At 45.6% G+C, this 144,179-nt stretch overlaps 1 protein-coding gene, 1 long non-coding RNA gene and 1 other non-coding gene across 7 annotated transcripts; 1 reads left to right on the top strand and 2 right to left on the bottom strand.

Annotated features, from left to right (window-relative positions):
• Positions 1 to 11,544: 11,544 nt before the first annotated feature.
• Positions 11,545 to 106,139, bottom strand: PXYLP1 (2-phosphoxylose phosphatase 1). 5 transcript variants are annotated; one of them, XM_039912762.1, is made up of 10 exons: positions 106,107 to 106,139; positions 105,130 to 105,199; positions 104,615 to 104,673; positions 104,297 to 104,390; positions 103,790 to 103,869; positions 63,732 to 63,863; positions 34,978 to 35,136; positions 33,828 to 33,954; positions 14,647 to 14,786; positions 11,545 to 13,813 (listed from the first exon to the last, which is right to left on the bottom strand). In XM_039912762.1, the coding sequence occupies exons 6-10, from the start codon at positions 63,808 to 63,810 to the stop codon at positions 12,882 to 12,884; spliced, it is 1,437 nt and encodes a 478-aa protein (XP_039768696.1). In that variant the 5' UTR covers positions 63,811 to 63,863; positions 103,790 to 103,869; positions 104,297 to 104,390; positions 104,615 to 104,673; positions 105,130 to 105,199; positions 106,107 to 106,139; the 3' UTR covers positions 11,545 to 12,881. The 5 variants fall into 5 exon arrangements, with proteins under 5 accessions (XP_039768696.1, XP_028917681.1, XP_028917679.1 ...); XM_029061848.1 differs by lacking the exon at positions 106,107 to 106,139 and having other exon boundaries at positions 104,297 to 104,387; positions 105,130 to 105,372; XM_029061846.1 differs by lacking the exon at positions 106,107 to 106,139 and having other exon boundaries at positions 105,130 to 105,372.
• On the top strand, positions 16,521 to 17,917 carry LOC120638526. Its single transcript, XR_005660222.1, has 2 exons — positions 16,521 to 16,620; positions 17,506 to 17,917. It is a non-coding gene; the product is annotated as an uncharacterized LOC120638526 (long non-coding RNA).
• On the bottom strand, positions 54,708 to 54,845 carry LOC114816185. The gene has a single exon (XR_003763955.1). It is a non-coding gene; the product is annotated as a small nucleolar RNA SNORA7 (small nucleolar RNA).
• Positions 106,140 to 144,179: the final 38,040 nt, after the last annotated feature.

Raw genomic sequence — 144,179 nt, forward strand, 5'->3', positions numbered from 1 at the left:
TCACCCCCCTCTATCCTGTCACCTCCTTCTCCCCCTCCATCCTCTCACCAGCCCACTCTTCCAACCCCTCACCCACCTCCCTGGCACCCCTACCTCACCTCCTAGAATTCCCTTCTTAGCTCATCTCTTTATGCCAGAGACCTACCACTGGGGGCCAAGGAGGAAGAGGACATAAAGCCAGAAAACCTTATATCGATGATGCCCATCTTGATCAAAATGTCGTAGTGAGGGTGGGTCTGTTTCGCGGTTCAGTCTCGTGTTGCTGTTGCCATGTTGCTTCCCATAAAAATGTGTTGTTTTAGGCTGGGGCCCACAGACAGTCATGACTGTCCTGAGTGTCTCCTGAGCCCAAGCATCTGTGTAGGCCAAATCTGTCTGTTCAGTGGGTTCGCCCAGAGCATGGTGTTGTGTAAGCTCATTGTGAGCAGGGAGTGTCACTGTTTATTGTTGTGTGGTAATAATAATAATGTTGGTATTTGTTAAGCGCTTACTTACTGTTCTAAGCGCTGGGGTAGACACAGGGGAATCAGGTTGTCTCACGTGAGGCTCACAGTTAATCCCCATTTTACAGATGAGGTAACTGAGGCACAGAGAAGTTAAGTGACTGGCCCACAGTCACCCAGCTGACAAGTGGCAGAGCCGGGATTCGAACTCATGACCTCTGTCTCCCAAGCCCGTGCTTTTTCCACTGAGCCACGCTGCTTCTCTAGGGAAAGTGTGGTACTTTCCCAAGCACTTGATACAATACTCTGTGCATAATAAGCTCTCAATTAATATGATCAAATGAATGACAACAAAGGTGATGAAAACGGCGGTGATGTCGCTAGCTTTTCATTCACGATTCGCTGCCTCCACAGTCCTGGCAAACACAAAATTCACAACCTCATGAAATGAGCTTCAGGAGGGGGCTTTTGGGTTTCCCTAAACAATGTGGTCCCACACTCCCTTTGAACTGGTGAGCTGGGAATCGATGATAGCGAATGCCATTCAGTGAAATGCCCACCAGATCAAACAATCATATTTATTGAGTGCTTACTGTGTACTGAGCACGGTGCTAAGCTCTTGGGAGAGTACAATCTAACAGAGTAGGTAGGCATATTCCCTGACCACAAGGAACTGACAGTCTCAAGGAGGATGGCTGGAAAAATCCATTTAATTGATCTCACAGTTATGACCTCAGTTCCCAGATGCATCAGCCGGGAGACCCGGCACAGACGCAACAGGGTAGATCCTCAAATTCAATGATTCCTAAATGGCACCATTAAATTTAGAAGATGAAACATTGATGCTTTGCTGGCCCACTCCCCTTACTGCTTTTCTATTTTACAGATGAGGTGACTGAGGCACAGAGAAGTTAAGTGATTGCCCAAGGTCACACAGCAGACAAGTTGGCAGAACCGCGATTAGAACCCATATCCTCTGACTCCCAAGCCTATGCTCTTTCCACTAAGCCACGCTGCTTCTCTAACAGACTGAAAATGTGGAGAGAGGAAGGAGTGGAATAGCAGGGGTGCAATCAGCCCCAGGTGACTTCAGTCAGTTCAGTTCTGGGCTAGTGTGCAGCGAGGAGAGAATTATCAAGCAATCAATAGCACTTACTGAGCACCTGGCTGAATGCACTGTACTAAACCCTTGGGAGAACCAACACTAAAGTGAATTACAGAGAGGAGGAAGTAATAAAGTACATGATATATGCAAAACTGCAGAAGTGTTGAAGGGACGGTGCTAGGCACTTAGTACAGTGCTCTGCACACACATTAAGTACTCAATAAATATAATTGCTTGACAGCTGTGGAGGAGGCTAATAAGGGGGAGAGATTAGAGATTAAGTACAAAAAGCGTCCTGAAGAAATTCAGTTTCAGAAAGGGAAGATTGTGGTCTGAGAGATATGAAAGGGAAGGGAGTTCCAGATTGGGAGAGAGATGAAAATGGTGATGGTATTTGTGAAGTGCTTACTATGTGCCAAACACTGTTCTAAGCGCTGGGGTAGATACAAACTAATCAGGCTGTCCCACATGGGCTCACAGTTTTAATCCCCATTTTAAAGATGAGGAAACAGGCACAGAGAAGTAAAGCGACTTGCCCGAAGTCACATAGCTGACAAACGGTGGGGCATTTGAGACACAGAAGTTACCTTGAGAGGAATGAAGAGTGCCAGCTGTTGGTAGAGTAATGGTAAAAGAAAGTAGTTAAGTGGTAGGGTGGAAGCTGATTGTGTGCTTTAAAAGCAATGGTCAGGAGTTGCTACCTGATGAGGAGAGGAGTGGACAACCATTAGCTATTTTAGAGGAGTCAGGAGATGAAGGTAGAATGCTGTTTTAGAAAATAAATCAGGCAGCAGAGTGAAGTGAGAACTGCAGAAATAGAAAGCAGGGGGGGCAGCGAGGAGGCTGGTGAAGTAGTCGAGGAGGGGTTGTGGAGGAAGGACCGGTGGAATTTGGTCACAGACCAAATATGGGGGAATTAAAAAGTGTGAGGCGTCGAGCATAATGTCAAGGCTACAGGCTGCTGGGCTGGAGAGGATGGTGGTGGTGTTGACTGAGATGGGAAAGGTAAGTGGAGGAGAGCAGCATTTTGAGGGTGGAGAGAAGCAGCCTGGCCTAGTGGAAAGAGCAAGGGCTTGGGAGTCAGAGGACCTGGTTCTAATCCATGCTGTTCCATTTGGTTGTGGTGTGTCCTTGGGCAAGTCATTTTAGTTCCCTGGTCTTCAGTTACCTCATCTGGAAAGTGGTGATTAAGACAGTGAGCAGTAGGTGAGACATAAACTGTGTCTGACCCGACTAGCTTGTTTCTACCCCAGCGCTTAGTACAGTGCCTGGCACAGAGTAAAACATTAATAAATGCCATTTTAAAATGTCCCTTTTTTAGGCATATGGAGTTTGATGTGATGACAGGACATCCAGGGGTGATGTCTGGAGGCCTGAGGAAATGTGAGATCATAGGGTAGGGAGGTCAGAGTGAGGGAGATGAGATAAGGGAGTTATCCGCATTAAGATGGTAGTAGAAGCCATGGGAGTCGAAGAACTGTAGGGGTGCGTGAGTAGTGCCTGTTTTAATCGTTTCCTTTCTTTTAGCAAGGAAAGCTTTATATCTTGCAATAATACAGTTTTTAACTTCCAAAAAGGGGAGAATGACCATGTTGTTAAAAAACCTATATGCAATTTTGAGAACATTTGAAGAAAGGGAATGTTATATTTGAGAGACGAAAGATCCTCAGAGGCCAATCCCCTTTACTCTCCGATACCTTGTAAGGATTTAGTGGATAGAGGACGGTCCTGGGAGGCAACCTGATTACCTTGTAGTTACCGCAGAGCTTAGAACAGTGCTTAGCACATAGTAAGCGCTTAAATACCATGAAAAAAGATGAGTTGGGGTTGCAGCAGGAGCCAGCTGCTAAGAGGGAGCACAGATAGATTCTGCTTCAACGCCAAAGGCCACACTAGCGGTCGTTAGAGTGGTTATGTCTCATTCAACAATGGTGTGTGAACCGGAAGAAGGGGGGTTGGCAGTGCTGCTGAGAAGAGGTTCCCTGAAACGTTGTTTCCTGGCTACCGGCTGCCCCTGTACTCTAGCCAACCTTCTCACAATGTGCACTCCTGTCTACTCGGGCACAGGGCGCAGGCCAGAACGGCTAATGAAAACCAATATAAGTATGGGTCTTGATGACAGTGGGAGTCTTACATCCACTTAAAGAATAATGATAATAATAATGGTATTTGCTAAGTGCTTAATATATGCACTGTACTGAGATCTGGGGTAGGTACAAGCGAATCAGGATGGACACAGTCCCTGTCCCACATGGGGCCTACAGTCTTACTCTCCATTTTACAGATGAGGGAACTGAGGCCCAGAGAAGGGAAGTGAGTTGCCCAAGGTTACACAGCAGACAAGTGGCAGTCCTGGGATTAGAACCCATGACCTTCTGACCCTGGCATATGGAGTGGAGCTCTATCCACTACACCATGCTGCTTCAGCTCCTTATGGGTGCAGATTTTGTCTACCGACTCTGTTTTGAACCCTCCCAAGCAATCAAACAAGCAAGCAAGCCATGGTATTGTACTTTTCAAGCGCTTAGTACAGTACTCTGCACAGTAAGTGCTCAATAAATATGATTGAATGAATAAATTTATTGAGTGCTTACTGTGGGCAGAACACTGTACTAAGCATGTGAAAGAGTACAATCATTAACTGGGAAGGTCTCCTGGGGGAGCGAAGAACAGAGAGGGGATTTACTTAGTAAAGTGTTCTGCATGAAGTAGGTACTCAATAAATGGTGTAGTGGAAAGATCACGAGTCTGGGAATCTGAAGATCATGGGTTCTAATCCCGGCTCTGCCACTTGTCTGCTGTATGACCTTGGGCAAGTCACTTTCCTTCTCTGGGCTTTAGTTCCCTTTTCCCGTAAAATGGAGATTAAGACTGTGAGCCCTTCGTGGGACAGGGACTGTGTCCAACCTGATTTGTTTGAATCCACCCCAGCGCTTAGTACAGTGCCTGGCACATAGTAAGTACTTAACAAATACTACAGTTATCATTATTATTGTTATTAATAAATCCCATCGAATGGTTCCTACACAAGTAGGCCGTTTAGGAAGTTGGTCACTGGGTCGCTGTAGAGGCAGACAGCAGCAACGCGGCTCTGCAGCTCCCGGGCGTCGGAGCAGTCCTTTTTAACACTGTACTGTTCACCCCGAATGGAGAACAGTAATAATTATAACTGTAGTATTTGTTAAGCACTTACTATGTTCCAGGTGCCCCTAAACATTGCCTGCCACCCCCAAACTAAAAGTGGCTCACAGGGGACCTCAAGCCATGATCTCTAGTCATAATGACTGTGGTATTTAAGTGCTCTCTGTGCCAGGCATTGTATTCATTCAATAGTAGTTATTGAGTGCTTACTATGTGCAGAGCACTGTACTAAGCGCTTGGAATGTACAAATCGGCAACAGATAGAGACAATCCCTGCCCACTGATGGGTTTACAGTCTAATCGGGGGAGACAGACAGACAAAAACAATAGCAACGTGTTAGATTGTAAACCACATATGGGGAAGGAACACTGTCTGACCTGGCTATTTTTTTTTTTTAAATCTAAGTAGGAGAGAGAACAGGTATTTCATCCCCATTTTACAGATGAGGAAACTGAGGCCAGGAGAAGTTACATAACTTGCCCAAGGTCAATTTCTGTCTCCCCCACTGGACTGGAAGTTTGTCGTGGGCAGGGAATGTGTCTGTTACATTGTTGTGTTATACTCTCCCAAGCACTTAGTGCAGTGTCCTGCACACAGTAAGTGCTCAATAGATACGATTGATTGACCAGGCAAGTGAATCTGCAATGCAAAAACAAGTAACGGCCAAGAGAGTTGTACTAATAATTCCGATGTAATGAAATACCGGGATCACTTGGTGAAGGTGGAAACAATCTGATTTACAAGATCAGATCTGAAAGCACAGGCATTAGGTACAGAGTAAATATCACAATACCAAGCAAGACTAATAATAATATAATTATGGTACTGATTTAGTGCTTACTATGTGCCAAGTGCTGTTCTAAGCACTGGGGTAGATACAAGTTAATCAGATTGGACACAGTCCCTGTCCCATTTTGGACTCATACTCTTAATCTCCATGTTTTACAGATGAGGCAACTGAGGCATAGAGAAGTTAAATGACTTGCCCAAGGTCACACAGCAGTCACGTGGCAGAGTCAGGATTAGAATCCAGGTCATTCTGTCTCCCAGGCCTGTGCTCTATCCATTAAGCCAGGCTGCTTCATTCAGTCAATCACATTTACTAAGCTTGTTGTAGGCAGAGAATGTCTGTTTATTGTTATATTGTACTCTCCCAAGCTCTTAGTACAGTGCTCTTTGCACACAGTAAGGACTGAATAAATAATGATAATAATAATGGTATTTAAGTGCTCACTATGTGCCAAGCACTGTTCTAAGTGCTGGGGTAGAGGCAACGTAATCAGGTTGTCCCACGTGGGGCTCACAGTCTTAATCCCCATTTTACAGATGAGGTTACTGAAGCACAGAGAAGTTAAGCGACTTGCCCAAAATCACACAGCTAATAAGTGGCAGAGTTGGGATTAGAACCCGTGACTTCTGACTCCCAAGCCTGTGCTCTTTTCACTAAGCCATGCTGCTTCCCCTAATTGATTAATTGTTTGAGTGAATAAGCTACTGGCTGGAGGCCTTTAATAATAATAATGTTGGTATTTGTTAAGCGCTTACTATGTGCAGAACACTGTTCTAAGTGCTGGGGTAGATACCGGGTGATCAGGTTGTCCCACATGAGGCTTACAGTTAATCTCCATTTTACAGATGAGGTAACTGAGGCACAGAGAAGTTAAGTGACTTGCCCACAGTCACACAGCTGACCAGTGGCAGAGTGGGGATTCGAACCCATGACCTCTGACTCCCAAGCCCGGGCTCTTTCCACTGAGCCACGCTGCTTCTCTAGTTTACATGATCATGGAGCCCTTCAGAGAAGTAAAAATTTGGGCACGTCTTCCAACCCCTCTCTCCTCAGTCCTCCCCCTCCATTATGCCTAGGGTCTTTCTTGACCTTCAGGCCCCCCCCAAATCATCCCTCTTTACTTCACCCTGTATTCTTTTTTCAAATAAAGCAATAAGTGTCACAGCCTCCACTCAGGCCATAGGCGGGACAATGTTAGAGGGTCATCCAGGACCCTGGCAGCCAGATGCCGGGATCCAGGCCCCACCCGTGGCCCCAGATAGCAGGAAATCGGGATGCTTTGACCTGTCTAAGCCCCCTCTATTGGCCCCAACCAATGCCCAAGTGCCACCTCCTTGCCCCCACCCTGACCCGGCGGCGGCTCTGAGGCCTACTAGGCCCGCTGCAGCTGTTCCCGAGCCCTGGGCCCCTCTGGCCTGCAGCCCCCGACAGTAGCCAGCTCTCGTGGGCTTCTCCCGGCTCCTTCTCTAGTCTCTGACCCACTCGGCCTCTTCCTGTTGCGGGCCCCAGAGCTGCATCTGCCCAGCAGGGCACGGCGTCCTCAGATACGTCGCTTCCAAGAGGGGGTGTTGGCCACCTGCGCCAAGCCAGAGTTCCCAGGGGTCTCCCTCGGGGGCGGTGCTTAGAGGCAGCCACCGTGGTCGATGTGTTTCGGGGAGCTGCTGCTGAGGGGTTGGAGTTGGAAGCAGGTGGCGGAGGGAGGTCGGTTGGAGCTGACAGTGGCAAGGGAGGAGGATGCAGCTGGGTAAAGCCCGGCCTGCCCCACCGGGTGGGCAAGGAGGCAAGGCGGGCCACCCGGCACAGGGCCACAAGGCAGGCCCAATCTTGTCACCCGGGGGGTACCGGCCAGGGCCCCGGGCCCATTTTCCTGCCTCCCTTCTGCTGGGATAGAGGGATGTGGAGCTCCAGCAGGACATGGGGCTCGAGGGTTAAAAGCAAATACCGAGAGGAGACAGGAGAGGGAGGGGCCGTGCTCCTCTCCCGGTCTGGACTGTTGAGCTAACTGCTCCCACCAGGCAGAGCCCCATCAGATTGATCGAGTGATTGAGAGATTAACAGCCATAATCAGGTGAAGCTTTGGAAGTGAGGTTTAAGGATCCTGAGGTACATCTGCAATCAGATTTCTGCACCCGGGGTACTTCACTGACCACCTGGTGCCTGCAGAGCACTAAACTAAGTGCTGGGAGACGAGATGTGGGCCTGGCTCTGTCCTCAAAGCTGCAGTCCAGGTAAGCCTTTTGACTCAATTTTCTCCACCCAATCCCCCTTGAAACTTTTGTCCCCTTGACTCGCCCCTGCCCAGAGCTCCCAACCCACCCCCCCCCCTTTAAAAACAACTCTCCGACATCCCTTCCCTTTTTCATGATTCCACCATGGATTTCCCCACCCCAAAAGGGACGGAGCCCTGGGGCAGGGCCGCTGGCCACAAAGGCCAGGGCTGTGAGCTCATTGTGGGCAGGGATTGTCACTCTATTTATTCCTGTACTGTACTTTTCCAAGTGCTTAGTAGTGCTCTGAACCCAATAAGCGCTTAATAAATACGATTGAATGAATGACCACAGCTGTCCTCTCCTCCCCTAAGCCCCACTCTGGTCCCCTCCTGCCCAACCCTGGGGCTCTCTGGGGTCTTGTACGGAGGGGGCTGTAAGGGTCCCGAGCGGAGAGGGACAGACAGGGAGGCTGTGGCCGGATGCCAGTAACGTGAAGTTTGCCGATGGGTTTGGACTAAGGGGCTTTTGGGGGAGCCGCAGAGATGGATGGAGGAGCAGCCAAGGAGGACAGGGAGTAGGAAGAGTGCACACCCTGTTACAACCAACCCCTTGACAGGACCGACGTAAGTGGTCACTGGCTTTATCTGGCTACCGTGTATCTGGTCAGGTGGCCCTGATGCTGTCCCCCGTACACAAACCTGGTGCTTGACGGTGGGCTTAGCCCAGCAGGGCCCCTGATGCTGGCTCATTCCCATTGCTGTATGTCAGAAAGGACCCTTGGCTACAGAGGTGTTTAAAGACCCTTTCTGGCGTGGCAGGTGATCCTTTCACCGGGAGCTTGTGGTCTGCTGGCACCAAATTGGAAGGCTCCCAGGGAAGAAGTGGTTTTGGCTGAGGGAAGGCGGGGGCTGCCATGAAGTCACTGCCTCCACTTACCCTGTGATGATTCTTGAAGGTGGGCGAAAAGGTGACAGGTGGACCCGACGTCCTCGCTACCACTTACTGCCAAGTTTCTCTGCTGCAGTTTCAGTTCCTGGTGGCACTGTAAGTCATTGTGTAATTATTAATAATAATATTGGCACTTAGGCACTGTTAGGCACTTACTATGTTAGGCACTTACTATGTGCAGAGCACTGTTCTAAGCGCTGGGGTAGATGCAGGGTAATCAGGTTGTCCCACGTGAGGCTCAGAGTCTTAATCCCCATTTTGCAGATGAGGTCACTGAGGCACAGAGAAGTTAAGTGACTTGCCCACAGTCACACAGCTGACAAGTGGCAGAGCCTGGATTCGAATAATGGTATTTAAGTGCTTACTATGCACCAGCACTGTTTTGTTGGCAGCTGGGGTAGATACAAGGTGGTCAGTTTGGACCCAGTCCCTGTCCCACAAAGGGCTCACAGCCTCAATCCCCATTTTACAAAGAAGGTAACTGAGGCACAGAGAAGTGAAGCGACTTGCCCAAAGTTACACAGAAGACAAGTGGCGGAGCCAGCATTAGTACCCATGCCCTGACTCCCAGGCCCAGGCTCTATCCCCTACACCATGTTGCTTTTCATTCTTTTTTTTATATGCCCCACCTCCTCCTCCTTCTTCTTCTCTTCGCCACCTTCCCACTCCTCTCCCCGTAACTTGCCATTAACCACAACAAAAAAAACCAACCATGACTGTCTATCCCCATTCTGGGGCTTCTGAAACCAGTCTCCTTTTCACCTCCCTCTTCTCTTCATCTCCAGAGCACTGACACAGGGAGTGACGGCAGGAGGGGTGCTGGGAAGGGAGAGGGGGATGAATGGATAATTTTTGTTTTGAAGACAGGGAACAGCCAAAGAATAAAGCAATTCAATTCATTTGCACCAAACTCACTTAGCATCAACAACCTCAATCCGTAAGACCGTTCTACCTGCTTACCCCAGCGCCTAGAATAGTGTTTGACATGTTGTAAGTGCTTAACAAATACCATAATGTATTTTTCTTTTCATTAATAAAAACAGAAGATCCATTTACCCCTGAAGGAAGTTCTTCTCAGCCGCAGGGCTGAGAAATGGCAGATTCCCTCAAGGGAAGCACCCTCATCGTAGTACGCTGTGGGGTCTGGGGGCCGAGCCAGGGACAGGCAGGGAACTGGTAGGAGTCCTCAGAGGTGGGGCCGCTGATAGTGGAGGGAAATGCTTAGCGCTCAAGACTGGGCTTTTGAGCTGGGGCGACTTTGGTCACCTCACTATCCCTGCCAACAGAGCTGGTTAGAGCCTGCAGTCTTTCAGCAGGGGTGGCCCTCAAGTCAGCTGAGGTCCATGAGAAAAGCATGGCATAGTGGATACGGTGCTCAAGAGTCAGGAGTCAGAAGGCCATGGGTTCTAATTCCCGCTCCGCCACTTGTCTGCTGCGTGACCTTGGGCAAGCCACTCACTTCTCTGGGCCTCAGTTACCTCATCTGTAAAATGGGGATTGAGACTGTGAGCCCCACATGGGACAGGGACAATGCCTCACCCTTTTCCTCAGTTTTCCCTCCCAATCACCCCAACTCGCTCTCTTTTCTCTACCTCCCTCTCCCTGCCCCAAAGCACTTGTGTATACATATATATATAGAGAATTATAGTTATGTATATATATGTACATAAGTATAATTATCTTTATATATATATATATATAAAGAGAATTATAGTTATGTGTGTATATATATATGTACATAAGTATAATTCTCTTTATATTATTTCCTGTTTACTTGTTTTGGTATGTATACATCTATAATTCTATTTATATTGATGCCTGTTTACTTGTTTGCTGTCTCTCTCCTCTCTTCTAGACTGTGAGCCTGGTATGGGCAGGGTTTGTCTGTCTTTATCGATGGATTGTACTTTCCAAGCTTATAGTATAGTGAGCCCCAAGTGGGACTGGGACTATATCCAATGCCATTTGCTTGAATCCACCCCAGAGCTTAGTTAGTACAGTGCCCAGCACATAGTAAGCACTTAAATATTATAATAATAATAATGATAATAATAAGAATAGTAACAGGATGGCAGGCTCTGATGCCTGTTCCGCTTGTCCTGGGGGTAATCACAATCCTGCATTTCCTTACCTCATCTGCCTTTCAATCCCTCTCCCTTTGGTTGTACCCCACCTCCAGCCTGCAAACTCAATCAATCAACTGTATTTATTGAGTGTGAATGATGAGGAGAGCACTGTACCAAACACGTGGGAGAGTACAACAGAATTAGCAGACCCATTCCCTACCTACAGCATAGAGGGAGAGAACTCCTCTGCACCCTTCCCCCTCCCCCAGAGCCTTTTTCCACATTCCTCTCTAAGAGGTTACGCTCTCCCCCTGCCCACCCTGGACGGCATGGTTTTCCCACGGAAACACTTTAAGGAACGCTCATCCCTGCCCTGTGTAGGGCAATGCGCTCTGGAGTTGGCATGCAGAAGCCAAGGCTGATTTCAGTGGGTAGGGATGCTTCAAGGATCCATTCAAGCCTGGACACAGTCTTATATTGGATTGTATTGACCCCAGTGCTTGGTGGATCGTAAGCACTTAAATCCCCCAATTGTTATCATTAGTTTATACAGCAGGTACATGATTCCCCTGACAACATGGCTAAATTGTCTCCGTTCCCATTTCCTGCCTCAGTGTGCCTGGAAGTGGATGCACCAGGGAGTAGGCTGCAGGTCCCCAGAAGGCACTCCTAGGTGAGGGCTGGCCCAAGCCCCATTCTCGGAAAAATCAGGCAGTTGGGGGGGGGGGGATCCCCCTCTGGGTGATCATTGCCCCATACCCCCGGAGCTCCCGACGGAGGGCGGGACTCACGGAATGAAACGGTTAAAAAGTACAGCAAGACGACACAGCGCTCAGCGAGTCGTAGAAACAAAATTAACGTTTATTAATGCAAACAAATGGATTCAGAGGCAGCTTTGGGCAAAGAGAGGAAAAGGGTGGAATGGCAGTGAGAGAAGGGATTCTCACTTACAGGTTACATTTCCTCTAGCACCTATGCTCACAAATCACAGACTAAATTAGAATAATTTCTAAACATAAAAAATCCATCATTACAAAATTATTTAATTCTCTAGTAAAGAAACTTTCTCCAAACGTTTGCATTAACAATAAAATCAGAACTTACTACTCTAACAGATGAAAGCAGTTCTAAGACCGATTCAGTTCTACCGTTTGGATAATTACCCAACGATGCTCTTTTTTGTTCAAGCTTATCGGTCAAGGGGAAGTGCCTAAAAACCAGCTTTTCATAGCCCTTTGTAAACCAAACAAGTAAGAAGTACCTACAGACAGCTCAGAAGACAGGTCTTAGAAAATACTTTCCTAAACTATAAAAGTACCAAGTGGACAATGAAAATTTTATCCAAACTCTCCTTCTGCTTCAAACAGCAATTCGACTAAACGCAGAGTTGAAAGACATTTAACTAGGTTGTACCACAGTCTGTTTTTTCATGGCCTTGAATATGCTAAAACTTAAACATCCTAAGAATTTTAGCATCGAACTTGGCTCTCATTTATGGCTCCCTCTCTCCCGCTACTGCTCTGCATCGCTCCTTACGAACTAAGAATTCTGTGTCCGGCCACGCAGAAGGGAGGAGCCGATGCTAAGATCTCGCGGACGTTCAGGTTGTTGTGAAAGTGCTGAAAGTGCAATCAAAGCATCAGGATCGCGGTGGACCCTTTCCCAAACATCCGCCTCTTTAAGAAATTGGCCTCCTGGCAGACGAGGAACGGAAATGATGTTCCCTTTGGGGACAGTTGTAACCGGCATCTCGTTTGGGGGAGATTTCAAATCAATTCGAATGAGGGGCCGGGGGCTGCCTGTCTGTGTTAATCACTTCAGGATCCTGGCAGACAACGAGCAGAATCTGACCTCTCAAACCAGAGTGCCTGAGGTAACCCAGAGGTCTTCTGGCAGAGAAGAAACCCCGCCTCCCTTTTCGAGCTAAGTCGATTAGCAACTGTGCACCACTGTTCCTCCGTGAGCCGGGGTTCGTGGCAAATTACTTACTTCTCCACAAAGACTACCCATCTGGACAAGAACTAAGACCCTAAAAGGTTTTTAAAAGCACTACCTTTGCGTACTCTTAGCGGTGGAAACAGAGATCTGGAAGAGGGGAGGAAGGGTGGATTCACCCCTCCTCTACACACACATACACACACACGCAGAGCTGTTGTGAAAGCTCAACTGACTCCCTGTTAAAATTCTCTCTTGTGGCACGCCTCATAGTAACTGCTGCTGTTGAACACCGTGAACATGTCCCTCTTGACAAAACGGACCAAGTTTTCCAGGGGGCACATGAGCTTGTTGGAATGCTTGTGGTGGTCCTGGCAGAAAGAGGTATGGTAAGTGACATCCACGCCATTGTAGAGGATGCGGACGAAGTGTTCACTGGGGTTTTTTCCGTCCTGCCAGAGCTCGAAGACCAGTCGGGCAGCGAATCGTGGAAACCTGGCTTCGGAAATGCCCAAGGCACTGAGGACTGGCGACAAGGTGACGTCGTGGGCGGAATAGAGGACGAAAACCTCTTCTCTGCTGCCTCCGGCAATGCGCTGCAGGCGGTTAACCGTTTGGTTGAGGATGGGGTGGGAAGCGAGGCGGGCGTACTTGAAATACAGTTTCTTGTCCCGTCTCTCTCTCTCATCCTCTAACTGATGCGTCTTGATCACCTTAAAGTGCTCCAGGTCGATGCAGCCATTTCTGGTACAGGGGAAGCTGACGTTGTGGCAAAAATGGCACAGCATGGAATCGATGGGGTTAGCGGCTCTCAGCTGCCGCGTGGGAATGCCGACTATCTTGGCCATCTCCACGTAGGTTTTCTCCAAAAGGCTGTTTTTCACACGCAAGCTGTACTGGCGACGTTGTTCCTCTTCCAGATAATGGTTTCTCATCGGGCAGTCGCAATTGCCGGAGCAAAAGATGGTGCTCCACTGGTGCCTAAAGTTAATCTTCTTCCAGTCGAAGTCAGGGAGGAGGCTGTAGAGCAAGGCCAGCCCACTCTGAAGAGTTCGGCTTTTTCCAGTCGTCTCCAGGTAAAGATGCTTGGCCGTCCAGTCGTCAGGTAGGAGTCTGTGCTTCTTTAAATAAATGTCCCGTAACAGCTGTCCATTTCGCAAATGCTGCACGACCCCTATCGTGGACGACAACGGAAAGCTTTGGTCAGTATTGGGACTAAGGGAAAAAAATAACAACAAAACGGCATCTGATGTAACTCGGTCAGTGCGGGACAACCCTGGGGATTTTCCTAATTTTTCAAGTTAAACGTCTCCCTCTGTATAGAGAAAACCATTTCTTCAACACACCCTACGGCCGGGCCCTGCCAACCTGACCGGTTCCGTTCTTGGCACAAGCTTCCTGGCCCCGGAGGGCGTGGTGGGAATGCGGGGGGAGCGGTAGGAGACAGAAAGGGGGCTGGGCCAACTTAGGGCCTTCTGGAGCCCTGGCCTTCGGGCACGGGGTTCAGGACTTCTCAACTCCCACCCCGCTGTGGCCGCCAACCAGCTGTCCAGAACCTATTTTTACAAACCGGGCTGATCGATGCCCCTGGTTTTCCAGGTTTGTCGTAAATTAGGAGCTTGAAAGTCCCAGGAATGATTTTCTGAAGGTGTACACCTAGGCCCTTGTCTTATATTTCGGCCATTAGCTCCTGACAAAAATAGAGCTTCCTGAAACCAGAGAGGACCCATTTGTTTGCTCCCTGGGGCCTTTTCTCTTGCAGGAGAATATAGTCTCGGGAAGCAACGGGCTGCAGAGAGGACATGGTCTCCTCCGGCCGGTGTGGAATCCGGTTGGGGGTGGGATCGATGACCGGCCAGGCTTGGAGCCTGGATGTCCAGCTGAGATTCTCTAGTCCGGGAGCTCAGCCCTTGGAGTGTACGCCCGTGAAACCGAAATGATGGAACCCCAGATCCCAAAGAGATGCTGATGGGCGAGTGACCTCGCCTCCGGTGCTGTGGCTCCTACCTGTCTGGGTGAGTTCTCCCATTTCACACAAGGGGTGACTGGGGTAGAGAGGCAGGCTGCTCAGGGCACCATCCAGCAGCCCTTCCGTTCCCCTTGCCATGTGACTGATGAATGCTTCCAGTTTAGGGTGATATGGTTTTCTAAAGCGATACACCAAAACAGGGGCGAGAGAGAAAAATCAAGTCATCAGCAGCCGGACGGGTAGGAAGAAAATGGCATGGTGAAAAAGAGGAGGTCTGGTTGGGTCAGCTTATGCCACGCTTGCTAGTAGTAGTGATAGTAATAGAATGTATTAAATGCTTACTGGGTGCAGAGCACTATACAGAGCGCTGTGGGAGAGAACACACAGGTGGGAATTAGATATGGTCTCTGTCTCTTGGTTGGGGGCAGGAGCGTGGCAGCTCACAGTCTAAGATTTACTGTCTGGACAGTGGCTCCTCGCTGAGCATTTGAGGGGGGAGAGCGGCACGGGAGGGTGGAGAGTGAATAAGGAAAAAGGGTTGGGGGAGGGGCAGGGTCAGCTGGAGGAGGAGACTGGATTAGAAAAGGTCCTGGAGCCCGCTCTGAACTCATTCACCAAGCACCGAGGCTTTCGCTGCCTGCACAAACGTGGGAGCAGGAAAGTGTTACTGCTGCTATTCTTATCGATCAATCGATCGTATTTATTGAGTGCCTACCGCATGCAGAGCACTGTACTAACAGCTTGGGAGAGTACACTACAACAGAGTGGGTAGATGCGTTCCCTGCCCACAGTGAGCATAGAGGGGGTGACAGCCAGTAATATATATATAGATATACACGTATATATATAGACATATCTATGTATATGTCTATATATATATATAAAAGATTAAGGATAAGTACATACAATGTGGATAGTGGAAAGTGGAAACACTTTCTAACCTTGGTTAGATAAGGAGTTCTGTTTTGGACATGTTAAGTTTGAGGTGATGGCAGGACACCCAAGTCCAGATGTCAGTAATAATAATAATGGTATTTGTTAAGCACTTACTATGTGCCAAGTACTGTTCTAAGCTCTGGGGTAGCAATAATAATAATAATGATGGCACTTAAGCGCTTACTGTGTGCAGAGCACTGTTCTAAGCACTGGGGAGGATACAAGGTGATCAGGTTGTCCCACGTGGGGCTCACAGTCTTAATCCCCATTTTACAGATGAGGCAACTGAGGCACAGAGAAGTTAAGTGACCTGCCTAAAGTCACACAGCTGACAAGTGGCAGAACTGGGATTTGAACCCCTGACCTCTGACTCCCAAGCCCAGGCTCTTTCCACTGAGCCACCACAGGAGGAAATGCAAGAGTGCAGAGGAGGAGAGAGTTCAGGGCTGGAGATGTAGAATTGGGACTCATCTGCCTAGAGGGGGTAGTTGAAGCTGTGTGAGCGAATGAGTTCTCCAAGGGAGTGGGTGTAGATGGAGAATAGAAGGGGATCTAGAACTGAAACCTGAGGGACACCAACAGTCAAGGGGCGGAAAGCACAGGAGGAGCCTGCAAAAGAGACTGAGAATGAGCGGCCAGAGAGAAAGGAGGAGAACCAGGAGTGGACAGAGTCAGTGAAGCCAAGGTTGGATAATGTTTCCAGGAGAAAGGGAGTGGTCCACAATGTTGAAGGCAGCTGAGAGGTCGTGGAGGATTAGGGTAGAGTAGAGGCTGTTGGATTTGGCAAGAAGGAGGTCACTGATGATCTTTGAGAGGGAGGATTCTGTGGAATGAGGGGGTTGGAAGCCAGAACGGAGGGGGTCAAGGAGAGAATTGGAGGAGAGGAACTTGAGACAGCAGATGTAGACAAGTTAAGGAATTTGAAGAAAAGTAGGAAGGAGATGGGGCAGTAACTGAAGGAAGCTCAGGGAAGTTTTTTTTCTTTTTTTTTAGGATAAGGGAGCCATGGTCATGTTTGAGAGCAGTGGGGAAGAAGTCAATGGAGAGCAAAAAGCTGAAGATGGCAATTAGGGAAGGTAGAAGGGAAGGGTACAGGTGTTTTGATAAAGTGTGAAGGGCTGGGGTCAGATGCACAGGTGGAGGGGGTGGATTTTGAGAGAAGGAAGCAGATCTCCTCTTGAGATAGTGCTGGGAAAGATGGGAGAGTTGAAGAAGGGGCAGGAGGAGGGAGGGGGACTGGAGAGGGCCAGGGGAGATTTTCATTCATTCATTCATTCAGTCGTATTTTTTGAGAGCTTACCGTGTGCAGAACACTGTACTAAGAGCTTGGGAAAGTAAAATACAGCAATAAAGAGAAACAATCCCTTCTCACAACGCACTCACAGTCTAGATGGGGGGAGACAGACATCAATACTAAACAGACATCAATACTAAAGTCATCAATATAAATAAAATTATAGTTTTATATATATATGTATGTGTATATATGTATATATAGCACATATAGCACATGTATATAGCACATATATATATATATATATATATATATATATATATACACACAAAGTGCTATGGGGCGGGGAGAGGGAGGAAGAGCAAAGGGAGCAAGTCAGGACAATGCAGAAGGGAGAGGATGCCTGATGGTTCCAATTTTCTCAACAGAGTAGGTGGCCAATTACTAGAGGCAAGGGAAAGGAGGATGGGGGGCGGGGTTTGAGGAGGGAATTGAAGGTGTGGAGCAACTGGTCAGGGCAATGGGCACCACACTCCTGCCCAGGGAGGGCACCCTTCCCTCCTCTCCCATAGAATACAGGTTCTTCAGGATGAGGGAGTGAGCCGGGTCCTCTGTGTATTATATAAAAGTGCTAAGTATCTAAACCTGAAGCGCTTAGTACAGTGCTCTGCGCCTAGTAAGCGCTCAATAAATATTGTTGAATGACTGGAATGTTTCCATTTTTCAGGTCAGGTGGAGAACCACTAGAGGGAGCGTCACCACCATTCGATTAGAAGGACAACTCCACACTTGTAATTTCCAGAGGCAGCCAGGTTACTGTGTTTACAGCGAACACACAATCAGACGACCGAAAAATCCCCCCCTTCCAAATGCGAAAGGAAGGGAGAATATTCGGCAAAATAATTCATGGAGTTCTTAAAAAAAAGGCTTTTACTCCAAATATCCGATAAAGGACCTTAACTGAAACTCTGGAGTGCAAAATTGGCGATGCAATTCGGCAAATGAGCTGAGAGTCACTGGTTCTTGAGAGTTGAAAACCCCTAGCACAGGAGGTCAGGGCAAGAATTTCAACAGCCGAAGAAAAGCGGGGCGTGTTAAGCAAAGGGAAATTTGCTAATAAAGTCCCTTTATAAAGGAAAGACTCCTGATGGCAGTTGATTCCTACCCTAGATGACTGAAGAATGAAAAATCTTACTCCGTAATTATCAAGTGCGAAAAGAAATGGCCACAAATGCCAGGAAAGTTAAACTTCGGCCGTTCATCCAATCCGTTTTCTAACTTTTATCTCAGAAGGCGATGTTCTGGGCGCTGTAAGGCAGGAGTGGAGAGGACAAAGTCCAACCCCCTCCAGCTCACCGTGGTGGGTGATGGAAGGGCCGGAAATGGGGGAGTGCTCCGCCGGGCCTACTGCTATCACTGTCGAAACAATTCAGACCAAAGAACCACCTGCGGCAGGTGGCCGGGCTCATCTGGAATCCTGAAAACATCTGGCTAACATGAGCAAGGTCCACTGGCCTAGCAATCGATGGTTTATACTGAACACGTAGCATATGCAGAGTACTGTCCTATGCACTAAGGACAGTACAACAGGGTTGGTACATATGTAACTTAGCCACACAGAGTTTACAGTCTACAGGGGAAAACCAACCTTGCAATAAATTATCGCATTGGACAGGAGGGCTGGAGGGTTGGGGTGGGGGGGCAGAGTGAATATCAAGGGCTTAGGGGGTACAGATCCCAGTAGAATAGGTGATGCATAAGGGAGAGGGAGTAGGGCAAATGAGGGCTTAGTCACGGAAGACCTCCTGGAGGAGCAGCATAGTTTAGTGGAAATAGCCCAGGCTTGGGAATCAGAGGAGGTGGGTTCTAATTCCAGCTCCCCCACTTGTCTGCTGGGTGGCCTTGGGCAAGCCACTTCACTTCTCTGGGCCTCAGTTACCTCATCTGTAAAATGGGGATTAAGGCTGCGAGCCCTACATGGGACAACCTGATTACCTTGTATCTATCCCAGTGCTTAGAACAGTGCTCAGCACCCAGTAAGTGCTTATTAAATAACATAATTCTTATAAGGCTTTGAAAGTGTTCTGTCATATTTAGGGGAGGGACTGTAAACTCCTTGTGGGCAGAGGACATGTTAACCAACTCTCCCAAGTGCTCTGTGCACAGTAAGCACTCAATAAATATGACTGACTGGCTGGGGGAGTTGAATTCAGAGGGAGGATGTGGGCAAGGGGTTGCAGCAAGACCGGCCTGTTGGTACAGGGTGATAGGATACAGCACTCGGTCTGGCTATAAATTGGTTTGTGTGTAAAGTTACTGCGGGCACTTCGTTAGTGACGTGCTGCCAACCCTACCCACCTACTCGCCTTTTGCACCCACTGCCCCAGTGGAAAGAGGACCAGCGGGGACAAGAAAGTGCACATGGCACTGCTCAAATCGTCAGTGTTATAATCCATTGCCTCGCGTAGGTTCTCGGTTTCAAAGTCCGTCCCTGCCATCAAGAGAGCACGGCCTCTGTCCTCCGAGAGTTTAAGAGCTAGGGCGGTCAAGTCTCCAATGACACACTCCTGGGGCAAAAAAGGGTCCAGATGATGAATAAAACCTCCAGTCAAGGTTTACACTGACAAAGGGATGTGCGCACACTGGGAGGCAGTGAGCCAGGAGGGAGTCGCAGCCGCCAATGGGATGGGTTGGAGGAAAGATAATATTTGTTAAGCACTTGCTATGTGCAGAGCACTGTTCTAAGCCCCGGGGGTAGATACAGGGTAATCAGGTTGTCCCACGTGAGGCTCACAGTCTTCATCCCCATTTTACAGATGAGGTAACTGAGGCACAGAGAAGTTAAGTGACTTGCCCACGGTCACACAGCTGACAAGTGGCAGAGCCGGGATTCAAACCCATGACCTCTGACTCCCAAGCCCGGGCTCTTTCCATTGAGCCGCGTTACCACTCCTAACTTTCATTAGCAGAGAAAAGCTGAATGGACACCTCTTTGATGGGGCCTCGGGGGCAGCTGAAAGAAGGAGAGATGAGGGGTTGGCAGACAGGCAAGGGATGGCTCTAACGTGCAGCCTTTTCCATTTTTTAAAATTTTTAGTTATTTGTTAAATGTTTACTATGTGTCAGGCACTGTACTTAGCATTGGTTTACTTCTCTGTGCCTCAGTTACCTCATCTATAAAATGTGGATTAAGGTTGTGAGTCTCTTGTGGGACAGGGACTGTGTCCAAATTGATTAGCTTGTATCTCTCCCAGCACTTGGAACGATACCTGGAACATCGTAAGCGCTTAACATATATCATTAAAAAAATACAAGGGGGTCAGGTTGGACACAGTCCCTATCCCATATGGGGCTCTCAGTTTTTATCTCCATTTTACAGATGAGGTAACTGATGCCAGGAAAGTGAAGAACTTGCCCAACGTCACACAGCAGACATCTGGCAGAACTGGGATCAGAACCCAGGTTCTCTGACTCTGAGGCCCTTGCTCTATTGTTATATTGTACTCTCCCAAGTGCTTAGTACAGAGGTTTGCATGCAGTAAACACTCAATAAATACAATTGAATGAATAAATATTAAGCCACACTGCTTGTGAAGATCAGATGTAGGGGCGTTTGGTAAATTGGCCTGGCTGGAAGAAAAGCAGCCTGGCTCTAAAGCAGAGGTCAAGGATTATAATCCTATTCCAAAGGCCCCAAGGAGGTGAGCAGTAAATCAAGTAGAAGACAAAGAAAACAGTTTGGACAAAGGCTCGGACTGAAAGGAAGAATTGCTGGAGGCACCAGTGTAGAAGACCAGTGCAGAAGACCTGTCTAGAAGAGTTTGAGGTTGTGCAGGGGAAGAGCAGTCAGGTGTGCAACTTTGGTCGCAGGGGTAAGGATTCAGAGGAGGGGGGGATGTGGGGAGCTGATGAAAAGCCACACCCAGAATTGTTGGCAATAGATGATGTGACAGTGACAATGAAGATTTGGGCTTGAAAGCAGTCACGCAGAGACAGTTTTACACCCTTGCCTGCCCAGGGTATTCAGAGTAACACGGCCTCCACCCAGCTGAGCAGAAATCTAGAGTAGGGGAAAACTGCAATCCACTGCAGGGCAAATGTAGAGTACGGGCCTGACTCGGCTGGGTGACCTTGGGTGAGTCACTTCGCTGGGCCTTCGTTTCCTCATCTGTAAAATGAGGATTAAATTCTACTCCCTCCTCCTCCTACTCAGATTGTGAGTCCCATGGGAGAGAGGGACAGTGTCCAACCTGATTATCTGGTATATACTCCCAGTACTTGACACCTAGTAAGCATTTAACAACTACTATACTAACAACAACAACAATCGTGATCATTATTATTATTATTCCTACTATGCATTCATGCCAGCTCTGCTTGAGAGGCACTGAGAGTGAGAACGATTTACCCATGGTCGCCTGAAAAGCCAAGGAAGCCAGAGTTAAAACTCAGGGCTCCTGATTCCTTTTTCCATTTTAAATTTAAGCTTGATACTCCTCCTCTTAGGAAACCTGGAGACACAACGCAGTTGACATTAGACATTCCCTTTGGAAACAGAACCCTAAAACAGCAGAGTAAATGTATGCTCTGGGTCTCACTCAACTGCTAATGAAGCTAAAAGGAACTTAAAGGAGGATGTTCGAATAGCCCCACTGAGGAAGCTGTCAGTACGTGATTCATGGGGAAAGCCCCATGTAAATGCATACTGAACATTAATCCCCTAGACTAGAAACTCAATATGGGCAGTTAACGTAACCGCTAATTATGTTGAATGTATCCTCCCAAATGCTTAGAACAGTGCTCTGCACATAGTAAGTGCTCAATAAATATGATTGATTGATTAGCTTTTTGGTGCCCAGAGAGGACATACTTTTATTGGGCATTTCTTGTTTTAGAATACCAATCTGGGAGTTCAATTTGCCAATTTGCAGATAGCTCAAGGAGATGGAGTTAAGTACCAAGGCAACCCTGAGAAGGCTTCTAGGACAACCCTGAATCGAAAACAAAGAGAATTTCTCAACTGTATAGTTAAGAAAGAAGAATACTTCTCCCTAACAGCAAAAAGGAAATTAAGAAGGACTGCAACCTGACTGCTTTTAGGTATTGTTATGTTATGGATGTTCACCTCTTAAGATGGCGGCTTTGACTTCTCTGATCATTGCTTTTTCATTACTTCAGAGTTCAATTATTAATTACTCACTTGCCCACACCAATAAAAGGGAGTTAGGAAAATACTGCCAGTTTTTAAAGCCTTTGTTGAATCACGCTTTCCAATCCAAAATAAACCTTCATCCAACCACTTATAATTTAAATCAAAACATTTTTGCATGCTTGTTCCGCTATGCATCATGGGCCAAACCAGTCTGTGCAAACGGTTCATTAAAAAAACAAACAAAAAAAAATGTCAGGGGAAAAAAAAAATCTAACGATTTCAGTTTTGCTGTACGTTAATATACAAAAATCCTCTTAAAATGAGAACACAATCTGGTATGCCAAGGAAGTGTGAATTTTGCATTTAGTTTTTTTATTCCAAATTAATGACATAATCTTGGAAAACATACATGCTTTCCAAAGATTCACTTTGATTATGAGCCCTTTATGGGCCAGGGACTGTGTCTGAACATTTATATTTGTATTCTCCCTGACAGTCAGCACATAAATATCAGCCTAATAAATATCATGATCAATCAAATAAATTGAAATGTTGAGATTTACAGTAAATTATTCTTTAAATGAACGACAGGCTGAGGCTAACCAATCAAGATCTAGCTCAGGGGCTAGAAGCAAAGGGTTCCTGCTTTAACTTTAGGTGGGGGCTCCTACCCCATTCCTTGTGACCAATGTTTTACCACCTGTAATTTTAGATCCACACTTTTCTACATTAATTTCTGTGATATTTGTTAAGTGTTTACTACACTCCAGGGACTATACTAAGCGCTGGGGCAGATATAAACAAATTGGGTTGGACACAATCCCTTTTCCACACGAGGCTCACAGTCTTAATTCCCATTTTCAGATGAGGAAAGTGAGGCATGCAGAAGTGAAGGGACTTGCCCCAGATCACAGAGCAGACAAGTGGTGGAACAGGGATTAGAACTCAGGTCCTTTCAACTCCTAGGCCCATGCTCTAGCCACTAGGCCGCAGCGCTTTGTACCACAAAATATGAAAATGTCTTTCTAAAAGGGTGATTTTTCCAAAAGTCAGTGTTTAATTCTAGCAGATGGAAGGGCCGATGGTACTTAAACCGGCCTGCAAATCCTTTCTCCTGAGGAGGATGCAGGCTCACGGCTTTCTGGGGAGGGCTGGTAGCACCACATTTTAGGCTTCTTCCCTGCTGGAGCTGACCTTTCTCTGACTAGCGGCTGCAGTGAGGAATGGGTTCTCACCTGGCTGAGATCAGAGCCTACTCCTCCTCACTCCCGGCCGCCCAAACCCATCCCGGTCAGGCCTCCATCCTTGTCCTAGAGCCAGCAGGGAGCAGACAAACTTCTCCAGGCCACAGTCAAGCCCAGAAGCCCCATTGGAGTGAGGTGACCTCCTTGTCTGGCCCTGAGTCCAGCACAAGCCACATAAAGCCCCAGAGATGGAGTTCTGGGAGAGAAACAACCCCAAAGAGGGCTGATGGGGTGGGTGGTCAGGGCTGGGCACAATTTTGCGTGGGCTATCAATTTTATTTCTGGCTTTCTGCGACTCATCTCTAGGTCTTTCTGACATCATCAGATGATTAATTTTATTTATTTGTATTGATGGCTGTCTCTCCCACTCTAGACTATGAGCTTGTTGTGGGAAGGGATTGTCACCCTTTATTGTTGCATATACTTTTCCAAGCGCTTACTACAGTGCTCTGCACACAATAAATGCTTAATAAATATGACAATGAATGAAGCACCACTAGACTGTTAATACCTTAAGGTCTGGGATCCTGACGACTAATTTTTCTGTACTTTCCCAAGTGCTTAAGTATGGGGCTCTGCTCACAGTATATGCTCAGTAAGTACTACTGATTGATTCAGTATGGTTTTTTTTTCAGGTGCACATATGTGTGTGGTGTGTGTGTGTGTGTGTGTGTGTGTGTATGTCTCTCTCTGTCTATACAGGCTTTTGTCTCCTGGTCCTGTACTTTCTAGAAAACCAACCTCATGTTCACACCTTTGATCTAATGAAAAGTCATAATCTTCCATGTTTACAAGGTAGTTTGGTTACCTATATATGTTGTCGTTGCTGAGATTTTAAGGATGATTTGTCCATTTCTTATTTTGCTGGAGAGAAGGCAATCTTTCCCTTACAGAGTGTTGAGATTCTTAATCGATTGGTCTGAGTAATGAAATTGCACCAACATTCAACATGGTCAAAAACACCATGGAGCACAATGTAAATAGCCCCAGCAAGAAGGTTCTGAAGGTTCCCAGCCAGTTGGAAGTGGAGGAGGCCACATTCCCTCTCCCAAAGCAAGGGGGGGATTCAGAAGCCTGCCTATCCAAATGGCAGGCAGGTGCTCCCTAAATAGCTGATGGGGGATTGCCTTTTGAAATTTTAATTGAGAAATAATTGGAATTTCAAATTTGGTTAATCGTGCCATATTCACTCACATAACTGCCTATACTGCCTGATTGCCAACCTTCTGCTGACTTTTGAGGAGGAAATAAAAATAATTATTTTTGTAAATAGTGAGAGCGGGTGAGAACATGGGTGGATTCAGGCTCAGGCTGGGAGAAGGACGTTTTGGGTACAGGAGTACAGACATACAAACTCTGGGGTGGGAAAAGGAGGGAAGGTTGCAAGGGGGCTACTATAATTCAGACTGTGAAAAAAAATTAGAAATGCGGTCTCAAAAGCCCTCTTACCTTTCTCTTTCCTCCCCGCTACTTCCTCCTTTAGCTCTTTGTTCCCCCTCTTGCTGGACTTAATTGCCTACATGAAATCCCTTGCCTGTTTTGGAGTTACAAATATTATGCAACAAAGTGAAGCAATTATGTGAGTAAACGTATTTTTTGGTCCTAATTTTGGAAAGTGGTGCTCTTCTACTGCTGCACCTTTTAAATTGATAATCAATGGATATTGATCCAGTCACTGACCTATACAAGAGTCCCAATTCAATTACTGAATTATCCCAGTCTTCGAAACATCACTTTATGATGTTTCTAAATTACACTCAAGACAACACCTGACTACACCTTGGACACTATGCTTTATCTTTACACTTTACACAGCTTTGACTTTTTCAGTTTTTAAAAAAATCAAATCTAAAGAAAAAATGAACTCTTCAAGAAAAACAGACATGATTTTGCTCTCTTTGAAATCTGCAACCTGCATGTTAAATGATAAAAATCATTAAAATGTTAATTCAAGGCTTACAACTGGCCTTCAAAACTTAGCTTCATTTTCTTATAATCATTTCTCCCCAACTATTGATGCTGCAATCCTTAATTCAAAAAGCTCAAGAAAGGACTACAAACTATTTTGCATATCTATTAAAAAGCCCACGGGGCTGTGGTCTAATCTATGTAATTAATGAGCACTGGCACCAGAGTGGTAAAAACAATCACAGAACACAGACTAAAGGGGAATACTTATCAGAAAATGAAGTCCAACCAACTTAACCATATAGACATGTAAATAAGGTGCTTCAACCTACTCTCCAAATTAAAGGACGACTCAACAGTAGAAAACCTTTCAACTGGGAAAAAGAAAGATTCTAATTATATTTTTAAATACATCAATAAAACATTAGTTATTAAAATGCCAATAAAGGACAAAGTGTGAATACTATTTTAAAACTGAAAAAATCCAAACCAAGTAAGCGGTAGAAATATCTCAACTACTACTCCCTTGATCCTCAAAGCTATCATCCTAAGCTTTGTAACTGCAAAAATACAATTGATTGATTTGTTTAAAAGAGAGGGACTTCAAGTATAAAACCTTATGAGTTATGAAAATTTACATTCAGTGTTGCCTTCCCTTTCTTCTTCATCCTTTGTTATTCTCAGTGGGCTATAAAGACATTTTTTTAATGGTATTTGTTAAGTCAGGATGGAAAGAACATCGATTCTTTTGAAATGTAGTGTTGGAGAAAACTTTTGTGAATACCATGGACTGCCCGAAAAACAGACAAATGGATATTACAGCAAATTAAACCCAAGTGGTCTTTGGGAGGCCAAATGATTCGACTTAGATTAGCATATTTTGGACACATAATCAGGAGGACTAATTCTCTGGAGAAGACAATAATGCTAGGAGAAGTCCAGGAAGACCATGGAAGAGGCAGATCAGCAGCTAGATGGACAGAGGAAGTCCAGGAAGACCATGGAAGAGGCAGATCAGCAGCTAGATGGACAGAGACCATAACAGTGATAATGAAAACATCATTAGAAAAGTTGTGGGTTATGGCAGAGGACAGGAGTTCTAGAGAAAGTATATCCAGGAAGTTGATAGGAATCGGAAATGACTCGATGGCACTTAAAAATAATAAAAATAATTTGTTAAGTGCCAGCCCCGAGGGGCCTGAAAGAGTTAATATTGTTTTCTAAAGAAGCCAATTTAAAAACAAGGAAGTTGTACTGCACTGAAGTAATTTAATGGCAGACTCCCTAGTGGTCTGAAACACACGCTTAATTTAGTATCACATCCTGTTGCAGTCATAGCTTGCCCTTTTTTTTTTAAAAAAAAAAAAAGGTTATTTGTTACGTGCTTACTAAGTGCCAAATACTGTACTAAATGTTGGGTAGATTCAAGCTAATCGGGCTAGACACGGTCCATTATTCCACATGGGGCTCACTGTCTTAATCTCCATTTTTCAGATGAGGGAACCGAGACACAGAGAAGTTGAAGTGCCTCGCCCAATGTCACAAAGCAGACAAGTGGCGGGCCTGGAATTAGAACCCGGGTCCTTCTGCCTCCCTGGCCATGCTTTAACCACTAGGCCATGTTGCTTGCTTAGATTTATAGGATCTAAAACTTCCAAAAGAACTATGTTCAAAATATTTCTCAAAAAGATCATGGTTTTATGCAGATGAGTCAGGTAACTGATCTTAAAAAAACAAAAAACCTCCCACTTTGTCAACAGAATATAGCGTCCCGCCTACAACAAGGAGGTAACATTCTGCATCGTCAAACTGTTCACCTCGGGGAAATGATTGTCCAAGACATGAAGTATCGCTTTAGACTGTGAGCCCGTTGTTGGGCAGGGATTGTCTCTATCTGTTGCCTAACTGTACATTCCAAGCACTTAGTACAGTGCTCTGCACAGAGTAAGAGCTCAAAAAATACGACTGACTGAATGAATAAATTCTTCTATCGCAGTTGCTCTGTGCTCTGAGAAACATTTACGTGGACTCATCTGACACTGGGAACAATGGTGCCGTGTTAAAGTCTGTGCCATGCTTACCAAATAATGAGCTGGCTCTATTTTTATTCTGGGCATGGTTCCCTTCCCACACAGGGCTCCCAGTCTCAGTAGGAGGGAGAAGAGGTATTGAATCCCCATTTACAGATGAGGAAACTGGGGCACAGAGCAGTTAGGGGTCCTGCTCAAGGTGTAAAACGCCAGTGTGTTGCTAGGACAGATCGGCAGAAGTCTGGCTGCAAGTGCTGTAGTCCTCCCACCATACGCAATAATAATAATAATACTTGTTAAACGCTTACTATGTGCCAAGGACTGTTCTAAGCGTTGGGGTAGACACAAATTAATCAGTTTGGACACAGTCTCTGTCCCATGTGAGACTCACACTCTTATCCCCACTTTACAGATGAGGTAGCTGAGGCCCAGAGAAGATAAGTGACTTGACCAAGGTCACCCAGCAGAGATGTGGCAGAATGGGGATTAGAACCCAGGTCCTTGGTCTATCCTCTATCCAAGCTTTTTTTCAGTGATAAGAGGCTTAAAAGACAAGGCAGTGAGGGAGAGGAAAAGAGGAAGGGCAAGTAGGAGATAAGAGAGCAGAATAATGGAACCCCTTCCCTGGGTAGGATGTGATAAGGCAGGGACAGCTCTTCTACCCATAACCCAAAGTGGGTGAGGCTGGGATTTCCCTCCCCTGGCAGGGTGATAATTTCAGGGCCCAGCTAGGCTAGGATGGGGGTAAGGTTTCTCCCCCCCTTCCGGGGGCAAGGGTACCCCAATCCTAAATGAATGAGGAGTGCTAAATACCTTGTGCCAAATTAGAATTATGGCACATTCTTATGAATTATGACAACAGTTGCATTGACACAGTGCTAGGCCTGAGTTATTTATCTACCCCACTGCTTTCTTTTTCACTGTTTCATAGGTTATAAACACCAAATCAGGAACTGTTTCGCCTGCTTCCAAAACCCTCTGAAAGTTCCAGGGCTGTGCTTTCAGGAAGGCACGGTCAAGCCAAACTTGTGGAACTGACCAATTGCTCAACAGCCGACTGGAGCAGCTGATGAATAGGAATGTCAGAGGCCTGCAGTTTCTTTGCTCTTCATGATTCCAAGAATCACACTGTTATGGTGGTTCCCTTTTCTATTTCCTAAATCAACTCCTAGAAGGTCTGAAATTCCCGATTCAAAATACAGATTCAGTATATAGTCCCAAGTTGTTTTTATTACTTTTTAAGAAGCCTTGGGGAGATCTTTATCAGTATGGGGAACTCAGCTCTCTTACTGAGATGGACACAAGAGAAAACACCTTCCACATTTCAGTTTCATGACCATTCCTCAGAGCTACAATCATTGCCATGTAAATTGTGATTTCAGCACCCATTCTAGGCACCTGATGTCTTTCTCACTAACAAGGTCAGCCTTACTAGTTCTCAATCATCTGCTAAATAAAGATTACTCCCGTTGGATTTCTTCTCCGATGTCCCATAAATCTGCCTGGAGAAAGAGATTGGCGGGCATGAAGGATTTAGTAACAAACTAAAGAGTGGTAGACTAAATTGAAAATCATCATGGTCTAACTCAAATTTTGAGTTTCTCAAAACTCTCCTCCCTGATCACTTCTCCTTCCCTATTAAAATGAAAAATATGAAAAGTTCCATTTGGAAAAAAAAATCTCACAGGCAACGAACCAAAACACCATCAGCCAGAGATCCCCAGGAAAAGCAAATACGGCACCAAAATACTTGCTCAAAACAAAACTCCTTATCTTCCCACCCAAACTCTTCTCCTCCCCTCAACTTTTCCATCACCATAGGCAGCACCACCACTTTCCCCATCTCATTGGCCTTTAAACTTGGCATTATCCTATATTCATCTCTCTCATTCGGTCACAAAATCCTGTTAGATTTACCTTCGAAACATCTCTACTATCCATCCTGGCCTCTCCGTCCCAACTGGTCCCCATGCTGGGCCCACCTCTACCACTACATTAACCTCCTTGCTGATCTCCCTACTTGTCCCTCCCCACTCTAGTCCATACTTCACTCTGATGCCTGGATCACTGTTCTAAAAATCCTCAGTCCTCATCTCCTCTCTCCCCAAAAGCCTCCGAAGGCTGTCCGTCTATCTTGGCATTGAACACAATTTCTTCAAGCACTAAGATTGTCCCCGGCCCTGCCTTTCCTAACCTCACTGATCTCCTACTCTAACCTAGCCCGTACACTTCGCTCCTCTTAATGCCAACTCACTGTACTTCGATCTCATCTGTCGCCCAAATCACTCTTTGGACCTGGAAACTCCCTCGCCCTTCATATCCGCCAGGCCATCAGTCACCCCCACCTTCAAAGCTCTACTAAAATCACACCTCCTCCCTTTCTTAACCTCTCATCACCCCACCCTCTTAGCCCTCCTTCATGTGTGTAGCCTGTGCTTTCCTTTGAGTCTGTACCCCTGAAGCACTTCAAAACTCCCCCCACCCCGTCACAACACTTAATCGTATATCCTTCTACTTCGTTGATTCCCCTATCTGCAATTTATTTTAATATCTGTCATCCACTCTAGATTGAAGCCTCTTTAAGGGCAGGGATTATGTCTACCCTATGGTATCTATGGTACTGTACTCTCAGTACAGTGCGCTGCACACAGTGGGTGCTCAATAAATCCACATTTTTGGTTTCCAACAGCACAAATTGCTTCGGCTTTCAGCTACCATCTCCTGCACTACTCTGTTTTAGGAAGTGAATAATCAGCTGGCTGACAGTCCCATACAGTGGTTAGGTGACCGCACAGTGGGAGACTGGTTTTTTTTATAAAGAGGAATTGTGGAGGGGAGTGGAGATGACACGGGGCCAGTAAATCAGCTTCACAGCAAATGTTCTGGGATCGATCAAATCAGTGGCATTTACTGAACGCTTATTATGTGCAGAGCACTGCACTAGGCGCTTGGGAGTGTACAATATAACAGAGGTAGCAGACCTATTTCCTGAAAACAATGAGTTCACAATCTAGAGGGGATGCTCCCCTCCCACTGTCCTTCAATTTGGGCAGAGGATTATCAAGATAAAGAAGAAAAAACCCCTTAGGCTTGCAGAATACACACACACTAGAAGCGGGCTTTTCTCAAAAAAATTTCTCCCAGGCTATCCCTGACACATCTTCATTGTTCCTCTGAAGCTAACTTACCAACTGCTTCTTGGGCTCATCTCTCATAATTCTGACCTCTTTTTTTTTTTTTAAATGGTATTGGTTAAGCACTTACTATGCGCCAGGCTGTTGACTATACTAAGTGCAGGGGTAGATACATGATAATTGAGTTGGATGCAGTCCATGTCCCCCATGGGGCTCACAGTCTTAATCCCCATTTTACAGATGAGGCAACTGAGGCCCGGAGAAGAGAAGTGACTTGCCCAGGGTCACACAGCAGACAAGTGGCAGAGCTGGGATCAGACCCAGGTCCTCTGACTCCCAGGCCTGTACTCTATCCACTAGGCCACGCTGTTTCTCTTGCTCCCACCCTTCCCCCCGCCTGGAAAAAACACTCCTTTTCAAATCTGCTAGATCTCAGTTCTCCCCATTTTCAAAACACTTCTGAAATCACATCTCCCCCAAGGATCCTTCCTCCATTAATTTCTCCTCTCCATCAGGGTATACTATCCCTAACTACTGTTTGAGGATTAGTGCACCTAAAACCCACTTTAATTAAAACCAAACTGCTACCATGTTGATCCAATCACTTACCCTCTCCTTCCATGATCACCGTATCAGCCTCTCCTTGCTGACCTCCCTGCCTCCTGTCTCTTCCCACTTCAGTCCATACTCCACTCTGCTGTCTGGATCATTTTTCTACAAAAACATTCAGGCCATGCTTCCTCTCTCCTCAAGAACGTCCAGTGGTTGCCCTCCACCTCCACATCAACAGAAATTCCTCATCATTGCCTTTAAATATCTCAATCACCTTGCCCCCTCCTAACTCACCTTGCTACTCTCCTGCTTAGAGAAGTAGCGTGGCTTAGTGGAAAGAGCATGGGCTTGGGGCAGAAAATATGGTTTCTAACCCTGCCTCTGCTCTGTGCCTGGGTAAGCCACTTAACTTCTCTTTGCCTCTGTTACCTCATATGTAAAATGGAGATTTAGCCTGTGAGCCCCACTTTGGACATTCTGTTTACCTTGTATCTAACCTTAGCACTTAGAAGAGTGCTTGGTACAGATGAAGCACTTAAGAAATACATCATTACTACAACCCAGCCCATACACTTTTCTCCTCGACTGCCAACCTACTCACTGAACCTCGATCTCCTCTGTCTCGCCACCGACCTCTCATCCACATCCTGCCTCTAGCCTGGAATGCCTTCCCTCCTCATATCCAATAGACAATTACTCTCCCCACTTCAAAGCCTTACTGAAGGCACATCTCCTCCAAGAGGCCTTCCCTGACTAAGCCTTCCTTTTCTCTTCTCCCAATCCCTTCCGCATTGCCCTGACTCACTCTCTTTATTCATCCCCCCTCCCAGCCCCACAGCACTTATGGACATGTCTGGAATTTATGTATTCATTTATATTAATGTCTGTCTCCCCCTCTAGACTGTAAACTCAATGTGGGCAGGGAATGTGTCTCATATTGTACTCTCTCAAGGGCTTAGTACAGTGTTCTGCACACAGTAAGTGCTCAATAAATACGATTGACGTACTGGCTGACAATTAGCCATAGCCCTTTTCTAAATATCAACTTTCATACTCCCCTATTTAAGCACTAGCTCATAGATAGCTCTCCACTTCTCCTTCCTCCTCTCTATAAAGTATTTCATTGGCCGGCTACTAATTCTACTGTTCACTCTCAAGAGCTTGGTACAATGCTTTGCCCAAGGTAGGTGTTCAGTAAGTACTAATCAGTCAATCAATGGTATTTGTGTGCAGAGCACTGTACTAAGCGCTCCGGAGAGTACATTTTGGCAGAGTTGGAAGACACATTCCCTGCCCACAGGGAGCTTACAGTCTAAGGGACTTGTAGCCTACACTCCAGGATCTCTCCCATCATTTATCAGTGGTATCCCTGTACCTAAGATGGCAGGCCAAGTAACAGGCTTCACAATACCGAATGGCAGTCCAGCCGAGAGACCTGGAGCCCACGTGGCTGAGTTGAGCTCTGGTTCGGACGCTGGGATATGGGGCTGGATAGAGAGAATGGGGGTTGCCTTGCAGGGGCAGTAGCTCTAAACATTTGGTTCGACCGGCTCTCACTTGCAAGTCCAGCTGGATTCTATGGCCTAGGCCAAAGCCAGATTAATCTGAGTCACACCCCAGGGGCTATGTCCTGCAGAGCTCAAGTCCTCATGAGGATGTATTTCCTTTTTTATATGCAGGTGTCTCCTTTTCCTTTACAACATAGGGTTCCCTCCCTTCACAACATATCTGGGGCCCTGTTCATTCTCTTTAACCTTGATAAATGAACATCACTTCTCCGGCAGGACCCTCTAAGAGGACTGTTGCACTCTTTCTAACGTACTTTCTGGTATTCTTCACTAAATGGCTAATTTCAAAATTTCACCATTTCCACCCTTCAATTAGTCAGTAGTACTCACTGAGTGCTTATTCTGTGCAGAGCACTGTACTAGGCAAATGGGAGAGTACAAAGGTGTTAGGGGACCCGACTTCTGCCTTTGAGGAGGCTAGCAGGGGAGACAGACACTTCCTTAGCAAAAGTCTTTCTTCTTCTGCTTTTGAAAAGTACCAGAAGATACTCTCCTGCATATGAATCCAATTTACTGAGCACTTACTGGGTGCCGAGCACCGTACTAAACTGGCAAAAGATGAAGGAGTTGAACAGAGAGGGTCAAGAGGAGTGGCACTGGGCCGGCACACAGAGAAGCAGCATTGGGCTCCAGATCCCAAGAATCCAGAGAGGTCTGGGGCCCTGGACCAGGCTAACTAAAGGCACAGAGGGTTAAGTATGGCACAATCAGTTGCCTCTTGGCACAGTTCCAAGTTTTGGAGGCCTCTCAGAGCTCAGAAGTGATTGTTCAGCACAGGTTCAAGTAGGGCCCTTAGTGAAAACAGACTGTACAGATTGTACAGGGGGACAGAGATGGGGGTGGCAGTCGGTTATAAGGAAAAGAAGAAGGGCACGAGTGGGGAAAGAGGCATTTGAGGAGACAGATAGAAAAAAGGAGGAAAAGGCAGAGGATACAGACAAAAAGAGGATTAGAAGTGGAAGTAATGAACCAAAATAGAGTGGGAGGGGCGGTGGGAGGAAGACTGACAAGAAGAAAAGATTAGAGGGACAAGGAGAGAGGAGAAGACCGAGGAGGAAATGGATTCAGAGGAGAAGGAGGAAGGGGGGAAAGAAGAGAGGATGAAGAGAAGAGTAAAGAAAAGAACGGGACAAGGATAAACAAAGACCAAAAGAGGGCATTCAAGGAAAGGTGCATGCTTGCAATGGACATGGAAATGAAACAAAATAGGGGAAACAGAGAAGGAGGAAATCCACAGAGCAACCATGAATGATTTCTGGGTACCAGCTCGTAGAAGTGATAATACTAAAAACAACATTAGCTGCCATTTTTTAAGAGCCACCAATCAAAAATGCCCTACCTCCATTCTTGAAAGTAAATTTTGAAAGAAAAAAATGAAGAGATGTCTGGATCCTAGTTACTTTTAATTTGGTAGAGACCAAAGAGTTATCGTCATACAGGATAAAAAAGCATGCAACTTACCTGCTGGCTACGAGGGTACAGTCAATATCGGGTCTCTTGGTTTTAGGAATGGCATAAAGAGGATACCTATCACCGTGGCGAATCAACACATGAACAGATACCAGCTTAAAATAATGAGGTGCATGACCTAGAGTAAAAAATAGGCAATTTAATCATTTTCAAAAAGAGCAGAGCTATTAGAATAGCTATATTCCTGCAACTATCTGCAGTTCAATTATTCAAGTGTTACGCAATTCTATTCTGAGTTCCAAACGATTAATTACTACAAGCAAAAGATGAATTTGAAATCCCCACAGGAGTTCACTTTTCGTCTCTTTCTTTTTTTTCTGAAAAATTCTCTAAACCAAGGCTGAGTTTGAAGTATTTTTCTCTATTTCAAAGCAGCAACGTTCTAAAATGTTAATACAATATTAATTCAATTTTAGGTTTGGAAAAAAAAAGAATGGAAATGAAAAAAAAATTACAGTTTTATTTGCAGTTACGTTTGCCAAAGCTTCATCTCGTACTTCTGCATTACTCTTTATTGTATGACCTGGACCTTAAGACTTTTCATGATGATTATTGAATTACACTGAGAAGCAGCGTGGACTAATAGAAATAGCACAGACCCGGGAGTCAGAAGACCTAGGTTCTAACCCAAGCTCTGCCACTTGCCTGCTAGGTGACCTTGGAGAAGTCATTTGATTTTCTGTGCCTCTGTTTCCTCAATTGACAGTGAGCCATGTGGGAGAGGGACTGTGCTTGATCTGACTATATCGTTTCTAACCCAGAGCTTAACACTTAGTAAGTGCTACAAAATACAACGCAACGATGATGTTGGTGATGATCTTTACAGTGAAAATTGACAGAGGGAGTCATCATTTCACATCTGTGAAAACTGTCATTTTACACTCTTTGCAGGTTTCAATTCCCTTTTATTATTTTGGTTCCAGTAGTTTAGAGTACATCCTCAAAAATTAAATCTCAAAATACGTGAATAAAGTACTTTTATTAAAATGGCAAAATAAAGAAGATAAGGAGCCAAACAATATCAACAGTTTTTAGAACATTCAGGCCAAGTTTTAATTTTTACCTCTGGTATGGAATTCTGTAACATTCAGAAAAATTCCTTAAGAACCCAAAACATGAGGCATTTTTATTTAAAACCTACCTTCAGCACTACGCTCCATTATGTTTGGGATATTACAGTAAATTCGAGCTTCATAAATAGGATCCGCTACAGGAGGTTCAGTAAATGGATCGGGCATTATTCTCTTTCGGCTTTTGGCGTTCATCCCATTTTTGACAGGGGTGACCGGGATCAGGTGAACTAAAAGAAGTTCAAACCTTGTGTTAAAAATATCATTTAATAGACGCATTGAGACAATTCACACTTTTCAAAGCAACCTGAAATTAATGATTTTAATGAAAATCTGATTTTATTGATCAACTGGATCAAATTTGGTTAACTTCTTTACATCCATTGTTTTTTGTCATCTGGACCTGAGGAGGAGTTATAGAATGCCAGAGGCCTTCCCAGAATAAGCCTTTCTTTTCCTCTGCTCCTCCTCCCCTTTCCAACACCCCGACTCGCTCCCTTTGCTCCACTCCCCTCTCCCCCAACAGAACTTGTGTATATATGTACATATTTACAATTCTATTTATTTATAATAATGATGTGTATATATTGATTCTTGATTCTATTTAGTTGCCATTGTTTTTACGAGATGTTCTTCCCCTTGACTCTATTTATTGCCATTGTTCTCATCTGTCCGTCTCCCCCGATTAGACTGTGCGCCCGTCAAACGACACGGACTGTCTCTATCTGTTGCTGACTTGTTCATTCCAAGCACTTAGTACAGTGCTCTGCACATAGTAAGCGCTCAATAAATACTATTGAATGAATGAATGAGTATATATCTGTAATTCTATTTATATTGATGCTATTGATGCCTGTCTCCCCCCTTCTAGACCGTAAGCCTGTTGAGGGCAGGGATTGTCTCTATTTGTTGCTCAACTGAACTTTCCAAGCTCTTAGTATAGTGCTCTGCACACAGTAAGCACTGAATAAACACGACTGAGTGAATGAATGAATGAATGAAATGGTCCCCACAGTCAAGGAACTAAAGGAAGGGCCTACAGTGTATCACACCCTACCAAATTCTCCAGTAGCGCCACTAAGCTGGAGAGTTTAGTCTAAGAGAAAAATGTTTTGGTGATTAATGCACCACACCAGTTTCCTTAGAGGGAACAAACTACAGGATGACGATGGGATAAAATTCAATTTATGCAGACTTGGAATCAAGCAGCTTGGATATACGTTTTGTGGCCTTTTCACAGATTGTCAACTCAGGATAGCTTCTGGAAAGAGGCAGGAATATATCTGACAGAAAAATCCTGCCAATCATTTGGCCCCAGTCAGAGGCCTGGGATTGTAGTCAGAGCCCTGGATTCCAGATCTAGACCCAGATCTCGGGGTGCGGTCAACCAAGTGGATGTGGCAGCAGCTTTGGATTCACCAGGATGCCCCGGGCCAGACAACGGTAGTTGCGTGGGTGGGAGCTGGTTAGCTGCCCCTCTCTTTTTCCTTCTTCCCTCTTCTTGGCTCATTCTTTTCTCCCTCTGGCCCCACCCACTTTCAGCTCCATTCCAGTCTTCTTTAGTTCGGCGAGAATTCCCATCATTTGAATTTGTAACCACATACAAAGCATTCGGTAGATCGGTCGAGTCCTTTCTGTGTGCTAAGCCATCCCTGCCCACAAGGAGCTTAGAGTCTAAAGCGGGAGACACACATTAAAATAAATTACAGAGAAGCAACGTGGCTCAGTGGAAAGAGCCCGGGCTTGGGAGTCAGAGGTCATGGGTTTGAATCCCGTCTCTGCCACTTGTCAGCTGGGTGACTGTGGGCAAGTCACTTAACTTCTCTGTGCCTCAGTTCCCTCATCTGTAAAATGGGGATTAAGACTGTGAGCCTCATGTGGGACAACCTGATTACCCTGCATCTACCCCAGCACTCAGAACAGTGCTCTGCACATAGTAAGAGCTTAACAAATACCAACATTATTATTATTATTGTTGGCATTAGAGGAGCAGAGTGTGCAGGTTGGGTTGTAGTAGGACAGCCGCAAAGTAATATAAAGGAGAGAACTGACAGCGCTTAGTACAGTGCTCTGCACACAATAAGCACTCAATGGGGTGAGCCCCACGTGAGACAACCTGATCACCTTGTGTCCTTCCCAGAGCTTAGAAGAGTGCTTCGCACATAGTAAGTGCATAACAAATGCCATCATTATTATTAATAAGTATGACAATGAATGAAAGTTTCTTAAAAATCACAATTCCCAAATAATATAAATTCACAAATTCAAGGATGCCATCTATCCAGATATTTTATCTCTTGGCAAACAATGCCAGATGCACTTAACTAGAATTTCAAAATTACAACCCTAAAATTGGAATAGCTTTTTTTTAAATTGGATTAATTTAGAAAAACCAAACCGATATCCAAAAGCATAATCCAGTTTCTTCCATTCAGAACAGAAGACAATAAAAGGCCTTCTCCCCTGCTGACTCTGGACAAAAGCAAATATTCCATTTCTTATGGTAAAACACTGGGATAACAAGTTCCTTTAATGTGTTTTTGAAGTCAGAACAGATTTCAAGGACTGGTCTTTCCGATTTTCTTGAATTATGCTTTAATCTGCACATTCTGACAAGAAAAATGGATATTTACCTCCACACACTTTTGGGAGAAAACGTTTAAATTCTGGATCTATGACCGCCACTGAGGGTGATAGTTGTTTGATAAATGGCAGAAACTGTGTTGTCAGAAATAATAAACTGCACAGCAATGGGGTGACAACATATATAATTCTGATTTTAATTGGCCTGTCTGAGTGATTAATGAGCAGAAAAGGTAAAGAAACTGATGCTATAAATGTGGAAAAAATTCTCTGAGTCCAGCCTAGTCTGAGATGATAAACAAGACATTGTATTTGGACACTGGCTTGCTGCAAATTGGTATGCTATCCCTAGGCAACAACCTGGGAAAGCTCTTCAGAGGATGGAATATTGTATAAGAGAGGTGGCCTTGTTCATTTTTTCCACAACCTATGTCTTTTTCAATTTTTTCCTCTCACCACCTTCTGGTGTCTCCTTAACTGGGGTGGTGGTGGGGGGGGGGGGGGGGCGTTGGGAAAGCCCCACATTGAACCATGTAGTTTCAAGTAAGTAAAATGATGTATTATTTCCAATAATCAAGCATGTCTCTATGCTCCTCACTTCGTGATAGTACCTGGCAGATGTACAAGAGAATTTCCTAGGGTCTGTTTGGTTAAATAGATCGTAAGTCTTTCTGGTAGACTAAAAGCTCAGTGGTGGGGGGGGGGGAGGGGGAATCCTAACTAATGTGCCCTACAAGGCGGAGGCGCAGTTCTGCTGGGAGATGGTGAGCGAGCACCCTGCTCCATCTCCCTTTCTGGTCCTTCCATCTACCCCTCACCCCACTTTCACCCTTGGAAACAGATTTCCTCCCCCAACCTAGAGTTGGAGTTTCTACAGAGGAAAGATCTAAATCATTCAAGAAACAGGGGGCAACTCACACCCTAGCTTCTCTAGCTTCGGAAAGAGACCGAGAAATCCCAGCTTTCTGGGCGCCGTGTTTGGCAGAAATGAGTTTCAGAACTCGACTTTGAATTTGACACTCAGGTCCCACTTCTTTATGGCTGAGTACAAACTAAAAACCATTTAGATCAATTTCAGGCCAGGCCCTTCGGGAGCGATGAAATGAATCCGGATACTCTACTTGGAAATAGCCTTCTATTTCTGTGTTTTTGGCACCCCAATTAAGACAGACGGGCTTTACAAAAGAATTCCTCCATCAAAGGAAGAAAACTAAGATATGAAAAGTCCTTTAAAGACAAGTGAAGAACATTTATGAGATACTGTCTTAAATGCTGCCATCTGCAAATGTGTCAAGTTTATGATGTCTTAGAGAATGTACAATGCAGCAGTCTGGCATCCTCATATAAAATCAATCAGTCAATGGCATTCACTGACCACTTACTGTGTGCAGAACACTGTACTAAGTGCTTGGGGGAGTACAACAGAGTTGGAAGGCATGTTCCCCACCCACATGGAGCTTTCAGTCTAGAAGGGGGGGATCGACATTAATATAAATAAAGTACAGATTTGTGCATAACTGCTTTGGGGCTAAGGGTGTGGTGAATATCAAATGCTTTAAGAGTACAGTTCCAACTGCATAGGCAACACTGAATGGAGAAGGAGCAGGCAAAAAGAGGGTTTAGTAGGGGAAGGTCTCAAATTAAAATAAACTAATCTTAGTTTATTAAAGATCTTGGAAAAAAGGATTTTTGCCCTATAGGACATTTTATCTGCCTTCTCCTGTTTTTTCACGTGGATTTAAGGGTCTCCACTACAAAAGAAACCAAAACTCAGAATGGGAAGATGATAGAATTAGAATGGAAACCAATTAGATGGTCCAGACAGTCTTTAATTTAATTCTTTAATTCTTGTTTTCCAGAATTCTAAGTAGGCAAATATTTTTGGAGTGCTGAAAATGCAACTTGTCAGAAATTAATCAATCCTTTTGATTCGCAGATAGGGCCTTCTGAAGGATCAAGAAGGGCAGGAATTGCTCATTTAAATGTAGGTCTTAACATAACCTACAAAGATTTCAGGAAATCAAGATACCTCTCTGCCTACAACTTTAGGTAGAAAAAAAAAGGAAAAAGCACAAAGGAACTCTCAAAATCCAAGATTCCAGGAAGAAACTTGGGCCTGTAATGATAAAAAATAGGGAGAAACTTGCAGGAAGTGTCAGATCCTCAGTTCACTGCTTATTTGACATTTCCCAATTCTTTCAGCATTAGCTCAACAGAAAAGTAGCAACTTTACTGCTTGCAGTAAAAAATAAATGTAGATAACAGATTTTGGGTAAAAGGCTGACCCTGAAAAGAATTTGATGTTCATAAACCTTCAAATCCTAAATTGAATTTTGAGGCAAATTAGCTTTCATATTTTTATAGGAAGACCATTTGTCCAGTCCCAGTAGTAACTCTTGGAGTATTAACATTCTGGAGTACAAGTAAGTAAATTCTGGAGTTCCCCTCATTCATCAAGAACCTTCAGTGGTTGCCCATCCACCTCCACGTCAAATAGCAAATCCTTAGTATTGGTTTGTGATCAGGGAATGTGTCTACCAGCTCTACGTTGTACCACTCTTCGAGAGTACTCGACAGTGCTTTGCACACAGTAAGCACTCACTAAATATGACACTGTAGCAGAGAGTCAGGGAAGTCAAATGTTTTCTGGGTAAAAATGAATGGATCTTTAAATCTTCTCTCATTCTCCATCAAAATTAGGAGTATTCATTCATTCATTCAATAGTATTTATTGAGCGCTTACTATGTGCAGAGCACTGTACTAAGCGCTTGGGATGAACAAGTCGGCAACAGATAGAGACGGTCCCTGCCGTTTGACGGGCTTACGGTCTAATCGGGGGAGATGGACAGACAAGAACAATGGCAATAAATAGAGTCAAGCGGAAGAACATCTCGTAAAAACAATGGCAACTAAATAGAATCGAGGCGATGTACAATTCATTAACAAAATAAATAGGGTAACGAAAATATATACAGTTGAGCGGACGAGTACAGTGCTGTGGGGATGGGAAGGGAGAGGTGGAGGAGCAGAGGGAAAAGGGGAAAAAGAGGGTTAAGCTGCGGAGAGGTAAAGGGGGGATGGCAGAGGGAGTAGAGGGAGAAGAGGAGCTCAGTCTGGGAACGCCTCTTGGAGGAGGTGATTTTTAAGTAGGGTTTTGAAGAGGGAAAGAGAATCGGTTTGGCGGAGGTGAGGAGGGAGGGCGTTCCGGAAGCGCGGGAGGACGTGACCCGGGGGTCGACGGCGGGATAGGCGAGACCGAGGGACGGCGAGGAGGTGGGCGGCGGAGGAGCGGAGCGTGCGGGGTGGGTGGTAGAAAGAGAGAAGGGAGGAGAGGTAGGAAGGGGCAAGGTGATGGAGAGCCATGAAGCCTAGAGTGAGGAGTTTTTGTTTGGAGCGGAGGTTGACAGGCAACCACTGGAGTTGTTTAAGAAGGGGAGTGACATGCCCAGAGCGTTTCTGCAGGAAGATGAGCCGGGCAGCGGAGTGAAGAATAGACTGGAGCGGGGCGAGAGAGAAGGAAGGGAGGTCAGAGAGAAGGCTGACACAGTAGTCTAGCCGGGATATAACGAGAGCCCGCAATAGTAAGGTAGCCGTTTGGGTGGAGAGGAAAAGGCGGATCTTGGCGATATCGTAGAGGTGAAACCGGCAGGTCTCAGTAATGGATAGGATGTGTGGGGTGAACGAGAGAGACGAGTCAAGGATGACACCGAGATCGCGGGTCCGAGAGACGGGAAGGACGGTCGTGCCATCCACGGTGATAGAGAAGTCTGGGAGAGGACCGGGTTTGGGAGGGAAGATGAGGAGCTCAGTCTTGCTCATGTTGAGTTTTAGGTGGCGGGCCGACACCCAGGTGGAGACGTCCCGGAGGCGGGAGGAGATGCGAGCCTGCAGGGAGGGGGAGAGGACAGGGGCGGAGATGTAGATCTGCATGTCATCTGCGTAGAGATGGTAGTCAAAGCCGTGAGAGCGAATGAGTTCACCGAGGGAGTGAGTGTAAATGGAGAACAGAAGAGGGCCAAGAACTGACCCTTGAGGAACTCCAACAGTTAAAGGATGGGAGGGGGAGGAGGCTCCAGCGAAGGAGACCGAGAATGACCGGCCAGAGAGGTGAGAGGAGAACCGGGAGAGGACAGAGTCCGTGAAGCCAAGGTGAGATAAGGTATGGAGGAGGAGGGGATGGTCGACGGTGTCAAAGGCAGCAGAGAGGTCAAGGAGGATTAGAATGGAGTAGGAGCCATTGGATTTGACAAGAAGGAGGTCACGGGTGACCTTAGAGAGAGCAGTCTCGGTAGAGTGGAGGGGACGGAAGCCAGATCGGAGGGGGTCCGGGAGAGAATGGGAGTTAAGGAATTCTAAGCATCGATTGTAGACGACTCGTTCTAGGATTTTGGAAAGGAAGGGTAGTAGGGAGATAGGGCGATAACTGGAGGGGGAAGTGGGGTCAAGAGCGGGTTTTTTTAGGATGGGGGAGACGTGGGCATGTTTGAAGGCAGAGGGGAAGGAGCCCTTGGAGATTGAGTGGTTAAAAATAGAAGTTAAGGAAGGTAGGAGGGCAGGGGCGATGGTTTTAATAAGGTGAGAGGGAATGGGGTCCGAGGCGCAGGTGGAGGGGGTGGCACTTGCGAGGAGGGAGGAGATCTCTGAGGATACTGCAGGGAAGGATGGGAAAGTAGGGGAGGGGGTCGGTGGGGGGGAGGGAAGAGGCGGAGGGGTGACTTTGGGGAGCTCAGACCTGATCGTGTTGATTTTCGTGAGGAAATAGGCGGCCAGATCATTGGGGGTGAGAGATGGGGGAGGGGGAGGAACAGGGGGCCTAAGGAGAGAGTTAAAGGTCCGGAACAATCGGCGGGGGTGACGGGCATGGGTGTCGATGAGGGAGGAGAAGAGGCTTTGCCTGGCGGAGGAGAGGGCAGAGTTAAGGCAGGAAAGGATAAATTTGAAGTGTGTGAGGTCGGCTCGGTGCTTGGACTTTCGCCAGCAGCGCTCGGCAGCTCGAGCATAGGAGCGTAGGAGGCGGACGGAGGAGGTGATCCAGGGCTGTGGGTTAGTGGAGCGAGAGCGGCGGAGGGAAAGGGGGGCGAGAGAGTCGAGATGAGTAGAGAGGGTGGAGTCGAGAGCGGAGACCCGATCGTCGAGAGTGGGAAGAGAGGACAGGGCGGCAAGGTGAGGAGAGATGCTATCGGAAAGACGGATGGGATCGAGAGAGCGGAGGTCTCTGTGGGGCAGTAGCGAAGATTTGCAGGGGGAGGGAGTGTGAGAGATGAGGCAGGTGAGAAGGTTATGGTCAGAGAGAGGGATTTCAGAGTTGGTGAGGGAGGAGATAGTGCAGCGGTAGGAGATGACGAGATCGAGGGTGTGACCGAGTCGGTGAGTGGGCGCGGTACGGTGGAGGAGGAGGTCGGCAGAGTCGAGGAGGGATAGCGGGCGGGCGGCAGAGGAGTCGTCGGGTACATCCGTATGGATGTTGAAGTCTCCGAGGATCAGAGTGGACAGAGAGAAGGAGAGAAGGAAGGTGAGAAAGGGGTCAAGGTGGTTGAAGAAGTCGGAGGTGGGACCGGGAGGGCGGTAGATGACGGCGACAAGTAACTGGAGGGGGTGGTAGAGGCGAATGATATGGGCTTCGAAGGAGGGGAAGGAGAGGGAGGGGGGAGGAGGGATAGTGCGGAAGCGGCAACGGGGCTTACTGTGTGCAGGGCACTATACTAAGCTCGTGGGAGAGTACAATGCAACAAAATAACAGAAACATTCCCTGCCCACAACAAGCTTACAGTCTAGAGGGGGAGACAGATAATATAAATACGTAAAATCACAGAAATGTACATAAGTGCTGTGGGGCTGGGAGGGGGGATGAATAAAGGGACCAAGACAAGGTGATGTAGAAGGGAGTGATAATGGTGACGACAGTGGTATTTGTGAAGTGCATACTGTATGTCTAACACTGTTCTAAGCACTGGGGTGGATAGAGGCTAATCAGGTTGGACACAGTCCCTGTCCCAGGTGGGGCTCACAGATTTAACCCCCATTTTATAGAAGAGGTAACTGAGACACAGAGAAGTTAAGTAACAGAGCAGCCAAGTAGTGGAAGAGCTGGGATTAGAACCCAGGTCCTTCTGACTCCCAGGCCCGTGCTCTATCCCAGCTCCGCCACTACTTGTCTGCTCTGAAACTTCTCTGTGTTACCTCATCTATAAAATGGGGAGGAGGGCTTAGTCAGGGAAGGCCTCTTGCAGGAGATGTGCCTTCAATAAGTCTTTGAAGGTGGGGAGAGCAATTATCAGTCAGATATATAGAGGGAGGGCATTCCTAGCCAGAGGCAGGAGGTGGGCAAGAGGATAGATGAGATTGAGGTGCAGTGGAAAGGTTGGCATTAGAAGAGTGAATTGTGCTGGCTGGGCTGTGGTAGGGGAGTAGTGGGGTGAGGTAGGAGGGGGCCAGAATGAAGAAGGAATTTCCTGCCTTGCAGAGGCTGACTGCTTTTGGCTCAAGCAGAGGATGACTGCCTGTTTTCCAGTTTATTTCCAGGCTATTCATATGCAACTGAGTTTCCACCCAACTGTTTGGCATTTAGAGAGAAGTAGCATGGCATAATGGATAGAGTCAGGCCTGGGAGTCAGGAGGTCATGAATTCTAATCCCAGCTCCACCATTTCTCTGTTGTGTGGCCTCAGGCAAGTCAGTTCACTTCTCTGTGACTCAGTTACCTCATCTGTAACATGGAGATTGAGAGTGTGAGTCCCACATGAGACAGGGACTGTGTCCAACCTGATTTGCTTCTATCCACCCCAGCACTTAGGACAGTGCCGGGCACAGAGTAAGAGCTTAACAAATACAACAACTATTACTATTATATTACAGACCCCCATCTGCAAGGCATATATACTTGGAGTTTTTCTCGGACTGTTGATCACCATCTGTAGACTAAATCAGAAGCATACAATGAGTCCCAAATCTTACTCCCACAGTGAAATCAAAACTCACCACATTGTGTTTTGTTCCAAAACAGGAACAAAATCTCAGATATTTAGTTCCAAATTTGAGTCTATCTGAACAGGTGTAGACAAATAAGGGCCTGTGAGTGGCCTATGGTCAGAATAAGTTGCAAGTCGCTTTCTTCTCACGGGCCCCTTTTCACCTGCTTACAAACCTGTGGCTCAAGCAAATGTTAGCTCTGGGGGATGAAAGCTCAGCCCTATCTGGAGCTAGGAAATTGAAGATTGGAGGAAGGGACTCTTAAATGAATCGGTGAGCTGTGCCTGCTAGCCAAGTAGGTTCAATATTTGTGATGTACTTATGTCTATCTCTAGGCTTGAGCTTCAGGAACCAGGACACATTAAACCAGAATTTTGTGGGGAGGGGGCAGAGGAACCATGCCAAGACAGATGACAGAAGGAGCATGATCTAGGGGATAGAGCACGGGCCTGGGAGTCAGAAGGACCTGAGTCCTAGTCCTGGCTCCGCCACTTGTCTGCTGTGGGACCTCGGGCAAGTCACTTCACTTCTCTGGGCCTGTTATCTCATCTGTAAAATGGTGGATTAACATTGTGAGCCCCATGTGGGACATGGACTGTGTCCAACCTGATTACCTTGTAATCAGGGGATTACAGCTGCCACTTGTCAACTGTGTGACTGTGGGCAAGTCACTTAACTTCTCTGTGCCTCAGTTACCTCATCTGTAAAAGGGGGATTAACTGTGAGCCTCACATGGGACAAACTGATTATCCTGTATCGACCCCAGCGCTTAGAACAGTGCTCTGCACATAGTAAGCGCTTAACAAATACCAACATTATTATTATTATTATTATTATTATTATTAATCAGGCTTAGAACAGTGCCTGGCAATACTAAGTGGTTTGCAAATGCCATTATTAATGAATAAGTAAATAAATAAACTGAGGCTAGACATCCCATAGACTAGGGAGTGTGGCTGGGCAAATTGAAACTAAAATTAAAGACCATCATAAAGATTGATAGGTCACCAATATGATCTGCCTAGAAAATGAAGGAAATGGTTTTACAATTCTAATACAGACAAAAGGGGAAATGGGTTGTTGAAAGAAAACACTATTCCCCGGGGGAGGAAGTCAAAGGCCTAATTAGTATTCCTTATCACTGAGGAGCATCTGAGGGGAAACCTCAGAATCAGACTTCACTGTGGCTCACAGACCAGCAAGGCACAATCTAGGCTGCAATCAACAAAAGGGGTGGTCCCTTCTGGACGGACGCCTCAAGAAGGTCAAGAGGCAAAGAGAAGCAGGCTGAGAAGCTGCATGGCCCAGTGGCAAGACATCAGGACAGGGAGTGAGTGCACTCATTCGAAGCATTCAATATTTATTGAGTGCTTACTGTGGGCACAGCACAGTACTAAGTGCCTGGAAAGAACATAGTGCAATAAAGAGATACAACCAGAACACCTGGGTTCTAATTCTGGCTCCCCCACTTAATCGCTGCGTGACCTTGGGCAAGCTACTTCGCTTCTCTACACCTCATTTTCCTCAGCTGTAAAATGGGGATTAAACTACCTGTTTCTCCCTTCTCCTCGGACTGTGAGTCTGTGAGGGATAGGGACTGTGTCTGATCTGATTCTCTTCAATCTACTCCAGCCTTTAGCACAGTGTGTGACACAGAGTAACCATTTAACAAGTGCCCCCCAAAGAAGAAAGAGCCAAACAGGCCGGGAGAGCCACAAACTCGACAGCACAACAAAGGATGATCTCTGTGTGGGGATGGGACGGTTGGAACTGTGGGTCACGGGATGGCACCAGTAATAGAAGCCCACCGTCGGTGGCACCGCCCAGGCCCCTGATGAACTAGTTTCTGATTTTTTTACACCCCAAGTGACCACGTCTACTCTCCAATCACCGACCGGGGAGCTACCTGGAGCTTTTTATACCTTGGAGGGGAGAGGGAGAGAAAAGAAGTAAGCGGACAACTCGGACTACCCCTTCGATATGTCCGTTTGTCAAATAGTCAGGGAAGATGTCTCTTTATTGTTGTACTGTACTCTCCCAAGCGCTTAGTACAGTTCTCTGCACACAGTAGGTGCTCGATAAATACAACTGAATAACAGACAAAGCCTCTCAAGTCTCCTATGAAAGAATGGCTTACTGTCTCAGACTACATAAACTCAGTCCCCATTAACCTACATTTCCCACAAGGTGAAAGTGAGATCAAAATTAAGGAAATAGAGGAGCCCGATTCGGAAAGAACGGTAAAGGAAGAGAAGGCCATAGGTTGGCTACTTGCCGGAATAAGCAGCAGCTGTAGCAGAGAAGAACAATGTTTCAGGACCCCCACACCCTCTCTGTCATCTTTGCTTTCGCGCCCCTCTTAAAAAGATCGTCCTCGGTTTGAAGTGATAAACCTGACGTTTATGAGTATCGGTTTGAGGTGATAAATCTGACGTCTAGAGGTAAAGATGTTCAAACCTTCCCACGTTTTAGCTGTAATTCCAATATTGGATTTTTAGAAAATCAGGCATTTCAGAAGACTTAAACATCATAACATGAACGATTAGAAAATTCAACTGCTGTAGATTTTGTTTACCAGAGCTGGAAATAATGCGGAACTAAATATACTACAGGGGACTCATGTCCCCCCAAAATGTGGAGGACCTTCTGGGACTCACCAGCATTGGCATAGATCTATAGGACCTTAAAAAAAAATAAGGGAGGACCTCGTCTCCTAAAATCTATAACACAAAACAACTCATAGAGTCAATCAATTGGGCACTGAAAAATCCCTCAATCAGATCATTAACACTGATGCTGCTAACACTGTTAGTAATTACCATTAAAAAAGTTAAATTTTAAATTACAATAAACATCTTAAACCTATTTTAAACGTGGCCATCTTTTTTTCCTTTAAAATGCATCAATCCAAGGAAAGTTTTTGTAAAAACAGAGTAAGCATCAACTGCAATCTTTTCAACACATATTTAAAAATATATCCTATTTTCTCTACCTTTGAAGCACTGTAAAATACCCTTCATTCTACGAAGATAGAAAATATGTTCAGCATTCATGCATTAATCAAAGAAAAACAAGCCATATACTACAGTAAAAAGAAAACTTATAACTACCTCACATCCAAACCTTCAAGATCCTTAGAAAATATTACGTACGGCACAAGAATTACAACAACACAATTTCCAGATACAAATCATTTAAAAAACAAGAGTTCCCATAAAAGTTTACCTAAAAGCAGAAGCCACGTGAGAAAAGTCATAATTTCTGGTCCCGTTGGACTCCCAAGTACCAGGGGTACTGTTCAGACACTGGATGATTTAGTCTGCAAAATTTTCCTACCAAAGTATGCCTTAAAACTGATATTCGTAAGACAGAAGGCACTTTCAGTGGAGTATAAGCAAAGCACACAAGCCAATTGAATGACGTGGAAGCCAACTCATGCAACAGAAATTCAGTGGAGTGAGAACCCTTATTCTAGCCTGTTGCCTCCAGTACTGTCAACTTTACAGAATGAAAATTAGGGTAGGTGGTAATATCTCACCTCCTTCCAAACCAAAGCCTGGAAAATTTTGAAAAGGAAATGGTTTTAGACAATCAAACCGCTGTAAGAAGTTGAACGTACCAAGTTAGAGCATTTATTTCCCCTCCCTTTTATTTTTCTTTGCTTATTACAATTACCCTGATGCATGTTTTTCCACTAGTTTTATTAACAACAACAACAGTTTTATGGGCACCCATAATGTGCATGTTCTAAATTAGGCACTGGAACAAAGATAGAGCATGTTCCTTGCCTTCATGGAACTTTCACTCTAAGCTGAACACCTATTAATATCTGCCTCCACCTCTCATCTGTAAACTCGTCTGGGCAGGGAATGTGTCTGCCAATTTTATTGATATTGTACTCTCCCAAGTGCTTAGTACAGTGTTCTGCACATAGTAAGTGCTCAGTAAATACCACTGATGATTAACCAGGAGAGAGTAGAGATGATGAGCCACAAGAAAAAAAGTATCAAAACAGATTCATAGGCAGTGGTACTCATTAAATGCAAAAGATATCTAACACTTTTTTCTTTGAAGAGTCATATATTTTTACTCTTTTGAGTTTATTTTCTCCTTCACAGTGGGTTTGTGTGGCAAACTCGAGTAAAGTGAGAAGCAATTATGATGGAGAAGAAAAGACGAGAGGACAGCAAGGATGTGTTTTTCTATATCTCTGCCACCCCCAGCTCTTTCCACCTTGTCAGAGGCTTCTTGTATGAGGTCTCTGGTTAGGAGTAGGATAGAGTAGTGAAAATTTAGGTAAAAGACAAATAGTGGCCTTTACACAAGAATTCTTTTTTTTATATAATGTGACACTACCAAGTACATCTTTGGCTTCAAACAAATAATTTCATTTTAGCATTAAGATGGGAGCAGCGTGGCCTAGAGGAAAGAGCAGGGGCCTGAAAGTCAGAGGACCTGGGTTCCAAGCCCAGCCCCGCCACTTGCCTGCTTTGGGACTTTGGGTAAAAATGTTGGTATTTGTTAAGCGCTTACTATGTGCCGAGCACTGTTCTAAGCACTGGGATAGATACAGGGTAATCAGGTTGTCCCACGGGAGGCTCACAGTTAATCCCCATTTTCCAGATGAGGGAACTGAGGCACAGAGAAGTTAAGTGACCTGCCCACAGTCACACAGCTGACAAGTGGCAGAGTCGGGATTCGAACTCATGATCTCTGACTCCCAAGCCCGGGCTCTTTCCACTGAGCCACGCTGCTTCTCACTTAACTTCTCTGTGCCTCAGTTTACTCATCTGTAGACCGTGTCCAATCTGATTATCTTGTATAATCAAGTAGTGCATGTTCAGTACAGCGCTTAGTAGAGAATAGGCATTTTTAACAAACGCCACAGAGCAGTGAATGAGATAGGTAAAACCAAAACTGTCAATCTAGCCGTTCTGATACATTTCGCCACACCTCTTACAGAAGAGTAGCACTGTGGCCTAGTGGATAAAGCACAGTGGTTCCAGCAGCCGGAAAGCCAATCTCCTCAGATTGGGGTTAAATCCGACTGTCCATTCAGACCCTGGGTTGGGGGGGGAGGGGTGGGCAGTGAGTTTCTACATTGGCATCTGCCCACAAGATAACTGGGCAAGTGTGGCCATTCTTCCCGGATGTGTCTTATGGGCCCCCAGCTTGCTGTGGCCCGTTTCACGGCAGGCAACACCCCGGCCACAAGCATTAAATAAGTCTAAGGCGCCTGGACCTAATATGCCACTCTGCTCTGCGCTTCCAATATATTAAAATGAGAAAGGTCTCAGGTTTTTGGCCACCCCAGTGTTCACTATCAGCAGTCTAGGATATTCCTAATCCGTTTTCTAGGAGCTGCCGTTCAGGTGTCAGAGGCTTAAAAAACTAGAAAATGTCCAACCCAAACACACCAATCTGCTATGTACTCCCGTGGGAAGAAATGAAACACCTTCTTCATCATTATATATTGGTAGCAGTGAGAGGTGATTATTTTCCTATGAATGGATGGCTGATGGCTTACCGACTGAAGCACTCATCAGTTACACTGCCTGAACCAAAGTGCGCATTTTCAAATGCTAATTTTAAATTACAGAAGTAGCCACTCTAATCAGTTGCCACCATGCCTCGTAGCAATCAGAAGTCCACACTTAAAGCTAAGTATTCTCATCACAGCAAAGCGCATTGGCTCACAGCCTGTTGTATTATTGTAGCAGGATTCTTTTCTTGTCTAAAATGCTTTCCAATTTCAAAAATACTGAGCAAGCTTTACAGTCACTCAAGGTAGTCTTTTGAGGAAAAAGAGTCCTTACCCATTTCACCATCCAGAGATGGTCTCGACTCAAATGACATCTCTAGGTAAAGATCAAAATTTTACCAAGAGGTCCTGAAATAAGGGGGATTTCCCACAGCTTCCACAGGAAATAAAAAAAATACATCTAGATTTGGATGGAGATAGATAAGAAAGAAAAGATCAAAAGGGGGGTATTTAAAGATATGGAGCACCCCTTTGAAAGAATCTCAGTGAAGAAATTATTTGACCCACAGCAGGTAGAACAAACCAAGGCTCAATTCGAACTTTATTGCTGTGTTGCCCTCTAGTGCCATATTGTCCTTCCCTTTGGAGGGCACGACCCAAGGTGAGATCCTAACCCAGGCATGCTATTGGGCCTGCAAAGCCTTGAAAGCACCACAAGATTCAAGTTCACCAGGTATGGTCCTTGATGAGCCAGTGTGAATAATAATAAAAATAATAACAATGGTATTTTAAGCGTTTACTATGTGCCAAGCACTGTACTAAATCCTGGCGTAGATACAAGGTAATCAGGTTGTCTCATGTGGGGCTCACAGTCTTAATTCCCATTTTACAGATAAGGTAACGGAGGCCCAGCGAAGTTAAGTGGCTTGCCCGAAATCACACGGCTGATAAGTGGTGGAGCCGGGAGTAGAACCCACAACCTCTGGCTTCCAAGCCCGGGCTCTTGCCACTAAGCCATGCCGCTTCTCTACAGGCAGGCGATGCAGTCACTTCCCCATTCAGGGTGAGTAGTGTGTTCTTAAATAGGGCTGCCTAGACATCAGTGAACACTATTCCTGCCTCACCTGGAGGATTAAGCGCTTAGTACAGTGCTCTGCACACAGTAAGTGCTCAATAAATTCGACTGAATGAATGAATTGAACAACCAATACCCTGGATTAGTCATATACCCCTCTAACGTGGGACAACCTGATTACCTCATATCTATCCAAGCACTTAGAACAGTGCTTGGCAAAAAGAAAGCACTTACCAACTATCATCATTAATCATTAGTTAATAATAATTGTGGTATTTTAAGCGCTTACATGTGCCTGGCACTGTACTGAGCACCAGGGTGGATACAAGTAAATTGGGTTGGACATAGTGCCTGTCCCACACGGGGCTCACAGTCTTAATCCCCATTTCACAGATGAGGTAACCGAGGCACAGATAAATTAAGTGACTCACCCAAGCTCACATAGCAGACAGGTGGCTGAACTGGGATTAGAACCCACATCCTTCTGACTCCCAGGCCCGTGCTCTACCCACTAGGCCATACTGCTTCCTCAGCCAATCGCTCAGTCCTGAAGTAGAACATTCTAGAAGGCTCTCGAAGCCCAAAAGCCCTGAGCTGCAGAGCTCCACACCTCCAGAGGGTGACGGAAAACACCCAGGCTTGGTGGGCCCTCCCGGGTATCACCTTTAGAGAGCAAACAGTCAGGTGAGCCTAAATGGCACCTCGGTTTCCCAAAAAGTGTCCGACTCACGGGCCTTTAGGATGGGGGGAGAACCTCGGTCTGTCAGATTAGGAAAGGGAGAGGAGGTCCCAGGTGGGTGAAAAAGCGTGAGCGTGGGGATGGAAGCGGGGCAATTAAAGGGGAGTATAGCTAGAAGATAAGTTTGGGAAGAAAGAGAAGAAGGTGAGCTGGGGTGGAGCTGACAAAGACAGCCCATATGAAAGTGGGGAGAGTTGTCGGCGAACCTTGAATCCCACCACAAGCTTGAGTAGAGAAGCAGCCGCCACATTCCAGGAAGCCAGTCAGTCAATCGTATTTATTGAACACCTGTGTGCAGAGTACTGTACTAACTGCTTGGGAGAGCACAACATAACCATAAACAGAAACATTCCCTGCCCATAACGAGCTTACAGTCTAGAGGGGGAGATGGACATAATATAAATAAATGACAGATATGTACATAAGTGCTGTGCAGCTGGAAGGGGGATGAATTAAAAGGAGCAAGTCAGAGTGACGCAGAAGGGAGTGAGAGAAGATGAAAGGGAGGCTTAGTCGGGGAAGGTCTCTCTGAAATGTGCCTTCACATAAGGATTTGAAGGAGGGTGGGGAAGTATAATTGTCTTTTTGACAACCATGGAGCCTCTAGACTGTAAGTTTACTGAGGGGGGGAACATGTCTGCCAACTCTGTTGGAGTGAACTCTCCCAAGCGCTTAAGTACAGTGCTCTGCATTCAGCAAGCGCTCAATAAATACCATCGATGACGATGATGAATCCACCCAAAGTGAGGATACCTAGGTGAAACTGGATCCTCAACTGAAAATCCTGTCAGTCCCCAATTCAATGCCTCAGAAACCAAAGAGGCTTCCAAGAACACAACCACAGTACTTTCGAGATGGCTTCACTGTATTTACTTTGAAGTTACAGAGAATACTAAAAATAGTCCACAAGGATCTGAAAAGCAATACACTTCCTCCACTTGAGATAAACTGTTAAATGAATGGAGGAAATAGTTATGGATGAGACCATAATTCAAGAGAGAACAGGCAACCTCTTTCCCTCTCCTGCTGAACAGGAAATTGCTCAGGATGCAGGAACATAAATAACTGAAAACAAACTGACAGATATTTTACCAAGAAACAGCTCTACTGGGAATTGAAAAGGATAGCCATGCATTCAATATAAAGTCAAATCTTTTGGTAAAATGAGAAGTTCTAACATAATCAAAAAGCTGTTTTTTAATAATCATAATAATTATGGTATTGGTTAAGTGCTTACTATGTGCCAGGCACTGTACTAAACACTGGGATGGATACAAGCAAATGAGATTGGACACAGTTCCTGTCCCGTATGGGGGCTCATAGCCTTAATTCCCATTTTACAGGTGAGGTAACTGAGGCACAGGGAAGTGAAGTGGCTTGCCCAAGGCCACAGAGCAGACAACTGGCAGAACCAGGATTAGAACCCAAGACCTGATTCGTAAGCCCATGCTCCATCCACTATGCCACACTGCTCCTCTAATTTAAAAAGTGAATATTTATTTAGAACTGGACTAACAGACTAGATGGTTAAATAGACCATACCCTTCACTTGATAGTCAACCCACCCTCCGTCCCACAGCATTTATGTACGTATCCACCTCCCCTTTTAGACTGTCAGCTCACTGTGGGCAGTGAACGTGTCTACCAGCTCTGCTTTACTGTACTCTCCCAAGTGATTTGTACAGTGCTCTGTAACCAGTAAGCACTTAATATCATTGATTGACCGATTCATTCCAGAAAGATGAAGACTGAGAAGAGATACGATCGAAGCTAATTAAATAAGGAGTCAGAAGTGGAAACCTGGATTTGTTGTTCACCAAATCCCACAAGACTAGGATAAAGCAGAGCACTAAAACTTTAAAGTTATAGATTCAAAACAAATAATAATATAAAAAAAAACTTCCTTACAAAGCAAATTGTAAGTACGTACGATTGGTTACCATAGAAAGCCATGAAGGACAAATGTAACAGCAAGTGGGTTTGGGATATATTTTCAGACATTCTGTCTACAATGGGTTATCAGCATAAAAGTTAACTGATGAACCAATGGTATTTACTGAGGACTTACTATGTGCACAGCACTACACTAAACACTTGGGAGAGTACAATACAACAGAGTTGGCCAACACCTTCCCTGCCCACAACGAGCTTACCGTCTAGAGAGGGAGACAGAGATATAAATAAATGATAACACATAATTTAAAGACATAGAATAATAACAGTAATGATGGTATTTATTAAGCACTTACTATGTGCCAAGCACTGGTACCTAAGTGCATCAGGGTTTGTGTGGGGTGAATATCAAATACCCAGAGATCACACAGAGCCTGTAAGCTCCCTGAGGGCAGGATTAGTGTTCACCTACTCTACTGTACTCTCTCCTAAGTGCTCAGTACAGTACCCTGAACACATTAAGTGCTCCATAAATACCACTGATTGAATGACTGGCCGTGGAAAAGTTAGTGGTGTTTAATTTGAAGGATCAAAAACAGTTCAAATAGAGACATGAGCATTAGCCAGCCCTAAAACATTAAGATTGATGTCAAGGAGCTTCCCCAAACAACCTTTTGTCTATGGGTCGGATAGACAATTAACCTGATCCAGAGGTGGCATTAAGTTACTCGTTTAGAATTTGTTCTTGCTAATTAATGCCAGATCCTCTAGCTGCCAGTCTCCAAATGTTGAATAGTCTGTGTTCCAAAATGGTTTCTCAAACGTGCAGTCTTGTCTTGTTTTATGCCCTCGAGTCATTTCCAACCCATAGCGACACCAAGGACACATCCCTCCCAGAAAGCTCCGCTCTCCGTCTGCAACCGTTCCAGTGGTGGATCCAGAGAGTTTTCTTGGTAAAAATACAGAAGCAATTTACCATTGCCGCCTTCTGTGCAGTAAACTCGAGTGTCTGCTCTCAACTCTCTCTCGTGCCGGTGCTGCCCGGCACGGGTGAATTTTGGCTTGTAGCAGATTGCCTTCCATTCGCTAGCCACTGCCCAAGCTAGGAATGGAAAGGCTAAGCCTCTGCTTGACTCTCCCTCCTGTAGCTAAGACTGGGAAAGTACTGGAAACCCTCCAGGTGTGACCCTGAGATGGGCAAAGATATGGTACTTTGATGAAATAATAATTCTGGGACAAAACCATTTTAATAAGATATGAAATGTGCTGATCTGCACTGTCACCCATAAATCTCCAAGACACAATACACAATGAACAATCACTCCTTGATGATAATGAGAAAAAGCAAAAAAAGAGAGTTTTAATAATTCCATTATGAATTGGAATTACACTAGTAAGCCTGTGCAACTCCTAGAATTGTAACTGTTTTAGATTTCATCGTCTTTTTCATTTGCATTATTAGAATTACTGTATTATTTATTTAACTTACTTTTCTATGTCTAACACATAAGCTTGAGACCAAAGTCCTACGCTACAATCCTTGATCCTGTCAGCTTCCCATGAGAAAAGCTTCTTCAGAGCAATGAATAAAATCATCACAGCACCTGGCAAGCCCATTATCCTGAGGAATTTCAATGCACAATTTGGCAGCAATGCTGACACATGGCTAAAAACAATCAGGCCTCGAGGAATCGGAAAAATGAACAGTGGTTTCCCTCTCGCTCGGCGAGTACTCCAAGTACTCCATCAAACTTGAGAAAACCATCACAGAGGCACCCACCTCTAAAACAGGTTACTTTATTCGTTAAATCACTGCTCATCAGCATCAACCAGTCTCAAAAGATTTAATCAACTCTATTTGTGGGTGGCGTTATACTGGGCACTTCCATACTCAACCCCATCTCGTTGCCAATACGCACCATGCGATGACGAGGGTGGTTAGCAACTGGAAGAGATGGCGTTATCACTCACAGGCTGACTGGGCTGTGAAGTCGTTAGCCCGGCACTGGCTGAGGTTGGGTTGCCTGCAAAAAGACGGGTGCTGGAAGCACCTCATTTTGAAGAGCGCTTTCCCCACTTGTAATAGTAGCAGGAGCAGTGCCCACTTTGGGTAGTGCACTGAACTAGATGCTTAAGAACTACAGAATAGCCAAATGCAACAGTCGCTGCCCACAAGGAGCTTACGCTCTAACAGGAGAGACAGATATAGAGAGATTTACAACAGTGGCTGTCTGGGATCGGCCTGGAAGATGGACACTTGTGGTCTCAGACCTGGAAATCTCCCCCAAGATAGGAGTGAGGGATGCTGTCTTGCTCCTTCAAAGCCTTGCTGAAGGCACGTCTCCTCCAAGAGGCCTTCCCTGACTAAGCCCTCCTTTCCTCTTCTCCCACTCCTTTCTGCACCACCTTGACTTGTTCTCTTTATTCATCCCACATCCCATATGTTCCACGGAATTTATGTACATATCTGTAATTCATGTCCATCTCCCCCTCTAGATTGCAAGCTCATTTTAGGCAGGGACTGTATCTGTTAGATTGATATACTGTGCTCTCCCAGGCACTTAGTACAGTGCTCTGTACGCAGTAAACACCAAATAAATATGATTAACTGACTGCTCCTCTGCAAAACAACTGACCTTGCTTGCAAATCTCCTGTTCTAATGTGTTTAGCACTTTCTGGCTTTTGCCTATTTAGTAGTGCTCTGGGAGACGGGGTGTTTTTTTTTTTTGCATTGCTGCTCTTGTTGTTCATTTCTTGTTTTTCTTCCTTAACTTTCACAAGTATACCTTTCCACCCATAACAATGATAACAATAACAAAAATAACAATAATTGTGATATTTGTTAAGTGCTTACTATGTGCCAAGCATTATACTGAGGTTGATGCAAGATAATCAGGTCCCACATGGGGCTCACAGTCAAAGTAGAACAGGTACTGAATTTCCATTTTGCAGATGAGGGAACTGAGGCACAGAGAACTGAAGTCACTTGCCCAAGGTCACACACAGAAGACACGTGGCTGAGCCAAGATTAGAACCCAGGTCCTCTGACTCTCAGGCCCGGGCTCTTTCCACTAGGCGACACTGCTTCTATTCAGTCACTCAGCGTCTTATTCAAGGATGGTTTATGAAATGAGGGCGGGCACAGTTGAAGCTGCTTAGGTTGAGGTCTCAAAGAATGCAGCCAATCCCCTGCGCGATGGCTGGATGGGGAAACCATCACCACTAAAGTGTAGGCTCTGCGGGTGCTTGGGACATCCTTTCTCCTCTTGGCCTTTGGTGCCTCACCCTAAAGGCCAGGGGCTAGCCACGGGGCACAATGATCTCTTCATAGAAAGGGCACATGAAGCAGCAAGAAGGAAAACCAGCATGGTCTAGTGGTTAGAGCACAAGTCTGGGAGTCAGGAGGACCTGGGTTCTAATCTCCGCTCCCCACTTGTCTGCTGTGTGACCTGAAGTAAGTCACTTAACTTGTCTATGCCTCAGATCCCTCATGTATAAAATGGGGATTAAGACTGTGAGCCCCATGAGGGACAAGGACTGTGTTCAACATGATTACCTTCTATCCACCCCCGTGCTTAGCACAGTGCCTGGTACAAAGTGCTTAATAAATACTATTAAAAAAACTCTCGCAATGACACACGCTAATGAATGCAATCTTACTGTCAGTGATGGTAACTTCCAAACAAAGGTCAGCTTTTTCTATAAGGTATGTTATCCTGTGAGCCATGCACTGTACTAAGCACTGGGGCAGATACATGCTAATCAAGTTGGATACAGTCCATGTCCCTCATGGGGCTTGCAGTTTTACTCCCCATTTTACAGATGAGGAAACTGCAGCCCAGAGAAGTGAAGAGTCTTGCCCAAGGGCCCATGGCATAAAAGTGGCAGAGCTGGGGTTAGAACCCAGTTCCTCTGACTCCCAAATCTGTGCTCTATCCACTAGGCCATGCTACTTCTCTTCTCTTCTATTCACTTCTATACAAGATGAAGTCAACTCATATATTCCCAACATTTTCAGAGTTTAAAATGTCAGGCAGCAGTTACGTTGCCAAACATTAAACACTGAACAATATCAAAATCAAGCTAGTTATAAATGCAAGAATTGAATAATTATTTACATTATGTGCAAATCAAATGCTCCTTAAATGGGACTGGTAAACAAAGAACGAATCATACCACTTGTATATTTAGACAGGGTGGAATCAATGGAAAATAGCCAGCCCCCTTCTAGGTAGTTAGGTTGGACTTAATGGAGTTAAATGAAAAGCAATGATTTCAAGAGGGAGAAGAGGGAAAGAAAAAGGGAAATCCAAGCAGAGAGCCTGGCCTGAAAGATGGCTTAGATGAAGGCGAGGGAAAATCGGGTGAGATATGTGGGACAGAGACTGTGTCCAACCTAACTTGTATCTACCCTAGCGCTTAGAGCAGTGCTTGACACATAGTAGGTGCTTAACAATTATAATAATGATAATAAAATAGTAACAGCAATGACAAGCTTTAAAGAAAGGTGTCTGAGAGAAACAAAGGAGGAGGGCTGGAAATTGGAGAAGACTAGGGCAATGAGGAAGTCCAGAAAGTCTTTTGAGGCAATGGGTGAGGATCTTAATTCCCATTTCAGAGCAATGGGAAGCCACTGAAAGTTTCCTATTCTGTGAGGGAGCAGAATGATCAAAGTGACAGGGTATGTCCATTTCGGAAATGCTCGATAAATGCTATTCATTGACTGCCTGAGTGGATGGGGTGGTAGTACTGGTGACGAGGACTCTAGAAGGGAGGAAGTTGCTGGAATGGGAGATGAGAGAGCCTACACCAAGATAATGATTTTGGGATGGAGGGGCACAGGCAGATTTCAGAGATGTCATTTTAAAAAGGTCAGGATTTTAGTAACAGGTTAGCTGTGTAAGGCAAGGGACAGTGACACCCATCCCTCAAATGAGGTTCGTTGATCTTTTATTTTTATTTTTTGGGTTATTTTTCCAGCCATCTCAGTGAATGATTAAGAGGACAGGGAAAGACAGCTTCGTAGGACATTCTCAAGCACGCCATAAAAGAGACATTACCTGGAGAAAAATTACACTGTTGTCAGAGCTCAACAAGAGGCAAAAAAATGGGCTCCGCCTGAGTGAACGAAGCAGGGCTAATCTTTCTGCAGAAAAGGATTTAGTCACAACACTTCAGTCTTCTAAAACCATATTGATGACCCCAAGGTAAAGCATCATCCTTAATCCTTAATCGAGCACAGGCTTGGGAGTCAGAGATTGTGGGTTCTAATCCCAACTCTGCTACTTGTCAGCTGTGTGACTTTGGGCAAGTCACTTAACTTCTCTGTGCCTCAGTTACCTCATCTGTAAAATGGGGATTAAGACTCTGAGCCCTACATGGAACAACCTGATTAGCTTGTATCTACCCCAGTGCTGAGAACAGTGCTTGGCACATAGTAAGTGCTCAACAAATACCAGCATCACCATCATCAACAATCTCATGAGGGAAATTATGAATGTGGCCTGACCACTGCTTAATGAGATGAAAATGTGCATCAGTAATGCATCCTGAATATGCTGATATTTCATATACATTCTCCAGACTGCAAGCTCCTCGTGGGCAGGGAATGTGTCTATCAACTCTGTTGTATTGCACTCTCCCAAGCGCTTAGTACAGTGCTCTGCACTCAGTAAGCACTCGATAAATACCACTGATGATGATGATGAAGAAATACTATTTATCGATTGATCCATTAAATACAACAGGGGGCTCAACAAGCAGGTCCTGGCAAAAAATCACAGCCCGGCAGCCGCTGTTGATGCAAACAGCATCTGGGAGTCCTTTCCGTGAAGCTCCTTTCTATATGAAGCACAAAGGCTTCATAGACCACACCACTTGAAGGAATAGCATGAGCCACACAAATCATGGAGTTACGTAAAATCAATATTGACACACTCCTTGCTGAGACAAAGGGCCACAGATGCACACGCTATAAAACAAGAATGCCTGAAAACAAATAATGCTAACAAACAAGAGTGGCAGTGACAGGGATGCCAAAGCCAAAAAGATATATTACTGAACCAAAAGCTTCTTTCCAATTCTTTTAATTCCTATTCTCAAAAGCAGTCAATGCTAATTTGATCTAATTTAGCAGCACACACAAAAGGAGTGAACACATCGAAATATTCATGTTAGGCCCTCATCATCTTATTTTATAAAGGCCAGGCACGTCATATGGGAAGTTTTAAATACACATTTAGTTAGGATGCCAGGTTTGGGCATTTATAATGGGATATTTATAATCAGTCATGAAGAAATATAACATTTTCTAAGTCGATCCTTTTATAACAAAGCTGCTTCTGGCTTTCCTAGCATAGCTTGTAGCTTTTAATTACTTTTCCCACCACGTGGATGACTCCCAAATCCGCCTCACTAACTGGGCCGGGCCGCCCCTCTTTCTCCATAACCTTGCGATTCCTCCTGCCTCCGGGACATCTCTCTATGGATGTCCCACTGACACTTCAAGTTCAACATGTCCAAAACTGATCTCCTCAGTCTCCTTCCCAAATCCTTTCCTCCACATAACTATCCCATCACAATTGGCATGGCCACCATCCTCCCCGTCTCTCAACCCTTGGCATTATCTTTGACCCCTCCCTCTATTTCCATACCGATATTCAGCCTGTCCGTTCTTCCTCTAGAACATTTTGGAGAATCCTCCCCTTCTCTCTAACCCAATTGCCACCACGCTAGGCTGGAACCTGGCATATCCTGACTCAACCGCTTCTCCACCCGCTTAGCAGTCTTCTCGGCCTCAAAGCTCTCCATTTTTCTAAAATGTCATTCTGTACACTTCTCCCCACTTCCAAAAACTGTCAGTGGGTTACCTCTTCCTCTCTGCATCAAACAGAAACTCTGGACCACTGTTGTTGAAGCACCCAATTGGCTCGACACCCTTCAATCATTCTTTCATTCATTCAATCGCATTTATTAAGCACTTACTGTCTGCAGGGGACTGTACTAAGCGCTTGGGAAAGTACAATACAGCAATAAAGATTGACAATCCCTGTCCACAACGTTCTCCCACTACTTAAGCTCGACTTCTCCATTTCTCTGAAGCCAGACTACTCACTGTGCCTCTTTCTTGTCTCTCCTGAAGCCAACCTCTTCCTTACATCCTCTCCCCTGTTTGGAAATCCCTCCCCCTTCACATCCAATAAGCCAGGGCTCTCCATATCTTCAGAGCCCTTCTGAACTAATAGCTCCTGCTGAAGAAGCAGCAGCATGGCCTAGTGGATAGAAAACGGGCCTGGGACTCAGAAGGACCTGGGTTCTAATCCCGGCTCTACCATTTGTCTGCTCCGTGACCTTGGGCAAGTTACTTCATTTCTCTGGGCCTCAGCTCCCTCATCTGGAAAATGGAGAATACGACTGTGAGCCCCAGACTGTGAGCCTCAGGTGAGACATGGACTGTGTCCAACCTAATTAGCTTTTATAAACCCCTGCGCTTAGTACAGTGCCCGGTAAAAAAGTAAGCGCTTAAAAAATACCATAAAAAAGCCTTCCTGATTGGCATATTCTCTCCTCCAAAGCCATTTGGCCCTTCCCTGTCACGTAAAAACTTGGGCACAAACTCCAACCTCTGGAGCCCTTACGTGCCTTTATATGCTAGCATTTCCTCAGAGCTGGAACTTATTTTAGTGCTGGTTTCCCCCGTCAGATCTGAAGCTCCTTGAGTGCAGGTATGACATCTATTTATTATTTTGTACTCTCTCAAAGGCTTAATAACACAGTAGGTGCACAATAAATCCACTTAACTGACTCATCAAAATTAGATGGGCTTCATTTGAAAATGAGATACCCAAAAGAAAGTATTCAAATCTACTAATGAAAGGAAAATTCAGCAATTTAACTTTTGAAGAAAAAGTTTTGAGGGTTATTTTGAGAATTCATGAAATCTGAATTTCCACATGCCCTGCTAGGCAATCAATCAATCAGTGGTATTTACTGAGCACTTACTGTGCACAGAGGACTGTTCTAAGTGCTTGGGAGAATACATTATAGGCAGTGAAAAGTGTTTCTCCTAGAAAGTCAGGCTGAGGAAGTCTGATAGAATGATAGGTGCCATAATGTTGGGGATGGCAGGTTCCCTTGGGCCCCTCTTCCTCCCCCAACCAAATCCAGATGCCCCGTCCCTTTCCAGCTGCAGTACCAACCGGGATCCCTGTGTTGGTGTACCAGGGTTTAGGGGTTGCCAACTCTCCCAAAAAGTTTAAGAATCTTTATGTACAAATGTACTCGTATTTCGATTATATATTACTACATATCCAATTTATACTGATGTCTTTCTCCCCCTCTAGACTGCTGTACCCTCATTCATTGTACCCTCTCAAGCACTTAGTACAGTGACCTGCACACAGTAAGCGCTCAATACATTCCACTGATTGATTGAACAACTTTTTTAATGTAATATAATGAAAATAAAGTCATGGTTTCCATATCAAAAAGATATCAACTTTTGTAGTGAAATCTCTAGAAACTTTTGCAAGGGCCCATAGTAAAAGAAATTGTATTCCTGAAGCACTGGGAAAAAATACTCATTAGACATGGTCCTTGTCCCTTGGGATTAGAAGTCAGGTCCTCTGACTTCTAGACTTGTGTTCTTTCCATTAGGCCATACTGCTTCTCTCTCTCTCCATCTCTCACACAAAGTTCAGTGCTCAGCACACAGGAAGCGCTCAGTAAATACCACTGATTGATTATGGAATTTCAAAGGATGAGGACAAAAAGCTACCTAGATGAGTGTTCCCCAACTGCTCATCAGAAAACTGGTGCCTATCATTATCAATCGGTGACATTAGTGAAGAGCTTACTTTGTGCAGAACACTGTACTAAGACCTTGGAGAATACAATACAACAGAGTTGGCAGACACATTCCCTGCTCACCACTAGATCCTTAGCTCATCTGAGCCACCGCTGGTGGTAGTCCTCTCGGTTAGCATTCCATTTGGGAACTTACTGGAGCAACGGCAGAGTCCATCCCCATCCTTACGTTTCAGCCCCTAAGCTCTGCTCTTCCTTCCACTGGATTCCCGCAATAGACTCTAAACTCATCCCCGTAGACTGTAAATTCCTTGAGGGTGGGGATCATGTTTACCAACCTGATTGTACTGGAATAATTAATTATGGCAATTATGGCGCTTAAGTGCTTATATGTGGCCAGCACTGAACTAAGCACTGGGGCAAATATAAAATAAGCAGGTTGGACACAGTCCCTGCCCAACCTGGGGTTCCAGCCTAAGTAAAAGGCAGTGGGATCTAATCTCCATTTTACAGATGAGGAAAATGAAGCACAGATAAGTAACTTACCCAAGGTCACATAGCCAGCAATTACCAGAGCTGGGATTAGAACTCAGGTCCTCTGACTTCTAGACTTGTGCTCTTTCCCTTAGGCCACAGTGCTTCTCTCTCTCTCTCTCTCTCTCTCTCTCTATATATATATATATATATATATATATGTATATGTCTCTCTCTCGCACATAGTTCAGTGCTCTGCACACAGGAAGCGCTCAATAAATACCACTGATTGATAATGAAATTTCAAAAGTCTTACCCATCCAAATTTTTAGTAAGCAATGGAAATAATTCATTCAGAAGGACTGCACTTAAGCCATTCCCAGAAAGACAAGACTGTCTTGTTTGGAAAGCTTCCAAGAGGCATTCCCAATGATAAACATGTTATACTTATAAAATTTTAATGTAAGCAAAAGTAGTGAAATATTTTCTTAACAGCATGGTACCAAAAGGGATAAGAAATAGTGCCCTATTAGGAGTTATTTATGTAATCAGTTACAGATCTTGTAATACTCTTTTTCTTAATTTGGCTATATGAGTCCATTTATCTTCTAGAAAATTCACCCAAACTATTATTGTCACAATACCCCATGAGGTATATTTTTATTCAATTACATATGCAGTGAAAATTAAAGGGCAAAGATTGATCATACCTAATTGTTTACTTGAACTGTTAAGAGACAACATTTTTTTCCTCCTACATTACACCGTTTGTCCCGTCTTGGCAAATGCAGGTGGTATACTCACAGAATTGTAGACTGATGCTCAAAAAGGCCAGTAAGGCAGCCAAGGCCAGCAACAACAAGAAGCGATTTCGGAAAAGCATTATTATCTATTCTACTTTCTCTTCATGGTTTCATCTCAAATTGCGAATGTGCCCTGTGGAGAAATAGAAGCAATACACGTAAACTGAAACGACAGAAAACCTAATACATCCATTGCTGGGCTAAAAATGAGTTCAAACACAATTGTCTTTTGACCTTTTGCCATAAATTACTAGAATAATCTTCCATTCCTGATGCAGTTTTCTAACCTGAATCATTCTTCTTCAAACATACCTAAAGACAATTACAACCCCTAATAAATAATTTGAAGAGCCCTATTATTAGTGTATACTCTCTCTAAAACAAGCTTGAATATGAATGTTATTTTTAATGGATATTAGAAATGCAGTGTACAAGGAACTATTATATTCTATGTGACAAGAAAATGGAAATGTCTTCATTCTGGCATGGTTCCTTGAATAGTTACCCACAGCTCTAAAAGCTTCAGATTTCAGCACAGTTAGCTAAAGTATTTCTACAGGCAATCCTAAAGTATCAACGTAAGGATGCTGGAAGAAGCGGGTCTCACTTCTGAAATTCAACGTCCTCCAGAGCCAAACACCAGCATTTCAGAACCACGCCAAAGTCTATCACTCTCTCATTCATTCATTTAATTATATTTAATGTGCATTTACTGTGTGCAAAGCACTGTACTAAGTACTTGGGAAAGTACAAAATAACAATACAAGATACATTCCCTGCCCACAACTAGCTTACAGTCTAGAGGGGGAGATAGAAATTAATACAATGTCTCATTATTTTCACTCCCTGCTTCCTCGGCACACAATTCAACTTGGGCTATATAAATGCACACCAGTGCTTAGAACAGTGCTTGGCACATAGTAAGCGCTTAACAAATACTATTATCATTATTATTATTCCTATTACTATTATTAACAAATGGAACACTAAATATAGGACCACAAACTACTTCATCATAAACAAATCCTTGACTACCGGCAAGGCAAGTCAGAGTTTCTAAATCAGGACCAAAGACATTTTTGTTAAAATTCAGCCAAGGGAAACGGTATCTATGAATATTCTACAAATGCTATCATACTCTTCCATGAGTTTAGTGTAATGCTTTGCACAGAGAAGATGCTCAATAAATATTATTAATATTCTAAACCTAGAAATTAGAGTTTTGGTCTTACAAAAATGCTTAAAGTAACATGGTTTAAATTGTTTAAGCTTTTTAGCAATCTGGTCTCGATAGGCCTCAGCAATAAGGAAATCTTTCAGAAAATTGTAAATATCTGTACTCTAAGAAAGTGTACCATAAACTCATTACACAAAGGCTGGAATACCCCTAAATATTTGTTCCAAATATTTGTTTCATATATTTGTTTCATATATTTGAAAATTCTTGGAGCTAACTCCTTAATGCACTTATAACTAACTTATGAAATTCTTATTCTTCTAGACTGGAACATGTCTACCAACTCTGTTATATTGCACTCTCCCAAGTGCTTAGTACAGTGCTCTGCACATAGTAAATGCTCAATAAATACCATTAACTGATTGGCTCTTATAGAAATATGAAATCACACACACCTTCTACCAACTCTGTTACTGCACACTCCCAAGTACATAGTTCAGTGCTCTGCACACAGTAAGAACTCAATAAATACAAACAACACACACATACCCCACAGACAAAAGAATACAGAAGTACACATTCCCAAATATGGCATTCCCTCATATGTTTCTTATCACCTCTGTTGCTGAATTCAGGGAGCTCTCACAGTGGGAAAGGAATATGTCTACCTACAGTGTTATACTGTACTCTCCCAAGTGCTCAGTACAGTGCTTTGCTCAACAAATACCACTGATTTGATAGAGTGATGCCATGGCGGCATTACCATTTGCTCTGATCCCATCTGGGAGGCACTGGGAATCTCCAGCACCTACCTAAGGTTTGGGTCAGTAGAATCCCAGCCCTCACATGAAGCTTCAGTCTCTTCATGGGATAGAGGTAGGAGAAAGCTGAATATTCCATACTGCTGACCAACAGCAGAGGCACAGGTAAGAAAAATAACAGTGGTATCTGTGAAGAGCTTACTATGTGCCAAGCATTGTATTAAGAGCTTGGGAGAGTACAATATAATAGAGTATGTAGACATGGTCACTCCCCACTGAGAGCATTATGATTGATATAAGATAATCAGGTTGGACACTGTCCCTCTCCCACATGGCACTCACAGTCTAAGGGGAAGGTTTTGAATCCTCATTTTCAGATGAGGAAACTGAGGCACAGAGGAGTGGCAAGACAAGAGGCACAACCCAGGTCCTAGGACTCCCAGGCCTGTGTCCCTTTCCCTAGGCCACACTGCTTCAGCAATAAGGTCTTGAGCTTCCTGAGTGAGATGAGGGAGAACTCCCAGGCTTCTACTGGTCAAAGAGCCCCTGGGCTCCTAACTGTTCATCGCCAAATCTCCACGAGTAGCAGCCGGGCGGAGACGAGTCCCTGGACTCCTAATGGTCGGGAAGCTCCCGGACCCCTCTTCAGACCATCAGCCAAAACCGCAGACCAAACTTGAACTAGGACAGGAGAAGGGAGAGAGGGCCTGCTGTGGCAGGAGGGGAACTAGAAGGGCAGTGTGCAAAACTGAGGCTCTGGAAAAAGTAAAGAAAGCAAGCTTGATATTATAATTATTACAGGCACATCTCTTTGTTTTGCTCAACCCACAAAAAGGTAAAATTAAGAAAACACGGAAAAGCAAGAGTGAGGATGAGCGAGGGTCAGAGAAAGGCCACCAATGCACATTCATTCACTGAAGAGTTAAGACATTTCTGTATTGTCAGCAGCATTTTTCAAAGGACCAGTTTTAGTTTAAAATCAGTTCAGTTTTAAAAAGAGCACTAACGAGGTTCAGTTCAATGAAAAACATTTTGTTTTGCATTTTTCATTTAATGTAATAATGCTACATTAAAAGAGGAATAAGAGAAGATAAAATATGAACGCCTCAGAGATCCATTAGCGTCTCTTTTATGTACAAATAATTTATATCAAAATGATTTATATGCATAAAATATGGGACTGGATGGGCCTTGATAACCTGGAGAAGATGTGAAGACTCGAGAAACTGGAGAAGCAGCGTGGCCTAGTGGATAGAGCACAATCTTGGGAGTCAGAAGGATCTGTGTTCTAATCCCACTCCACCACGTACGTGTCTGCTCTGCGACCTTGGGAATGTCTATGCACTTCTCTATGCCTCAGTTACTTCATCTATATAGTGGCGATTAAGACTGAGAGCCCCATGTGGGAGACAAATTGCATCCAACCTGATTAGCTTGTATCAACCACAGTGCTTGGTTTAGTACCTGGTACACAGTAAATGCTTAACAAATGTTGTTAAAAATAAAATGGGGGGGGGTTGAGGGAGAGAAAGACAGCGGGAAGTGGGGGAGAGGGTAGGATGTGGGAAGGAAGAGGCAGAAGAAAAGGGAGGGAGGAATGAAAAGGAAGGGGGAAGAGAGGAGAGGGTAGAGAAGGAAAAAGTAGCAATTTGACTTTTTAATTACTGATTTCAACCTTGGCTTAATTTGGAAACTTGATTCTTGCTGCAATCTATCTCTATACCCAAAAAAAAAAGAAAAAAAAAGGAATATGAAAATTGAGTTCCGAATTTCCCCCATGTTCCTTGCTTGGAATGAGGACTAATCAGAAATCTTGAAAGAAATGAAGTATTTATAATTCATAATTCTTTTCAATATTCATCATCTTCGTGAATTTTCATTAGGGATCAGCCAGAAGTACTTCTTTATGGTGTTCTGAAGGTGTTGCACAAAAAAGGGGCAACAATACGATCACAAAATACCAAGTTATATATATATTATATATATAATGTAGAAACTTAAATACAAAATGAAACAACACAGTCAAGAGACCAGCTTTTGATAATAAAATCTAGCTGATTCTACTTTCATCCTTCAGATGAAAAGACAAATTGAAGAGAATATTTTCCCAGTATATATGGAAATGACAGAAAGCCCCCAAAAGATTCATCCTTAGGGCAGGATGAACCTGGGCACAACTGTGGGCTTCGCAGACTAATCAGGCTGTGTGGGCCTGGCAGTAGGCTCCTGCACATTTCTGATGCTTCATCATCATCATCATCATCATCATCAATCATCATCATCATCATCATCAAATACCAATGTTATCATCATCATTTTGGTATTTGTTAAGCGCTTACTATGTGCTGAGCACTGTTCTAAGTGCTGGGGAAGGTTCAGGGTAATCAGGTTGTCCCACATGAGGCTCACAGTCTTAATCTCCATTTTACAGATGAGGTAACTGAGGCACTGAGAAGTTAAGTGACTTGCCCAAGGTCACAGCTGACAAGTGGCAGAGCCAGGATTCATCATCATCATCAATGGTATTTATGGAGTACTTAGTATGGTCAGAGCACTGGCCTAAAGTTTTGGGATAGTACAATGCAACAGAGAAGGCAGACACCTTCCCTGACCATAGCAAGCTTACAGTCAAGAGGGGGAGACAGGCACTAATAAATAAATTATAATCCATAATTTACAGACATATTTGATCCATCACTAAATCTTTTTGGTCCCACCTCTGAAACATCACTAAAATCCGCCCTTTTCTCTCCATCCAAACCGCTACTACATTAGTGCAATCACTCATCCTATCTGCCTGGCTTACCACATCAGACTCCTTGCTGACCTCCCAGCCTCCTGCCTCTCCCCACTCCAGTCTGTACTTCACTCTGCTGACCAGATCATTTTCCTACAGAAACATTCAGGCTCCTCAAAAAACTCCAGTAGTTGCCCATCCACCATTGCATCAAACAAAAACTCCTCTCCACTGGCTTTAAAGCAGTCCACCACCTTGCCCGCTCCTGCCTCACCTCACTACTCTCTTTCTACAACCCACCCCGCACCCTTTGCTTCTCTATTGCCAACCTTCTCACTGTGATTCAATCTCGCCGCTGCCCCCTCACCCACATGCTACTTCTGGCCTGGAACACCCTCCCTCCTCAAATCCAACAGAGAGTTACTCTCCGCAATTTAAAAACCTTATTGAAGGCATATCTCCTCCAGGAAGCCTTCTGCGACTAAGCCTCCTCTTTCCTCTTTTCCCACTCCCTTCTGCATCGCCCTACCTTGCTCCCTCAGTTCTTACCCCTCTCTCAACCCCACAGCTCTTATGTACATATCTGTAAATTTTTTTTATATTAACATCTGTCTACCCCCTCCTGGACTGTAAGCTCATTGTGGGCGGGGAACCTGTCTGTTTATTGTTGCATTGTACTCTCCCAAGTATTTAGTACAGTGCTCTGCACACAGTTTGTGCTCAATAAATACGACTGAATGAAAGTGCTGGGGGGTGGGTGGAGGATGGGCTGAATATAATAATAATAATGTTATTTGTTAAGCGCTTACTATGTGCAGAGCACTGTTCTAAGCGCTGGGGTAGATACCAATTGAATGAATTTGATATTCACCCCTCCCTCCACCCCCCAGCACTTTCATTCATTCAATTGCATTTATTGAGTGCTTACTGTATGCAAACCACTGTACTAAATGCCCAAAGATCACAGATCAAGTGCATTTTCCACTGAAAATGAAGAAATGCTCAGGCGATAATATCTTGGCTTTGGATGTCCCAGGCTGAGCACATCAGCTCCTCTTTGGCTGCTGTCTTAAACAGGAGGGCATAGATTTTATCTGCTGCCCCACAGCCTAACAGTCTTTGAGGCACTCCTTGTTGGCCTAGTGGAAAGGGCATGAGATTGGCAATCAACAGAACTGGGTTGCGGGCAATCAATCCATCAGTGGCATTACCTGAGTGGTTACTTGTGAAGAGCACTGTATAAATCGCTTAGGAGAATACAGTAAAGTAGACATGATCCCTGCCCTCAAGGGATGTACAGTCTGACCTGTTGTGTCATTAGGGGCAAGTCACTTACTTAACTGCTCCCTGCCTTGATTTCTGCATTTGTAGAAAGGGGATAACTGCTACCCTTCCCTCAGACTGTGAGCTGTGCATGGGACAGGGACTGTGTCTGATCTGATTATTTTGCCTCTTTCCCAAAGTACACTACAGCATTTGGGCTCATAGTGTGAATGCTTAAAAAGTAATAATAATGGAGGATAATCCAAATTTGGATATAATTTAACCTATGTTGTTATTTTTCTCCCTCTCTATAGCCTAAATCAATCATATTTTTTGAATGCTTACTGTGTGCAGAGCACTGTACTACGCCCTTGGGAGAGTACAATTTAATAGAGTTGGTAGACACATTCCTTGCCCACAATGAGCTTACAGTCTAGATGGGAAGATAGTAATATAAACAAATTACAGATATGTACATAAATGCTGTGAGGCTGACGGAGGGATGAATATAGGGAGCAAATCCAAATGTGATGGTGATTCACAAAAGAGTGGGAGAAGAGGAAAGGAGGGTCTGGTCAAGAAAGCCCTCTTGGAGGAGATGTGCTTTCAATAAGGCTTTGAAGGCTTTGAAGTGATCGTCTGTCAGATATGAAGAAGGAAGGGGTTCTAGGCCAGAGGCAGGACATGAGTGAGAGGTCAGTGGCGAGATAGATGAGATTGAGGTAGAGTGAGTGGGTTGGCAATACAGGAGTGAAGTGAAGGAGTGAGGCTGGGTTGTAGTAGGAAAACAGTTAGGTATAGTAGGAGGGTGTAAGGGGACTGAGTTCTTTAAAGTCAGTGGTAATGAGTTTCTGTTTGACGCAGAGGGGGGACGGGCAACCAATGGAGGTTCTTGAGGAGTGAGAAAACATGGACTAAACATTATTTGTATAGAAAACTGATCTGGGCAGCAAAGAGAAGTAGGGACTGGAGTGGGGAGAAACGGGGTAGGGAGGTCAGTGAGGAGGCTGATAGAAAAAATTACAGTGGGAGAGGATAAATCCTTGGATTACCTAGGTAGCAATTTGAATGGAGAGAAAGGACAGATTTTAGTGATGTTGCGAAGGTTGAACCGATAGGATTAGTGACAGATTGAATATGTGGGTTGAATGAGAGATTCATTCATTCATTCAATAGTATTTACTGAGTACTTACTGTGCGCAAAGGACTGTACTAAGCACTTGGGAGAGTACAATGCAACAATAAACAGACACATTCCCTGCCCACAGTGAGCTTAGAGTCTGGGGGGCAGAGACGGATATTAATTTCAAAAAAAATTACAGATATGTAGATAAGTGCTGTGGGGCTGCGGAGGGGAGGGAAGAACTAAGGGAGCAAGTCAGGGTGACGCAGAAGGGAGTGGGAGAAGAGGAAAGGGGGTGCTTAGTCAGGGAAAGCCTCCTGGAGGAGGTGTCTTCAATAAGGCCTTGAAGTGGGGAGGGTAACTGTCTGTTGGATGAGTCATGGCTAATGCTAAGGTTACAGGCTTGCGAAACAAGGAGGATGGTAGTGCCGTCTATAGTGAGAAGGAAAACAGAGGTTGGTGGGAAAGTGAGGAGTTCTCTGTTTTTTTAATGGTATTTGTTATGCACTCACTATGAGTCACACACTGTTCTTAGCCTGGGGTAGGTACAAGTTAATTAGGTTGGAAACGGTCCCTGTCCCACATGGGGCTCACAGTCTAAGTAGGAGAACAGGTATTTAATCCCGATTTTACAATTGAGGACACTGAGGCACAGAGAAGTGAAGTCACTTGCCCAAGGTCACACATTTGGCAGAGCCGTGATTGAAAACCAGGTCCTTCAACTCCTAGACTTGTGCTCTTTCAATGCTGCTTGTGAGACAGGATGGATGGTGGTGCTGCTACAGTGACAGGAAAGTCAAGGGGAGGCAATCAGATACTTGACCAGAGCCCTAACATATAAAAAATGACAGGTTGGAATTTAATAGTCTTTCTTGTCCTCTACACTGACCCATGAATCAATCCATCAACAATATTAAGTGAACACCTATGTGCAAAGTATTGTGTATTCTGGGACAGTACAACAGAATTTACAGAAAGTAAATCTTACTGGAACATTCACCAGAGAATATGCAGGAAAATAAATGCAGGTAAAGCTCTAACTAGTCAATTTATAATTGTTAATATATGATAAATGAGTTAGAGGGGAGTTACAACTACTGAGTTAAAATGAAGTTTGGGGATTATGTGGAGATTTCAGTTAACCAGGCTAACACTGTCATCAAATCCGTGGATAAACGTTACCGGTACTGCTTCAGCAAGAGAGACAATCGTTCAAAACTACCATGGGCTTCTAGGTTACTTATTTATATGTAACACGTCTGTAGGTGTATTAAAGAAAAAGAATGGCTAGTAAAAATTAAAAGAAATTTGGATCAGTTCTGTGTTAAATGAGCCCAGGTGAAGAAATGATTACTGGCATCCAGTGAGCACTTACTATGTGCGGAGCACTGCATTAAGAGTGGGGGAGAACACAGTACAACAGAGTTGGGAGACACGTTCCCTGCCCGCATCGAGCTTACAATCTAGACGGGGGGGGAAGAAATATTCAGGCCCTGTTGCGGATAGAACTATAATCATAAGGGACTGTAGGAGTGGTAGGAAGTTTATACCTGTGGTGCTGTCTCCCTGGGAAGTACGTTTCCCCAAATCCTGAACGTCATTTCCCTGACTCTCCTGGGAGATTGGAACCTTCAGGGAAGGGGTGAGACTAGTCAGTAAGAGTCTAGGAAGAGCTAGGCCAATCGGTGAGTAAAGTAAAACATTGAAATTCAGGACAGAGCCTCTTTCTTTCCTCCAAGAATTAGGATGATAAAATAAAAGAACATGCTGGTGATGAAGATTATGGTAACTAATCCTGAAGATAGAAAAACACCTGTTCTAGAATGGTTATGACACTCACCAGAGTCTGGAAGATGGGAGGAGGGAGGCTGGTTCAAATGACTAAGTACTTTGTGGGACACGAAATGAGACAATTAGATTTTTAAACAATTTACCTCAGCACTTAGAACAGGGACATTCATACAGAAACCGGCTAATAATAATAATAACACACATATTCAGTTCTGGGTTCCATAACTAAAACATACAGATCTTGAAGAGATTCCAAAGAAAAGCTACAAGATCTATTAAAGTTGAAAAATAAGTCCTTTACAGCCCATCATCACCTTCATTTGATATTCACCCCACTCTCAATGCCACAGCACTGATGAACATATCTTTAAATCACATATTATAAATTATTCATTCATATCTGTCTCCCCCTCTGGACTGTAACCTCATTTTGGGCAGGGAATATGTCTATTGTTATACTGTACTCTACCAAGTGCTTAGTACAGTGCTCTACAGTGCAGTAAGTGCAATATTGATTAAGCATCGAGAGTATGTAATGAGTGCCCGGGTGCAGTGCACTGCTCTGACTATTCGGAAGAGTACGATAACATCAGATGATATGATCTGCGGCCTCAGAGATGGAAGGAAGCAGGAAAGAACAAACCTACAACTAGTAGAAGCAGACTGTGGGAAGTTGAAGTGCAAAAATTAAACTGTGTACCTAGATCGATATATAAATTGATAAGTACATAAATCCTAGGAATTGCTTTATAAACCTAAGGGCTAAAGCTGTTGATTCACCGTGACCAGAAGAGATGGAAATTAACGGGGGAATGCCTCCTGGAGGAGGTGAGATTTCAGGAGGGCTTTGAAGATGGGGAGAGCAATGGGAGGCAGCGTGCTACTGCTTTCTATAGGGATCCCTACAGGGCAGGGATCGTTTCGGCTTAGTCTTTAGTACTGTACTCGCTCAAGTGTTTAGTATAATGCTCTGCACATTGTAGGAGCTCAATAAATGCCCTTGATTGAGCCCTCTCCAACCTCACCACAGGTGGCATTTTTTAAATTTTTGATACTTCCCAGTTGCCTGGGTCATCTGGAAGATTGGCTGTTGTATTCGCCACCCCGCTAATAATAATAATAATAATGTTGGTATTTGTTAAGTGCTTACTATGTGCAGAGCACTGTTCTAAGCGCTGGGCTAGATACAGGGTAATCCTGTTGTCCCACATGAGGCTCACAGGTAATCCCCATTTTACAGATGAGGGAAGTGAGGCACAGAGAAGTGAAGTTTTATTTTGTTAATGAATTGTACATCACCTTGATTCTATTTAGTTGCCACTGTTTTTACGAGATGATCTTCCCCTTGACTCTATTTATTGCCATTGTTCTTGTCTGTCCATCTCCCCCGATTAGACTGTAAGCCCGTCAAACGGCAGGGACTGTCTCTATATGTTGCCGACTTGTTCATCCCAAGTGCTTAGTACAGTGCTCTGCACATAGCAAGCGCTCAATAAATACTATTGAATGAATGAATGAATGAAGTGACTTACCCACAGTCACACAGCTGACAAGTGGCAGAGCCGGGAGTCGAACTCATGACCTCTGACTCCGAAGCCCAGGCTCTTTCCACTGAGCCACGCTGCTTTCTCAAGAAGAAGCCACCTTTTGTTGAAAATAATTCAAGTGATCTTTTGTACAGTAAAAAGATTTCTGATGAGGCAAGATGAGTTTACACCAATCTGAAGAGAGTTCCAAAGGGCTTTGGGAAGCACCATGGCTCAGTGGAAAGAGCGCGGGTTTGGGAGTCAGAGGTCACGGGTTCTAATCCCAGCTCTGCCGCTAGTCAGCTGTGTGACCTTGGGCAAGTCACTTAACTTCTCTGTGCCTCAGTTACCTCATCTATCAATGGGGATTAAAACTGTGAGCCCCACGTGGGACAACCTGATCACCTTGTATCCCCCAGAGCTTAGAACAGTGCTTTGCACATAGTAAGCGCTTAACAAATACCACAATTTGCTTTTTATTTCTGTAAGTATGAGAAGCAGCTTGGCCTAGTGGAAAGAGCATGGGCCTGAGAGTCAGAGAACCCGGATAATAATCCCAGCTCTGCCACCTGTCTGCTGTGTGACCTGGTGCGAGTCACTTCACTTCTCTGTGCCTCAGTTACTTCATCTGTAAAATGGAGATTAAGAAATAAGAGACCTATGTAGATAAGGAACTGTGTCCAACCTAATTATCTTGCATCTACCCCAGTGTTTAGTACAATGCTTGGCAGAGAGCAAGTGTTTAAGGAATACCATTAACAAAAAGTAAAGAAAGGGAATGCCCAAAAAACCGTAAGCCCAGAGAGTGAGGTTCGGCTCTCTCCAGATATAGTCATCCTCTTACCCAAATATGGATGTTCAGATTGTTATTACCCACATGACCTCTCAAAATAAAAAAGCTAGACTAACAATGTTTTTCAGGCTGTTTTATTTGGACTTGGCCCCTTTGTACCGCTCACTGTACCTTAGATTACTTTCTCATTTCCTAGAATTCTCAGCTGATGATTTTTAAGCCAAGAAACTCAGCCACAAAGTTGAAGTTGTAGCAAAACAGCTTTTCCTTCGGCCTTCAGAAATGCCCAAAGCACTTAACTGAAACACGAGCAATTTGAAACACAACATTACGCGAATCAAATCTCCTATATCCAAATCCCTTTGAAAACAACCCAGAACTATATATCTTAGTACTATTTCATTTTCTGTGACATTTCCAAAGTGGTTTTTTTTTCAGTCCAGTTGCTTTCTTTCCCAAGAACTCAGTGCATCCAGGTTTAATTTAACCAGCCCCTTTGCTGTGCCGTTGCTTTTGCTGCTGTTGTTTTGTCTTTTAACGGTATTTGTTAAGCCAGGCTTTGTACTGACCACCCAAGCAGTGGACTCAATCCCAAAGCAGCTGGGCACACACGGTCACAAGGAACTCACTTTCTTCTTGTACTACTGAATGCATATCCAGAGTATTCTGTCCGACTGCCCTAGTTGTAAACATTTTTTACTGTCCGTCTTCCCAGTTAGAACACTAGCTCCTTGTGGAGAGAGAACGTGACTGGGGTTTCTGTTGTCCTTTCCCAAAACACTTAGTACAGGACATTGTACCCAGCAGGCATTTACTAGATACCTCTATACCTACTACATGTCCTCTCTAAAAATAATGAACTTAAGAATTCATTCATTCGTTCAATCGTACTGATTGAGCGCTTCCTGTGTGCAGAGCAGTGTACTAAGCGCTTGGAAAAGTACGATACAACAATAAGCAGACATACTGAGTAGTGTCCTATATGGATTGGCCCAGGCACCGGGTCTACTCTGTATCTCTAGTGATGATGATCAGGAGGAAGGAATCAAAAGTGTAGCCATCGAATTTGCACCTGATACAGAAGTGGAGGATGAGTCGAGGACTTTGGGCGATTGGAAGAGAATCCAAGGAGACCTAAACTGGAAAAAATGATTCTTCCGAACAGGAGGGAAGTCAATATGGCAAATGCAAGGTAGTGCAACTTGTTATAGGAAAAAAAAAACAAGAACTCCTCACATGCAGGGTATTGAAAGAGTGGTCATATACAAGAACAGCAGAGAGACCCGGGGTATCACAGCTGGCGTGAAGCAGAAAATGCATCAGCCATGGAGGGTCTTATTTTTTCAAAGCTTGGCAGATACAGGGAAGAATCCACTAGAGTATGCGATACAAAAATTGGAAAATAATCCTTTGATTGTATTCTGTATTGTCAAACCTCTGTTGCTAGGAAGCAGCGGGAAAAAAATAATTTCAGTAGCCCTCAAGAGGAGCTTCTGCACTCACTATTTTCTTTCCTTTTTTTTTTAAATTGTGCTTCCATCAAATAACCATTCTGAAATTCAACTGGTAATGACCTCTAGCTTCTGAGGCCCTCTAGTACTCTGCATAGAGACCTATTATCTAAGTTAAAGAGACTAAACATATTATTACACTGAATCACCATGACAGCTTAACGGGTTGTTTAAAATAGCATGGCTCCACCAGTAATCAATAATATTCTTAAAGTCTGCTTCCATAAAATGACTGTCCTTATTTGGTAGGGTGGTCCAGGCTTGCCATGTCCAATACCGAAACCACTTAGATAAAAGTCCAAATAGGTATTTAGAAAAGGGAAATAATTTTAAAAAATACATACGCATTAAATGTACCAGGCATAGCCATTAATTTCAGATACATTATAAATGTAATAAGGGAACATTACCCTATGCCAGTAGGCCGAGCAGCAGCAATATGCCAAAAATCTCCTTATTTTACTTATTCTGTGAGCCCAACTAATGCTTTAAAAGAACCTGGTGAGAAACAATCCTTTGACTGTGATGCGCTGATTAGAGGCTGAGTTCTTGAAATGAGATATGAAATTTCTTTACAGGAATAGGCCAAATACATAATGCATTTTGTCACGCTGTGTTCTGGCTTGCCTGAATGCCAAAAGGTCTATCTAACAGTCATTGGTACCCAGAGGAGTTCAAGAAATGCAGCGGTAGCCACCGTTCTGGATGAAGATGCTGGGCAACAGATGAGTCTCGATCCAACAAACACTTCGAGAGCAAGCAGCTAAGCGGAGGAATTGATTATAGTAATAGTGGCTTGTTCGGTGCCACTCATATTCGCATCCCTGCCGGTCGTGTTCCCACTGGGGCCCTGAGTGCAGTCAGTCAATCGTATTTATTGAGCGCTCACTGTGTGCAGAGCACTGTACTAAGCCCCCGGGAGAGAACAATATAACCGACACACTCCCTGCCCACAACTCTCTTACAGTCTAGCAAGTAGGAAGGCTGGGATGCAAGAAAAGTCCACTTGCGGTCTTCATCCCCGTTAGCTACAAGCAGAATCAGGGTGAGAACCCACAACTCCTGAGTCCTGGATCAGGGCTTTTTCCACTGGATTAAACAGCAGAGCTCATCTTAGATACATACAGTGATGGAGTCAATCAGGAGTAAGTGCTGACATTGCATTGGTCCTTTGGACCGGTTCTTTTGGGTCATTATTTCCAGCATTTAGTGCAGTGACTGGCTCGTAGTAAGCACTTACCAAATATTATTATGAAAATAAAAAGAAATAGGCTCTTGGAGACGTCAAATATAAGTTCTAGATATTTGGTTATGAGAAGGTTCTGCTAGGTTTGTTTCCCAAAAATAGCAGGTGACTCAGGAGCGTGAGAAATAGTACTTTTCCCTGGCTCCCATTCCTCAAACTTCCCTTAGATTGCTCTGTGCCAAAACAGGAGAGATGGCTCCAAGAGGAATCCCTGCTTTTGAAAGTGGACGTTTATAGTCTGTCAGGGGCCAGTCAAAATGTCGTGTAACCAAGACAAGCCTACTGAAGGCCTCTGTCCCTCTGTCACCTGCATCGGCTGTGGGACCACTGCAAGGCTGAGTGATTGATTGATTGATTGACAGTACTTGTCAGTGCTTCCCATGTGCCAAGCACTGATCTAATTGTAGGGGTAGAAACAAGTTAATCAGGTTGGACCCAGTCTCTGTCCCACCTAGGGATCAATCTTATTCCCCAATTTACAGATGAGATAACTAAGGCCCAGGGAAGTGAAGTGCCTTGCCCCAAGGTCACATGATAGACACATGGCAGAGCTGGGATTAGAACCCCGGTCCTCTAACTCCCAAGGCCATGCTCTCTCCACTAGGTACCACGAGGCTGACATCTTTCACCTGCTGTGCCTCTGGAGACCTGGATTTTCATCCATCCCTCTTATCCCAATAAATGAGTTCATGCCTTGTCATCCCTACGATTAAGAGGGGTTTTTTTTTTGTTTTTTGGTGTTCTTTTGGCAGGAGGGAAATAAAGAGGGGATGTCAGCTGCTAGGCACCAGTCCAACTCAATTTGGAGCTCTCAAATTACCCCAATAGGCATGGGCGCACACAGAGTCTTTATCTCATCATTCTCATCTATCGCCTCATTTTCCCAGAAGGGATGGAGCAGGACAGTCAGTTGATCACTAAGTTACTGTACTTAAAAGCGATAACAGACATTATGAAGTCTCGGAAGCATCATTACATTGCCTAAAGCCTTTTCCAAATCGTCAGTGAAAAGAAAAATACTGCTGAGGGGAAAGACCCGGTTTGAAAACTAGCTTCCCACATATTAACAACCTCACATTTATATTTAGTTGACAGTGAAATTACTCGTACCAGGTTCCCGCTGCCAACTGTTTTGGCTTCGAGGAGAGAAGACGCTATGCTCTGCACTTTGTGATGGGCCCGATGCTGGAGGAGAAACCTTCCGAGGCCTGCGGTCCCCATATTCCCCTCGCTTCCCACTGTCCCCCAGCATCGCTGAGGGCCCAGGATTTCCCTGCACCAGAGTTACTCAGCCACAGCAGGCGAGCCCCTCCTTTCACGCCCCCACTCCTCAACCCCAACCAAAATCTGCGTTCCCGCCACCACTCGCAACCGGAGACTGTGCCCCTGCAGTCGGAACGAGCAATCACTGTTGGCATTTTCTGAGCACTTGCTTACTGTGTGGGGCGCTGTACTAAGCGCTGGGTAGAGTATAATACAATCGAGCAACTAGATGGAAGGCCTGCCCTCAAGAGGCTTACCGTCTGGAGGAGATGGCAGGCTAGAAGGGGAGGAGCACCAAACTGTGGGAATGTTGGCAAATGTAAACCGCGTGAGACCCAAGGCAGCCAGTTTACCTGTGAAAGGCAGTTTCAATTGTTTAAAGAATTTCAAAGTTCTCTGACTCAGTTTACTGATTTTGACTTAGTAGTTTTGGAAAATCAGTCTAACAATGGTATTGACTGAGCACTTATTGTGTGGAGAGCACTGTACTAAGCACGTGGGAGAGTACAATATAACAGGGTGGGTAGACATGGTCGGTGCCCAAAACGAACTTAAAGTCTAGAAGGGGAGGCAGAAGATTAAACTTCTATGTGTGCTCTTTCCACTTTACTTCAGGAGCTCCTTGAGGACAAGGGCTATGTCTGCTAATTTTCAATTCATTTTTCTCCAGCACAAAGCCTTGCGCTCAGTCCATTACTGAATGCTTAATCATTTTCGATGATGCTTTTGCTCACTAAATGGTTCTATGTGATTCCCCGGCTCTCTCTTACTGGAGCAAACGGCCTTTTGGGACCCAAATTTCATGGAGATTGGAGTTCTTCCAAATCCCAAGCGCTATTTTGCTCACTCACACCTCTCCCATGTACTCATTAGATTCTTACTCTTTTCTTTGTAGGCCCCAGGCCAGGCTAAACTTGATATTTCAGAGGGAAGAAGGGGTGAATTTGAGGAATTTTCTGCTTCCAGGACTTCCTCGTATTCTTCAGCCACGTTGTTTGACCCCTCTCTGCCCTTCAGGAGACCCCATCTACAGGCATTGTTTTGGTTCTATTTCTATTGTTGTCATTTAAACTTTTTTTTAATTTTAATTGTTCGATTTCCTGTTCCTTCTCCTGGCTGCTCGACATTATAAAAGTTGAACTTCAGTTCAAAACACTTAACATCATGATGCCTGATTAAAACTACATGCAGACACAAACCCGGAATGAAAGAACACTGAATGCACCGAGGAAGCTCAGGGTATTTTCTTATTTAAAACTGTAAATATATTAAGAGTTGCCCGCCCTCAAGCCGACGCACCTTCCAGGATGCAAATCCAGGTGTACAATGTTCTGAACACAGTAACCGCTTAATTGGTCGTGTACCTTGGGTTATGACTAACCCCAATAAGTGCCACCAGGTAATGATGCCCTAGGCCATTTCCTGATTTATCTCAGCATACATATGCCTGCCCCCCCGCTCTTATATCCAATCACTGCCATCCCCGCTCTCATTCTCGGCCCACCCTTGCTCCCCGTGGCTTTTCTGCAGCACCCACTCCCTCAACCCCCATATCCTGACCTGCCTGGACCCAACAACCTCTCTCCCCTGCCCTCCTCCAACCTGCCACCTTGGCTGGTCCCTTCCCAAGATGCCACTGCTGCTTCGAGAAGCAGCGTGTCCTAGTCCAAAGAGCATGGGCCTGGAAGTCATGCATTCATTCAATTGTGCTTATTGAGCACTTACTGTGTGCAGAGCACTGTCCTGACCGCTTGGAAAATACAATTTGGCAACAAATAGAGACAATTCCTATCCAACAATGGGCTCGTAGGCTAGAAGGGGGGAGACAGAGAACAAAACAAAACAAGGAGACAGACATCAATAGCATCAGTATGTATAGAATTATAGATATACACACATCATGAATAAAATTAATAGAATAATAAATATTTACGCATATACACAAGTGCTGTGGGGAGGGTAGATGATGTGGGTTTTAATCCCGGCTCTGCCACATGTCTGTTGTGTGACCCTGGGTAAGTCACTTCACTTCTCTGTGCCTCAGTTCCCTCATCGCCATGTGGGACAAGGACTATGTCCGACCTGATTACCTTCTATCTACCTTAGGGCTTAGGACAGTGCTGAGCACATAGTAAGCGCTTAACAAATACCACCATCATTATTATTATTATTCAGCCCATCCCTGTGGCAGGGAGGCAGGGCTACAGATGGGAAAGAGGGGACATTCCTCACAGCAGCTGTTAATATGGAGAGTTTAGAGAAGAAATCCACTGGCTCCCTTGGGGAGATGTGGGGGATTGAAAGGGTCGAATGTAGGGTGCAGGGATGGGGAGCAGAAAGAAACAATGAGAAAGGAGGAGGGTGGAGAGGTGGAGAGCGGTAATGTTTGGTCAATGCATTGGACTGACTCTGGAATGGATGCTAACAGCAAGTAAGTCTAAAGGGAAACATACTCCATGACAAAATGACATCTTTAAGGGACATAACCCTATTGAATCACTGAACATTCCTGTACTAGACTGCCTTTCTCTTGGGCAGTAACCAAATGCTATTTTTGAGCCTTCCCTTTCGGAAATAGTGTTCCTCCCTGAAGGCATTAAATGCCATTCTCCAAGTGCTATGGACAGGGAACGTGCCTGTTAGTTCTGTTGCATCGTACTCTCCCAAATGCTTAATATAGTGCTCTGTACATAGTAAGCACTCAGTAAATACTACTGATTGGCTGACTATTCAAGTCCGCTGCTTCTTCCTCTGTTTTTTTTATTTTTCTTTTTAAGTGGTATTTGTTAAGCGCTTCCTATGTGCCAGGCACTTTTCTAAGTGCTGGGGTTTTATTTTATTGCTATAAAGTGACATGGAGTCACTTCCAATTCAAAGCCACTCCATGGACAGACTTTCTCCAGAACGTCCTGTCCTCTGCCGTAAACCGCAACCTTTCCAATGGTTCTTTCGTTATCGTTGTTACGGTCTCTATCCATCTAGCTGCCGGTCTGCCTCTTCCACGTTTTCCCTGGACTTCTCCTAGCATTAGTGTCTTCTCCAGAGAATTAGTCCTCCTGATTATGTGTCCAAAATATGCTAAACTAAATTGAGTCATTTGGCCTTCCAAAGACCACTTTAAGTTAAGGAACAGAGTAAAAGTGCTGGGGTAGATACACGTTAATCAGGTTGGACACAGTCCATGTCCCATATGGAGCTCACTGTTGTAATCTCCATTTCACAGATGAGGTAACTGGGGCCCAGAGAAGTGAAGTAACTTGCCCGTGGTCACACAGCAGACAAGCGGCAGAGCAGGGATTAGCACCCAGGTTCTTCTGACTCCACTAGGCCACACTGTTTTTCTCGAATGGCTTCGCCCCATTCTCACACTGCTGGTGAGTTTCACTAAGAGGGGCCGAGGGTAAGAAATGTTAAATGGCAGGTTCTTAGCATTCTGCCTTCCCAGTAATAACTGTGGTGTTTGTTAAGTGCTTACGATGTGTCAAGCACTGTTCTAAGCGCTGGGGTAGAAACAAGATCATCGTGTCCCACATGGGGCTCACGGTCTAAGATGGAGGGAGAATGGGTGTCGAATTCCCATTTTGAAGCTGGGGAAACTGAAGCACAGAGAAGCAAAATGACCTGCCCAAGATGACACAGCATTCATTCATTCAATAGTATTTATTGAGCGCTTACTATGTGCAGAGCACTGTACTAAGCGCTTGGAATGTACAATTCGGCATCAATTGGAGACGATCCCTGCCCAGTGACAGGCTCACAGTCTATGGAGCCAGGACTGGAACCTCTTCCCATATCGGCTCATCGCCACTGTGACAATCTTGTCTAATGCTCAAAAACAGGCCTCTCTCGCACCAGTGGCACAGTACCATCATCAGCAAGCATTGAAAGAAGGAGGACGAGAGGTAATCAATTAATCAATCAAACAATCAGTGGTATTTGTTGAGCATCTAACAAGCGGCATGGCCTAGTGGATAGAGCACAGGACTGGGAGTCAGAAGGACCTGAGTCCTAATCCCCGCTCCGCCGCTTGTCTGCTGTGTGATCTTGGGCAAGCAGTGTGGCTCAGTGGAAACAGCCCGGGCTTGGGAGTAAGAGGTCATGGGTTCTAATCCCAGATCCGCCAACTGTCAGCTGTGTGACTTTGGGGAAGTCACTCAACTTTTCTGTGCCTCAGTTCCCTCATCCATAAAATGGGGATTAAGATGGTGAGCCCCGCTTGGGATAACCTGATCACCTTGTATCCGCCCCCCCGCACTTAGAACAGTGCTTTGTACATAGTAAGCACTTACAAATACCATCATTGTTATTATTGCTTCATTTCTCTGAGACACAGTTACCTCACCTGCAAAATGGACATTTAATGCCCATTCTTCCTCCTAGAATGTGAGCCTCATGTAGGACCTGATTACCTTGTATCTACCCCAGCGCTTAGTAACACATAGTAGACATTTAAATAGCACAACTATTATTATCGCTATCGTTATTATTTTAGAACTGCAAAAGGGCCACCTCAAGAAAGAACAAATTCCCAGTCTCCGGCCTTCGGGCCTCTGGAACAGCAGCTTGGTGGCTCCATTGGTCATTCCGCCCCTGCTCTCACAAGTTCTTCTCTAACTCCCTGCGGCGGCCCCAGAACCTTTCAGCTAAGACGGACGCCCGAGTAGGTGAAGGGAATTCCCTTCGGCTGCTGATTACCGACAGAAACGATCGCCGCAAATTACGCAGATGATAGGTAAGGGATTTTGATGGTGACTTACGTTCATTCATTCGATTGCATTTATTGAGCGATTAAGGTGTGCAGAACACTGCACTAAGTGCTTGGAAAGTATAATTCAGCAATAGAGACAACTCCTGCCCACACCGTGCTTACAGACTAGAAGCTTGATGTGCAAGTCCTCGCTTTTTTTCACCCAAGCAGACCCATTTACTGTTTTGGATTTTTTTTTCCTAATGCTTGCTATCAGCAGAAGCCCCAAGCTGTCGTGGTTTAGACCGGGGATGGCTGTTATGGAGCATGCTGCATTCAAGAGCTAATGGACAGCCCGGTGAGATGACTGGTAGAGGACGAATGCATTTTTAATCTCGGGCAGTGCAGGTCTAACATTTTTAAGCTTAATGGGCCTTGCCTCATGCTTAGTGGGTCATGAGGATCATCGGTTGTTGGAACATTTTCTGAGCCATTTGATTTGTATCCACAGATGATTGCTCAGGACCAGAAGGAGAAAAAAAAAAATCTCTCACACAGACTGAAGTAAATGTGCCAACATGACTGGTACCTGCCCCAACAGGAGCAGTGAGGCCTAAAGGACTGGGAGTCATAGCACCTGGGTTCTAATCCCAGCTCTGCCACCTGGCTGCTGTGAGACTTAGGGCACTTCAATTCTCTGGGCCTCAGTTTCCTCATCTGTAAAACGGGCATTCGATACCTGTTCTCCCTCTCACTGTGAGCCTCAGGGGCTGTGTCCATCCTGTTTAGAACAGGACACCGAGAAGTGTTTAACGAATAATGAAAAATAATCAATCATCACAAAAAACATCAGGCTGGTAGGTTTTTTTGGGTGTGATCTACTCAGGGAGGGGGTCAGTCCATTTCTGAGGCCATTCCAGGTGGTGTGCTGGGTGAGCTCTGGAGCCACAGCACCAGAGCCTGGGTGGCCGGCATCGTTCCCTCCAGGTCTTTCTGAAGAAGACACAGTGCTCTCCACAAAAAAGCAAACGAAAATCAGCCACTAAAATATTACTACTTGGCCAAGCTAACCACAATTACTTACAGTAAGTACAATCATTAGACTCCATCAATTAATGCAGCCGTTTCAGGATAATCAATGAATATTAAGAGCAAGACATACAAGAGAAGAAAATGAATAATCATACGTCAGTAACTCTAAGCGACACGGGAATTTATGGGAACTGGAGAGAAGATAGCTTATCCAGGTCTCCCATCTGCTGAGTGAGTTGTATCCTAAAATACACTTTCTTATCAAATACAGGAATTTTCATCTTCTACAAGGCGCATCCAAGAAATCAACGAGGCAGGGGTACCAAATGTTCTGCCTATTCTGATTCACGTTAATTAGGTTTTCTGATCCCTTTCTTTAAAGGGGAAGCTCAGGGAAGACAAAGGATCAGACCAGGTCGCTGCAAGAGCGGCATAATGCCCGACACCTTGTTTCGCTATAGTATTCTTATTTTTTCCCCAGGGCTTTCCCATAATTATCTTTTCACAACATCCCTATGGGGGAGGAAGAAGTAGGAATTAACTTGGATTTCAAAGACGCTGCCCACTCCTGGTTCTCCTCTAGATTATAAATTTGTCTTGGGCAGGAAGCTTGTCTACCGACTCTGTTGTATTGAACCCTCTAGTCTTCTAGACTGTAAGCCCGGTCTGGGCAGGGATTGTCTCTCTTTATTGCTGAATTGTACTTTCCAAGCACTTAGTACAGTGCTCTGCACACAGTAAGCGCCCAGTAAATACGACCGAATGAATGAACCCTCCCAAGTGCTTAGTACGGTGCTGGGCACACAATAAACCCTCAATATATTCAAATCTCTGATGGCTCCTTCTCAGTCTATTGCACCGGCAATTTCTCTACCACCCAGCCATGAACTCTGGGAGTTCCTCATGGCTCAGTTCTGGGTCCCCTTCTATTCTCCACCTACCCCCACTCCCTTGGAGAACTCATTCACTCCCAAGGCTTCAACTACCAACTACCATCTCTACACGGATGACTCTCAAATCCAACTCTCCAGCCCCGACCTCTCTCCTTCTCTGCAGGCTCACATTTCCTCCAGCTCTCTGGACATCTCTACTTGGCTGTCCCACAGAACCCTCAAACTTCACATGTCCCAAACGGAACTCTTCACCTTCCCACCCAAACCCTGTCTTTCCTGTGATTTTCCCATCACTGTAGGCAGCACCACCATCCTCCCTGCCTCATAATCCTCCAACCTGGGCATTATCCTCAATTCATCTTTCATTCACCCCCATATTCATTTAGTCATGTAATCCTGTAGGTCCTACTGTCAGGACATCTCTAGAATCTGTCCCTTCCTCTCCATCCAAACTGCTACCATGCTAGACCAATCGCTTATCGTATTCCGTCTCAACTACTGGATCTGCTTCTTTGCTGACTCCCCTGTCTCCGGCCTCTCCCCTCTCCAGTCTAGACCATTTTTCTAAAGAAACTGTTCTGCGCACGTCTCCTCTCTCCTCAAAAACCCCAAAGGCTGCTCATCCATCTCCACCGCAGAGACTCTTTACCGATGGCTTTAATGTACCCAGTCAGCTCTCCTCCTAACAAACCTCGCTCCTCTCCCACTACAACCCACCCTGAATACCTCACCCTCTAAAACCAACCAGCTTACTGTGCCTCGCTCTAGCCTCACCCACCATCTGCTCTTGGCTCATGCCCTCCCTCCTACTACACATTCACTGGACCACCACTCCCCATCTTCATCTCCTCTCTACACTAAGCTTGTACTAAGCAGGGAACATGTCTGTTAATTCCGTTGCATTGTTCTCTCCCAAGTGCTTAGTACAGCGTTCTGCCCAGAGTAAGCACTCGATAAATGTCACTGATTCAAAGCCCTAATAAAATCATCTCTCCTCCAGGAAACCTTACCTAACATCTTCTTTTCTCCCCACCCTATTCTTCCTCTCGTCTGCATCACCTATTCCCTTGCGTCTGTAACCCCGAAGCACCTTGATACCCAACCCCATAGCATTTACGCACATGTACTCTGTTGCTTCCCCTATTTGAAATTTTAAATCTGTCTCCCCGACACGGGAAGCACTTCATACTATTACTAGCACTCAATCAATCGGTATTTATTGAGCGCTTACTGTATGCAAAGCACTGAACTACTGTACTATTGGGAGAGGACAATAACAGAGTTGGTAGGTTCCCTACCCACAATGAGTTTACGGTCTAGAGGGGGCTTAGAGTCTCTGTCCACTCTACTTGTGGGCACACAATATGTCCCACCTCTGTTACCTTCTACTCTCTCAAGCACTTGGTGCAGTGAGTAGTGATTGATTGATGCTCGCTTTACAGACAAGGATTGAGGCCCAAAGAGATAATGGCTTGCCTGAGGTCAGCCAGCAGTCCAGGGACAGAAAAAGGACTCGAACCCAATCCCCCTCTGACTTCCACAGCCATAGGCTCTTCGATTTCATTTGAAGTTCAGGATGAAAAAAAAGAGCAGCAGCTTGGGAACAACAGGGTGGAACTACCCTTTTCTAACTTGACTGCAAGAGGCACAACAGATAAGATAGAGTTCCCGGCCCACCTCTTGGCTCTACCCAGACTTTTGTCCCTCGTTGCCACTTTCCATTCCCCTTCCCCCACATATCCTCAGACTTCAAACCTCCCCAGCTTCAAAATTCTCCTATAATCCCACCTCCTCCCTCAAGCTTCCCTGACTAATTATCAAATATCCCAATTATTATCAAGCCTTCAGCCAACTCTCACTCTATTTATGCCCATCCTCATCCTTGCTGTATATGCATCTTCTAGACTCATGTCTCCCCATTAGTATGTACGCTCCTTGTGGACAGAGAGCATGTTTTGAGTTTCTTTGGTATCTCCAAACCTTTAATTAAGTGCACTGCATTCAGTAGGCACTCAGTAAGTACCATTACCATAAATGCCCACTCCACTAGGGTGAGGGAGACAATGCCTCCCCCCACGCCCTCCCCCAAACCGACAATTCTGACAGGACTTTCAAGTGTGTTCATTTGCAGTCTCTAACAGGATCTGAGTTTCCAATGAGGGTTGAAGTGATCCAGAATCAATCAATAAGTCACTGGCATTATTGAGCACTTACTACACGCAAAGCACAGTGCTAAGCGCTTGGGAGAATACATGTTCCCTGGCCACAAAAAGCTTATAGTTTAGGGAATTTTGGCTTTCTGGTCTATTAGCTCTGAGAAGCCTGCCTTTCCTGCCCTCTACCTTTCCAAAAATCTATCCCCTTTTTGCCCCCATATTCAAAATGAAAAGACAGCATCTCTGACTATTTCCACCTCTCCTAGTACTACAATTATTACTATTACCATCCCCATTACTAGGTATGGTGGGGCATTAGATTTTCTTCCATGCTCTCCTAGATGGATTTAGGGTGCTAAAGGATGGGGAGGAAAATAAATGAAAACAGTCCACTCCTCAAACAACACCCCTCTCCTCCTTCAAAGTCCTCTTAAAAATGCACCTCTTACAAAATCCCTTTCTTGACTGGCACCATCCACGTCAGCTTCCCCAGTGCTTTTGTAGAACGGGCAAACTCATTTAAAATTTTGTGTCTGTTTAAACTACATGTTTCTTGAGGGAAGTGTCAAAGACTTGTGTCTCATTTCGGGAAGAGATTTGGCCTAGGAAAAGAGCACAGAACCGGGAGCCAGAAGACCTGGGTTCTAATCCCAGTGCCACCACTTGCCCGCTGAACAACTGACGGCCTGGAAGGCGTGAGCCTGTTCCGCTGTCCAACCATTCCCGTGAACTACTCGAGGTTAGCAGACGGTGACCTCGACCCTGGATGTTCCCCGGCCTCCCACCGACGTCCTTCTTAATCCAGGGGTCAGCACACGGCATTCGGGAATCAGAAGTTCATAAGTGAGGCAGCTGTCCTCAGCAGCATGTGGTACAACCACACTTCACCACATTTTGAACCCTCTCCGACCCCCTGAATGTCCACCTTGGCCCCGCTTGGTCCTCATCTTCTCCCAGAGGCCTTTTGGCCGTCTTCCTCATTCCTCCTCTTCCACCCTTTCTCCAGACATCCCTCTTAAATAAACACAACCTTTCCACAGAAGCTGAGTGCTTGGAGCTAAAAGTTGTTTCTTTTTATTACCCATCTAAATTTATTGATACCTATGGAATTGAAATTGTTTACCAAGGAATATTGCAGGAATCGGCATGGCCCAGTGGATAAAGCACGGGCCTGGAAGCCAGAGGACTTGGATTTTAATCCCAGCTCTGCTACTTCCCTGCGGTATTACCTTGGGCAAGTCCCTTACCTTCTCCGTGCCTCAGTTTCCTCAACTGCAAAATGGGGTTTCAATCCCAGTTCTCCCTCCTTCCTAGACTGTGAACTCCATGTGGGACAAGGACTGTGTCTGAACTGATCACCTTGCATCTACCCCGGTGCTTAGAACAGTGCTTAACAAATAGTAAATGCTTAAATACCAGTCGATATCTGGGTCCAGTCAGTGTCGCCTCTTTTTGCTCTAGCTTGCATATCCATCTCCTATTATGCACGGGTTAGCTCTATATTATCTTTATCAATATCTTTCAACACTGTGGACCTCCCTCTACTCCTGGAAACATTTTCCAATGTTGGCTTCTCCGGCACAGTCCTCTCCTGGTTCTCCTCCGATCTCTCTGTCCACTCATTTTCAGTCTTTTTTCACAGACTCCTCCTCTGATCCCCACTCCCTAACTGTGGGACTCTCTTGGGGCTCGGTCTGGTTCTTTTCTGTTCTCCATCTACACCCTCTCCCTCGGAGAACTCGCTCACTCCCTTGGCTCCAACTACCCCTTTTACCATCTTTTTCCAAATCTACCTCTGTGGCCCTGAACTCTCTCCTTCTCTGCAGTCTTGCGTTTCCTCCTGTCCTCAGGACATCTCTACAAGGATGTCCCGCCGACACCCCTAGCTCAACATGTCCGAAACAGAACTCATCTTCCCGCCCAAACCTCATCCTCTCACAGCTTCCATCACTGTAAACACCACCAACAGCCCCCCCATCTCTCAGGGTCATAACTTCAGCTTTAGCCTTGACTCATTTCTCTCATTCAACCTGCCGTATATTGTCTGCTGCCAGATCCTGTCAGTTCTTCTTTCACATCTCCAGAATCCACTCCTTCCTCTCCTTCCAGATGGTTACCACACTGATCCAAGAACTTATTATATCTGTCTTGATTACTGGATCAGTCTCCTTCCTGACCTCCTTGCCTCCACCCTCTCCTCTCACCAGTTTCCACTTCACCGAACTTGCCCAGATCATGTTTCTTAAAAAAGTTCAATCCGCGTCTCCCTATGGTACAAAAACCTCCAGTGGTTGCCCATCCATTTCCATTTCTAACGGAAACTCCTTCTCACGGACTCTTAGGTACATGATCGGCTCTCCCCCTCTTACCTTACCACTAAATCTGCGGACTTCACTCTCCTCTAATGCCAACATACTCCCTGTATTCCAATCTTGTTGGTCTCACCGCTGACCCCTTGCCCACCTCCTCTCTCTGGCCCGCTTTCTTTATATCCGACAGACCACCACTCTACCCGCCTTCAAAACCTTGCTAAAATCACACTTGCTCCAAAAGGCCTTTCTCAGGGGGAAGTAGAATGGCCTACTGGAAAGGGCAAGGGTCTGGGAGTCAGAGGACCTGAGTTCTAATACTGGCTCTATCACTGGCCTCCTGCATCATCTGTCTTTCAGTTTTTTCATCTGTAAAGGGGCGCGTCAATGCAGGTTCTCCCTCCTACTTAAACCTTAAGCCCTATGTGGGGCAAGGACTGTGTCTGACCTGATTAACTTGTATCGACCCCAGTACTTAGAACAGTGCTTAATATAATAAACGGTGAACAAATATCACAATTGTTATTATTAGTATCCCTGATTAAACCCTCAGGGATTAGTGCTAGGGAAGCAGCAAGCCCTAGTGGAAAGAGCACGGGCCTGGGAGTCAGAGGACCTGGGTTCTAATCCTCGCTCTGCCTCTCGTCTGCTGTGTGACCTAAGGCAGGTAACTACTTCTCTGTGACTCAGTTACCTTATCTGTAAAATGAGGATTAAAACTGTGAGCCCCTGGGGGACATGGACTATGTCCCACTTGATTATCTCATACCTACCCCAGAGTTTAGTACAGTGCCCGGCACATAGTACGGGTACTTAACGAATACCATAAAAACAGAACAAAAATTCCTCAACTTCCCCACTCTTGTTAATTAGCCCTCCTTTCTGCATCACCGGAGTCAGTACCCCTTAAGCACTTTGATGTTGACCCCATTCCCAACCCCACAGGACATATGTGCAAATCCACTTTTCCTATCTGCAACATATTCAAATGTCTGTCCCAGCTTCTACACAGCAAGCTCCTTGTGGGCTGGGTTCGTGTCGTCTATTGACTCTCTTCCACTGTACTCTCTCCCAAGCACCTAGTGCGGTGCTGGGCATACGGTAAGCATTCAATAAACACGATCAATGAACTGATTGCTTTTCTTTACTCTGTCCTACACTCTTGCGGTTTTCTTCTAGCCTGTCATCCTGCTTTGCCCATATCTGGTTGCCTAGCCCACAGCTGATATTATTCTCTTTTAATTTCCCTCAGTGTGATACTATTCAAGGAACCCTCTAAATACATGTTATTATCACTATGACAACTACCATCTCTTCCACCTCTCCCTCCTGCCAGCCATTTGGAGATTGGAAGAACTAAGGGGAGATATCACTCTCAGACCCGTCCACACTCCAGACACCCACATCTGAGAGTCCAACAGATACCTCAGAATTTTAAACATTAGCTGAACTTCATAGTCTGCATTCTCCCCCTTCAGTTATACCAGGGGGGAAAAAAGACATAATCACTCTCAGAAACCCACCAACATAGTTTCCTAAATTTACCACAATTAGTGTGCTCTTTATCCTTCACCAGGTAATCCCATATCAACTTTTTTAAAAATTTTCAGGTGTGATCCGAAACTGCCACTGAAGACTGGTGAGGAGAATGGGAAAAGCATAGAGCACGGGGTGGGTGAAGTAAGTGGGGAGGGGCTCAGACATGGGTCGGAAGGGGAGAAAAAAACCACAGCCGTTTTCCTCAATTTGTCTCTCTCACCCACCCATTTATTTTTCCCCCTTCACCCATTCTTCCCCCTGCCCAATTATAGGCTCCTAGTGGAATAGGAAAAATCTTTTTTTTCTTTTAATTCCTCAGAACCTAAAACAATGCTATGCACAAAGTACCCTTAAGTGACTCACCCAAGTTCATATGGCAGACCAGGGGCCGAGCCAGAATTAGAACTCAGGTCTTTCTGACTCCCACCAGGGCCATGCTCTCTCCACTAGGCCCTGCTGCTTCTCAGAATTCTTTCAGGCTGAATATTTTAATATCAATTGAGCTATGTGCTCATTTTCCTCCTTTTGAGAAAACTTATTAATAGTCCATGCAACATAACTTATAAATCAAGTTAATACACTTTAATCAATGAATTTGCTTCTACAAGAATAAATGACATCGATATATTTGCTAAACTTCCATGAAGACAAACTGCAGTTAGGGTAATATTTTATTTTCCTTAAAATTCCTCAATCGTTATCCTCTAGACCTCTAAAAAGATATGCTTTCCATGAATCCAGCAGATTCCCCCAAATATGCATAATTCTCTTGCTCAGAATTATAACCACCATAGATAATGCATAAGGGATGCTATCCATAAACTAAAGATCACATCTACAATTTTATATACGATCTGTACTTCAGAAGGGGTGCTTCCAAAATACCTGTGTCTTCCTCAGATTAATTATGGACAACTGTCATCTGAGGCCCTCAAATCACATACTTGTACCACTTATGTGCATATTTGTAATTTTTTAAATTTATATTAATATCTGTCTCTCCCTCTAGACTGCAAGCCTGTCTCGGGCAGGGAATGTGTCTGTTACATTGTTATATTGTACTCTCCCAAACACTCTGTACAGTACTCTGCACGCAGTAAATGTTTATGTATTGATGAGAAGCAGTGTGGCTTAGTGGAAAGAGCACAGGCTTGGGAGTCAGAGGTCATGGGTTCTAATCCCAGCTCCACCACTCATCAGCTGTGTGACTTTGGGCAAGTTACTTAACTTCTCTGTGCCTCAGTTACCTCATCTGTAAAATGGGGATGAAGACTGTGAGCCCCATGGGACAACCTGATTATCTTGTATCCTCCCAGTGCTTAGAACAGTGCTTTGCGCATAGTAAGCGCTTAACAAATACCATAATTATTATTATTCTTTGAGAAATGTCACTGAATGAATGAATGAGTCAATCACCATTTTACAGATGAGGTAACAGGCCCAGAGAAGTTAAGTGACTTGTTCAAGGTCCTCCTGACTCCCAGAATTACCAACTTGCCTACCAACTATATTGTACTGTACTCCATCAAACACTCAGTGCAGTGCTCTGCATAGTAAGCGCTTAGTAAGTATCACTGAGTGAGACTCAGAATGGGTGGGCAAAGAGATAAAAGGAGATCTGGAAGTGTCGGTGAAGTCAAGGCTGGTTGAGGCTTCCAGAAGGGGGGTGCTCTACAGGAGGATTAGGAAGCAGCGTAGCCCAGTGAAGAGCATGGCCCTGGGAGTCCAAGGACCCGAGTTCTAATTCCGAATCTTCCAACTGCTTGCCAAGTGACTTTAGGCAAGTCACTTAACTTCTCTGGGCCTCACTTTCCTCAACACCTCTTCTCCCTTCTACTCAGTGAGCCCTATTTGCAACAGGGACTATGTCTGATCTGAATAACTTGAGTCTATCCTAGCTCTTAGAAAAGTACTCGATACATAGAAAGCTCTTAAATATGCTAACATCAGAATAGAGGCCGTTGGATTTGGCAAGAAGGTCATTAGTGACCTCAGAGAGGACATTCTCCATGGAGTGAAGTGGGTGGAAGTCAGATTAGAGGCAGTGGAGGAGAGAATTGGAGGGGAGGAAGCAGAGGCAGCACAGGCAAATTCACTCAAGCAGTTTGAAGAAGAATGGTAGGAAGGAGATGGGGTGACGATGAGAGGAGCTGTGGAGTTGAGGGAAGGTGTTTTTTTGTTTGTTTTTTTAAGATAGGGAGACCTGAGCATGCTTGAAAGCGGGGGGGGGGGGAGGGGGGAGAAGCCAGTGGAAGGTGAATGGTTGAAGATGGTGGTTAGGGAGGAAAGACGGGAAGGGACAAGTATTTTGATAAAGTGCAAAGGGATGGGATCGGACGTGGAGGCGGAGACGGTGAATTTTGAGAGAAGGCAGATCTCTTCTTGAGATACTGCTGGAAAATATGAGAGAGTTGAAGGGGCAGGAGAAGGTAGGGAGTGGAGAGAACCAGGGAGATTTTAGAGCTATCACCCCTGATGGTTTCAATTTTCTCAATACAGTACATAGCCAGGTCATTAGGGGCAAGAGATGGGAGGGGTGGGGGGAGCAGGGTGCTTGAGGAAGGAGTTAAATTCTGAAACTGCTGGTGTGGACAGTGGGCACGGGAGTCAGGAAGGATGGAAAAGTATTGATGCTCCTCATCTTCAAAGCCCTACTAAAATTCTATCTCTGCCTTCCCTGACTTAAACCCTAATTTTCCCTATTGACCCTCCCTTCTGCGTCGCTTATGCAGGATGTCTATCCTTTAAACATTTTGATATTCACCCCAACCCCACAACACTTAGGCACATTTCCACTTGCAATGTCTATTTTAAGGTCTGTCTCTCCCTCTAGATTGTAAACTCCTTGTGCTCAGGGACTGTGTCGACCTACTCTGTCATTCTGTACTCTTCCAAGCACTCAGCACAGTGCTCTGCATCCAATATGCATTTAAATAGATACGATTCATTGATTGTTTTACTAACACTATTGGGTTCTCTTTCTTAACCGACGACAAACGTGTACAGATGCAGCCAAAAGGGCAAATTATTAAAGAGAGAAAGAAAGTCTGTGTCACTACTTTTAGGCACTGGATATTAAATTTGCTCTGGCCAAATGTCGTTTGGGCAAAGTGCATTTGATCCATCACAATATATTTCCAAATAAATAATCCTGAGCTGTTTTTGTCTGTACCCAGCTGAGAACATATTGAGCATTATATTAAATTATAATATTTCTGGCAAATTCTTCTATAGCAGTTAATGAGATTGAAGTTGGTTTACCATTTACACCTAATTAAGCGCCAGAATTTTATTCACTTGCAAAAGTTTTAAAATAGTAATTCATTTCAAATCAGAGAATACACACAGTTTTAGGAGCCTGACTCCTATTTTCCACATTACCGTTTAGTTCCAGTAAAAGCCATCGAGCAGAATTAAAAGTTAAAATTCTATAGTTTTAGAGGATAGATACAAAATTTGATCACTAACCGGCCTGATGGTATTCTGTAATCTAACAGTATATAAAATTGCTTTGGAGAAACACTCCTCAAATGAAGGTGAACTAGACAGAGTAGAACATTTACATCTACACCACGGAACTCAAAAGAAGAACAGAACTAAACAGAGTTGAAAATATGGAGTCTATTAGTACTAGACCAGTTGGATGAAAATGACAAAAGAGATGTCCAGGCCAAAGTTTAATTCCAAGGACCAACTAATCCACCTAGAGGTTCATATGTAGTACTCACCAATGATCCGTAGTTTCCTGCCCAAGGTTTGGAAGCAATCAAAGAGATAAATACAAATTGTCCGAATGAATCATAGATGTGCTTGCATAGAGAAACCTGCAAAGAATACTTTTTCCTCAAAGAGCTCAGAGGCTTCACCTTTAGCATTGAATTTATCCATGTGCACTATTTGTGAGTGTGTGTGTGTGTGTGTGTATGCAGTATTTGTTAAGCGCTTACTATGTGCCAGGCATCATTCTAAGTGCTGGGGTAGATACAAGCTAATGAGGATGAACATCAGACATTTCCCACAGGGGGTTCACAGTTAATCCCCAAATTTACAGATGAGGTAACAGACATAGAGAAGTGACTCAATTTCTAACTACACGCAGTGAAAACAAAGGCAAATGGTACTAAATCCTTCCAAGAAAATAAAATAATAATAATAATAATGTTGGTATTTGTTAAGCACTTACAATGTGCAGAGCACTGTTCTAAGTGCTGGGGGAGATACAGGCTAATCAGGCTGTCTCACATGAGGCTCACAGTCTTAATCCCCATTTTACAGATGAGGTAACTGAGGCACCGAGAAGTTAAATGACTTGCCCAGAGTCACACAGCTGACAGGTGGCAGAGCCGAGATTAAAACCCACAACCTCTGACTCCTAAGCCTCTGGTGTTCTTCTCACCTCATCCCCAAAAGCCTTTATACAGGAAGGGACTTCACTCAGCTTGCACAAAGCAGCACTGAGTTAGGCTGGAGGGTTTCCAGCACTTGGTAGAGTGCTATGGGAGGGGAGAATCAAGCAGAGGCCTACCCATCCCATTCCTAGCTTGAGCAAGGGCTAGCAAGTGGAAGGCCACCTGCTACAAGTCAAAACTCACCTGTGCTGGGCAGCCACGGCATGGAAGAGTCTCGAGGGCGGAGACTCAAAGTTTACTGCACGGAAGAAGGCAATGGTAAACCACGTCCATATGTTTACAAAGAAAACTCTATGGATCCACTACCAGAATGATTGCGGATGGAGGTGGGGTGTTCTGGGAGGGATGTATCCATGGAGTTGCTATGGGTCGGAGAAGACTCGACGGCATAAAACAAGCCAATAATACAGTGCTCTGCATATAGTAAACCATTGATGATGATAAGATGACATTCATCTGGAAAGCTTGGATGTGGAAAAAAACAGTGTAGGGGGCAGGGAGGTGAGGGACTTCTACACACTTTTTTTTACAATAAAATGCTCAGAAAGGAAAAACTAGGAATCAACAAAATCTCTCCTGGGGAATTCTTTTTTTTTTTTTTTAAACCACAGAAAACGAGGTGGGTGGCTCCCATTCCCAAATGCCCCTCCCTCCTCTCCAGTTAGTCACCGCAGCTAGCTGTCGCTGTGGAGAATCCCCTAGAGCCACTAACTGTGCTTTGCACATAGTAAGCGTTTAACAAATGCCATCATTATTATTAACAAATTTGCCTTCCTTTTTCACCAAAGGTTCAGGTGGAAGAAGGTAACTGAAAAGGACACGGAAAATACTTTTGAGCAAAATCACGTCTGTCACCATGATTTGTTTTTGTTACACATCTCACCCTGGACTGTATGCCAGGAGACGTAATTGGGCCCTCGAGCTTTGCTGCAGAATTATTTAATCCCAGGCAGTAAAGGAAAAAATGTAGACCTGCAGTAGTGTGGTCTTTCAAAGCTGTGCATCCTTTAGAAGACATCGCACACAGACAAAAAAAAAAAAAAACCACCAGAGAACTTGAACAGATGCTTACCATTACAAGCTGGGGTTTAATAGTAGTTTTAACTTTCTCCCTTTGCTGCTTTCCTTCAATTAAAATTATTTTTAAAATTCCAGAAGTATTTTGAGAGTTGATCATGCCCGAGTTAAAAAATCAAGACTACTGCCCCGGTGCTAACTTGTAAAACACTGCCCGAGCCTGAGGCAACCCAAGTGATTTCAACCCACACAGTGTCTTCCCTCATTTTTCAGACTGAATGATTATATTGTGCAGCTTTGAATCCAACAGTAGTGATTTTACCCCAGGGTCAGTTAAGTGAATCAAGCGCTCTAGGAAGCTTCTGGATCTAAACATGTTGAGTCCTGTCTTGTTTCTTTATTAGCCTTATTGTTTAGAAGCCGGAATTTGATTTTTTAATATCACTTCTGTTCATTTAGACAATGCAGTTCTGAATTTTGACTAAAAATGACTGCTCTGTGCAGAAAAATCACAGTTAGAAAAAAGATGCAATCATGGAGGGCAGTCTACTCTCACCATATTTGTTTTGGCCCCACCAGCCCACCGGGAAATGTGATGGCGGGATTGTGAGACACTACAGGAGGGTGGTTGAGGCCCGGAGCGACATCTATCCACCCTGAGATTATGTCGCTGGGAGTAGAGAGTCAGGATGTAAACACTGAGTTGCCAGTGAGCAGGGCGGAAAAGATTCTGGAATTTTATTTTTTTTAATGGCATTTATTAAAGCGCTTACTCCGTGCCAGGCATTGTACTCAGCACTAGGGTAGACACGAGATAATTCATTCAATCGTATTTATTGAGCGCTTATTGTGTGCAGAACACTGTTCTAAACGCTTGGAAAGTACAATTCAGCAACAGAGACAATCCCCACCCAACAACGGGCTCACGGTCTAGAAGGGGGGACACAGTCCCTGTCCCACATGGGGCTCATAATCTATCTACTCCCGATTTTACAAGATGAGGAAACTGAACCACAGAGAAGTTCTGACTTGCCTAAGGTCGTGCAACAGGCAATCTGTTAGAGACCAGCTTTTCTCTAACTCTGTGGATAAAAGACGTCACGGTAGCAGATAAAGGAAACAGGCTTTAGCCCAAATGATTTGGGTTACGCACAGAAAATTTTCCGACAAGGAAGACTGTTAGACACTAAAACAGGTTACCAAAGGGTTTCGTGGAACGGTCTTTCCCTGGAGAGCTTTAAAATAGGACACCGCCGATGGTGAGGGCTGCATGCGTGACTGCACAGGTCAGTGTGGGACACACACTTCCAGTCACTCTCTGAGCACACACAGACTTTCTCTGACGCTGTCATGCTCCTTGCTTACAGCACCTGATGCTGTTTTTCCTCTTTGGCCTCAGAGTCTCACAATCCTTACAACGCTTCTGCTGCCAAACAGCCGCTCCTTTCTGGAGTGCTGTGTGCCGTGTTGGTTTCTGGGGCAACTGACTGACTTCCGGCAGGACTGACTGAAGCTTTGAACCCCAATTCTCCCCCTCACCTCCCCAGCTCCCTCCTACGCTCCTCATTCCACTCTCTCATCCTTCTCGGCCATCTCTCGAGAGGAGAGTTCCCTCCCGCTTTCAAAATCTACCCTTTCCATCGCCACCCAACTCCATTCCTTCATCGATCGGTGGCATTTAAGGTCCGGTGCCTAAAAACAGTGACACAGACATTCTTTCTCTCTTTAATAATTTGCCTTTTTGGCTGCATCTGTATACATTTGTCATCGGTAAAGAGAGAACTCAATAATGTTAGGAAAACAATCAGTGAATCGGATCTATTTAAACGCATATTGGATGCGGAGCACTGTGCTAAGTGGGTGGGAGAGTACAGAATGACAGAGTAGGTCGATACAGTGTGTGTGTGCAGAGTACTGTACTAAGCGTTCGGGATCACGCAACAGGGTTGGTAGACACATTCCCGGCCCACAGTGAGCAAACAGTCTAGAGGGGGAGAGAGTAATAAAAATAAATAAATTACAGGTATGTACATAAGTGTGGTGGGGATGAAGTGGGGATGAATATCAAGTGTTTCGAGGTTCAGATTCAAGTGCCAGGACAATGCAGAAGGGAGAGGGAATTGAGGAGAAGAGGGCTTTATGGGGGAAGGCCTCTCGGAGGGGATGTGCCCTTCAAAAGGCTTTGAAGCTGGGGATAGCGGTGATCTGACGAATACGGAGGGGGGAAGGAGTTTCAGGTCAGAGCAAAAATGTGGGCCAGGGGTCCGGCAGTGAGATAGACGAGATCTGGGCACAGTGAGCAAGCCAGTGCTAGAGGGGCAAAGTGTGCAGGCTGGGCTGCCGTAGGAGATCAGTGAGGTGAAGTAATAATAATAATAATAATAATGTTGGTATTTGTTAAGCGCTTACTATGTGCAGAGCACTGTTCTAAGCGCTGGGGGAGATACAGGGTAATCAGGTCGTCCCCCGTGAGGCTCACGGTTAATCCCCATTTTACAGATGAGGTAACTGAGACACAGAGAAGTGAAGTGACTTGCCCACTTCAAGTGGCAGAGTCGGGAGTCGAACCCATGACCTCTGACTCCGAAGCCCGGGCTCTTTCCACTGAGCCACGCTGCTAGGAGGGAGTGAGTTGATTGCCACAGAGCCAATGGTTACCGTTTGATGTGTAGGTAGATAGGCCATCACTGGCGGTTTTTGAGGAGTGGAGAGATGAGGATTGAACTTTCCTTTAGAAAAAAACCTTACAGAGACACTTAAGCCCATTTTATCATCTTTCTGATGGCTTCTGTCTCTCTGCCTTCAGACACGCCCATGTCACCGCTCTTCAAAAAAAAACAAAAACCCTTCTCCGGTCTCCAATACACCTTTCGGCCGTCGCCCCACCTCCTTCATCCTGCTCCAATCCAGACTCCTCAGTGGCCATTGGGCCGTATCTACACGCTGCCTCACCTTCGTCCTTGACACTCAACAACCCGGGCTTTTGTTCCCCTTCATTCGGAGACCGCGCTCTCCAATGACCTCCTTCTCACCAAATCTAACGGACTCTACTCTGTTCTGATCTTCTCAGCCGTCTCCGACGCTGGGCCACCTCCTCCCTCCAGAAACACAAACTCATCTCACCCCTCCTGGTTCCCCTACCTCACTGGCCCATCCTTCTCTGTCTCCTTCACCGATTTCTTCCTCTGCTTCCTGCTCACTAACCCTGATCATCCCTCAGGGCTCAGCGTGGCTCAGGGGAAAGAGCACGGGCTGGGAAGTCAGAGGTCATGGGTTCAAATCCCGGCTCCGCCGCTTGTCAGCTGTGTGACTTTGGGCAAATCACTTCACTTCTCTGGGCCTCAGTGACCTCCTCTGTAAAATGGGGATGAAGACTGTGAGCCCCACGTGGGACAGCCTGAGCACCTTGTATCCTCCCCAGGGCTTAGAACGGTGCTTGGCACATGGTAAGCGCTTAACAAATCCCATTAATTTTTTTTTCTGGGTCTCCTTCTCTTTTCAGTCGACTCTTCTATTCAAGCACAGGCCTGGGAGTCAGAAATCAAAAGTCCTTTATTTATATTAATGTCTGTCTCCCCCTCGAGACTGTAAGCTCATCGAGGTCAGAGAATGTGTCTATTATATTGTACTCTCCCAAGCGCTTAGTACACAGTAAGCCCTCAATAAATACAACTGAATGAGTGACAGGACCTGGGTTCCACTCCCGGCTTTGCCACCTTGGGCAAGTCACTTCACCTTTTTTTTTTTAAATGGTATTTATTAAGCGCTTACTCCGTGGCAGGCACAGTTCTAGGCGCTGCGGTAGATACAAGGTAATCAGGTGGGACACAGTCCCAGTTCCACATGGGGCATCCGGTTTAATCCCCCTTTTACAGATGAAGTAACTGAGGTCCAGAGAATTTGAAGTAACTTGCCCAAGGTAAAACAACAGACAGGTGGAGGAAAAGGAATTAGAACCCAGGTCCTCTTGAGCGGGCCCGTGCTCTATCCATTTGGCCAAGTTCATTTCTCTGGGTCTCAATTACCTCAGCTATAAAGTGAGAATTAAGACTGTGATTCTCATGGGGGATATGGACTGGGTTCAACCTGACTGGCTTGTATCTACCCCAGCACTTAGTACAGTACTTGGCATATAGTAAGCACTCAACTAATACCATTCAAAAAAGAAAAAAAACCTACGCTCACTCCTCTGGGGAGCTCGTTCACACTCTTGGCTTTTACTACCACCTCAATGCAGATGACGCCCAAATCTACCTCTCTAGCCCCAACCTCTCTCCATCAATCACTAGTATTTATTGAGCGCTCACTTTGTGCAGAGCACTGCATTCCCTCTTTGCAATCTCCAATCGCCTCCCACCTCCATGAAGACATTTCTAAATGATGATGATGACGGTATTTGTTAAGCGCCTACTATGGGTGTCCTGCTTGGCGCCTCAACGTCAAATGTCCGAAAGTGAATTAATCTTCCTTCCCAAATCCTCCCCCGTCTCAGGGTCGCACCTGGAGACTTTCCAGCCCTCTACCAGTCTCGGCTATGGGAGGGAGAGTCAAGCCTGCCCATTTCCATTCCTATCTTGGGCAGTGGCTAGAAGGTGGAGGGCAATCTGCTACAAGTCAAAACTCCCCCTGTGCTGGGCAGCAGCGGCATGGGAGAGGGGCCAGGGCAGAGACTCAAGTCGACTGCGCAAAAGGAGGCAACGGTAAATCACTTCCATATTTTTATCGAGAAAACTCTTTGGGTTCACTATCGGAAAGACTGCAGATGGAGGATTGGTGTTCTGGGAGCGATGTGTCCGTGGTGTAGCTATGGGTAGGAGATGACAGCATAAGACAACAATCCAAATCCTCTCCTCAATCTACCTTTCCCGTCACAACGGACACCACCTCCATCTTCCCCCTCGATCTACCATTCCCAGCACAACGGACACCACCCCCATCTCCCCCATCCCTCCAGCCCGTAACCTTGATATTATCCTCGACCGCTCCCTAGAAGTAGTATTTCTTAAGTACTTTACTAAGTACAAAGCACTGGACTACACTCTGGGAAAGAGTATATGGGTAGGAATCAGACCTCGTTCCTGGCCATCATGAGACTCCCCACCAACCCTGCGTTCAGTCTGTTGCCCAATCCTGTCAAGATTTCAAGAATCTTTCCCTTCCTCTCCACCCAAACTGGCAGCACACTAGCCCAAATATTGGTCATAGGCAGATTCGGCTCTTCATCAGCCTCTCCGCTGACCTCCCTCCCTCCAGCCTCGCTCCTCTCCAATCCTAACTCCATACGCTCCACCCATACCAATTTCCTAAAACACCGTCCTGCGGATGTCTCCCCGCATACCTCCAACGGCTACCCAATCCTTCCAGCATTGAAAAGAAACCCCTGATCTTTGGGTTCAAGGCACTCTGTCAGCTCTGTCCCGCCTTCTTATCACCAATCCTCTCCCAAAATACTCCTGTTCCCATGCTTCATTTTTTTCAACGGTCGGGGTTCTAGTCCCAGCTTCGCCACTTGTCTGCTGTGGGACCTTAGGCAGGTCACTTCACTTCTCTGGGCCTCAGTTCCCTCAGCTGTAAAATGAGGATTAAGACCGTGAGCCCTGGATGGGACAGGGACTGCGTCTAACCCGAATATCCTGTATCTACCCCAGCCCTTAGAACGACGCCTGGCACATTGTAAGCGCTTAAATACGATAATTATTATCACTATTATTATTATTATTATTTCAAATCAACCTAATCACCGTGTCTCATTTTTGTCTCTAATAATACTTTTGGTTCCGTTAAGCACTGTGTGCCAAGCAGTAAGTGCTGGGGCACCTACTAGATAATCAGGTTGGACACAGTCCGTGTTGCCCACGGAGCTCAAGGTATAAGGGGAAAGGAGAACAGGTATGAATCTCTATTTTACATGTGATAGGCATATGTACATATGTATGCATATATGAACATGTTCTATATGTTCTATAAGCATATATGAACATGTACATACATATGGGGAAACTGAGGCCCAGAGACGTTAAGTGACTTGTTCAAAGTCACGAAGCTGGCAAGTGGACAGGCCCAGGATTAGAACGCAGGCCCTCTGTCTCCTAGGCCCACGCTCTTTCCCCTACTCCCTCCACCAAACTCTGACACCTTCCCTTCTGCGTGCATTTCCCTCTCCTTTCACCTCCCACAAACAACTGCTCTTCCCAACTCCAAATCAATCCACCGCTCATATTTAGTGAGCGCTTACTTGCACAGAGCACCGAAATCGCATCTCCTCCAGGAGGTCCTTACGTACAAAGCTTTATATTCATTCCATTGCTTCCCCTTACCTGTAATGTATTTTAGTGTCTGCCTTCCTTACTAGATGGTATACTCCTAGAGGGCAGGGAACCTGCCTACAAATTCTCGTGCACGCCCTCAAATGCTTAGTAGAGTGCTCTGAAAATAGCAGGTGTTCAATAGATGTACTCTTGATCGACTGATGTTTACTGAGCGTCTACTATGAGCAGGCAGAGCCCTTTTCACAAGTACCGGGGGGGGGAAGGGAAGGATATTTGAAGCAAAAGACACTGTTCCTGTCCCCCCAGCTGGTAACAATTTTCCCATGGGCCTAAGGAAAATAGGTCCGAAGGACAGCAAATTTAAAATATTACCCCCCAAAACCCTTCAAAATAGTCCCGAGGGCCTTAGCTTCGGAGATGTGTGGAACTGTCACATGTTCGAACTACTTTCTCCAACTCTTGTATCTGTAAGGTTGGCAGAAACATCAGTAGACAACACACAATTAAAATCTTTGCTAATATCCTCCTCAGATAGTATGGGAAAATGCAGCTCTTACCTCTTCAAACTCCTCTACGGAACGCAGACGTAGTCAACGCTCGAGGCGGAAATTACGAGGCATGATATATCCTCCTTTCCCTAAGGAAAAAAAAAAATTAATTACTGCTACATGTCGTTCAAGACGGTTGAATGAAAATGAAAAAATAAGGGTCTTGGAAACGGCTCGCGTCGACCGTCGCCTTCAATTTTCATCGTGTCCGAAAGATGCTTTTGCCGCTCGTCCCCCTCGGCCACCCACAACGTCCGCCGTCGGCTTTAAGCCCCACTTCCGTGGCTGTCCAAATGGGACGTTAACGCTGGATTGAACTAGCCGTTGCCAAGAGGTGTTCATTTAATACCCCATTAAAATTGAATTATGCCTCCATTTTTACCTGCCGGTTTTTATTAGGTCCATTAATTTTTACGGATATATATGTTATAGATATATAAAACACCAGAGCTCAGTCACGGATAAATCTACTTCACCCCCCGCCTCTTCCCTGGTCACTCTGGAGTCAGGACGTACCGTCGCTACTTATCGTAACTCCCTTTCTATCCCAGCTTGGTTTCAGATTGTTCCCAGTGTTTTCTTGTCCTTTTTATTTTCTTGTTCTTCTCTTCTGGGGGAAAGGGGAAGGAGAGAAGGGTAGCAGGGTGTTGGCGGGAGAAGAGGAGGAGGCGGGTTGGGGGGGTATTGGATGGGCAGAACGGAGGAAGAAAGGCGGGCGTTCATCCGTCTCTTTCCAAAATAAAGAAAACGTACTAATCAGCCACACCATTATCTCTATTCAGAGAAACGCCGAAGGGGATAAAGTGGACTGTAATACTGACTCTGGATTCTCACCTGCTCCCGATGATTTAAAGCACCGACGCTGGTAACTTCAGCGACTGGACAAAACATACCTGGGGGTGAAAGAAAACACTACTTGGTAAGCAAATCCGATTTGGGGAAAAGAAAAAAAAAAAAAACGCAACCCCCTTCCCGAAAGAGATCCCTCCACAGACGCGATCGTCAGAAGAGAAACCGTTACGGGCGGCACCCGGCTCCGGCTCGAAGACGGGCACGGGAACCCTTGAAGAAGAAGAGAAAAGAGAAGAACGATAACCGCCTGCGACGGAGTCGTTCCGTCGTATTCGTTGAGCGCTCACTGGGGGCCGACCCCCGGACCGAGGGCCAATTAATACCGCATCTCGAGTCACCGATGGACCGGGCCATACTCACTCGTCCCTGCGGCTTTTAAGAAATCTGGATAGTCTCTCTAACCGGACGCCGGAGGGGAGAGAGAAATAAATGGATGAATAAATGAGTACAGGCGATCGCCGGTGTGCGGGGGAAAGGCACCGTGAGCCCCTCCTTACCTGTGTAGGCGCTCCCCTCCCCAGGAGTAGAAAGAAAAAGCCGATCCCACACTGGAGCTGACAATCCAGACTGCACAGTGGAGAGGAGGAGAGAGAGGAGGAGGAGGAGGAGGAGGAAAAAAGGGGATGGGGGATGGCGAGAAGGAGAGGGCCAGGGCCGGGGTCAGAGGTCAGAGGCAGGTCCCGCTTTGGGGCAGCAGGTGCTGGGCCCCTTTTGCTCCCACCAGGCGGGGGGTGGCGGGGGTGGGATGCAGGAGGGGGAGAAAAGCGGGGGGCGGCCGGGGGGACGGAGCCCCAACTTTTCCAGCTGGGGGGCGGGGGTTCCTCCGGCCACCGCTCCTGAGGGGCAGGGGGGCAGGGGAGCCGGATGGCAGGGGCTTAGAGGGGCAGAATGGTGGGGTGGTGGGGGGCAGGGGTTTAGGGGTTGGGGGCAGGATGGCAGAGGGCAGGAGTTCAGGGGAGCGGGATGGCAGGGGGGCAAGGGTTACAGGGGGTGAGGGGTTCAGGGGGCAGGATGGCAGGGGGGCAGGGGTTCAGGGGTCAAAGCGGGAGGGGGGCAGGATGGCAGGGGTTCGGGGGTGCAGGGGGGCAAAGGGGGCAGGGGGGCAGGGGTTAGAGGGGGTGAGGGGTTCAGGGGGCAGGATGGCAGGGGGGCAGGGGTTCAGGGGTCAAAGCGGGAGGGGGGCAGGATGGCAGGGGTTGGGGGTGCAGGGGGGCAAAGGGGGCAGGGGGGCAGGGGTTAGAGGGGGTGAGGGGTTCAGGGTGCGGGAGGACAGGAGGGCAGGGTGGTAGCGGGCCAAGGAGGAGGGGGGCAGGATGTCAGGGGCTCAGGGGGCAGGGTAGCAGGGTCTCGGGGTTCCCGGAGGCGGGGTTTGTGCGGGGGAGGAGGCGGAGGGTGCGTGTGAGTGGGTGCGCCTTAGAGGGAGGCTCCGCGGGCGGACGAGGGGCCCCCGACGCCGACGGACCCACACACCCACCCGACCCGCCGAAGGGCCGAAGGGCCGAAGGGCCGAAGGGCCGAAGGGCCGAACCACCAACGGCTCCGGGCCCCGCCCCCTCCCCTCCCCCTGTGGCCGTTGGGGCTTCGCGGGGGGCGGGGGGGGGGGGGGGGCGGAGGAGGGAGGGAGTCCTCCGGCGCCCCCTGGCGGCCGCCCCTCTGCCTCTGTGTCCGGGCGGTGGCGGCGGCGCTCCTGGCTTTGGGGTCCGGCCGGGCCGCGCCTCCCGCCGCCAGAACGTTCCCGCACAAACTCCCCACTGCCGCCCCCCCCGACCCCGACCCGGTCCCTCCCCGCTGTCTTTTCTTCTTCTTCTCCTCCTCCTCCCCCTTCCGCTTCTCCTTCTTCTTCTCCCTCTTCTCCTTCTCCTCATTCTTCTTCTCCTTCTCCTCCTCCTGAAGCAGCGTGGCGCAGTGGAAAGAGCGCGGGCTTGGGAGTCGGGGCGCATGAGTTCGAATCCCGGCTCTGCCACTTGTCGGCTGGGTGACTGTGGGCAAGTCACTTCGCTTCTCTGGGCCTCAGTTCTCTCATCTGCCAAATGGGGATGAAGACTGTGAGCCCCACGTGGGACAACCTGATCCCCCTGTGTCTCCCCCAGCGCTTAGAACAGTGCTCTGCACATAGTAAGTGCTTAACAGATACCAACATTATTAACATTATTATTCTTCTCCTCTTTTCCTCCTTCTTCCCTCTGTTCTCCTCCTTCTCCTCCTCTTTTCCTCCTTCTTCCCTCTATTCTCCTCCTCTCCTTCTTCTCCTTCTCTTTTCCTCCATCTTCCCTCTCTTCTCCTCCTCTCCTTCTTCTTCTCCTTCTCTTTTCCTCCATCTTCCCTCTCTTCTCCTCCTTTTCCTTCTTCTCCTTTTTCTCCTCCTCCTTGGTCTTCTGCCTCTTCTCCTCCTCCTTCTTTGCCTCCTCCTTCTCCTCCTCTTTTCCTCCTTCTTCCCTCTATTCTCCTCCTTCTCTTTTCCTCCTTCTTCCCTCTATTCTCCTCCTTCTCCTTCTTCTTCTCCTTCTCTTTTCCTCCATCTTCCCTCTCTTCTCCTCCTTTTCCTTCCCCTTTTTCTCCTCCTTCTTCTTCTGCCTCTTCTCCTCCTCCTTCTTTGCCTCCTCCTTCTTCTTTTCCTTCTCCCTCTTCTTCTTCTCCTCCTGCTCCTTCTTCTCCCTCTATTCCTCTTCATCTTCTCCTTCTCCTCCTCCTTTTCCTTCTCCTTCTTCTCCTCCTTTTCTCTGCTTCTACTCCTTCTCCTTTTCCTTCTTCTTCTCCCTCTTCTCCTCCTTCGTCTCTTCCTCTTTGCCTTCTTCTCCTCCTTCTCCTTCTCCTTCTTCTTCTCCCTCTTTTCCTCCTTTCCCTCCTCTTTTCCTTCTTCTTCTTCTGCTTCTCCTCCTTCTTTTCCTTCTTCTCCTCCTTCTCCTCCTCCTCCTCTTTCTTCTTTTCCTTCTCCTTTTCTTTCTTCTTTTCCTTCTCCTTTTCTTTCTTCTTCTCCTCCTCCTCCTCCTTCTTCTTTTCCTTCTCCTTTTCTTTCTTCTTCTCCTTCTCCTTCTCCCCCCAGCTTCCCCTCTGGACTGTAAGCCCTCCCTGACCCGTGGACAGCAGCTCCCGCTCTTTAGTCCAAGAGCCCACTCCAGTGCTCCGCACCCACTAAGCACTCAGTAAATGCGATTCAACAAAGGAATGCATGATTGAATTGCTGTATTGTACTTTCCAACCGCCTGATACAGTGCTTTGCACACAGTAGGCACTCGGTAAATACAATTCAATAAAGGAATGCACGAATGGATTGCTGTATTGTACTTTCCAAACGTTTGGTACAGTGCTTTGCACACAGTAGGCGCTCATTAAATACAGTTGAACAAACTGCTAGGCTGATCCCGTTGTCGGGCAGAGATCGTCTCTCTCTGTTGCCGAATTATACTTTCCAAGCGCTTAGTACAGTGCTCTGCTCACAGTAGACACTCATTAAATACAATTGAAGGAAAGAATTGCTGTGTTGTTCTTTCCAAGCGCTTAGTACAGTGCTCTCCACACACTAAGCAAGCACGCTTTTGATGCTATTGATGTGCCCATCTACTTGTTTTGTTTTGTTGTCTGTCTCCCCCCTTTAAGACTGTGAGCCCGTTGTTGGCTAAGGATGGTCTCTATTGATGAATTGTACATTCCAAGGGCTTAGTACAGTGCTCGATAAATATAATTGAATGAATGAATAAATAAATGCTATTGAATGAATAAATGAATGAAAAGCCCCCCTGGAGGGCAGCAGGTGCGGTCAAGTCTGCGGAAAGTTAGGGGGCGGGGGCTCCACCCTTCACACCCACCCTACCTAAAAACTAAAAAATGCCCCAGACCAGGAGAAACCTTTAATCTTTCTTTTTCAGGCACTGCCAATCGACCCATCAATGGTATATATTGAGCGCAGACTATGCGTTGACTATACTAAGTGCTTGGTAGGTTCAATTCAGCCGACTTAGCAGACCCGTTCCCTGCCCCTAGCGAAGAGGGGGTAGGCCCTGTTAATAAACAAGGAGGGGTCAATGCAGAATAAGATAAACATGCGGGAAAGAATGCCGAGAATTGGTATAAAGGCTTTCCTAAGAGTTAAGGTTGGCTGATAGGGGTATACGGTTTAAGGACGAGAACAGGTCGGAGGCGAGAAAGACCAGAGGAGATTCAGCCAGGAGGAGGACTTGGGGAGAGAGAGTCAATCTATCGTATTTACTGAGCGCTTACTGTGTGCGGAGCACTTTACTAAACGCTCGGGAGAGTACAGTATAACAGAGTTGAGAGCGAGCATGGGAGTAGCAGGTGAGGAGACCTAGCATAGAAGGTGGAGGGCTGTGAAGGTAAGAAGGCTTTGCCTGATATCATCGGTAATTTTACTTATTATGTCTGGAAGTTTATTTCTTATATCTGTAACTGTGTACTGCTATCTGCCATTTTATTAATTTTATTTGTTTGCATTGATGTCTGTCTCTCCCGCCCATCCCCACCCCCCAGATTGTGAGCTCATTGTGGACAGGGAATGTTCCCGTTTATTGCTTTATTGTACTTTCCCAAGTGCTTAGTAAGGTGCTCTGCACACAGTAAGCGCTGAATAAATACGATTGAATGAATTCAGAAGGAAATGGGCAGCTGTTGGAGGGTTTTGAGGAGAGAAGATACTTCTCCTATTGCTTCTACTATTACTGACAATAATGGTGATAGTCGTTAAGCATTTATTATGTGACTCTAAGCTCACTGTGGGCAGGCACTGTGCCTGCCAACTCTATTGTATTCTCCCACACGCTCAGTACAGAGCTCTGCACTTACCAAGCATTCAGTAAAACCACTGATGATGATAATGATGACGCCAAGCATTATCCTGAGTGCTGGGGTAGATGATACTGGTTAATCATACTGGCCACAGTCACTGTCCCACATCAGGCTCCCACACCAAGAGGGAAAACCGATATCAAACCCCCTTTTCCAGATAAGGAAGCACTTAGTACGGTGCTTTGCCCACGGTAAGAGCTCCATAAATACGATTGACTGAATTGAATGAATGAATGAATGAATGAGGAAACTGAGACCCAGGAAAGTAAAGTGACCCGCTCAAGGTCACAGAGCAGGCAAGTGGCAGAGCCAGCATGAGGAGCCCGGATCCTCCCGGGCCCACTCTCTTTCCACTAGGTCACACTGCTTCCCATGTGCCGAGCAACATTTTATGAAGATGATCCTGATGGCAGAGTAGAGTGTAGACTGAGGCAGGGAGAAGCCGGAGGCAGGGAGACCAGCGAGGAGGCCAAGGCGACGGTCCAATCGTCATAGAAGACTTGAAGCCGGGATGTGGCTCACTATGTGGAAAAGATGGGGTGGTTCTGTGGAACCTGGAGGGACGTTGGCAGGGTTCTGCGGTAGATCGGATTCAATCATTCAATAGTATTTACTGAGCTCCTACTATGTGCAGAGCACTCTACTAAGCGCTTGGAATGTACCATTGTCAAATGGCAATAAGGAGTCAAACAGTGGTTGTCAGTCAGTTGCATTTATTGAGTGCTTTTTGTGTGCAGAGCACTGTACCAAGTGTTTGAGAGAGTACAAAATAATAATAGACACAATGCCTACCCACATTGAGCTTCTAGTCTAGAGGTTGTAGGCTTCAGTGTGTGTCAGAGGGTGACAGAAGGGCGAACAGTATGGAGAGCACAGAGAAGGGAGTGATGAATCCAGTTTGGCCTTCCCTCCAAGGGACAAATCTATCTGGTGAATGTCACGGCGTCACCACGGTGGAGAGTGGTACATTCATGCCGTGGTGTGTGTGTGTGTGTACACCCTTTTCCTTTGTATTCACAGAAAATTTGAAGAAGACTCCACTGATGGTGAAAATCGTCGATTCGTTCATTCAGTCGGATTTATTGAGCACTTACTATGTGCAGAACACTGTACTAAGTGCTTGGAAGGTACAGTGCGGCAACCGATAGAGACGATCCCTGCCCGACAACGGGTTGCCAGTCCAAACGGGGGAGACAGACAACAAAACAAGTCGTCAGGCGTCAATACCATCGAGATAGGCATAGATATATACGCATCATTCATACAATAGAGTAATAAATAATATATACAAATATGCACAAGTGCTGTGGGGAGAAGAAAGGGAAAGAGCAGAGGGAGGGAGTAGGGGGAATGGGGAGAAGGGGCAGAAGGAAAGCAAGGGCTCAGTCTGGGAAGGCCTCCTGGAGGAGGTGAGCTCTCGGTAGGGCTTTGAAGAGAGGAAGAGAGTTAGTTTGGCAGACGTGAGGAGGGAGGGCATTCCAGGTCAGAGGTAGGACGTGGGTCAGGGATAGACGGAGTGACAGGCGAGAACGAGGCACAGCGAGGAGGTGAGAGGCAGAGGAGCGGAGTGTACAGGGTGGACAGTAGAAAGAGAGAAGGTTAGGTAGGAGGGGGCAAAGTGATGGAGAGCTTTGAAGCCAAGAGGGAGGAGTTTTTGCTTCGTGCGAAGATTGATAGGCAACCACTGGAGGCTTTTGAGGAGGGGGAGTGATATGCCCAGAGCGTTTCTGTAGGAAGATGATCCGGGCAGCAGAATGAAGCATAGACTGGAGCGGGGAGAGACAGGAGGAAGGCAGATCGGAGAGGAGGCTGATGCAATAAACCAGTCTATTATGAGAGCTTGTACCGGCAAGGTAGCAGTTCGGATGGAGAGGAGAGGGCGGATCTTGGCCATGTTACGAAGGTGAGACCGGCCGGTTTTGGTGACGGATTGGATGTGCCGGGTGAATGAGAGAGCAGAGTCAAGGATGATGCCGAGGTTGTGGGCCTGTGAGATGGGAAGGAAGGTAGTGCCGTCCACAGTGACGGGAAAGTCAGGGAGAGGACAGGGTTTGGGAGGGAAGATAAGGAGCTCAGTCTTTGACATGAGTATGGGTGTCGCTGGAAAGGTCAACAGGCAGTTCTGGACACATTGTACACACAGTCAGGTGGTCTCTTTTTGTGTTGTTTCATTTAATGTTTGCAATGTCTGGCACTGTCTTCTATTTGGGCTCCTCGATTCTCGTTCCTTCAGAGGCACTTACTCAAAAAGAACCACGCTTTCTGAATAGCAGTACACTACGCTGGTCTAGCCTCGTCAGTTGACTCTCAATTTTCATCTGGGATGCAGGGTGGTCTGAGACTTTCCCTTAGTGGGTGCTTAAAATGGTTCCTCTGCCCTCCTTGCTTTGGGTTTCCCTATTTGAGCTGCCCACATAGCAGTCATCTGGGTATTCTAGTGGCATCGCTTCTCCTCGCCTGTCCCGCTCAGCATAGCTGTGTTCAGGGTGAGCGTTGCTTCCATGCTAGGAAATCAGTCAATCGTATTTATTGAGTGCTTACTGTGTGCAGAGCACTGTACTAAGTGCTTGGGAGAGTGCCATACGGCAGAGTTGTTGGGCACGTTCCCCGCCCACAACAAGCTCACGGTCTAGAGGGGAAACGGACATTAATAGAAATAAATTATGGATATGTACAGGAGTGCTATGGGGCTGCTTATCATTACGTGCCGTAGAGTCATTTCCGATTCACAGTGACTCTATGGATCTACTTTCTCCAGAACGCCCCGTCCTCTGCCATAATCCGCAACCTTTCTAACGGTTCTTCCCTTAACGTTGTTAGGGTCTCTATCCATCGAGCAGCCGGTCTGCCTCTTCCACCTTTTCCCTGGACTTTTCCTAGCATTAGTGTCTTCTCCAGAGAATTAGTCCTCCTGAAGATGGGTCGAATATATGCTAATCTAAGTCGAGTCATTTGGCCTTCCAAAGACCACCTGGGTTTAATTTGCTCTAAAATCCATGTGTTTGTTTTTCGGGCGGTCCGTCGTATTCGCAAAAGAAAGGGGTGCATAAAGGGAGCAGAGAAGGGCCACACAGAAGAGGAGTGGGAACTAAGGAAATGAGGGCTTAATCAGGGAAGGCCTCTGGGAGAAGGTGTGCCTTCAATAAGGCTTTGCAGGAGGGGAGAGCCATTGTCAAATAGTAACTATCTGTCTGAAACTATATTCCAGAACTTCATCCTTTATGAGCTGGTCTTGCCATTCAGTATTGAGAATGCCCAGTAGGTGAACACTGGTGGAATTGATCAATCAATCAATCAATTGTATTTATGGAGCGTTTGGGAGAGTCCAACTGTCCGAGGAGCCAGTTGAGCATCCGTGTGGCGTTCGGCCCTCACGCATGTAATAATAATGATGATTATGGTATTTGCTAAGCGCTTACTATGTGCCAGGCACTGTTCTAAGTGCCGGGGGTAAATACGAGGTAATCGGGTTGGACGCAGTTCCTGTCCTATATACAGCTCACACTCTTAATCCCCATTTTTAGAGAAAAGGAAACTGAGGCAAGAGAAATGAAGTAACTTGCCCAAATAGCAGGGTGAGTGGCTGAGCTGGCATTAGAACCCCTGACCTTCTAACTCCGAGGCCTGTGCTCTTTCCATTAGGCCACACTGCTGGCAGGTCCTGAGGCAAATCTCTAACTGGTCTCTGACCATCACTCTGTGCAGATTTGGAAGAGGATTACCAGACAGTAAGACATTTGGGAAGCAGCGTGGCCTGGTGGAAAGAGCCCGGGCCTGGGAGTCAGAGGTCCTGGGTTCTAATCCCCTCTCTGACAATTGCTTGATGCGTGACCTTGGGCAAGTCGCTCTACTTCTCTGTGCCTCAGTTTCCTCAACTGTAAAATGGGGATTGAATGCCTGTTCTCCCCCTTACTTGGACTCTGAGCCCCATGTGGGACAGGGACTGTGTCCGACCTGATTCATTCATATCTAACCCAACGCTTAGAACAGTATTTGACGTATACTAAGCGCTCAACAAATACCATGAAAAAGGAAGAACCATTTGCTAAAAAACATCGTTATCCAACCTTTACTGTCGGGCACTCGGTCGACTTCAGATACTGAGCTGACGTGGGCTTCAGAGGCAGCAAGAAGTGAACCACTGAGGGGGATAGTCACAAATGCAAACCATCGAGGAGTTAGAAAACAAGCTTCTGACGATCCTGGTGGTCCTAGCCTTCGATAGATCAGTCAGTGGAATTTATTGAGTGCTTTCTGTGTGTAACACGGTACTCAGCTCTCGTCTCATGCTATCGCGTCGTCTCCGACCCATAGCGACTCCATGGACACATCTCTCCCAGGATGCCCCCACTTCCACCTGCAAGCATCCCGGTAGTGGGTCCAGAGAGTTTTCTTGGTAAAAATCCAGAAGCGGTTTACCATTGCCCCCTTCTGCGCGGTAAACCTGAGTCTCCGCCCTCGACTCTGTCCCGTGGTGCTGTTGCTCGGCACAGGGGAGTTTTGACTTGTAACAGATGGCCTCCCGATCGCTAGCCACTGCCCAAGCTAGGAATGGAATGGACAGGCCTCTGCTTGACTCTCCCGCCCGTAGACTGGTAGAGGACTGGGAACTTTCCAGTGCCATCCTGAGAGGGGCATTCAGCACTTTGGAAGGTGCAAATACAACACAATTCCCTGCAATCTAGAGGGAGATACACCGTTTAGTAAGCTCCTAGAGGGCAGGCAACACGCGACTAGTTCTTCCGTGTGGCCTCGTGGGAAGAGCATGGGTCTGGGAGTCAGAGGACCTGAGTTCTAATTCCAGCTCTGCCACTTACCTGTTGTATAACATTGGAAAAGTCATTTCACTTCTCTAGGCTTCAGTTTCTTCATCTCCCTTGGACCGTGAGCCCCACGTGGGACAGAGATGAGTCCGACCTGATTGCCTGGCATCTGCTCCAGCGTTTAGAATAGTGCTTGACACAGAGTAAGTGCTTAAAAAATATTGCTACAGCACTTATGTCCATGTCCGTGATTTATTTATTTACATTAACGTCTGCCTCCCCCTCTGGACTGTAAGCTCACTGTGGGCAGGGAACGTGTCTGCCAACTGTAATTCTATACTCTTCCAAGCATTTAGTACCATACTCTGTACACTGTAAGCTCTCAATAAATATAACTGATTGATTCTTTGAGTACAGTTTATGACAATAATAATAATAATAATAATGGTATTTATTGACCGCTTACTATGTGCCAAGCACTATTCTAAGCACTGGGGTAGACACAGGATGATCAGGTTGTCCCATGTAGGGCTCACAGTCTTAATCCCCATTCTACAGATGAGGTAAATGAGTCCCAGGTTGCCCAAGGTCACTCAGCAGACAAGTGGTGGACTAAGAAGAATGTGCAGAGTCCAGAAGAAAGCAGCAGTGAGAAAATATGGTGTTTCTTAGGCGCTTACTATGTGCCAGGCACTATACTCAGTGCTGGGGTAGATACAAGCAAATCGGGTCGGACACAGTCTTTGTCCCACATGGGGCTCACAAGTATAACCTCCATTTTACAGATGAGGGAACTGAGGCACAGAGAAGTGAAGAGACTTGCCCACCGTCACGCAGCAGGCAAGTGGCAGAGCTGGGATTAGAACCCATGGCCTTTTGACTCCCAGGCCCGGGCTCTCTCCACAATTCCAAGAGAATAAAGGTCAGAGGGATTAAGTTTATTTTCACATATCCTTTTCCCTGAGCAGGGTTTGCAAACTCACCTAACCCTTATCCTTACAAATGCCCTGACATTCTAACATTCAAAATAGGCTAGCACCGAGGATTTTATCGCTACTGTTAATGATGATAAAGTTCTCTCCATCATCTTCTTGCGCAAGTAAAGATCATCTCGATGAAGCGTCTATTTCGAGTGGTGCCCGGAACCATATTCAATTCTGCGTCTTGGTACTTGGTATCACAATCTTCTTGAAATCTGTTTGAAGAGAATCACTCCATTTCTCCTTGAAACATGCTGCTGCTGTTCCCAAAGGATCCAGAGTTACGAGACAACATGTGAGGTTTCGCCCGTCAGAGATTCAGCACTGCCATGGCAAATGCCATGCCATGCCAAGGCAAGAGAAGCAGCGTGGCTCAGTGGAAAGAGCACGGGCTTTGGAGTCAGAGGTCATGGGTTCGAATCCCGGCTCGGCCGGTTGTCAGCTGTGTGACTTTGGGCAAGTCACTTCACTTCTCGGTGCCTCAGTTACCTCATCTGTAAAATGGGGATTAAGACTGTGAGCCCCAAGTGGGACAACCTGATTCCCCTGTGTCTACCCCAGCGCTTAGAACAGTGCTCGGCACATAGTAAGCGCTTAACAAATACCAACATTATTATTATTATTATTAAATCCATCTCCATCCTTACTGAGAATCTACCTTTATCTTTATGAGAAGCAGCATGGCTCAGTGGAAAGAGCCTGGGCTTGGGAGTCAGAGGTCATGGGTTCGATTTCCGGCTCTACCACTTGTCAGCTGTGTGACTGTGGGCAAGTCACTTCACTGTGCCTCAGTTACCTCATCTGTAAAATGGGGATTAAGATTGCGAGCCTCACGTGGGACAACCTGATGACCCTGTATCTACCCCAGCGCTTAGAACGGTGCTCTGCACATAGTAAGTGCTTAACAAATACCAACATTATTATTATCCTAATTTGTTCCCAGATTGTATCATTGTGTTTTATCCAAAACAGATAAAGGAAATACACATTTTGATAGAAGCAGCATGGCGTATAGGATATAACTTGGGTCTGGGAGTCAGAAGGACTAGGGTTTTAATCCTGGCTCTGCCATTTATCTGCTATGTGCCCTTGGGAAATTCACTTCACTTCTCCGGGCCTCAGTCCCAAATCTGTAAAAACGGGGATTAAGGCTGTGAGCCCCTTGTGGAACTTGGACTGTATCCAACCCGATTAGCTTGTATCTACCCCAGCATTTAGAACAGTGTCTGGCAAAAAAAAAACAACCAACAACCCAAAAAACAACTGAGCTCACTGTCAGCCCCAGGACAACTTTCTGCCCGGAGACTATCTCCAATTCTCACAGCTGGCAAACATGAAAGTAAGAGTTTAAGATTCCAAGGATTCCACAATTGAGTGGCAAACTTTGACTTCAGCAGAAGTAAAATAGTTTGCTGACCGTGAGTCTGGACATCAGTCCTGAGACCCTCCCCGGCTCCTGGGGTTTCCCGCTGTGCCCCTCACCACCCTTCTTTAAATCTTCTCCCCTACCTCGCTTTTAAAATTGGTCCCTGACTCCACGCACCCACCCACCCCACCCCCAGGGGCCCACCTCCTCCCCTACCAGGTGCCACTGTCAGAATTTCTTTTCTTGTATCTATTCTGCTTTTGGGCCCCCAGGATCTGGGAGAGGACTAGCATGACGCTCCTCGCTCCCCTCTCCTCCTCTCCCCTGGGTTTGGCCTTACTAGGAGGCTTCGTGTGAAGGTAATCTGTGAAGCCGGGGAAAGCATTCATTCATTCATTCAATAGTATTTATTGAGCGCCTACTATGTGCAGAACACTGTACTAAGCACTTGAAATGGACAATTCGATAAAAGAGTTAAAAATTGCAGCCCCCATGGGGTGGAGGGGGAAAAAGAGAGTCTTGAGGGAAGCCTAGGGGAATAGAGGGGAATAGAATAGGTCTGGATAGTCATTGAGGGGAGGAGGGGGTTAGAGAGGCACCAGAAAATGGGAAAGTGATTTAAAAATCACAAGAGGAAGAGAATGGGGGGAGGTATAAAGAGGGACCAGAGAGATGAGCTGAGAACCAGAAGAGGAAATGACCCTAGTGAGGCAGTAAAACCTAACCCTAGGGCAGTCAAAAAAATGGGGACCATCTATCAAACAATCAATCAGTGGCATTTACTGAGCCCTGTACTAAATGCTTGGCAACATACAACGGAGGCATTGGTAGATGTGATCCCTGCCCACAATGAGCTTACAGTCTTCAACTTAAATATTGGCTCTCTTAGACAGAGAGTCCCATCTAGGACAAAGGATGGTGTCCAGTCTGATTATCTCGTATCTACCCCAGCGCTCAGTATAATGCTTGGCACAGAGTAAATGCTTAGCAAATAACACAATTGTTATTAGTAGTAGTAGTAATGCCTGAGCTGATAATACACCTTGATCTTGCTGATCTTCAAAATAGCAATAATAATAATGATAATAATAGTAATAGATGTAGTGTTTGGTAAGTGCTTACTATGTGCCAGACACCGTTCTAAACACTGGAGAGGGTACAAGCAAATCGGGTCAGACACAGTCCCTGTCGCACCTGGGGCTCACAGTCTCAATCGCCATTGTACAGATAAGATAACTGAGGCACAGACAAGTGAAGTGACTTGCCCAAGCTTGCACAGCAGACAAGTGGTGGAATGGGCCTAGAACTCAGTTCCTCTGGTTTCCAGACCCGTGCCCTATCCACTAGACCACGCTGCTTCTACAGTCCTCTTCCACAATCAGCAATATTTTAAGATCCCAAGACTTTAATAATAATAATACTGTTATAGCACTGTTAGAATAGCACTGTTCTAAGCGGTGGGGTACATACAGGGTAATCAGGTTGTCCCAAGTGAGGCTCATAGTTAATCCCCATTTTACAGATGAGGTAACTGAGGCACAGAGAAGCTAAGTGACTTGCCCACAGTCACACAACTGACAAGTGGCAGAGCCGGGAGTCGAACCCATGACCTCCTACTCCGAAGCCCGGGCTCTTTCCACTGAGCCATGCCGCTTCCCTAAAAGCTGGACTTTCTGACCAGCTGAAGGCCACGCTGAGAGCCCGAGGACCAAACACCCCTGCTCCAGATTCCTCCAGTCGAAAGCGTGGCACTGCTCATTATGCTGAGGGTGACCATCTAGGTCTCTCTCCCCATTAATAATAATAATGGCATTTGTTAAGTACTTATTATGTTCTGTCAAGCACTGTACTGAGTGCTAGGGTGGACGAAAGCAAATCAAGTTGGACAAAGTCTCAGTCCCAGGTGGGGCTCACAGTCTCATTCCCCATTTTACAGATGAGGTAATTGAGGCACAGAGAAGTGAAGTGACTTGTCTAGGGTCACACAGCAGAGAAGTGGCAGAGCCAAGATTAGAACCCCTGAACTTCTGACTCCCAGGCCTTGCTCTCTCCACTACGCCACGTTGCCAACTAAGGGCCCATTTTCATTCAGTCATATTTATTGAGCACTTACTATGTGCACAGCACTGTACAAAGAACTTGGAATGTACAATTCGGCAACAGAGAGAGACAATCCCTACCCAGTGACGGGCTCACAGTCTAAACGACGGGTCACGGGCTTGGGGCAATTCGGCCAACTCTTATATATAGGTCTGATATAGAGTGAAGAAAAACATTCAGAGGAAGGGAAAGCTTTGGAATGAGCAGAGTTGAAGAAAATCAATGGCTCAATCGGAGCTTGAATAATGAGTAGGAGAAAAGAACAAATTACCAAGTCAGAAATGAGGCCCAGAGAGGTGGACAGATGCAGAAAGAAGTCAGGCAATGGAGGCAGGCTAGGAATATGGAAAATGGGAGGCAGCTGAATTGAGGACGAAGAACAAGAAATATGTGCTTTAAAAAGAGTGCAGGGGAAAGCAGTGTGGCTTAGTGGATAGAGCACAAACTTGGGAGTCAGAAGGACCTAGGTTTTAAGTCTGGCTCTGCCACGCGTCTCCTGTGTGACCTTAGGCAAGTCACGTAACTTCTCTTGGCCTCAGTTACTTCATCTGTAAAAAATGGGGATTAAGAAATTGAGCCCAGTGTGGGACAGGGACTGTGTCCAACCTGATTAACTTGTATCTACCCCGACGTTTAGAACAGGCTCATAGTAAGCGCTTAACAAACACCATTATTATTAATACTGACTAAGCCTAAGCACTTAGCTAAAGGGAATGAGTGAATAAGGAGGACTGAAGGGATGGAATAAACTGGGCAGCAGCAAATGATTCTGATATAAACTTCGAAAATGACTGGAGAAAAACTCAGTGAAAAAGCCTGAAAAAAATCCCTGTTCGCGGTATTCTGCTCCCAGCAGATACCCAATAAATACTGTTGATGATGATGTTGATGCTCAGTGAGAGTTTTAAAAGATAAGGGAGAACAGAAATGAAAAAAGAAGAAAACAAAGATTAATGAATGCAGGGCTAGTTTGGTTTTCATTTTTTTGGTAACCGAGATTTCAGTTTAAAGATGGCATCTGTTTTGAATTCCTGGACCTTTAATGTTGGTTTAACATTTGTGGAAACATTTACAAAGCATTGTCTGTAATTTCAACTCTCATTCTCATTAGTCAAAAATTCCTGAAGAAGTCTTTCAGTAGATCCCTCCCGTTTTAATGGAATATAAATCACTGATCTCAAGACCATTATTGTATTCCTAAATGAATAAAACATGTAGATTTTTCCTATATGGGGTTTCAAAATTGTCCTGAGATCTAGACAGAACATTCTCTCCTTTGCATTCCCTGCTGTGATGGGTTATTTTGGTTTCACCAGATTTACCTTAGGCAGGAAGATTAAACGGGCTCTCGTTCTGCTAGTTCTTCTTGTTTTATGGTGTTTGTTTAAGACTTACTAGGTGCCAGGCACCTTACTAAGTGTTGAGGTGGATACAAGCTTATCAAATTGACCCACTTTCTGTCTCTTTAAGGGGCTCACAGTCTTATTCCCCGATTTACAGATAAGGTGAGACACATGTTTCCACACTCCTCTGCCTCCCCATCTAACCTCTAAGCTCACTGTGGGTAGGGAATGTGTCAGTTACATTGCTATACCTTACTCTCCCAAGCCCTTAGTTCAGTGTTCTGCACAGAGTGAGCGCTCAAGAAATACGATTCATTGATTGCAGTGACTTGCCCAAGGTCACACAGCAGACAAGTGGCAGAGCCAGCATTAGAACCCAGGTCCTTGGGATTCCCAGGCCCAGGCCTTTTCTACTACAAAACAGACACAGCAATCCTGATCCTGCCCTAGGGACCCCCTTTTTAAAGTGGCACAGGACACATTGCAAAGAGATTGTACACATTAAATAGATACAGTATCTCACCGATACACATCCATCATCTTTTATGGGAAGATTTAGCTCAGTCCTTGTGTCTTGGGTTGTGCTTTCCGTTTTTTTTTTCCTCTCTTCTTTTATTTGAAGTGAGTGCCTGTGGGGCAAGCAACTGCTAAACATGGATTTCTATTCTTACTCACCTAGACTTGGAAGTTGTCCTGAGTGAGTTGGCATTTGGAGAGGGTTTGGGGAAGTGCTGATGTGGAAGATTTGGCAGAGGAGCGTGTGGGAGGGACTGCGGTAGTGAGGACGCTGTGGAAGATGTTGAGAAGCTGAAGTGGAAGCTGCACGGCCTAGTGGATTATAATAATAATAATAATTATAGTATTTGTTAAGCGCTTACTATTGGCCAAGCACTGTTCTAAGCCCTGTGGTAGATACAAGGTAATCAGGTTGCCCCACAGTGCGCTCACAGTCTTAATCCCCATTTTACAGATGAGGTAAGTGAGGCACTGAGTAGTTAAGTGGCTTGCCCAAGGTCACACAGCAGATAAGTGGCAGAGCTGGGATTAGAACCCACTTCCTCTGACTCCCAAGCCTGGGCTCTTTCCACTGAGCCACGCTGTTTCGAAAGGGCTCCGGTCTGGGAGTCAGAAGGACCCGGTTTCTAATTCTGCTCGTCCACTTGTCTGCTGTGTGACCTTGGGCAAGTCACTTCTCTTCTCTGGGCCTCAGTTCCCTCATCTGCAAAATAGGTATTAAGACTGTGAGCCCCATGTGGGACGTGGACTACGTCCAACCTGATTTGTTTGTATCTACCTCGGTGCTTAGTACAGTGCCTGGCACAAAGTAAGCACTTAACAAATATCACTTTAAAAAAAAGGTGAAAGAATGTGGCCAAATGGGTGAATAGCAGACTTTCTCACATTGTAGAGCAGCGTGGAGATTCAAATAGGGACCCTCACCCTTATTGCAAATTGCCTGTGCATTCAGACATTACATTCATAATGGCTGCGGGGCAAAATTCCGTTCCAATTCAGGCCCTTTAACAACATTAAGGAACTGAGTCTCTCTGGGATTCCCCCTCCTTTTCTGTGGTGTGCAGGTGGGAAGCATTAACTGCTACTTCAAATTAACAAGAGGCTCAGAGAGCGGCAGACTCTTAGGGAGTTGGGGATCAGCCTTTGCGAGTAATTATTTTGACTGCTGCTAATATAGGGTGCTCCTCTGGATGCTGTGAGTGTGGTCTGTGGATGGCTCAGCTTATAAGCATGTTATTTTGCTACCTCACTGCTTTCTAACGGGTTGACAATCAGTTTTCTGGCTGACAAAAATTATAAACAATACCCCAGTACCTTCATCTTGGTTTCTCAATACTAACTTTAATGAGATTAAAGGGTAGAAATGAATATTAGGATCATAATTGGCCACAATCTGCCAAAAACAAATTCCTCCTTGATGCATCATTTTTAAAGCACAAGGGTGAGGAGTCAGGCTTCAAAATACTGGAGCATTTTCCTTAATGCTCAGGGGATTGATTAAAAAAACAACCCTAAAACTCTCCTTGCTTTAGTAATCAGGATTTGTAATCAGTGCTTCCAGAGCCTGAACATTTTAGGAGTCTAATCAAATAATCGCTATGGCAATGCATGTTTCCTCACTCCTCAAGAACCTCCACTGGTTGCCTCTCCCTTCATTCATTCATTAATTCATTCAATCAATGCTATTTATTGAGTTCTTACTATGTGCAGAGCATCGTACTAAGTGCCTGGGAGCCTACAGTACAGTAATAAACAGATACATTCCCTGCCCAGAGCAAGTTTACAGTCCAGAGGTGGGAGACAGGCATTAATATAAATAAATCAATTACAGATATGTACATAAATGCTGTGGGGCCAGGAGTTGTTGGGAGGTGGGTGGGGAGGATTAACAAAAGGAGCAATTCAGAGTGATGCAGAAGGGAGTGGAGGAAGAGGAAACGGGGCTTAGTCTGGGAAGGCCTCTTGGAGGAGATGTGCCCTCAATAAGGCTTTGAAGGGGGAAAGAGAAATTGTCCATCAGATTTGAGGAGGGAGGGCATTCCAGGCCAGAGGCAGGACATGGACTAGGGGTCGGCGACGAGAAGGGCAAGATTGAGTGCTATATAACAATAAACAGACACATTCCTTGCCCACAACAAGCTTAAAGTCTAGAGGAGGAGACAGACATTAATATGAATAAATACATAAATGAATAAATTACAAATATGTACGTAAGTGTTGTGGGTCTGGGGGGGGGGCGATGAATAAAGGGACCAAGTCAGGGTGACACAGAAGGGACTGGGAGAAGACGAAAGGAGGACAAAATCAGGGAAGGCCTCTTGGAGAAAATGTGCCTTCAATAGGGCTTCGAAGTAATTGTCTGTCTTATATGAGGAGGGAGGGCATTCTAAGCCACAGTTTAATAATGTTGGTATTTGTTAAGCGCTTACTATGTGCAGAGCACTGTTCTAAGTGCTGGGGTAGATACAGGGTAATCACGTTGTCCCATGTGAGGCGCACAGTCTTCATCCCCATTTGACAGATGAGGTCACTGAGGCACAGAGAAGTTAAGTGACTTGCCCACAGTCACACAGCGGAGCAGGGATTCGAACCCATGACCTCTGACTCCCAAGCCTGGGCTCTTTCCATCGAGCCACACTGCAAAGTTTACAGTCTAGAGGATGAGTTTACCCCTTAAGGTCTTTGATACTGACTTCAGTCCCACAGTACTTATGTAAATATCCTTAATCTCTACTGTTTCCTCTGTAATTTATTTTAAAGTCTGTCTCCCACTGTAGATTGTAAATTCCTTGAGGAAATGGATCACATCTCTCAGCTCTATTATACTGCACTGTATATATAATAATAATAACAGTTATGGTAATTGTTAAGCGCATACTATGTTCCAGACACTGTAGTAAACTCTGGGTGGCTGTAGGCAGATCAGGTTGGACACAGTCCTTGTCCCACATGGGGTTCACAGTCTCAATCCCCATTTTCCAGGTGAGGGAGCTGAGGCCCAGAGCAGTGAAATGACCTGCCCAAGGTCACACAGTAGACAAGTGACAGAGCCGGGATTAGAACCCATCACCTTGTGATTCCCGGGCCCGTGCTCTCTCCACTACGCCATGCTGCTTCCCATTATAGGTATATATGTATTATATGTAGGTTAAGTTCTCGTTACGGTGCTCTGCACGTATTAAGTGCTTAATAAATACCATTGATTGACTGACACATGAGTTTGGGCTTCAGAAATGGAAGTTGTGAGTCAATCAATCAGTGATATTTATTGACTACTTACCTTGTTCAGAGCACTGTTCTAAGCACTTGGTGAGTCCATTACAACGGAATTAGCAGACACATTCTCTCTCCATAATAGCCTCACAGTCTAGAGGAATGACTCCTAAATTGATTAGATGACACAGAAGCATTAAAGTGACCCTAGTTGGCAGCAGAGCGGTGACTATAAACTGGGGAGGTCTCTGAGGGCAAGGAACGTGTCTACCAACTCTGTTATGCAGTACCCTCCCAAGTGTTTAGTACCGTGCTCTGCACACAATAAGTGCTCAGTGAGTACGATTGATTGATTGATTGCTATGAGAAATTCACTGGAGGAGATGGGATTTCATAAGGGATTTCAGGTTGAGGAGAGCTATGTGGTTAGTTAGAGTTGAAGATCCTGTAGGCTGTAACCTCATAGTGGACAGAAAATGTGTCTACCGATTCTGTAGGATTGTGCTCTCCCAAATGTTCAGTACAGTGCCCTGAACACTGTAAGCATTCAATAAATACGACGCACTGATTGATTGAATATTTGAGTTCAAGCCAGTTTTGGGGCACAAGAGGTCAGCCACGGGAGAGATGAGAGATGATGAGAAACCCCTGACACAATCCTCTCCTCGTTCTCCTCCTATCTCTCTGCTTGCTCCTTCTCAGTCTCTTTTGAGGGCTCCTCCTCTGCCTCCCACTGTGGGAGTCCCTCGAGGTTCAGTTCTGGGTCCCCTTCTATTCTCCATCCACATCCACTCCCTCGGAGAACTCATTTGGAGTCAGAGGTCATGGGTTCTAATCCTGGCTCTGCCACATGCCAGCTGTGTGACTTTGGGCAAGTCGCTTAACTTCTCTATGCCTCAGTTACCTCATCTGTAAAATGGGGATTTAAACTGTGAGCCCCACATGGGACAATCTGATCACCCTGTATTCCCCCAGCGCTTAGGACAGTGCTTTGCACATAGTAAGTGCTTAACAAATACCACCGTTATTATTATTATTATTATTTGCTCCCATGGCTTCAACTACCATCTCTATAGAGATGATTCCCAAATCTACATCTCCAGCTCCGATCTCTCTCCTACTCTGTAGTCTCACATTTCCTCCTGCCTTCAGGACATCTCTACTGCAACTCAACCCACACACTTTTCTCCTCTAATGCCAACCTAATCACTACCTCAATCTTCTCTATCTCGCCCGCCATCCTCTCACCCACATCCTGCCTCCGGCCTAGAACACCCTCTCTTCTTACCCGACAGACATTCACTCTCCCCACCTTCGAAACCTCACTGAAAGTTCATCTCCTCCAAGAGGCCGTCGACAGATAGGCCCTCATTTCCTCCTCTCCCGCTCCCTTCTGTGTCAACTTTGCACTTTCATTTGCTCCCTTTATTAAGCCCTCCCTCAGCCCCACAGCACGAGCTCTTAGTACGGTGCTCTGCACAAAGTAAGCACTCAATAAATATGATTAAATTGAATGAATATCCATAACATTTATATCAATGTCTGTCTCCTCTAGACTGTTTGCTTACTGTGGGCAGGGAACATGTGCACCATGTTTGTTATATTGTACTCTCCCAAGGAGTGAGTACAGTGCTCTGCACACTGTAAGGATACTACTGATGGATTGACTGATTGACTATCCCATAACTGCTCATTGCCCACTTTCTCCCTCAAGTCTAGACCTCCCTCCCCCTCAAAGCCAACAGTCCACCATTCTCCACACTTTCAAAACTCTCAAAGAGATCTTCCCAGACTAAACCCTTTATTTCCCCTGTCCGCTCTCCCCTCTGTACCCACTGTGTACTTGGCTGCGTTCCCCTTAACCACTTTGATATACAGAGTCTACCTCCACAACACTTCAGCAAAGAGTGTTATATGCTACTATTTCCCCTATCCAAAATCTATTTAAATGCCTGTCTCCCCCCTGTAGACCATAAGCTTCATGTGGGCAGGGACCACATCTACCAACTCTATTGCATTGTATGTACCTAAGTGCTTAATACACTACTCTGCACACACTAAACACAAAATGAATACCATTGACTGACTGATTCATAAGGGAAAAAAAGAAGGAAAGTGGGGACACAGTTGTGGTTATTGAGTGTTTATTGTGTGCAGAGCTCCCTACTAAGCACTTGGGAGAGTTCAGTATAACAGAGCTGGAAGATACGTTCTCTGCCCACAATGACCTTACAGTCTCAAAGTTTTAGGAGAACGTTAAAGATCTGGAATGACTGGCGTAGGCATTGAGCAGTGAAATGCAATATTGCAGAGTGAAAGTGAAAGCAGAGTTACAACAAGTGAGAACAAATTAGAAGTGGCCAAATTGGCCTGCTGCCTTAATTTCCACTAACAGTGCTCCAGCAAAAGATGGAAGGAGGGCTGTCATGCTGGAAGGGGAGGCAGGGCAAGAGGAGGTCAGGGAATCGCGTCTGGAGACGAGGGTGGTGTCGAGCACAAGTGAGAAGAGGTTGGATAGGGAGTCCAAGTGGAGAATTATGGCCTGGGATAATCACTATATCAATCAAATTTCTTGAGTGCTTATTGTGTGCAGTGCACTTTACTCAGTGCCTGGTGAGAATATAACAGAGTTAGTAGACACATTCCCTGCCCACAATGAGTTTACCATCAAGAGGGATAAAGAGAAGTGTCCTGGGGATTAGCAGTCTCTGTAGATGGAAGTTGTGGCCAGAGACTGATATTTCAGCCTTGGTGAGATAGAGACGTCATGATGACCAGTAATGATAAGATCCAGTGTATTTCCAAGCTGGGGAGTGGGCAAGGTGGGGCGGGACACAGTGGAGCATAATCTTCACTACAATCACAAAATTGAATTAAACACGGTTCTTCCCTTTCGGAAAACCTCTCTAGGCTGTAACCTCTTCTAGACTGTAAACTCACTGTGGGGAGGGAATGTTTCTACCAACTGTTATACTGTAGTCTTAATTTTACTCAGTTGTACTCAGTTATATTGTATCCTCCCAAGCATTTAGTACATGCTCCGCACACAGTCAGTGCTCAATAAAAATGACTGAATGATTGATAAAAGATGAGAGCCAGACTTGTGTGTCTGGCCTTTCAGTCTCCACTTCTTCAGTCTTCACTTCTCCTTATTCCTGGGACAAGGGAGTTGTGAAGCCCACTTGTAGGTTGGGGGTGGAGGGGCTTACTGGCACCACACCTTTGTTGGTAAACTGGGTTGGTGAAGTCTCGGGCACAAAGAATCGGATTATTTCACATGGCGACAGAGGATCCATAAATGTACACTCTCTCTCTATCTCTTGAATCCCTCTTTCCCAACTCCCTTTCTTCTCCCCCACTTATCTCTCTCTCGCAAAGCACAGTTGGGATGCCATGATTTTCACTGGGGAATTTATTGGGCTGGGGCCATTTGGCATCATTTATTTTGGCTGAAGTAAGTGTCTGAAGTAAGCAGCTTCCTCTAGGCTTTAATCTTCTTGTGGACAGGAAACGTAATAGCCACAATAATAATAATATTTGTTAAGCACATACTGTGTGCCAAGCGCTGGGGTAGATACAAGTCCACTTGTTTTGTTTTGCTGTTCCCCCATTTTAGACTGTGAGCCCGTTGTTGGGCGGGGATTGCCTCTATCTGTTGCCAAATTGTACATTCCAAGCGCTTAGTACAGTGCTCTGCACACAGTAAGTGCTCAATAAAGAAGGTTGAATGAATGAATGAATGAATAAAGTTGGACACAGTCTCTGTCCCACCTGAGTCTCACAGTCTAAGTAGGAGGGAGTAGGATTGAGTCCCCATTTTACAGGTGAGGTAACTGAGGCCCAGAGAAGTTAAATGATTTGCCCAATGTCACACAGCAGACACATGGCAGAGCTGGTCAGGTCCTCTGACTCCCAGGCTCAGGCTCTTTTCACTAGGCCACACTGCTTCTCCAACATGTCTAACAGCTCTATTGTATTGTACTCTCCCAAGTGTTTAGTACAGTGCTCTGCACGCAGTAAATGCTCAGTAAATACCATAAGATTGACTGACTGATTGGAAGCTCCTTTATTTCTGTCCACAACAACATCTGTCCCTGAGTGGCTCTGTGCGGCTTACTTCACAGAAGCAGAGAGTAGCGGAGCAGGGAGCTCTGTGAATCCCTCAGAATTAGATGCAGCCCAAACAACCCACACAAACTCACGTGGAAATGGGAGTGGCATCCTTCAGCCCCACAAACGGGCCAGGCTTGGAAGACCTGGACACATCGCGGTCCTCTCCACCCACCAATCCCTGCCCCTAGATGGAGAATGGAGCTCCTCTCTCGGCTGCCGTCAGCTAGGAGTCTGTGGGGAGTTGGAATTGCGTTGGGGAGGAAGTGGGAGATTTGAGTCCCGTCAGTCCCCGGACGTGTTGGTTTATGCCGGCGGAGATCGCCGCTGGGTGTCTGTGGATCTCACCGCAGCTAGGGGAGACCCCAGTCATGAGGACGGAGCGGGAGAGTGCGGGAGAGCACGAGACTAGCAGCCATCACCTTGGGCCAAAGCCAAGACCTCCATACCTGTCCCTGTTTCCCACCTACCTAGGACCACCCTGGGGCAGACTCTCCTGGGACCTGGGGAGGGCAGGAGAGGCAGAGCGGATCCCTCTGCCATTACTTCACCTGCTGGCTTTGGACTGGCCGGACATCCAGGGTCGTCTCACAGTGAGGCGGCCGTGTCGGTGGGCCGGGGCTGAGTTTCAAGCCAGCGGCCCCACGCTACCCCTCTCCCACGCCCTGCTCCTTCATCAGCACCTTGTCCTTCGCAGAGAACGGACATTTTACGTACGCACGTACGTGCATCGGAGGGAACTGGGAAGGGGTGAGATGGTGGAGATGTAGGTAACCCCCTCACCCAGTCTGACGTTGGGCAGGCTTGCTGACCATTTGGGGAAAGAATAGTTCAGGTATTATCTTTGTAATGCCATGTTCTTAGGGTCATTAGGTGCGTGGATGCCATCTGAAATATCAGTGGCTTTGTTGGGGCATCTCTAGGCAGGGATGTGGAGAAAGAGAGAGTAGCGGTTATATCTATGTGTGGATCCTCAAGGCCCCGAATTAATAAGTGTCGTGTTGGCTGCCATGAATTTGCCAGGTGGTAGGTTTTGTCTTTCCTTTTTCATTTCTTGAAAAGAAAGAATTGGAGAGGTTTTAAACTGACTCAATGTACTGTTGAGCTTTCGTTTATGGTTATGTATGCTGCACATCAACCAAAGCAACGACCACGGGAATTTTCTAAGGAACTTTTTTTCAGACAGAGAGGTCTGCTACCTGTCCCCATAACAAAACCCAGCGGCTCCCTCTGCCTCTCCCTGCAAATCCGTGGGAAGGCCTAGCCTCGCCCCTTTCCTTTCCTCGAGTTTTTGGGGTCATGCAAGAAATACCCACTACTTGGGGTCAACAGGATGGGATATTCACCCTTACCCCACAGCACTTATGTAAATAACCATGTAGTCTACAATTCCCCCTTTATGTAATCTATTTTAATGTCTGTCTATCCCTGGAAATCATAAGCTCTTTGTGGGCAGGGATCATGTCTACCAACTATATTGTCTATTGTTTTCCCAAGCGCTCAGTATAGTGCTCTGCACACAGTAAGCGCTCAGGCTTAGTGGAAAGAGCACGGGTTTGGGAGTCAGAGGAAATGGGTTCAAATCCCAGCTCTGCCACTTGTCAACTGTTTGAGTTTGGGCAAGTCACTTAATAATAATAATAATGTTGGTATTTGTTAAGCGCTTACTATGTGCAGAGCACTGTTTTAAGCGCTGGGGTAGACACAGGAGAATCAGGTTGTCCCACGTGGGGCTCACAGTCTTTTCATCCCCATTTTACAGATGAGGGAACTGAGGCACAGAGAAGTTAAGTGACTTGCCCACAGTCACACAGCTGACAAGTGGCAGAGCTGGGATTTGAACTCATGAGCCCTGACTCCAAAGCCCGTGCTCTTTCCACTGCGCCACGCTGCTTCTCGTGATAACCTTGTATCTACCGCAGGGCTTAGAACAGAGCTTGACACATAGTAAGTGCTTAACAAATATTATTTTATTATCATTGTTATTATTACTAATAAATGCCATTGATTAATTGATTGAATAGTCACCCTGCAATCTATCCTGAAATTTCTCCCCGCAACAGTAAGACTTAGAGCTGTATCCAAGCACCAAACAAGCTGGAAGCAGTCGTACTAACACGTAAAAGATGAAAATATTCTCCACACTTCATCGATATGCATTAGAGTCAACAGTACTCACAGTCAGAACAATGCATTGTCCACCTCCTCAACAAACAAAAACTCCTCACCATTGTCTTCAAAGCAGTCCACCACCTTGACCCCTCCTACTTCACCTCCCTTCTCTCCTACTGTAACCCCTTCTGCACACTTCCATCCTCTAGTACTAATCTAGTACTAATTAATCTTCTCACCCTACCTCCATCTCATCTATATTGTCGCCGACCCCTAGCCCACGTCCCACCTCTGGCCTGGAACGGTCTCCCTCCTCAAATTCGATAGACAATTATTCTCCTCCCAGCAAAGCCTAACTGAAGGCACATCTCCTCCAAGAGACCTTCCCAGACTAAGCTCCACCTTTCCTTTTCTCCCACTTCCTTCTGTTTGCTCCCTTTGTTCTTCCCCCCGTCTCAGCCCCACAGCATTTATGTACATATCTGTTATTTATTTATTTGCATTAATGTCTCTCTTCCCACCTCTAGACTCTGTGCACTTTGTGGACAGGGAATATGCCTGTTTATTGCTGTATTATACTTTCCCGAGCGCTTAGTACAGTATTCTGCATATAGCTAGCGCTCAATAAATATGGATGAATGAATGTATTCCCTTGGAAGAGCTTATAAAGGAGACCATTTCTATATTTCCACTTTCACATTTCCAGAGCTTTAACAAACCCCTTCTGGAGTTTGATAATAGGAGATGTTCCTAAACATTTTGGTCTCCCATTTGATTAAAAATTGGCTTTCCTCCTACAAGAGTTTCAGAGTTGAAATGGAGAAGCTGTTTGGAATCTATATACTATTTTTGGCTGCCACAGTTCAGTACAGTTTTGAGTCACTTGAGGTTCTCTCTGCTCATGCTACTTGTCATTTCTAGCTAGTTGTGCACCCACTGGGTTCCCAGTTGACCTCGCGGTGCTTTGTGCTGTTACTTTATTAGTGGCTCATTAGCACGGTAAAGGAAATTTATGGCAACCATTTAAAGGTCACCTTACCGCAAGGTCCTTGACAAATGCTAATGAAATACTCTTAGTGTAACAGTACAGAGCACAGTGCCATCAGGAGCTACCAACCCAATTCTGAATTTAGGGTAACAGCAGTGTTAAAGGGTTACTGTGACAAACACAACATTAAAGTCACTGAGTTTTTTTTCTTTTAACTTGAACAGCATTATAACAAACCAACAGTACTTCAGAAATGCGGAGTGGCTCAGTGGAAAAAGCCCGGGCTTGGGAGTCAGAGGTCATGGGTTCTAATCCCGTCTCCACCGCTTGCCAGCTGTGTGACTTGGGGCAAGTCACTTAACTTCTCTGTGCCTCAGTTACCTCAGTGTAAAATGGGGATTAAGACTGTGAGCCCCAAGTGGGATAGCCTGATTACCTTGTATCCCCCCCAGCACTTAGAACAGTGCTTGGCACATAGTAAGTGCTCAACAAATGCCATCACATCATTATTATTGTTATTATTATTATTGTTATTATTAAATGAGTGCAGCTGATTTTCCCATCAGCTACATTTATTGTCCCCCTCTGTCCTTTTTTCATCACTGTAGACACCACCACTCTCCGCCCCATCTCACAAGCTCATAACCGTGGTATTATCCTCAACTCAGCTCTCTCATGAAAGCTCACTGAGGGCAGGGAACTTGCCGGTGTAATTGTTTTATTGTACTCTCCCAAACACTTAGTACAGTGCTTTGCACACAGGAAGCGCTAAAGAAATGAATGAATGAACCCATATATTCAATCCGTCACCAAACCTTGTCTGTTTTATCTTTCAAAATATTATTAAAATCTACCCTTTCCTTCCCATCCAAACTGCTACTTTACCGATCCAAGCACTCATTCACACCCTGTCTTTACTACTGCATCAGCCTCTTCACCAACCTCCCTACTTCCCATCTCTCATTCATTCACTTGTGTTTACTGAGCGCTTACTGTGTGCAAAGCACTGTACTAAGCACTTGGGAGAGTACAGTGCAGTGACAGACTCATTCCCTGCCCAAAATGAGCTCACAGTCTCTCCCCACTCTGACCCAGACTTCACATCACTGCCCAGAACATTTTTCTAGTTCATGTCTCTCCACTGCTTCAGAACCTCTAGTGGATGTCTATCCATCTCTGCATCAAACAGCAACCCCTTACCATTGGCTTTAAATCGCTCACGTAGCTCAGCCCCTCCGACCTTACCTCGCTGATTTCCTACTGCAGCCCAGACCTGTACCTCAGTACCTCCAAAGCCAACCTACTCACTGTACCTCAGTCTTACCCATCTCATCTCTGAATCCTTTTCCCTGCCCTCCCTCCGGCCTGAAACTTCTTCCCCCTCGATATATTCCAGACCACCACTCCCCTCTTCCTACCAACCCCCTCCGACACACACACGCGCACACTTTGAAGCCTTATTCAAATCACTACTCCTCCAAAAGGCCATCCCCAACCAGGCCCTCATTTCCTCTACTCCCTCTCCCTTCTGCATCACCTTTTGCACGAGGTCACCAGCATTCAAGGAGAAGATTAGATCCCAGTTTTCCCGATTCCCAGTCCTGCGCCCTTTCCACTAGACCCCAGTGAACCTCTCTCTTCCTTGTCTTTTGGAAAAATCCACAATTACCTGGATTCTGTTTTCATCGATTGCCAGCTTTCCCCCTATTAAAGCTGTTTCCTTCCATTTAAATATACATTTGCTTTTGTCAGGTCTCGGACCTGTTTTGTTCACGTTTATCGATGTCTGTTCAAGTTTTCTAGGCTGCTGTATACTTCTGTACTTCTTCTATCGTTCAGAATTTGGCAAACTCTTTCATGAAAAAAATCAGGACAGAACCCAAACCAGTCAGGAGTCTCGTGGATAAAAACAAAACTAAACAAAACCCTGAACAAAACAACCCCCCTTTTCCCTCCCATTTCACTTTTCCAAACAATATAATGAAAGTCCCTCTGAACTTACCAAGTTCTTCTGGTGGTATTTGCCAGGACCCTGAAGATCTAAAGATGTCTCTGGAAGGATCAATACTTGGCTCCTGCCATTTGATCAAAAATGGACTCTCTACTAAGAATAGGAAAGTGTTCTCCTTATTAATATTCTTATACCATTCTTTGGGATTCATTCACAAATGACACAAATCATTCTTTTTCCCGACTATTGTTGAAGTGTCCAGTCCACAGATCGGCTTGTTTTCACAATTAGTCCTCGTATTTCTAATTTGTCCTACACTTCTTTTATAATAATTTTGGTATTTGTTAAGCACTTGCTATGTGCAGAGCACTGTTCATTCATTCATTCATTCATTCATTCATTCATTCATTCATTCAATAGTATTTATTGAGCGCTTACTATGTGCAGAGCACTGTACTAAGCGCTTGGGATGAACAAGTCGGCAACAGATAGAGACAGTCCCTGCCGTTTGACGGGCTTACGGTCTAATCGGGGGAGACGGACAGACGAGAACAATGGCAATAAATAGAGTCGAGGGGAAGAACATCTCGTAAAAACAATGGCAACTAAATAGAATCAAGGCGATGCACAATTCATTAACAAAATAAATAGGGTAACTGGGGTAGACACAGGGGAAACAGGTTGTCCCACGTGGGGCTCACAGTCTTAATCCCCATTTTATAGATGAGGTAACTGAGGCACAGAGAAGTTAAGTGACTTTTAATTTTTCCTTCAAGGTAATGCTACCTTTTTTTAAAAAAAAAATGGTATTCTTTTAAGTGCTTACTATGTGCCAGGCACTGTACTGAGCCCTGGGGGAGGTACAAACTAATCAGGTCGGACACGGTCCATGGGGTTCACAGAATTAATCTCCTGTTACGGATGAGGTTACTGAGGTCCAGAGAAGTGAAGTGATTTGTCCAAGGTCACACACCAGACAAGTGACGGAGCTGGGATTAGAACCCAGGTCCTTCAGACTCCCCGGCCCGTGCTCTATTCACTAGGCAAAGCTTTGACCCTCAACGGCCAAGATGTGATTTTTCTTAAGCTGGGTTTGACATCTGCTGTGCAGTGTAACTTTCCTGGCAGTTTTAATGCCTCTCGTTATCTAATGTCAGCATTTACCTTACCTTCCTCTGGGAAGTTATCACCTCTTCTAATTAACCCAAGGGTTGAGCATGGTTTGTAATTCCCAAATGGCTACACTATTCCCTTTAAAAGTAAATTGTTTGATTCTGTTCTTGGGTTTAGATCCTACATAGAAGAACCCGCATTTGGAATATTATTTCCAGAGTGTCATCTGAGCACTACCATCCAGCATTCATTTAATTTACTTAAATTTGTAAATCTACTTTGGAAGTCTTACTTTGGAAATCTATTTTGGTGTAATGTTTTCTTGGGAATTGGTTTCTGGAAAAAATGCTACTTTGCTTCTACTCAGTATTAGTTTAATTCTTCAACATGGACTATTCCCACTTGATTTTATATTTTCCACAATCACGTATCATTCTTTTGAATACACCATTGATATATTTCTGTAGATTGTTCAACTATTCTTCTGATATTTCTAACTGATTATATGCTTCATTTTATTTCCTCTACTGGGACTGTTCTTCCCTTGTCAGGATAATAGTAGTACTAATAATAATGATGATAATATTAACAATAACAATAACGGTATTTGTTCAGCACTTACGTTGCGCCAAGCACTGTACTAAGTCCTGGGGTAGATACAAGATAATCAGGTCAGACACAGTCCCATTCCGCATGAGGCTCACAGTCCATTTCACCTCCCTTTCACATATGAGGAAAATGTGGCACAGAGAAGTTAAGCGATTTGCCCAAGGTCACACAGCAGGCAACCTGGCAGATATGAGATTAGAACCCAAGTCTCCCTACTCCCAGTTCTGCCCTCCTTCCACTAGGCCACGCTACTTTTCAAATTCTGACTGCTTTAGTTTAATACACCACTAATTCAGAAGGGATGGAGCAGGAATACCACTAAAAAGGAAAAAGTGAGTTCACCTGAAGAGTGGAACAGGAGCCACTTTGGATTCACTTTGTGTTTGCTCCATTATTTTTGAACTGAATTTGTCAACAAGAACTCCAGTGGATGGCATTGCTTTTCACCTTGTTTATTTGCAACCACTTGGTAACGCAGCTGTTCCTGACAGTCCCTATTTACCTTTGTTGAACCCATCCTGCCTCTGGTCTTCCAAATCTCCCAGTTGGAAGCGGCGTGGCCTAGTGGAAAGAGCAAAGGCCCCGGGAGTCAGGTGACCTGGGTTCTGATCCTGCCCCACCTTGTCTGCTGTGTGACCTTGGACTACACTTCTCTGGGCCTCACTTTCCTCACCCACAAAATGGAGATTCAATACCAGTGCTCCCTCCTATTTAGACTGTGAATGCCATGTTGGTCCTGATTATTTTATATCTACTTAGTGCCTAGTACAGTGCTTGGCACATATTAAGCACTTGACAAATACCACCATTATGAGTATTGTTTAGTCTGCAGTAAGACCTAGAGCTGTGCCACTCTTTGTCTGCAGGGAAGGTGTCTACCAACTGGGTCGTACTGTACTCTCCTGAACGCTTAGTACAGTGATCTTCACTCAATATGTGCTCAGTTACTACGAATCACTGACCATTGGAAGCAGCATGGCATAGCGGATAAAGCACTGGCCTGGAAGTCAGAAGATCGTGGGTTCTAATCCTGGGCTGTCTGCTGTGTGACCTTGGGCAAGCCATTTCACTTCTCTGTGCCTCAGTTACCTCATCTGTAAAATGGGGATTGAGACTGGGAATCCCATGTGGGACAGGGACTGCATTTACTTGCATCCAGCCCAGGGCTTAGTACAATGCTTGACACAAACTAAACACTTAACAAATATCACCATTTTTATTGATCGATATGGCCAGAAAGAATTACTCATAGAGAATGAATATTTCCTACTGTTTTCTGCCCAACCTGCTCCTGATTTATCAGGTTGCACATGGTCAAGCCAAAAGCAATGTGACTTCACCTGCAGTCCAATTGTTCACTGGTATTTATTGAGCGCTTACTGTGAGCGAATACCATCCTAAGAGATTGGGAGAGCTCTTGTCTGCTGTGAGATTTTGGGCAAGTCACCTAACTTCTCTGTGCCTCGGTTACCCCACCTGTAAAATGGGGAATAAGACTCTAAGCCTCAATCAGTAATAATAACGTTGGTATTTGTTAAGTGCTTACTATGCGCCGAGCACTGTTCTAAGAGCTGGGGTAGATACAGGGTATTCAGGTTGTCCCACGTGAGGCTCACAGTCTTAATCCCCATTTTACAGATGAGGTAACTAAGACACCGAGAAGTTAAGTGACTTGCCCACAGTCACACATCTGACAGGTGGCGGAGCCGGGATTAGAACCCATAACTTCTGACCCCTAAGCCCGTGCTCTTTCCACTGAGCCACGCTGCTGTTCATTAAGCGCTTCCTGTGTGCGGAGCACTGCACTAAATGCTTGGGACAGTAATAATAATAATAATAATGTTGGTATTTTTTAAGCACTTACTATGTGCAGAACATTGTTCTAAGCTCTGGGGTAGATACAGGGGAATCAGTTTGTCCCTCGTGAGGCTCACAGTCTTCATCCCCATTTAACAGATGCGGGAACTGAGGCACAGAGAAGTTAAGTGACTTGCCCACAGTCACACAGCTGACAAGTGGCGGAGCTGGGATTCAAACCCATGACCTCGGACTACCAAGCCCGGGCTCTTTCCACTGAGCCACGCTGCTTCTCTAAGTACACTGTAACAGCTTTGATAGATACGTTCCCACAAGGAACTTATAGTTTAGAGGGGGAGACAGACATTAAAATAAACTACAGATATGTGCATAAGTGCTATGGGACTGAAGAAGGGGTGAATAAAGAGAGCAAATCCAAGCCCAAGGGTGACATAGGAGGGAGCGGGAGAAGAGGAAAGGAGGGTTTAGTCAGGGAAGGCCTCTTGGAGGAGACGCACCTTCAGTAAGGCTTGGAAGTTTGGGAGAGTCATGGTCATATATGAAGAGGGAGGGCGTTCCAGGCCAGAGGTAGAAAGTGGGTGAGAGAACGGCGGCAAGATAATGGCGTAGGGGATAGAGCACAGATCTGGAAGTCAGAAGGTCGTGGGTTCTAATCCTGGTTCTGCGACTTGTCTGCTGTGTGACCTTGGGCAAGTCACTTTGCTTCTCTGGGCCTCAGTTACCTCATCTGGGAAATGAGGAGTGAGACTGCGAGTCCAGCGCTTAGTACAGTGCTTGGCTATAGTTAAGCGCTTAGCAAATACCATTACGATTACAATGAAGACCGGTGCTTCCGGTGACATGACAGCCTTGTAATAATAATAATAACAACAATAATGATATTTGTTAAGCGCTTACTATGTGCCAAGCACTGTTCTAAGTGCTGAGGTAGATACACAGTAATCAGGTTGTCCCACATGGGGCTCCCAGTCCTAATCCCCATTTTGCAGGTGAGATAACTGAGGCTAGTGGGATCCTGAAGCTGTGAAATATGGCTTCACTTTCATGGGAGTTTGTATCTTAGCAATGTGGGAAGAGACCCTTGACTAAGGTCAAGCACTCAGTTCAGTGCTCTGTACACAGTGAGAGTTCAATAAAACACCATTGACGATGATTAGGTCACATCTCCCAGAGGCCTTCCCCGATTAAGTCCTTCTCTCCCCTGCTCGCCCTCCCTTCTGCATCATCTATGCACTTGGTTCTCTGACCTCTGGGCATTTGATATTCGCCTCACACTCAACCCCACAGCACTTTTGTACATAGCTTTAAATTATATATTATAAATGACTTATTCAGCTCTATTAATGTCTGCCTCCGTCTCTAGGCTCTAAGCTCATTAAGGGCAGGAACATATCTGCTAATTCTGTTGAATTGTACCCTCCCAAGCGTTTATGATAGTGCCCCGTACATAATAAGTGCTCAATCAATTGTATTGACTGAGCACTTGCTATGTGCAGAGCACTGTACTAAGTGCTTTGGAGAGTACAGTATATCAGATACAATCTCTGCCCACAGAGAACTTACAGTCTAGAGGGGGAGACAGACTTTAATATAAATGAATCAATTACAGATATGTACACGTGTCGTGTGCAGGGAATGTGTCTGTTTATTCTTATATTGTACTCTCCCGACCGCTTAGTGTAGGGTTTTGCACACAGCAAGAGCTCAGAAAATACGATCGAATGAAGGGATGAGTAAGTGCTGTGGGGCTGGGTAGGGGAATGAATAACGCTCTGGGCATGTCACTCCCCTCCTCCAAAACCTCCAGTGATTGCCTTTCAACCTTCACATGAAACAAAAACTCTGCACTCTTGGCTTCAGAGCTCTCCATCCCCTTGCCCCCTCTCACCTCACCTCCCTTCTCTCTTTCTACCGCCCACCCCGCACGCTCCGCTCCTCTGCCTCCCACCTCCTCGCCGTCCCCCGTTCTCGCCTATCCCGCCGTCGACCCCCGGCCCACGTCCTCCCGCGGTCCCGGAACGCCCTCCCTCCTCACCTCCGCCAAACTAACTCTCTTCCCTTCTTCAAAGCCCTACTGGGAGCTTACCTCCTGCAGGAGGCCTTCCCAGACCGAGCTTCCCCTTTCCCTCTGCTCCTCCTCCCCTCCCCTCTCACCCTCTGCTCTTCCCCCTTTCCCTCCCCTCAGCACTGTGCTTATTTGTATATATTATTTGTTTATATTATTTATTACCCTATTTATTTTGTTACTGAGGTGTACATCCCCTTGATTCTATTTATCTTGATGATGTTGTCTTGTTTTTCTTTTGTTCTGTTTGGCTTTGCTATCTGTCTCCTGTTTAGACAGGGAGCCCGTCACTGGGCAGGGATTGTCTCTGTTGCCGAATTATACGTTCCAAGAGCTTAGTACAGTGCTCTGCACATAGTAAGCGCTCAATAAATACTATTGAATGAATGAAATAAAGGGAGCAAGTCAGTATTATCCCAGAACCTTAGGTTCAGAAGATAAAATCACCCTCAATAGTTACAAAAAGTACCTGTAATTAATCCAAAGGTGTTTCTTTCTGCCCATCTCTCTACCTTTTTTAGATCGAGAGGCCCATGAGGGACAGGAACCAGGTATAAATCCCACCTGTGTAATCTTTCCCAGGCTTAGGACAGTGTTCTGCAAACAGTAAGGGCTTAATAAATCTAATTACTGCTAGACTGATGAAAAGCTTATTATCTCGAGTCTCAGTTTCAGATTTTACATTCTTTAACAATGCAGGGATCATTAGTCAACTGTCACGATGATAAGAAACAACAATCTTTTAAAACGGAATCGTATTAATGAGTTCTACCACTTTGAGAATGAATGTTTCTATTTTTATTGTATGCATTATTAACGACGCCAAGCAGCAGGACATAAATGCAAAACACTTTTTTTGCAAAAATGCCATAGTTTTCAGCAGGGGATAATTAAGAGAACATTTCAATAACGTTGAGGATTCTAAAGAATAAAAGATCATGTAGGCAGTCGTTTGAGTACTTTGCTCAATATTCTCCCTGGGGGTTAAATGCATAATGTGTGCCTAATTCACAAGAAAAGTCTTCTGGAGAATGTATTCCAACAGCATGCGATCAGGTCTCCAGTTGAAAAATTAGCTCCCAAAAGAAATTCAGCCACAGAAAATACTCTTTCTTTCCCAATAGAAAAAAACAATTGCAATTTCCCAGCTACATCTGGTTCTGTAGATCTGAGAAAAGCGCTTCCACGATATCAGCCTAATGAATTCATGCAAAAATGATGCGTTCATTTTTTTTTTTGCTCACGCATATTCCCTTGTCCTCCCATAAAGGACAGCAAGAACATTTAAAGAACTGATAGTCATTTGTTCACAGCTTAGAAAATGCAAGCTACTTTTCACTGATTCATTCTTAAATCAGCCTTATCGATTGAGCACTTACCGTGTGCAGAGCACTGTACTAAGCACTTGGGAAAGTACGACACAACAATAAACAGTGACATTCCCTGCCCACAACGAGCTTACAGACTAGAAGGGGGAGACAGACATCAATACAAATCCCCGAAACTACGGATATGTACATAAGTGCCGTGCAGTTGGAAGGGGGGAAGAGCAAAGGGAGCAAGTCAGGGAGACGCAGAAGGGAGGGAGAGATGAGGAAAAGTGGGGCTTAGTCCGGAAAGGCCTCTTGGAGGAGATGGGCACTCAGAAAGGCTTTGAAGGTGGGGACAGTCAGTGTCTGTCGGGTTTGAGGAAGGAGGGCGTTTCAGGGCCAGAGGCGGGACATGGGCTAGGGGTCGACAGTAGGACAGGTGAGATGGAGGCACAGTGAGAAGGTTAGCACTAGAGGAGCAAAGTGTGCGGGCCGGGTTGTAGCTCCTAGTGGGCAGCAAACATCTCTACCGAGTCTATTATATTGTACCCTCCCAAATGCTTAGCATATTGCTCTATGCACAGAAAGCGTTGGATAAATACCATTGTTTGACTGATTGATTGAAAATGGAAATGACCTGGGTGTTGACTTTTGAGTTTCAGCCTGGTGGTGAACAGTGCTCTGGGAGCATGGCAAGGAGAGGGGGATTATGGGAAGAAGAAGAGGGTATGGGAAGGAGAGGAAGAGCAGGGCTTTCCGGGGCAGGACTTCTAATAATAATAATAATGTTGGTATCTGTTAAGCGCTTACTATGTGCCGAGCACTGTTCTAAGCGCTGGGGTAGATACAGGGTAATCAGGTTGTCCCACGTGAGGCTCACGGTCTTAATCCCCATTTTACAGATGAGGTAAATGAGGCACCGAGAAGTTAAGTGATTTGCCCAAAGTCACCCAGCTGACATGACCTCTGACTCCTAAGTCTGTGCTCCTTCCACTGCTTCTAGGGCAAGGAACACTCTAATGATGGTCATATCAAAGGTAAGGTATCCTTTGAGGATTAGTAAATAATAATGATAATAATAACAATGACACTTGTTAAGTGCTTATGATGTGGTAAGTGCTGTACTAGGTGCTGGGTAGATACCAGTTCATCAGGCCCCAAATGGGGCTCACAGTCTAAATAGGAAGGAGAACAGATATTGAATCCCCATTTTACAGATGAGGGAACTGAGGCACAGAGAAGTTAGAGGACTTGTTCGAGGTCACACATCAGAGAGCAGGGATTAGAACCCAGGTCCTCCGACTCCCAGTCTCCCTTCTTTCTCGAAACAATGCCAACACTGGCCGGGCTGCAAAGCGGAGAGCTGGGGTGTGGGGGATCCTGCCTTTTGGATGGGGTGAGGCAGCACTTGAAAAGGAAACTCAATCAATCAGTGGTATTTATCATGTGCTTACTGTGTGCAGAACACTGGACTAGATGCTTATGGGGGGAGTACAATACAATCGAGTTGGTAGACATGATCCGACAATTACCCTCCCCTGCTTCAAAGCCTTATTAAAGGCACATGTCCTCCGAGAGGCTTTCCCTGTCAAAGCCCGCCTTTCCTCTTTTTCCACCCCCTTCTGCATCACCCTGAACTGCTCCCTCTATCCATCCCCGCTGTCTAAGGTGGCGTATTCAAGTCGCAGTCTCTCCTGGCAGGATGGGATTGAATCTCACTTCTGATTTTCCCCTCCCCTCCCTCATCCTCTGTTCTTCCCCTCTTCCCCTCCCCTCAGCACTGTGCTCATTTGTGTATGTTATTTATTACCCTATTTATTTTGCTAATGAGGTGTATATCTCCTTCATTCTATTTATCTTGATGATGTCTTGTTTTGTTTTGTTCTGTTTTGTTTTGTTGTCTGTCTCCCCCGTTTAGACTGTGAGCCCGTCACTGGGCAGGGATCGTCTCTATCTGCTGCCGAATTGTACATTCCAAGCGCTTAGTACAGTGCTCTGCACATAGTACGTGCTCAATAAATACTATTGAATGAATGCATGAATGAATCCCCCCGTCCAGCCCCACGGCACTTACGTCAATAGCTGTAATTTATTTCCACTAATGTCTCTCTCCCCCTCTAGATAGTAAGCTCGCTGTGGGTGGGGATTGTATCTGATTATTGTTGTGTTGTACTCTCCCAAATGCTTAGTACAGAGAACAAGACAGTGAGTGCCCAATAAATACAACTGAATGAATGAGTGATCCCCATCGTCAACGAGCTAACAATCCAGTTTTGCCAAATCTCTAGTTTTGCCAAATCCTCCCCTAAGTTTTCATTCATTCAATTGTATTTATTGAGCGCTTACTGTGTGCAGAGCGCTGTACCAAGCACTTGGAAAGTGCAATTCAGCAACAAATAGAGACAATTCCTGCCCACAACGGGTTCACAGTCTTGCAGGACCCTCCCCGGGCCCAGCTCGCTGGCAGCCACCGAGTCAGGGCATGGTTGAGCATCCTACATTTGCTTATTTAGGCTTTGCCCAAGGGGAACACTGAGTCACCAACTGCGTCGAGTCAGTAGAACTGGCCATGACGAATCTCTGCCACCCAAGGAGGATGAACGAACTGATACATGAAATGAGTTGAAGACCTCTGAAGACTGAGGCAATCTAAATTCAGACTATTACTAGTCAAAGGATTATGTAGTCCCATTTTATTTTATTCAGTTGATGGCAATTATCATCTCTACTGTGGCATAAGTTATAATCACTGTTTAGAGATTTGGTATAATTTAAAAAATCAAATCATATCATAATTGGAAACTGTTCTTTCATTCTCTAGCGTTTAGACTGATGAGTAATAATAATAATAACTGTGGTATTTTTCAGCTCCTACATGGATATCACAATATCAGATGATGTTAAGTGACTTTTTATGGTATCTGTTAAGCACTTACTATGTGCCACGCATTATACTAAGCACTGGGGTTAAACAGGGCAGATACTGCCCATCTCCCGGGGTTGCAGTCTTATTCACCATTTTACAGATGAAGTAACTGAAGCACAGAGAAGTGAATTGACCTGCCCAAGGTCACACAGCCGACAAGTGGCAGAGCTGAGATTGGAACCTAGGTCCTTCTGATCCCAGGCCCGTGCTCTATCCGCTAGGTTGCCCTGCTTCAAGTGACTTGCGTAAGGTCCCAAAGCAGGCAAGAGGCAAAGACGGGATTCAGGCATAGACCTTCTGATTCACAAACCCATGTGCTTTCCACTAGACCACGCTGCAATTTAGGGTGATTAACACCAATCTTTCTAGCCAATTATAGCATCACAGCAAGCTACTGGATAGACTACTGACCTGGGAGTCAGAGGGCCTGAGTTCTAATCCTGGCTCCGTCATTTACCTGCCGTGTGATCTTGGACAAACCCCTTAACTTCTGTGTGCCTCACTTTCCTCATCTGTGAAATTGCGGATTCGCAGAAAGGATTCGATACCACTTAGGACAGGGACTGATCCGACCTGGTCATCTTGTGTCTACACAACTTAGCACATAGTAAGTGCCTAAAAAAATACCACAAGTATTATTATTATTATTATTATTGTGGATTAAGCTGGCAGCACCGATGCATTCTTAGTCATCCAAAATGGCCACCGTGCCTAAGAGGTCACAGATTCAAAGTCGCCGGTCTCCTCCTGCTTGGATCGGTAATAATAATAATGATAGTAATAATAATAATAATAATAATTACAGTATTTGTCAAGCACCTACTATGTGCCAGGCACTGTACTACACACAGGGGTGGACACAAGCAAATCAGGTTCTACACAGTCCTTGTCCCGCATAGGGCTTGCAGTCTTAAACCCCCATTTTACAGATGAGGTAACTGAGGCCCAGAGAAGTGAAGTGACTTGCCCAAATCCTCCCAGCAGGCAAGTGACAGGACTGGGATTAAAATCCATGACCTTCTGACTCCCAGGCCCGTGCTCTATCCACTATGTCATGCCGCTTCCCACTCTGCCATGCGGCTTCCCTCAACCTGCAGGTCTGAGATAGAAAGGGGGAAGAGATACCCCCCTCTTCAACTGAGGCAGTGTGAAGCAGAGTAGCCAAAAGCGGAAAGAGCAATGATCTGGGAGTCAGAGGAGCCGGGTTGTCATCTTATCTCCAGTACTTGTCAGCTGCGTGACCTTGGGCAAATCCCTTCATTTCTCTGTGCCTCATTTATCTCATCTGCATAATGGCAATTAAGACTGTGAGCCCCATGTGGGACAGGGACAGTGTCCAACTTGGTTATTTTGTATCTATCCTAGTGCTTAGTAGGGAAACAGCATGGCTCAGTGGAAAGAGCCCAGGCTTGGGAGCCAGAAGTCATGGGTTCGAATCCCTACTCTGCCACTTGTCAGCTGTGT

This window comes from Ornithorhynchus anatinus, chromosome 1 (genome assembly GCF_004115215.2).
Source record: "Ornithorhynchus anatinus isolate Pmale09 chromosome 1, mOrnAna1.pri.v4, whole genome shotgun sequence".
Taxonomy (NCBI): Eukaryota; Metazoa; Chordata; class Mammalia; order Monotremata; family Ornithorhynchidae; genus Ornithorhynchus; species Ornithorhynchus anatinus.

Excerpts from the sequence above, each read along its gene's own strand:
- PXYLP1 (XM_039912762.1), bottom strand. The coding sequence starts at position 63,810 with ATGCTTTTCCGAAATCGCTTCTTGTTGTTGCTGGCCTTGGCTGCCTTA. Across the intron at positions 14,787-33,827 it reads TGTACCCTCGTAGCCAGCAG|AAAACCATATCACCCTAAAC; the intron begins GTAAGTTGCATG and ends GTATCGCTTTAG. Across the intron at positions 13,814-14,646 it reads GGGAGAACTCACCCAGACAG|GGGTCGTGCAGCATTTGCGA; the intron begins GTAGGAGCCACA and ends CGTCCACGATAG.